The sequence below is a fragment of the Tyto alba genome, unplaced genomic scaffold (genome assembly GCF_018691265.1).
Source record: "Tyto alba isolate M040663 unplaced genomic scaffold, T.alba_DEE_v4.0 Super-Scaffold_33, whole genome shotgun sequence".
In the NCBI taxonomy this organism is placed as follows: domain Eukaryota; kingdom Metazoa; phylum Chordata; class Aves; order Strigiformes; family Tytonidae; genus Tyto; species Tyto alba.
The window spans coordinates 4291827-4436005 of NW_024881308.1; the positions used below are offsets into that span (position 1 = coordinate 4291827).

General features: G+C 44.0%; 2 long non-coding RNA genes across 2 annotated transcripts; both read right to left on the minus strand.

Moving 5' to 3' along the window:
• Positions 1-31185: 31185 nt before the first annotated feature.
• LOC116964307 lies at positions 31186-33687 on the minus strand. Its single transcript, XR_004408682.1, has 2 exons — positions 33332-33687; positions 31186-31340 (listed from the first exon to the last, which is right to left on the minus strand). It is a non-coding gene; the product is annotated as an uncharacterized LOC116964307 (long non-coding RNA).
• A 33219-nt stretch (positions 33688-66906) lies between these two features.
• Positions 66907-96816, minus strand: LOC116964306. Its single transcript, XR_004408681.2, has 3 exons — positions 96455-96816; positions 71833-71915; positions 66907-67645 (listed from the first exon to the last, which is right to left on the minus strand). It is a non-coding gene; the product is annotated as an uncharacterized LOC116964306 (long non-coding RNA).
• Between the last annotated feature and the right edge of the window lie 47363 nt (positions 96817-144179).

The window sequence follows — 144179 nt, forward strand, 5'->3', positions numbered from 1 at the left end:
AAAAAAAAAAATCAAACCACCCAAATTCCCAAGCCCCCCAGACCCCATCATCAGTACTTCATTCTCAGGACAAAGCTCTTACCACAGAGCTCCTTCCCCATCTGGAAAACAGACGTGGTTTTGCCTGTCATTTTGTTTTGTCTAGTGACAGTTTTATTACAGGAAGAAAAATTATTATTTATATTTTCAGCCCATGTCATTCCACTTCTGGGGTAGAGAAAAAGCATAAAAGTTACATCAGAACTGACTCAACTGTAGACTAAACCATTCTTTCCTCTCCTGCAGCCTCCCCTCTGCCCTTCTCACTCCTCCTGTAATTCATCCTCTTATTTATCTTATCTGTCAGTGTTTCACATTGTAAAGGTTATCTGGGCAGACCTTTAACCATCTTCAGCTGGGGTCCACTCTATAGGGCACTACCAAGAAAGTTCTCTTTAGGTCTGACTTCTAAAAGTGAGACAAAGTTTGTAGTACAGGATTTTGGGAACTATTCAATCTGTTTCTTCTAGAAATAGAGAGGAGAAATCCATATGCAAAGATTTATTAAGTAACAAATCACTTAGGAATCTGATGCCATATATATATATGACTTCAGGTAGCTGGAGGAAAGTAGACTATATTCTTCAAATAGATCCAAGAATAGCAAATACCCTGAACTTTACCAAGCTGAAGGAGTAAAATTTAAAAAAAAAAAAAAAAAAACAAAAAAAAAAAAAAAAAAAAAAAAAAACAAACCAAAAAAAAACCTCCAATCAAAGGTCTCTTCAAAGATGTAACAACACCTTCCCTTGATCATCTGAGTTGGCAGTTTGCACATCCAGGTGTAAACTCTACAGGAACATACTGAGCCCTGAGCAGCAGCACTGTATTTCATGCTGGATCTGAAAACATCTGTTGCAGAGGTGAGCTGAGCTCCTGTACTGCCATGGCACAGCTGTTTCCTGGCAGCAGGAGCAGACCCAGAGCTTCCCAATCACTTGTAAAGACAACGAATTCAGGCTTCAGGGCTTGAACTTGCTCAGAATGTTTTACAAGGACTAAAAGAAATCAGGTAACTTGGTTTTTATAAGTTACTCTTTACATTGCCAACATACCCTGAAACTCCCCTACAAAACACAGAGTAAGCAGTACCACCTTCAGTATAACTAAGCAGACACATGGGCAGAGATACTTCCCTTTCCTCCCTCCACAAATCTTTTAGCTCCTACTGAAGCTTATAGTGCCACAATAGCAATCAACCTGTGAGGGTGCTCAGTAATGGAGAAAACAAAGCTAAGCCTTAAAGAAGGGTTTCACATGACTAAAGAAATAACACCTCTTTTCTTGTTCTCAGTGCAAATAATGTTAGGTTCAGTGGGGACCCCTTGGGAGGGAAATCAATCCCACCCACAGTAAATAAACTGGTGCCATTTGTACACTAAAAAAAAAAGAGCATAGAAAGCCAGTTACAGTAATGACCCATAAAACCAAAATCACAGGACCAGGGCTTTACCGGCTCTGTCATTTATACCTCTCTATATTGGTAAATAATGGGGACTCTTGCTGTTTTTTCTTTCTTGTACAAGAGCTCCTATTATCTGAGCCAGAACTGAAAATGCAAAGTAAAACAGATGTTTGTCAGAACACTGGCACCATACTTCTTTACACCTTAAAGAAAAAGGTAACATTTTACATTAAAGAAGTTGTCTATGCAATGTGATTACTACTAAAAAGGGAACCTGCTAAGAGGTCACCAGCCTTCGCCAGTATCAAGACACAGCAGTGTCCCCCTGTGCTGAGTTCAGTGCCAGAAATGTGTTAAAAGCCTGGTCATATTTCAGCTGAAATGCCACTTTCTCAGCTGGAGCTTCGAGGACAGCTACAGCTCATCCCTGCTTTTCACTGTGGCTTTGTGGAGATACTCACATAGGGGGACCTCCACCCTCTGTATGGAAAAGGGACAGAGTCCCAGGGGTCAGGGTGTTTCCCTACCCGGCATCTGAACCTCCACAGGTCTGCATATCTGCTCCTGTAATGCCCCACACACTCTCTGTCCTGGAAAGCAGCGCTAAAGGGAATCACCACAGGAGATATCTGCTGGGTGCAGCAAGAGCAGGCTGCTCTGCAGAAGAGGCTGAGATGAAAGCATGGGGCTGCACGAGCAGGGAAGAGACAAGCAGGTCCATCAGACAGCGCAGGAGAGTCCACAGGAGGTGAGGAAGGATCAAGGCTGGTCTGCTCAGGGGAGGAGGTGGCTCAAAGGTCCGATCTTAAATGCAGCCCCTGGCCAAGAGCTGGAGGGCCAGATGGGGTTCATCAGGACAAGCAGAGCCTGTTAGTACATGCAGGACCCTAACGATAGCAACTCTAATTTATTTGCATTGCTCTAGTATCACTACCGAAGTGCTAGAGGAGTATGCATTTTGTTTCTATATCTTTCTGGAGGCTGAAAATTTTCCTCTGCACTATGTGAAGGAAAGTGTGGGCCCCTGAGACATAAATCTTTTCAATAGAATTTCTTCTGTGAACTGCCCATTTTAGATATAGGACCTATGCATGGACATGATAGCCCTGCTTTCGGCTCACCAGAGCCAGCCTGACCTCTTGGCTCAGAGCAACAAGGGATCCTGCTACAAGGCTGCTTGTTCCAAGAAAATTCACTCAGGGTTTATTCTTCGTGTCTTTGTTGAGCCCTGGGAGGATCTGAAATTCCCTCTTTCTATAGCCCAAAACTGAACCATGAGCTACAGGCTACAGGTCTGCACCAAACCCACCACTGTTTCCTTGAAGGACAGACCTTTCTGTGTATTGACCTCCATTTTTACCACGCTGTGCAGCACACAGCAGAGATAGCTGCAGAGAGATGATAGAGGCAAGATTAAAAAGCTGATCCAGAAGTGCCTCATCCCACTGGCAGAATGGGATATTTGTACCCTGTTCTCCAATTTATACCTAGTGTGAAAGTCCCTAACAGGGTCTTTGGAAACAGCTCTCCCTTCTCAAGCAGGCTTTTTGTGCCACCAGTGCTGATCAGGCACTCTAAAGTAGAAGGGGTTATCTTCAGTGTCATCTGTGATGTGTGGTGATGTTAAGGTATACATGTTTTTTTGACACCTATTGGTAATCAAAGTGAAACCACCAACTATTGTTGGAGGTCATATGATGCCAGGAAAGAATATCTTTAACTTCAGTTTTGGGGTGAATGAGCACCTGCTGCAGGCTTATTGACACTTGGGATTGGGGGTTGTTTCCAAAATGGTGTTACTTGACACACTGGGACTTGTTACGCTTCTGCCAATTGATCAAACTTAACCGAGTGACTAAAACGCACCCATGAAGTACAGAGTCCGATTCAGCAGGTGTAGCCCTTGTGGAGATAAAATAAACATCACAAAAGTGTTTCTTCTGAAGACTTTTTGTAAGTTACCAAAGAGCACATAAAATTTTAAAATTGAAACAACAAAAGGCCCAAGAGACATTTTCATGTTTACTTTGCGTGCATTAAAATATATAATAAGACTTTATGAAATAGGCTGTATTTTTCCTCCAGACATTCCTGATGTGTAATAAGACTCATTTGAATTGGAAAAAAGAAAAGTCTTGGAATCACTCTAGACATAATCTTGGAGATTTTCCAGTAAATTCAATTTATTTTGGACTTTGCATGTGGGCCTGACTGAGCTTTGGAAGGTTTGGGATAATTTTTTGGAACCTCTGTGTTAGATTTTTATCTCTGTTACACAAGTGGGAGCCTGAAACTGTTGCATTTACAGTATGAGATTCACTTCAGTGTTACATCTGGATGCATTAATCAAGATCATACTCTGGCTCTGTCCCTAAATGTTTTCCTTTTTTTTGAATGTAGATGAGAGGGAAAAACAGTATTATAGCTCTTCATATCAATTGTACCAAAATGATGTTTATGTTAAAAAAAAAAAAAAAAAGGAAAAATCAGCAAAATATTTTCTCCTCTTTTTTCTTAAGTTTCTCATTTAAGCCACTTAAGGTCTTGGATCACATGATGAAAGAAAGGAGACTGACTTCCAGTGCCCACAAAAACTTTGAATTGGAGACAGTTGCATTTTCCACTTAATTTCTACCAAAGCAGCATGTTTTCTCAGCTTTGTGGCAGTGCCATCTCTGTCATATGGCAGGGTTTTTTCTTTTATCTAGTTAAATATATAGAGATAGGCAAAACACGTGCATGACTCCTGCATTGCAGGAGCTCAGGGCCTGAGGGAGCCTCAGGAGAGCATCCAGTTTATTTTCTTGCCCCAGGGCAGGATCGGTCCTTCCTGCATCATCTCTGACAGATGTCAGCCACACACATCTTCAGTCAGGCCACGGGGAATGACACTGAAATTCAATGAAGCACATCAGGATCCAACAACAGCGACTATTTATTTGAAAATGTAAATATTGTTAGTTGGGATTGTTTCACTGGAGATGGTCTCTTTTAAAAGTGATGCTGGGGGCAGGAGACCAAAGTGTCAGTAGCTCAGCCCAAGTGAGAAGAAGTGGGGAAAGCTTGGGAGTGTTATTGCATTCTGGTTTGCACAGAAAAGAAACTGGACAGGAGAGGTAGTAAATGGCTACTTTTGGTTTTTGGTTTTGTTTTGTTTTTTTTACCTCTCAACTCAGATAAAAAGGTTCTTCCTCCTCTTTGGCTAGACAAGAAATTTCATCACTAGAGTTTGAGGTATCTCAACAAGCAGATTTATCACCACAAAGTGGAAGACAAGCAGATTAGCTTTCCTATTAGTGAATGAAAGTTAATTTTCCTTTGCTGGATGTAGTTTACAATTATTCTTGATCACTTGAGTTTTACTTTGACAACAAGTTTGGCTGGGATGCCCCCCTTGCAATGGTTAGACCCCAAAAAATCTCCGCTCCTTCTAGGGCGACAGGTACTTTTAAATCCTCCACTGATGCCTTTGCACAAATATAATTGCTTTTCCAGCAGGGAGGCTGCTAGAGAGCTGGGTCTGACTGTCAGGTGTCTGAAGATCTGAATTTATTGCCATGGTTAAGAACCAATGTGATTATGCAAAATTAAGCTCTGTGCATGTCTGGGAGTGCATGGGGGTGTGTAGATGAACTGAATGCAGTAGCTTTCCCTGAAACGTGACTGCTTTTTCTAAGGTAGTGAAAAATTTCTGCTGTCAAATAAATGCTCACGGAGTGCTAATGGAAAGTGGAATCTGAGCAGAAATTAAGGTTCAACCAGATTGCACAGGCTGGATCCTTAGTTGATATAAATCCATGTCTACAGTGGATCTGACTGCTAGTCTACTCTAGGCTAGTCTCATCTATCCTGCTCTTGTTCTTTCTACATGCCCACCAGCACGGAGGCTGGATGAATGTCTGCACAATCAGGATCCATCCCATTACTATGCTGCCTGCAGACATGGCTCCAAAAATAAAATACTTTGTATGTCTCAGATCAGCCTGATGTCAACGCAAGCAAAGACTCCTTCCCAGACCACACGCGTTTTCATGAACAAAGTGTAGTTGGGTGTGCTGGGCTTGTGTGGCGGGGTTTTGGTAGCCAGGGAGGGGGCTACAGCAGTGGCCCCTGTGAGAAGCTTCTTGAAGCTCCCCCGGCTCCAAGTCGGACCCACCTCTGCACCAAGGCCGAGCTAATTAGTGATGGTGGGTGTGCCTCTGAGGTTACGTATTTAAGAAGGGGAATTTGGGAGGGGGTTGGGACTTGTGAGGAGGAGTTACAAGAAGGATGAACATCAAGATCAGTGGGAGGAAGGAGGAGGAAGGGGGGGAGGTGCACCAGGGAGGAGACCCCCCTGTATCCCATGGAGAGATGGCAGGGCTGCCCCCCTGCCACCCACGGAGGTCACCGGTGGAGCAGAGACCGACCTGTGGCCTGTGGAGGAGCCCACACCGGGACAGGCAGCTGCACCTGAAGAAGGCTGGGACTCTGGGGGGAGAAGCAGCCCCCGCTGTTGTGGTTGAGCACTGGGAGGACTGGGACACGCGGCGGGGACCCACGCCAGAACAGCATGGGAATGGCTGCGGCCCGTGGGCAGGACTCAGGCTGGAGAAGGTTCACGGAGGCCTGTCTGCAGTGAGAATGGAACCACATGGAGCAGCGGAGGGATGTGCGGTGTTCCCCCCACCTCCTGAGAAGGAAGGAGCAGGATCTGGCTGTGACCCCCATCCCCTGCCCCTGCGCTGCTGGGGGAGGAGGGAGAGAGATGGGGAGCAGAGCTGAGCCGGGGAAGAAGTGAGGGGTGGGGGGAGGTGTTTTTGGATGCAGTGGCACTTCTCACTGTCCCACCTTGTCTGTTGTGGTTTTTTTGTTAGCGTTTGAATTAAAGTGATGTTCTTTTCTTTCTTTCCCTAGGGAGTCTGTCTTTTGCCCATGACCGTAATGGGTGAGCCACCCCTCCCTGTTCTTATCTCGATTCCTGAGCCTTTTACTTCATTTTCTCCTTCCCAGTGCTGGAGGGAAGAGGGGAGCGAACAACTGCGTTGTGCTCAGTTGCCCTCTGGGCTCAAACCACAACATTGGGGTAGGTCTTGAAGAGTAGATTTTGTCTCCTTCCCAGCTTTCTTTCCTCCAACTCTCCCCCTCTGGCCTTACAAATATGTCTTGGTGGGACTAAGACAACACTGACAGCTCAGAAAGTGTGTGGAGCTGAAAAGTCAATGCTACTTTAAGAAGAGACGGTGAGAGGCAGAGCAAGGTGTGAGGAAAAGGTAAGATCAAGGAGGCTACAGATAAAACAGACTCGTTTCAGCAGCAGTGCTTTGAAAAAAAGTGACTTTCCAAAATTTCCCCTTAGCTGAGACCCAAATATTTCATGCTGGTGGATATGACAGTCCATGAGAATGAGAGGGAAGGGGAACGCACCAGGATACAAGACACCAGGAGCAGCAGCAGCCTAACAAGTGTAAAATGAGTGAAAGACGCCAGCAGGAGGAGAGGAGATGGGCTGTGATGTGCCAGGATGCTTCGCTATTTCATGGAGCGCTTGCTCCGCCGTGCAACCACCCGCCGGCGGGCTGCGTGGGCACCCGCGGATCCCGGCAACTGCACACAGGTGGGTGGCAAAGCAGGAGGGGAACAGGGAAGCAGGAGGGAAGCGAGAGGAGAAGTGGGGCAGCTTTGGAGGTCTGTGTCAGCTCCACTTGCTCAGGCACACATGGGAGGACGTGGGCGTCATTGAACACCTGTGGAGAATGTTTCACTGCTTCAAGTGAGATGTTTTGAAGGAGCGGAGAAAGGGAGGAACAGCACATCAGGGATGTCTGGAGCTGTGGAAGCACCTATCTTGCCAGCAGCAAACAGTGAGAGGGAGCAGCAATTATATACAGCACCCTTCTGCATGGAGAAATGTTTGCCAGGAGACCTGACCTCTTCATGAAGAGAACTGGTGGCACACAAGCCCTCTTCAGAAAGCATGCCTGGTTGTCCATCTGTAGCAGCCAGTTCAGTGAAAGATATTATCTCTGGCACAGATCCATCAGCCATCATGGCCATAGCTGCCCCGTGTGTTTGAAGTAGGCAGCACCTCGTTCCAAGTGGAGAGGATGCTGTTAAAGGCACTTACTGAACCAGGAGTATATGAGACAAAACTAAAAGGGGACAGTGGTGGATTGCAGAGTTCTGCTCAGGGCTCCTACATTCACACCAGTGAGAGACTCTCCCTGGGACCATCCCATCGCACCCCAGTAACAGAGAAGGGGGACTGAATTATGGGGGCATAGCACCTTCCCTCAAGGATGCTGCTACCCAATGCCTCGTGCATCAACTCAGAAAATGCTAGAACAAACTCCGTCTCTTCTCCTCCAGATAGAAGTCAAAAGATAATTTTGACTACCTGTTGACTGATTCAGAAGCTTACCTTCTTTAGAAAGCTTTCCAGGGTCAATAAAAATGAGACATTCAGTGCAGGTATTGGGGGTGAAGTCCTGGCTCCTTGAGGGTTAATAGCATCTTTACACAGTGCTCAGGAGGGCCAAGATTTCATGCTGCATTTCCAGGGTGTGAAATACTATCTCATTATTTCTGTGATCCAAACACAACAGCATAAGACTAACAGCATCCAGAAAATGGATCTTAGTAGATACTGACCATAAACAAAAGTGAAATAAATACTTCTTTTCCTCTAGGCATGCAGACAATCCATAAGCATTCAGCCAGCTGCAACTCCACTCAACTCACAAATGTCAATGAACATACCATGCCCATTTGTTGCCCAGCTGCTTGCTCTTTGTTCTGAATTTCCTCTGCTCTCTAACTTGCCCTGGGACTTGCCAGTCGTGTTACACTTGCATGGTGCTCCAGGGCAGTCACCCTGAAAAGACTCTTGCTCCACTCCCCTAGGCTGGATGTGAATTAAATAAACTTTAAGTTTTCATCTGTTCAGGAGTTTCAACTGTTTTTTGTGTTGGCAGCTCTAGAAAGAAACCCTGAACTGCCCCAGACTCCTGCAGAAAGGGGTCAAACCTGAGAGAGGCAGGACTGCATCTCCATCGTGCAACAAAATTTTCTGCTCTAGTCTGGGATCCTTCTCTGAGTTATCCAAGCTTCCTTCCTAGCCAGTGTGTGCTCTACTGCCATCAGCCCCTTGTTGTTATTTAGAGCAATACTTTACTGTGCAAATGTATCCCAGATTTTAAAAGCATAAGTAAGCATCTGTAGACTGTTCTGTTCTCCCTTATGAATCCAGAATACCAAGGGTTATCATACAAGTCCATCCAGATTTAAATATTGTTTTCATACTATGCTTTCTCTGAAAGATCTCTAAGTAACGCTGTAAAAGTGTGAATCAGTGGAGTCTCACAGCATCATTTCAGGTAGGTATCATTAACTCACCCACTTCGCAGTGCTCCTTTAAGGCACTGGGTGATTACCTGACACACCCAAGAACAAGCTGGTATCTGAGACAAAACAGCACAGAAATCTCAGTGCCAGGCTCCAGAATATATTTGATGGTGTGTGCATTCATGCAAAATTAATGGATATCCATCACTGTACAGAGGGATTTACTAATGGTGCTATATAAACTAGTAAATAATACACAGCACTAAAATGTACATAATTTTGTTGGCCAAATTCTCCTCTAGTGACAATAGATTCTGCCAGTAGAGGACTTGGCTCTCTAATTCCAAATAAGCACAATTAAAGAAGATATATAAGAAACTAACAGTTCAGCTTCTGAGATTGGACTGTTCTCATTTAGACACAGGTCAAGACTCAGTAAATTTAGTCATTAGGAATTCCTTGTCCTGTGGTACTTTCAGGTTGAAAGGGAATGCAAAGGGAAGAAAATATGAAATAACAGAAAATATCAATGGTTAAAAGTAAAAATTAAGATCCTGGGGTTTTAATGTATGTTTTATTCTTCCTTGCCACCAAGCTCTAAACTCAGTCATATTCTCTGTAGTACATATCCCAACCCATTCTCACCATGCTCTTTCCACAGGTGTAGTCATTATCTCACCCAAAAGAGAAACTGATAACTTCTCATGTCACCCTGCCTGAGCATCAGCAAGGGGCCCTAAATGCTGGGGCCAGCCCCTTGCTCTATCCGTGCCTTTGGGTTCTGCAGGTTCACAGCACCTCGTGCTCCCTGGCCCTGCCATGAGCCTCCTTCTCCAACACGTGAGCACCTTCAGTGCAAAAGAAACAAGAACACAGCATTTCAGCAGCAAAGACCTTACAAATCTTAATTTTTCATACTCTGCATTTTTCCAAATATATAAAGGGACTGTCGTGGTTTGGGCCTGGTTGGCAGCCAACCACAATGCAGCACCTCTCTCTCCCTTCCCCTCCGGCAATAAGAAGGGACAGAGAGCCAGGCTTGGGGTCCAAGATAGGACTGGGATGGGGGAAAATCCCCCTTTTATGATCACGAGCAAAAGGCAGACTCGTTAGGGGAAGAAAAAAAGAACATACATTTATTACAGACACTAACAACACATAACAGAGTAGGACAGTGAGAAGCATTGCCACATCTTGAGAACACCTTCCCCCCACCCCTCCCTTCTTCCCGGGCTCAGCTCTGCTCCCGATATCTCTACCTCCTCCCCCAGGGGCGCAGGGGCAGGGAATGGGGGGTGCAGGCAGTGCTGCCACTTCCTTCATGTTCGGTGAGGGGAGTGTCCAATACTTGTTCCCCCCTGCTCCATCGTGGTCCCCCTCTCACAGCAGACAGTCCTCCACAAACTTTCTCCGACATGAGTTCCTCCCATGGGCCGCAGCGTTCCCCACACTGCTCCGTCATGGGTCACTAACTTCCTCCGACTGGATTCTCTCCCACGGCTGCAGCCCTTCCCGAGCTGCTCTGGCGTGGGACTCCCCCGCATGCTGCAATCCTCCCAGCACTGAATTACAGCAGCAGGGCTGCCTTTTCCCATGAGACCCCGGCCTTCTTCGGGCACAGAAGCTTGATCAGCTGAGCAGGAGCCACAGGCCATAAATCAAAGTCTGCTCCACCGTAGATCTTCACGGGTGGCGGGGGGGGGCCGCCCTGCCGTCTCACCACAGGATACAGGGGGGTGTCTGCTCCGGCACACCTCCCCCCTCCTTTCTTCCTCCGTTCCTCCACTGACCTTGGTGTTCACGCAGCTGCAGCAACTCCTCCTCACAAGTCCCACTGCCCGTCACCACGTCCCTTCTTAAATACGTTATCGCAGAGGCGCAGCTGATGGGCTCAATTTCCCAAACAGAAGTGGAGCTGACGTGGAGCTGGGGGAGCTTCGAGAAGCTTCTCACAGGGGGCCACCCCAATAGCCCCCTCCCCTGCCACCAAAAAACTCCACCACTCACTCAACCCAGGACAGGGACATATCTGGTATAGTTTCAAGACAGAGGAAAATCCTCAACAGAGGTTTCAAATCCTAGCTCTAAAGCAAGGAGTACCTTCTAAAAGGAGAGAATGATAGATTTTTTTTTTCTGTTAGGATGAGTAAAGGAACTTTCTATATTTTATTTATCCTCTTTCTTAGGAAACTAAAAAACCTTTTTGCCTGATTTCTTTCCTAACCAAGTCAGCTGGGGGCAGGCACCTGCTGCAGAAAATTTCAGCCCCAATACTTAAAAGTCTGGCAGAATCACAAGGAGTTAGTAGTGAGATATGTTAGGGGCTCTATGACAGGCAAAGCCCCTGCATGAAGAAGGGCTGGAGAGTGGAAGGAGATGGAAAAATAGAAGTAAAATTAAAGATTTATTTTATCAGTAATTTTAAGGAGTCAGAAAAGATTCACCTAAAAGGAAGGATGTGACTAAGGCCAGTATGCTAAATTAATTAATTCAATATCTAGATATTACATTTAAAAAAAAAAACAACAAACAAAACACAGATCAAGTGACCTTCACCTGAACCAGCTTCCTGGCTGTTTGTATTTGACTTGCCAATAAAACCGAAATCTGTCAGTAAAGCTTGTTCACACATTTCTACTTCAGGTACCGATTTTCAGCCCAAAGATCAACTCCTGACACTTAATTAGGTGAACTGAGGAAAGAGATGTTTCTTCTGATTGAAAAGTCTCAGGAAGGGAAAACTAATACCATTATTCTTCTATGTAGATGAAGAAGCCTTGTAAGACGTGTCAGGTCTGGGAAGCGGAAGGGAGTTACAGCATCCTTCAGCGCTCACTGCGCGGGAGTGCAGAGCTGGCAGCTGCTGCGAGCGTGGCAACACACCCAGCGCTGTAAGACTTCACCTGCTACAAAGGGAAAGATAAAGGTCAAAATATTTGTCAGCGAACAGCTGTGAATGTAAATGATAACATAATGATTCTTAAATTGGAAACATCAGCTCCTGAGGCCGGATCTGGCTCTCCTTTTTCATGGTGCAAGATGGTAAATACTCTGTGGGTAAAAGACATCCGCCAGCTTTTCCCTAACTGCTCTCCACTTAAGCACTGATGTACCAAATTTGGTAATTAGGGCTGCATCTGCAGATGTAGCTGCACAAATAGGCCCCGAGGGACAGATTTTCAGAGGCATTTAAAGCATTAGTTCCCTTTTAAATGAATAGGACTTGTGCACCAAAATATTTTGAAAGGTCTGAGCGTTGGCCTGTAGTATTTAACAAAATCAGAGCAAATCAAAGTAAGCCAAGCCAGCACTGGCAGAGGTCTGGGAAGATGGAGTAAGAATCACACTGTATTTATACTACTAGCAACTATTGGGTCCACATGGGTTTGGTGGGACCTGAAAACAAGCAGTTAAACAGATGCAGCCCAGGCGTTTTGTCACAAGCCTGCAGTCAGCTCACGTCCTTCCAGCCCAGCGAATGCTGGCAGCGATACAACAATTACTGCAATACTTACACATCCCTGCATACCACCTTGGGATCTAGAGGGAGAGATGGAGCTCTGTGCAAATGACAAAGTATCATTATCCCCAGGGTGTAGATGGAGAAACTAAAAGATTGTTAGGGTCCCAAGATCACATCGCAGCAAACAGAGGCAGCAGGAATAGAAACCAGTTTTGCTGATGCCCAGCACAGTGGCTGTTTGCACAAGCTCAGAAACCAAACACTGTTTCTGAATATACTGATGTTTGGGGATTTCATGCCAACCAGTGTCTATGAATATCTTTTTATTTCAGTGAATAAAGTCTCCTTTCTCGTTTTAGTGAAAAGTTCCAGCGGTGATTATCATGCATTTGTATTATTTATAGAAAACCAGTGAATATGGAGAAAACAGCAAGGTTACTGTATTCCAAATTCCAGCTTCCTACAAATATGGAAACTATAATTATCCTGTGTCTGATTCAGAATACATAAGGATGATGAGATCTCAGATAAAAATTTAAAAATTAACTTCTTTAGCTTGAGTCTACATCATTATACCCAGATTCATGTCTATATCTCTTTCCCTATGACTGATAACTCTGATCTTCCCCAAGAAGAAGGGTGGATTTACACAGTGCTTGGATAAGAGGAATCTTAGAAAAATTTCCTGGATCAGGAAGAAATATGTCTGTGACAGCAGATAGAACTTCTCTTTGCAATCAGGTAGAAACTTCCCTGAACTTTGGAAAATACAGGAATCACACCTTAACTCAAAGGAATTTTCCAAGGACTGTCAGTATTTAGCAGATTCCCTTCACAAACATAAAATACACAGTCTGGTTTGCTGACATTAACTTGTTCAGTGAATATTTTATATCCCAGCATTATTTGTACCACTCTAATGGAGCTGATGTTAGTAAATCATACTTTCTGTGTTTAAGCCTATGGTTTATCAATCATAAATGCAATCAAAGCCAAGCTACATCCCCGTACATGCAGTGGTTCAGTCTGCTGGCATGGTCATTTTAAAATGCAAATTAAGCTTGATAACGTACATAATTTTCATCTACAATCATAGAACTGTCTTGTGAAAAATCTGGCCTAACAATTCTGTCTGCAAAGTAGTTGATGGTGGTTAGATCTGTGGATAAAAGATAAAGATAAATGGTGGCTTGAAATCAGGGAAAAAAGGAACATAAAATGCTGCAGACAAGAGCGTCCACTGAAGTCCTAAGATCCAACTCTGCCTAGAAATGCTAAACTGACTTAAATTGGAGGATCACATCGTAATCCCATATAATTAATGTTTGTCATCTTGCTGTAAACGCCAGATTATCATTAGTTCATCTTTTGTATTTCCAGGAGAAACTCATTACTCAGTGAGTGAAACGTTAGGAAATTATTTACAATTATGCTGCCGAGAGCAGTAGGCTAATTCCATCTACTAATTAGCACCACTCACATAAGTATAGGTAGAGTGCTATAAATAATAGTGGTAATGTGTTCCATGCTGGCTCCAGCTCTCTGGGTCTTCTGTGCAGCAGTGGCAGCTACCCCCTCTGGTGGCCTTTTAATGGGATTTTACTCAAACTGCAAGAAAGGCTCTTAAAAATTATTCTTTGCCTAGGGTGGCAAGAGATGGAGTGACTTGCAAAGCAGGTATTCTAACCTCCTTTCTGCAGTGGGCACCTTTACTTAACCACCAGTCGGTGGTTCCCAGCCTGCTCTGACACTGCTGGGAGAAAACTACAGCTCTATGGGCCTTTAGGGGAAGCAGTGCTGATGGGGTGGGGTGGGGGGGGGAACCCTTTGCTTTAACCTGGAAGGTGTTGTGCAGGTTCCAGGCAGGAACCACTGAGATGATGAGATGTTTTGGAATTTGTGCCACTGGTGGTTCCAGTCTCCTTAGCTCAGCCGCTGAACCAGGAGGTTGCACACCCCCTTTGTACTGGACTGTTTGCAGTTCTCAGCAGCAGCAGCTGCATTTCAAGTTCAATAGAGATTAGGCTTTGGAAAAAGCAAAACAAAACAAGACAAAAACCAAAAAAAAAAAACCAAAAACAACAACAAAAAAAAAACCACACCAAAAAAAAAAAAAAACCCAAGAAAACTTATCTGCCTCCCTTCCAGCTGGATCAACTGATCAAAGCAGGGGAGATTTGTCTTGTTTGCACAGCGTATGAGTGTATGCAACCCGTGCCTGAATGACACCCATGCAAACTAATATCATTTGTACTATTTTTTTCAGTCTGACTTCCACAAACCTACAATGGTGCTATGCTACCTATTTGCTTTCATTCTTCTACTCCCTCCATGAATTTTTCTCTTTTCTATTTAGCAGGGATTCACCTTAATGCACACACCATTCCTTGGTGATTTGAGGATTGACTAAAGATGCGCATTTATGTGTGAATTAATAAAAGCCTGACTGGTGCTATTTTAAATAAGGAGGTACCTTCCCCAGGAAAGTGTTCCAGGCTGTGGACATTCCATGGAGAAAAACAGGTCTGAAATAGGCTCTCTCCGACCCCAGAGATCCAGTGAACCTTCCTTTGCTGCTATATAGAGCCAGTCACCTTCCCAGGATGATGGGTCCCTCTCAAAGGCCTCGATGCCTGGAAATGAAGAATGCAAAGTCCACATCCTTCCTTGGATCTAGGCTGACAGATCAGCACCTATTTGGGAAAAAGAAAAAAGAAAAAGGAAACAAGAAAAAAGAAAAAATAAAAGGAAAAAAAAGTAAAAAAGAAAAAATTAAAAAAAAAAAGAAAAAGAAAAAAGAAAAAAAAGTAAAAAAGAAAAAAATAAAAAGACCACACTTGAAATGTAATCTTTTAGTCTAAGCCAGCATTTATTTCATGTGTGGTTTCCTTTCTCAATGACTTTAGGGACATCTGGGATGTTAGAGAGGGAAGATGAATGGTGTTGTAAAGCCAAGGCATACGTTAAAAACAAGAAGTCTGGAGAACATATTTCCTTAAGGCATTGAAATATGCAGAAATGAACAGCTGCCATCCTAAACCATTTTAAATATTAGTGACATAATAAAACACTTATTTTCATTGTTTCATATGTTTTTCAGTTTGCACACTTAGCCACGGCCAGGATTTTCTAAGAGTGTGGAGTCGGCCAACAGATTCAGCCAAACAGTCTCAAATGTTAGAGTCCTTATTACAATGTTCCCAGCACCAACTGCCTGGAACCGTTTAATAAGATGGAATTGCAGTTTGAATGACAGATATAATCAAAATTTTCATTTGTTTTCAGAAAGAAAATCCATCTAATCTCCAGCAGAAGAGAATGGAAGTGGTTTTGAAGCAGGCGGTTCATGTTCCAGTATCAATTTAGATGCAATTTGAAATGTAGGATTTGCCTTAATGGATCATCAGGTCTTAATATAGAGAGAAAATGAAGGTATAAGAAGGGTTATTGAATGAGAAGGAAAGGCTATATTGAAAGACAACAAAAAATAAGAGATGGAAAATAAAAGATATATTTCTATGACTGTAACTAAAAACAATTACTATGTATGGCGGGATTTTTCAAAACCCTTTGGTCACTTGCTATATCCAGACCATTTTCCTCCTGTGGCAGGAATGTTCCAGATAGTCCATGATACAATTTGCCAGGCAGTTTTTCAATGACCCATGCAAGCCATCAAAATACTCCCTACATAGTTATTACATCACTCCAATATCCAAGATGAGATCATATAATTTTCATTACAGGGAAAAGCCTCCATCCAAAGTGGCTTTTTCGAAGAAGCAGCCAAAAGGAATAGTTTATTGCTTTTGCTGCTATTTTAACACATATAACATTGATTGTTTCCAACTCAGTACTTTCTCTTTTCCTCTTCAGTATCATTCTCCAAGGAAAGCTGGTTTCTTCTTCCAGTGTTCAAATCCCAGTGTTTGTTTCCTGTCTGCTCACTCTCTCATGTCATCTCAACTTTTAATCAAATATATTCTTTAGGAAAAACATACTAACAAAGTATATGCCTCTCCCTCCCTCGCTGCACATTTAACCTGTTAAACTGGTGGGTTGTCCATGACAAACATGGATTTTTCCCCCAAACATACTGAAGACATCAGCATGGCACTGCAAATCCCCCGGTTCCCCATGGCAAAGCCTCAAGGCTTGGTCCACCAGCCCTGATGACCCCACAGTTGATGCTGTGACACATTCGCCTCTCTGCTGGCACAGGGGCATGAGCTGAGCTCTGGGGGCAGCCAGCTTGCAGGCTCTGGGGCAGTTCATACCAGCTCTGTCTGCAAAGCAGCAGCAACGCTCCTGGGACAATCTCTCCCAAAAGCCATTCCTAAAGTCCTATGGCCCCTCAGCTCTTCCAGGTATGTAGAAATGCCTCATGGCACAAATTTTAGGATACAGTTTACAAGGCCACATGTCTGCTCTTGCACTCACTGCTGCCTCCCTTTCTTGTGCTGGCATCCAGCTCCTGGCCAGGTTCCCCTTTCCAGATGCTCTAATTGCAAAGGTGCCCAGAACCCCCAAATTCTTCCTGAGGATCTTCCTCCCTGTGGGGCATTTTCCTAATTTGGTACAGATTAATAAAACCATCCTTCCCGATAACTCACACTTTTTCTCTCATGCCCAGCCCTTATGTCCCACAGTCCATAAGCTTTCATAGCCATCAGGCCCTATTATGTCTGTTGTGGGAATCACATTGTTAGATGTGGCAACAACAGAGCAGAAGCTGCATCTGTATCCTGAAAACTTTGTGTGCACCACATGGGTCAGGACCAGACCCCACATCCTTCAGTCTCAGTCCCAGCACAGGGTGCTTGTCAACCCAGAATTTACCAACAGGGACAATAAAGTTTTTGCTGAGAACCTCCAGGAAAAGCATCTGGTCAGTGGGAAGTAGATCTGCATACAGTGAGTTATACAAGACAGAAATTACTCTGATTTAATCTTGCTCACAGCGTTCCGTCTGGGTCAACAGATATCAGGATTTGCTTTGTTGAGCATCAGGGAAGAAAGCCTGGACCTTGAAAGTTACCTTTATATAGATGTATAAAACCAGAAATACACAGATGTAGCCACATGAACATTCAGTTGTTTTCCTTGCAAACTTTAAAGACATCACAACACTTTTCATGTATCAAATTCGAAGGGCAAAAATTTGTTGTTGTTTTATTTTTATTCCCTCTTATTTGATTTTGTTTTTCTAGCACGTTACAAATCACAGGCTTACACCAGGATGTAAGCCATCAAAGCATTGCCTCATTACACACACAAATGTTTGGGATTAAAATTATAGGCTAGTGGCATATATAAGAGGCAGATTATAATTAGTATCTAGACTCTTGGGTGATGAATCACAGCAGAGTATTATATACCATCAGCCTTGCACTATGTTGCAGGTCAGAAGTTAATGATCCAAGCAATGCCATTCAGCACAAGTGCTGCAGGACCGGATGCCTGTGCTCATGTCCCAGAGCTAATGGGTGACATTGCTCCCTGTGCTGTCCCCAAACCTGAATGTAGGCCTTGTAATGGGTGCTAGACAGACCACCCCAGAGCATGGGGACTAAGAAGGTTTATCTCTGGCTGCTGCATGTCAGGAGGGGTGAAGTAGAGAGAAAGTCAGGTAGAAAGCTAGATAATATTAAGTGGATAGCTATTAGAGTTGGGAATTTTTCAGTTGAAGAGGTTTTTGCAGGAAAATACACATCTCTTGAAATTGAGAGTTTCTACCTAGAAATACAAGCCTTCAGAGAAGTTTTTTACTGGGATGGAAAGGCAAGAGAGGGGAGGGCAGGCAGGGAGACTACCCTGCCTCCCTGGAGCATCTACATGGGCTGGAATAGACCGTCCCATGGCTGAACATCTCCACAAAACTGAGCAAGTTCTCTGAGCCTCCAATCCATGCTGATTTAAAAAGACAAAAATGAGCAGCTTGCACAACTTGATGACAATGAGAAGATTTAGCAACAGGAAGACCTTCCAGTAGCACAGGGACTATCATGGACTCATCTCCACGTGGACCCTCTCCACTGAGTGCATTCAAACACTGACCAGTGTCACTGTAAACCTTGCAAAATTACTGTTGTTTATAAGCACATTTCTCAGATGACCAAACATTTAAGAAGCTGCAAATTCTGTTTAAATGCATAGTTCCCTGTTTACATGCAAGCTGCTCCCAACACTTAGTCTGCATTTAAAAGCATAGCATACATACTCATGTATATATATAGTCATATGTGTGCTGCACGAGACACACACGCATAGGAATGAATATTTCAATTGCAAAAACACCCTGCATCTAATCTGTCAGTAATTCTGCCCTCCAGGGAGACATATGTGCTGACAGTGAAACGATTATGAAGGTGATTGAGCTTTGAAATGTATTGTTGCTCTCTTCAATAGTGCTGATTGGCAGTGGTGATTAAATGACTCAAGCAAGGAGAAGTGGTATTCAGAGGCTGACCAGGCAGATCATGGTTGCAATCAGTTTAAGCATCTGAGACTACGTGCTGGTTTTCTTCTTGAACAGCTCTGTAATTCAGAAGGAGGATGGTTGGCAGTCACCCACTGCTACGGAGCCAGGCGAGGGTACACATCCTGTGTGGTTAAGATGGGAGCAGGAGTTCAGCTTTCTTCATCTTTTTTAATTTACCCCATCTGGTGGTTTCAGGGGAAAATCCAGGTGCTAAATCTACCTCTGAAACAAACTTTGGTGGTCCAGAGTCCAAAGAGCACTTCATGGTAATTTCCTCTCCAGAAGGAGCTGGGCCTCCGGGATCCTGTTTCTTTTTTTCACCTCAGACACTGATTCATCTTGGGTTTTCTTCCTAGTCACTCTCTGGTTATTAACAGTGATGGAAGTGTCCAATTGCTAGGGAGAAAAGAGAGGTATGGACAAAAAAATAAGATTCCCACCTAAACACTATACAATCCATGGGATCATACACTCATATTGCAAATACACTTAATTTAAAATGCTCTGCTGGGTTATACCTGATGACATCTGGACCTTCTCTACTGACCTGGAAAAAGTTCTGACCTGAAGAAACCACTTTTCTGATCCTGCATAGCAACTCCTATCTGCAGTGGCAAATGTTTACTGAGCTATAGAAAATATCAAATCTATAAGGGTGAAAACAGACAGGGTATTTATGCATATGGTACTCCAAGGAACAGACATCAAAATAGACTTCTAATTTAGAGCAGACTGTTAAATGCCCAGTAGGTTTACTGTATCGTGCATCCGATTTCCCTTTTGCAGGTTTTAATTCTTGACTTCTCTCGTAAGGCAGAAAACAGATGAATTATTTTAACAATTGCTGAATGTAATTATATCATCACAGCTTCAGCTCATGCCTCAGATATGACACAGCCACCAGAGCAAACTACCCAGTGCAAAGGTGACCCAGTCCTTGTCTCCAGAGGAGGGTGCTGCTTGCATGTCTTGTAGCACAGTTGTATATTAGCCCTTCTTTTTTCCCATTGTATCATCATGTACTGTCGTTTGGAGTGATGGGAGAGGAATATCTTCCTCTCATAAGTCATAGGTCCAGATTTCTTCTGTGGCAGAGGTTTTCCTCAGGAACCTGCAGTCTGAAACCCTGCTCCACATTTTTTTATCACTCTGAGGAAATTTCATTGCAACAGGGAAGGCAGGACAGCCGTCCTCAGTGAGGTTAAGGAAGGATTTGGAACTGTTGGCATGCAACTAGTACTGATTTAGGACAGAAAGTATGTCCTAGGCAGGGCAGCACAAGCAGGGTGCTGCTCACATGCCTGTGTCACTTGGCACCCTCTCCCTAGCTGCTTGCCAGCACAAATGCTGGGAGGAGACAGTGGAGAAACGACAGTCTGAGAACTGGGAGCGTCACAGAGGACTGCAACCTCTCTAGCTCCTGCTGCTCGCTCACACAACTCCCAGGACTTGTTACCAATGAGTTCCTCTTTATTTCTTTTCCTAATGTTCATTTCACAAATTGCAGAAGTAATGTCTTTCAGTATTAAAATGTAATTAATGATTTCACCATAATGAAATTAATAATTAACTAGAAAGACATTCGGACCCTTTGTTGAACAAAACTCGCTAATTTTATGATGCATTAGGACTGTCTGGGCTGATCTGTCTCTGAAGCAGCTATCCCACATCTGGCAGTGAGCCAGGGACTGCAGAAAACATGTATTTTTTTCCTGTCAGAGCATTTCTGGCAGGCCTCTACTGTGCAGTAACCGCTCTGCTCATAGGCACAATTAGCTCCTGGTTTCTAGATCCTATGAAAGACAGGAAAACAAAAGAAAAAGATAAACACATATGGGGGAGAGGTAATGGCCTCAACTGACCAGCTCCCCACCAACTATGTGCCATTTGTGAGATGCCCAGACAAAAGGGTTTCAAAAAGAATTTAGAGGGCACGAGTGGTTTGACATGTGCTTCAGAGGAGGATGTCTCCACAGCTGACCAGTGCAATGAAAGCCACCAGCTGCTTGACAGGAATGAGGTGTGTTATAGGTAGATTAAGGCAAATCACATCCAAATATGGATTAATGAATCTTTATTAAGGTAAGAGAGCAAATGCAGCGCTGGGGTGGCCGAGGAGTGGCAGCTCCGTCAAGGCTCACCAAATTGTTTAAGTTTGAAACCCCCTTTTATCTACCCAGCTGCCGGTTTCAACACCTTCAGCACACCTCCTGGCTTCTTCTACAATCTTATCTTCTTCTTTCTTCAGTCCTGTGGTCCCATACACCTTGTCCTTCAAGTCTGGGCCAATTTGCAGCTCCTTTGTCTTTTATGGCTCAGTGGTTTCAGTTCCTCTCTTATCTCAAGGACAAGGGATACCAGAGATGGCCCATTCTGTTCTTTCTCAATCCATTGCAAAGGAGTTACCACCCTTTGATATGGACCATTTGGTGAGCATCCCAAGGAGGGGGGGCTGTTGGGCTGGTGTTTCCTCAGATCAATTCCCCCCTTTTCTTTTCCCAGTAGTAAAGAATTTTACTTTTCTTAAAATTTGGATCATTGTACTAATAATAGCTTTAGCCTAAGAAGTAATTGTTTAATTGCTTTTAGCGAAAGCAAATTTCTTCTATTATTTATCACAAGGTGTAAGGGAATAAGCACCCCACACAGCATTGCCCTGTGCCCTCGACTTTGGTCCCCACCGCTCCAGACCAGTTCTCCTCCTCCTTTGCACCAAGCACATGTCATTGCCACGGGGACAGCAAATAAATACGGTACAATGGAGTCCTTGAACTGACCCACCCGCACCACACACAGGACTAGCAGATCCTTTTGGACTTGGATGTTTTGTGTGCTGAGAGCACACAAGATGCAGAGGCTAGAACTTGGAAACCTTGCATGGAAACGCTCTAAGTCTTTAAGACCTTAGACTCAAACCCGCTGATTAGTGGCATATTGTGGCAACCCCCCACCACAACTTGAGGCTCAGGTCCTCTGTCATACCACTGTAGTCAACCTGCACCTGAGCCAGCACTGTTCTTTGGTATTGAAGCATCTTAAACTAAGACTTTAACTTTCCATTGAAGCCAACTGAATTAATCAATTCCACCTTGGCATTGAAATAAAGCTCGCTTTCTGCTAGGTGGGTCAAAACCACACAATCTATTTAGGCTGTTCTGTTCCCATGAATTCTATTACAATATGTTGCAAAGGGGAAGATTACAGAGAAGGCAGAGCCAGTGGCATGCTTTGCTTTATGAGGGGGAAAAAAACACACACACAATTTATTTTTCATTGCTTTATGATGAATATGAATTCAATTACATGCAGAGGAGAACTGCAGTAGTCAGTCAGAATTATACTCAGCTAGTAGAGAATATAATGGCTTTTAACAAGGAGAGCTTATCATCAAGGTTCAGACAAGCTTCAGTCCGTGTTGCACCTGATGAACCTGCATAAGGAGACAATGACTATCACAGCTGAGAATTAATCTCTCATCTCCACAGCTGGAGGAGGGAGGGGGAGGCAGTGGAGCCCTCTGGTCATTGCCAGTCCTCCAACCACACGTGAGGACAGCAGCCATGGGCACCAGGGAGAAGAGGGACCATCCATCAAAACATGAGCACATGCAACAAAAGCAACACTGAAACGCGCTTGTCTCCCTTCTTGTTACTGTCATTTTCCCCACCAGACAAAATGCATCTCTCTTAACCCTGGGTAATGTTTCTAACAGCCTGGTTAAGCTTTGCCCACAAAGCTCACAAGCTTAGCAGCCATGTGTGCAGAAAACAGCTCACCTTCTGCCTTGATTCAGCCAGACATCTGGGAAGTGCCTGTACAAATGGCATCACAGCACCCAAGTACCCCAGTGCACAAGTGCATATATATGGAGATATATATATATATGTGTGCCTTTTTGCTTATAAAGCTCTAGTTACTCTAAAACAATGACCACCCATGCAGGAGCTATGAGAAGGCCTTTTAAGCCCCTTTTAGTCCTTCTAATTGAGCAGAAATCCACAATCATTAGCGCATCTGTGCTTGGCACAAAGTACCTCTTAGCACAGCTCCACTGGTGAAATGAGCAGCCTGCCTCGGGGAGGGCAGTGAGACTCCTGCACCCCTGGGAGTCCCCTCACCACCCCTGGTGCCCCCCAGGACAGCCCTGCAATGCTCTGCGGCCCCCAACCCGTGGCCTCTCTGTCCTGATCCCCAGATGCACCAGTGCTCTGCCAGCAACCGTGTTTCCCCAGCTGCTGCAGCAGCAGCAAGAGAAATCCTCAAGCAAAGGGGAGGAGGGGCAGACAATTGCCATATACTGTGCATTAATCTCATGCACAGTGCAACTCTCTGGGGGTGTCACTGATGTTTGTGCAACATCGATATGTCCAGGTTTTCCTTCTTCAAGGTAGCTCTCAAGTTGTTTCTTGGGGTACTTAGAAACTCAGAATCAGAAAAGTAATGTTAGTGCAACATGTCAAGCAACCACCTCCAGCTCTCCTCTGGGAACAGGCATGAAAAGATTATACATCTTTAGTTATCGCTTAATAAAACAGTCCTAAGCAACAAGTCCATCTAATTTGACATTGCTCGAAGCCCTGAAACCCCCAGCAGCGTGTGCAAGCACACACACAAGTGTGCTGTCACCTGTCAAAGCTGCCTTTGAGCCAGACACACCAGTCAGGCAAAGGGGAGAAGCTGGAGGGTAAACGGGAGGGCTCAGGCAGCAGTAAGCCAGGCGAGGCTGGAAGGGGATGTCATGTGTTTTGAGATGTTGAGATGCAGCTATTAAAGCCCAGTCCTGAAGCAGCAGACATGCCAGGCTGTGCTTCCCAGTGGAGGCTGGTGGAGACAAACTTTGCAGGAGAAGGGGGTCTGCCTTCCTCTTTGCACATTGTTTCAAAAGCAAAATGCTGTTTTGGAGCAGCTGACTGGCAATGGATGCTCAAATCTTGCCCAATTACAAACATTTCAAATTTCCTCACTATTTTTCATCAAAGAACTTCATGGCCATTTGTGGATTAAGCTTTGCATCTTTTTCAGCCGTGGTAGGTGAGTGTTGCTACTCTTTAGAGACAGGAGAAATAAGACATGGGGCATCACATTTCTTGGCCAAACTTATGAATCAAGACAGAGCAGAGCTCGTATAAACCCCTGACAAGTGTGTTCCTTCATCCCCATGCATTTGCTCCTTCTCATCAGCTGAGATGCTGGTGGCAGCATCGTGGCTCTGAAACACAGCGGCTGTTCTCTTACCCGCCACCTGGAACATATTTATTCAGTGCTGGAGGCACCATCAAGCTTTTGTCCACACTGCTGTCATTAACTGACTTCTGCTGGCAGGCAGAGAGGACCCGTGTTTAACGCCCTGCTCAAAGCACGGAGCTGCCCCTCTGCTCCGGCACGGGAAGGTGCAGTGGCAGCGCGGCACCGGCCGAGTCCCACCGCGCTGCCTCATCCCAGCGCGCCCATCACCTCCTCTCTGTGGTCATGCAGCAAGAGATGGTTCCAACCCTTTAACAGAAGAGAAGGTGTTTAACCTCGTTTCCACCCAGGTGAGGCTGCCTGGCTGAGGACCCCACCCCAGCCCTGAGCCTCCCCTTCCCTGAGCCCACACCGCAGCGGTGTAAGCGGAGCTGAGCTCTGCTGCGAACCCAGAGACGGCACCGGCAGCCGGCTTCAGGTCTGGAATCAGACTGCATCATTAGACAAAATCTACGGGCTTGAATTCTGCCATCTGCTCACCAGGCTTGATTGAAAGTGTAGGAATTACATTAAATTACCTGATTATGTGAAGGCTGACAAATGATAGTAGATATTACAGCCAAGGCTGAACAAGAGCTTGGCCATTTCTGTCTCTACTGAAGCAGTGGGAGTTTTGCCCTGATAATAACAAGCATTGCAAGTTTCTTCTCTTTAGAGCTTGCTTTTTTTTTTTTTTTTAATATCTGAGGATGGAGAAGAAAACATACAAATTGCACATAATAAGTAGAACACAGAGAAAAAGAGCCAGCTGTACTAACAGATGTTACAATACAACCAAAGGTGCTTCTCTATTTTCTCTCTTCCTAGAATAAGCCATATACATCTAATGAATAATGCAAGAGATTTCCTCTATAGAATTAATAGTACGCAGTCCTTCTTGACTTGCCTTTAATCACACTCAGCACCCAGTGGGCCTGGGAGGGAAAGTCCACATTACTCATTTACTCAGGTAAACTCAGGGCTGTCAGCCACCCCAATCCTTCACAGCCTTAACGCTGCAGTTTGGGGAATAAAATCAGAATCTGTGGGCAGCCCTATGAGCTTTGCTCCTCACCGGGGGCAAAGTTTGGATGAAGTCAATTGACATTTCACTTGAACACAACCAGGGTTTACAAATGATGTGTGTGGGAAAATCCTTTGCTTAATTAGATGGACTCATTGAACTTAATTCATGCACAGTGATGCTTCAGATTTATATTTGTGCAAATTCATGAAGATCCAGATGATTTTACTCCCTTAAAGAAGGTAGTTTAGAGGTAGATCTGTCTGTCAGTCTATAAAATGCACACAGACTATTTAATCTGAGTCTGTTAGACACCAATTATTAGTGGTGCAAATGGTGATTTCAAGTATCTGTGCAAGCCTACAGCTACTAAAGTATCTGTGAAGCTTTGAAAGTTAGGGGATGAAGAGAGAAAAGAAGTTCAGATTTGTCTGAACCTGAAAATTATTTAGGATTTGCAAAAAAGGGTTTGTAAGTGGTCTCTCCTGATCTAGCTAGGGCTGGTTCAGACCAGAAGACAGCAAGGTACAGCACAGTGGGAATTTGCCTAAAGAAAAAGTAAATCAAGTATGAGTCATAGGCAAGTGTTGTTAGAGAATATTGCAAACTGGAGTTCCCATCCATCAGAAAATCTGATTACCTTAATGTGTTTTGTTTAGAAACATTTCTACATACATAAATCAAAAAGTTTCGCTTTGCTTGTAGAACTGTTAGGGCAGCCAAGCAGCTTACTTCCACCACCTGGGCTTTCAACCCAGACACCATCTCCCAGCTCTCCTGCAGAGCAGAGCCCCGGGGGGATGGCTGGCTGTCCCTCTGTCCTGCCCGGGGAGGCAGAGCCACCCCCTCTCCAGGCAGCAGGGGATGGCACACAGCATCTGAACTACAGCTCCTGCAGAGCACTGAACCAGCTCTGGCAAACACAAAGCAATGTTGAATTAACTGAAAATGACATGTTTTCATTTGGTTTAATATGCCAAGATAGTTCGATCTGGATCCACTAGACTGGAATGATATGTTTCATTTAAATCTTCTTGACGAAAAAGAAAAGTCTATGCATTGATTTGATTTCAGATCAATTTTTTCCATGGTAAAATTGATCTTTTTACAGAAACTGCATTATCCATATACACAAACACTTAAGCACCTCTAATTACCACGTCGGTGAGTTTACTAACAGACTTCTTGTGATCTATAGGACCTGATTCTCAACTATGGCAAAGTCATTTTACATCCTCTTACTCCCTACTACCTAGAGCCATAAAATGGGTGTAAAAATAGTTACGGAGAAACAACAAGAGCCCCCAGCCAGAATACATTTCTGTCTGCAAACTGTGACAAGTAGACACAAGAACAGCTTTAGGCAAACATCCTGAACCCGGCCCCCCAAACCATGTTTGCATGAGGCTCTGCTGCTGGGTCTGATGGCACTGCAAGGTGCTGAGAGAGGCCAGGTTGCAGATGTGAGCAGGATTGGGCCCACAAGTGATAACATGAACTGACAATAAGCTACAGCTACATCTGATTATCCTTGCTTGAAGCTTGTGGATCCCTCCTTTTTTCTTATTTCCCTTCCAGGTGTCAACAAGAAGTTCATAAAAAAGTGCCAAAGTTGAAGAAAGGTGGAAAGAAGATCTTAAATATCTCTTGAAAAAATATAAATAAACTTTCCCACTCCCACGATGACTCGTATATTTGTCGACTGGCCTTTATGGGGAAGCAGTAAAGAAGATTTCCGATGCCTCATAGTGACATACATTCCCACCGAGGAACAAAGTTTGAATCAATTTCTGTATTTTAATATTATTGAGAGGACGGATTATCACAACCAAGAATAACTGTGTTTGAAAGGAAATTGATTTCTAGTCTGCTAATAACTTATTTTACATTCTTCATAAGCATATTCCAAAAAGTATATATTCTAGAGCGATAAATAGTTCCAAGGATTCTCCTTGTTTACTCTCTCCACAGCATTCTTTGGACTTGCTTAATTTCATAGCCCAAGGCTGCTCAGGGGTTTAGGTGAACTTTATATTGTGCCTGTTTAAGATGACAAGACATCAAAAAGCTGCTGTTGTCTTCCTGCCAGTGCGGGGTACCCTACCAGCAATGACTCCCAGTGCTCTCCCTGTTGAAAGCCCTCCCCTGCTTTTTAATAAGCATTTGAATTTGGTCTGCATCTGTAGTATTCAGCTGTTTCCATATCCAGCCTGTGTTTTCCTCCTGGGCAGGCTGTTGTTTTCTCTTCTGGCTTAGGAATGCTTCACAAAGTTTCCCTAGCACTCCTTGTTCTGAATTAGCTGGGAAAAAAATCTGAACTTTTGAAATAGGCAGGGGGAAAAATGATCAAATGAACAAAATGAGACAGAATGAGTGGATATTCACAGGATGTTGAAAGGTGGCAACGGTGACCATGAAATTAGTCAAAAATTGATCTGGTTAAAGTGTGTTGCCTCACCTGCCTCCCTTCCCGCAAGGTCCCGAGGTCCCCTGAGTGGGGCAGAGGGACTACACAGTTGGACTGCTCAAAGTTATCCACAACTGCAATTTCCCGGCACCACAGCAGGGCAAATAATAAAAAACACCCCAACAACAGGATAAGTCATCCTTAACATTGTTATTTTAGCTGGTGGCTTTCATCTATGTGGATCAGTGAATTATCCAAAGGTGTGCGGACATTTATCTCCTCCACTCAGAAGGGGAAACTGAGGCACAGAGTGATTAAATTACATGTTTGAAGCCACAGTGACAGCAAATAAGTTTCATGATCAAATACATGGGATAGGAGCTTCAGAGCTTAGCTGCTTCTGGAAGGAAAACTTTGTCTAAAGTCACTGGTTCATATTAAAACAATTTCTTGCTTATCAAACTTTCTTATCCTTAACACCCTGGGCAGAAAATCTCAGGACCAAAATTCCTGGTGAAAGTTGAGAACTGGAAATTCATGTTCAATTTATTGTTAAACAAATTCCAGATATGGAAAGTGGTGAACACTGGAAGACGATCTTTAATTCCTGGCTTTTAAAACAGCCTAGGGAAGTATTGTGGGATAAATATCCACCTACCAAGCCTCATATAGTCCACTGACTGTTTTCTGCTGCTGTTGTTTCACACGGAGACCAGTGATACATCCAGGAGTGGCCTGAGGTGTATCAAGAAGGATTGCAAAGCCCTGGGAGTGGCAGTGAGGGACTCTGGAACACAGGTAGTTTTTTCATCACTCCTCCTAGTCAAGGGGAAGGGGTTTGAAAGGGCCAGTTGAATCTGTCAAATCAACAATTGGTTACGGGACTGGTGCCACAGCCAGGAGTTCGGCTGCTTAGACCATGGGACTCACTCTGGGAAACCTGGGCTGCTGGGGGCTGCTAGGGTCCATCTGTCAGAGAAGGGGAAGAGCATCTTCGGCCATGGGCTTCCCACTCCTACCAGTTTGATGCCAGTGCCAGCGATAGATGCCCAGAGCCTGGAGAGGGGTCACAGGGCAGCAGGAAAGCACCTGAAGAGCAGCACAAAGGAATTCCAGGCACTCCAGCCAGTAAGTCACCTTCATCTGGGCCCAACTTAAATGCCTCTGTGCAAACTCACGTAGCAGGGGACTAAACACGAGGAGTTGGAGACGTGCACACGCCTGCAGGGCCACGACCTTATTGGCATCACGGAGTGGTGGGATGGATCCTGTGACTGGAGGGTTGGGATGGAAGGGTACAGGCTCTTTAGGAAGGACAGGCAGGGGAGACGAGGTGTGGGGGGGTCACCCTCTGTGTCAGTGACCAGCTGGAGTGCAGGGAGCTCTGCCTGGGGATGGGCGAGGAGCCGACCGAGAGCTCACGGGTCAGGATTAAAGGGAGGGCAGGGACTAGTGACATTATAGTGGGGGTCTGCTACAGCCCACCCCACCAGGAAGACTGAAGGGATGAAGCCCTCTGTAGGAGCAGCCTCACGTTCACAAGTCCTGGTGCTCACGGGGGACTTCAACCACCCTAATATCTGTTGGAGGGACAGAACAACAGGGCACAAGCAATCCAGGAGGTTCCGAGAATGCGCTGATGATAACTTCCTTCTCCCAGTGATAGAGAAGCCAGTGAGGAGAGGTGCTATGCTGGACCTTGTTCTCACCAAGGCTGGTGGGGAATGTGAAGCTCAAGGGCAGCCCTGGTTGCAGTGACCATGAGATGGGGGAGTTCAAGATTCCTAGGGCAGGGAGGAGAGTGCACAGCAAGCTCGCTACCCTGGACTTCAGGAGAGCAGAATTTGGCCTCTTCAGGGATCTGCTTGGCAGAGGACCATGGGATAAAGCCCTGGAGGGAAGAGGGACCCAAGAAAGCCTGTTAATATTTAAGGATCGCCTCCTCCAAGCTCAGGAGTGATGCATCCCAACAAAGAGGAAGTCAGGTAAGAATGCCAGGAGGCCTGCAGGGATGAACAAGGAGATTCTGGAGAAGCTCAAACACAAAAAAGAAGCCTAGAGAGAGTGGAAACAAAGGCGGGCTGCCTGCAAGGAATACAGAGAAATTGTCCGAGCAACCAGTGATTGTGTCAGAAAGGCCAAAGCCCTGCTAGAATTAAATCTGGCCAGGGATGTCAAAGACAATAAAAAAAGCTGCTATAGGTACATGAGTGATCAAAGGATGTCTAGGGAAAATGTGGGCCCTCTACAGAAGGAAACAGAAGACCTGGAGAGATGAGAAATCTGGAACATATTCTCCCCCTCTACTCCACTCTTGTGAGATCTCACCAGCTGTACTACATCCAGCTCTGGGGTCCCCACTGTAAGAAGGACATGGACCTATTGGAGGGCCACAAAGATGATCAGGGGACTGGAGAACTTCCCCTATGAGGCTAGGCTGAGATAGTTGAGGTTATTCAGCCTGGAGAAGAGAAGGATCTGGAGGGACCTTATAGTGGCCTTCCAGTACCTAAAAGGAGGAATACAGAAAGGCCAGAGAAGGACTTTTTACAGGGACACGTAGTGATAGGACAAGTGGTAGGGGCTTAAAATTGACAGAGGGTAAATTTGGATTAGATATAAGGAAGAAATTCTTTACTGTGAGAGTGGGGAGGCACTGGAATATGTTGTCCAAAGAAGTTGTAGCTGCCCCCTCCCTGGAAGGGTTCAAGGCCAGGTTGGACGGGGATTTGAGCAACCTGGGCTGGTGGAAGGTGTCCCTGCCCGTGGTGGGGGAGCTGGAACTAGATGATCTTTAAGGTCCCTTCCAACCCAAACCATTCTATGATTCTTGAAATGGGAAAATTCCTGACTTCCATGTGAATTCACCAACATTTAATGTGTGACTATTCTATCTTTGTCTTGTTGTTTTGGAACTTTCTTCAAAACCACCTAACATTTCATCTAGTAGAGATGAAAAAAAGTATTGCATCTAGATATCTTATTTACCAAGTACCTCTGAGCCACAACTTTGAAATAACTTTGTGTGTCATTACTCGGAAAGACAAAGCATGCAGCTAATTAGGACATCTTTTCCCTCCACGTTGATTCATCTGCAAAGTATTCAACCACCTGCATTGTTGGAAGCAAGAGGACATTCACAAACAGGATGAAACTCATCACCAATCTAAGATTTTTCTCAAAAGATGATAGATAGATATAGGAATTTAGGGTTGAAAAAGACCTTCCTGGGTCATTCTTACCAGAGCCTGTGATCAGAAGGACCACAGTGTGTCATCCTCCTCCTGAGGTTACCAAAGGCCACTTGAGCTCTGAGGTGAAGTTTCAACCTCACTTTGGGAAATCTGCTCCTTTTTCTATCAGGCTGTGCCTTGAATGTCACCTCTTTGAGCTGTGCTCCATCCACACCATGGTCCAAGACAGAGACTTTTGCAAGGTATCAGGAGCCATTCATTTGGCAGGATGACCCAAGGCCCTCAGCCATAGTCGCTTCCCCAGGCTTTCAAGGACTTGAAGCTGGATTTGCCCACAGACCTTCTGCCTAACCTTGAACAAGCTGCATCTGCTCTAAAGTGAGAGGTCACCCTTGAGGCTTGCCTAGAGGCCAAAGACACAGATGGCCTTGCTTTTCACTTGGTGAAGGATTTGGATGCTCACACTGGTGGCAGTTCAGCTCCAGTATCTGCCGGGCAGGCTGTGAGTACAAGGTAGATGGGCCACTGGGGCTGTTCCTGTCCCCCCACATACCTTCTTCGTAAGAGTCACCCGATGACTGACACTGGCGATGTAAAATGGCCCAAGTATCTTAAAAATATCTTGTTACCTTCCACAGCAGCAGATGAGATTTGCAGTGCAACCTGGTCATTAGGGCAACACAGATGCGCAGATGTCAGTTTTGGGATGCTGCAGTCTGCTGTTCCCAGGACAGCCGAGCCAAGGTAAGTGTTAACATAGCTCTTGTAGTTCAGTTTATGCCTGCAAAATGAATGCTGTTCTCATGGGCTGCAATAGGGTTGTAACATGCTTAAATACTTTATTAATGAGGGCTCTGTAAGTACCATAGAGACAAACAAAATTTTAGAGGGGTAGAAGCCTTTGTGCTTTCCCCTGCTCCACAGGGGAGAATTTCAACTCACTGTCCAATTTGCTATTGCTAACAGAAAATTTTGCACATGGAGATGGATTTTCTAGCACAGTTTTTGCCTCCATCTAATTGTTTTTAAACTTTGCATCTTGGGAAGAATTAGCAATCATGCTGTTCTTTCAGTCTTCAGATTTTTAAAAATTTTCTTTCCATAATATCCCATTTGTTTCTATTGCTTTCAGGGGAGCAGAGCCAAGTCATCCTCTGACTAAGATCTGTTAATTCACAGAGCACGTCAATCTACTGGACAACGCATTTACAGACTGTTGTAAAGGTTAAGACAAACTTCCCTAGTGGGGAAAATTATACCAGGAATAAATGTAAATCTTGTTAACATGATTATTTGTATTCTTTCTTTTTAACTATACATGCAAAGATAAATTAATTTTCTTAGAGCTTTTTTGAAGAGAGGAGGAATGAGGTGAGAATAGGAGGATGTCTGATTAAGACTAATGAGGCCAAATATTTGCATGGAGCCATTCCTTTGAGCCTTGCCAGCACTGGTTCAGGAACACCAGGGAAGTTGAGATGTAATAGTAGCTTTTACAACCCTTCCTGATTTGGCTTCTGCTATAACTTAAAAACATTTCAAGGCTTCTTTAACAAATAGCGATAGATAACTATTGCCAAAGGACACAACGTCAGCCAGGATATGCTCCCACCTCTCACTTTGACATGCACACTCCCTTGGCTTCTGCTTTAAAGTCCCCTGTGTGACCTTAAATGTGAGACAAAGGGGTTGACCTTACAAAGATCTGGTCTATGATGGTTGTAGAAAAATTCTGAGCTATTTGAATTATTTTTCTTAAAACTGACATTGGTTCTGTTTTTAAAGCATTCTTAAATCGTCCTACTCGGGAAAAGAGGATGAAAATATCCCACCGCACCTGCTTAACTTAGCCACTTGTAACATCCATTGTTTTTTGAGGATAAGTATTTCAAGGTGTTGTCCTCTAAACTGATTTTTCCAAGCATTTGACGGGTTAGTTATTTTAGAATTTAGGCAATGTACACCAAATTGGAGAAAAGGCCAAGAACTCGAAGCATCTATGCCCAGTAGAAGTGCAGCTTGTATCAAAGCCCCACTCACTGCAGCACTGTAACATCCATCCCTGTATTTTGGCTTCCACAAAAGCCTCTGAACTAATTTCCTTCAAGCAAGACTAGTTCCCTTTCCATTGCTCTATTGTAGGCTTGTAATCTCAAGCAGGCTCCTAAAAATAGAATCACTACCCTAACATCTGTGCCCTTCTAATGTCAGTAAAAGCGGGGCATGAAGTGCTTCAAAGCAAACTCTCGTTCCCTGGAATAAGGAGGATTGTCCCTCTCTGGTCAAAAGCCACAGGTCACAGATGTTCAGGTTTATCCCCTTTGGTCATAGGCAGTGGCAGATTCAGAGCTTCTACGAAGCACTAAGGGTCTGCAGCAGCTCTTAGCTCTGGGAAATCCTGGCTGTCTGTTCTCATGCATTCTCTTGAAGCAATCCTTAATCTTCCCAATGTTTCCTTCAGGCTCTCTGTTCCAAGGCCATATCTAGAAGAATGTCCTCACACGGCCTCAAATTCTAAAAGTGCAATGTGACCTCAAGGCATAGAGTGAAAAAGTGAATGTGAAAGTTTTGGGGTTTTTTTAAACCAAACCAAACCAAACCAAACCAAACCAAACCAAACCAAACCAAACCAAACCAAACCAAACCAAACCAAACCAAACCAAATCAAACCAAACCAAACCAAACCAAACCAAAACAAAACAAAACAAAACAAAAACCAACCAAACCTGAACACAAACACCCCTACCATTAAATTATTGTCAGCTTACTCACCCATGAAGAGGATCTGCTCATTCCTTTGAACATCAAAGCCAAGAAGTCCTGTGCTTCCTCCTCTCCTCATCTTCTTTTTCCCTCAACAAACTTCCTTATTTCAATGGAAACACCAACCATAGACCTGCTGAACCTCTGGGTTTGCAGTGGGTCATATGATCTGTATGGTAGCCAGCACTCCTCATCCACTTTGTCTGCCTTGAACCTGTAGATTGGTATGACTGACTCACATGGTGGCTTATCCATGATAGACATTATAACCACGATTTGTAAAGAGTCTCCAGGTGTCTTTGACTGTCTGAAGCTTGGATGGCCATGAGTAAAGGGCACCCAGAGTCCTGGCTGCTCCTGTAGTTCTCTGGACCTTAGGATCTCATCTGCAATGAAAAGGAAAGGGCCCGTGAGGTCCAAGAGCTTGAATACAAGAAAGAACTTAAGCACATCTTGCACAAACTTCCCTGAATAAGATCCTTTTCCTTTTCTGACACACCCAGCTTTAGCATACCCAAAGCAGACACGTGACACATAAAGACATATCTTATTTTTTAAGTTGAGGGAAAACGAAGGAAACATAGTTAAGAGCTAAGTCAAAGTAGAGGACAAAAGCATGGAAAAATTTTCAAGCTGGCTGATCTGCAGGTGAAGGACAAGTCTGAAACAGAACCAAAGCTGCTAACTAGGCCTTTGGAGTCATCTGAGGTGAGACAAAATCAGCAGAGATTTCATTACTCACAAATCCCTCCAGATGTCTTAAATAATTCATAGCAAACACCAGGACATAAAGACCAGGAGTCCCATTAGGAGGCACATGGAATTGTTTTTTTTCATGAGGGTGAGTCACACAAAACACATTATCACAGAAAGTGGGATGTCTCATTAATTACATTAGTCTGGGGGCTCTAATGTACCAGTGCCTGGAAGAGTTCTGGGAGATTCAGTCCTTGTCCTCGTTGTTCCAGAAAGTCTCACAGCATCTCTCTGCAGAGCATCACCCATCACTCCCACCCCAGCTGTCGCTCGGGGTCCAGCTCCCATCACCCTTGCTATGACTCTGCTTGTGGGTGCCAGCATGCATTTCTCCAGCAATGTCACCTCTCCTATGGACTTCCCCCTGAGGACACAAGTGTCCTTATGCTTGCCCCACGCAAACAGGGCACAGCTCCAACCAGGCACCCAGCTCTGACACCAGCAAGGGAAAACCCATCCGTGAGCTGAGCTCCTGCCACCACCATCAACTCTGGGAATATAATGGAGACTAGAGGAGCGTTTATCACTCTTATGTTTGGAATAACAAGGCAGCACTGCACCGTGGCTTCAGAGTTAGGGGAACTGAAGCATTTCAACAGCAGCTGCCAGTGTTTGCCCATACAGGCAGGTGGTAGCTGTGCTTGCCAGCTGGAGGGGAGACCCTGGGACCCTGCATTTCCACACTGTATGCCTGCAAACATTCACCACGGCCAGCCCTGCTTGCATGGACAATAGCAAAAAGGAGTGCCATCCACTTCAGTCCCACCACCTGCAGGTACCCAAATGAGGGGATCTTGAATTTCATGAAGAAAAATAGAGGGTTGGCTTTCCTTCACTACGCATATATTGAGAGCATGAGGAAAGTGCCCATGACCCTAGGGCTTGAGTCATTTCTGTCAAGACAGGAGAGAGACCCTCCCTGGGGATGTACCCGCAGTAGCTGAGGAGCTGTAGGCAGGCAACACCCCCCATTTGTGCAGCCTCTGTCTACTTTTGGAGCTTAGCAACGCAGCTCCCTCCTACCTCTTCAACAAAGAGAGTTGTTACTGGAGACATACACCACTTCTCCCCAAACTCAGTCTTCAAAAACCTACGTCGTCCTGTGGAAGCCTGCTGCAACCTCAGGGTTGTGGGGTGCACTCAGTGACCTCCCCAGGCCCCCTGCAGCCTCCTTTATACTGTCCTACAGCTTTCCAGGTAGGACTGTGTTCAGTGATGTATGCTTGCACCCTGCAGTGATGTGAGACAGAGATCAGAGACATGAATGGGAATTAGATTTCACTGTTTGGCACAGAAGAGGATCATATAAGTAAGTCAGGGGAACATCAAGATTTGTACTAACATAACCTTTCTAAATAGCATTCACCTCATGCTTGGTTCTATCAAGACTCCACACTACAGAAATTACCAAAATATTGCTGCCAGAATACAGTGTTGGTTGCCTCTACCGAACCTATAGAATTTACTGATGGGGACAAAGGAAAAGGTCAGGGAACATCCTCGCATATTTTGCTCTCTAACATCTAGTCCTTGTGACTGTATCAATATGCAGTAGCAATGACAGGGACAGATGATCTAGAACTCCCTGCATTATTAATATATGGTGAAAGATGAGACAGCTATTGTGAAAAGTATCTGTTTGCATGTTTAATATACAATGTTCTAACCTCAATGCACTGCTACTGATGATGCTGTATTAAAACACAGCTAACCTTTTAAGAAGTCCCACGCTGAACAGAACAGAAAATATTTGCTGAATTCAAACACTCCTAAATGTTCCAGGCCTGGAAATAGGACTGTTAAGATCAAGGGAACAAAACATATGAACAACAAAACAGGAAGGTGGGGAAAGAAAATGCGGTGACAAATGCCAATGGAAGTGAAGGAGAAACAAGGAGAGGGGAAGTGGAGGTGTGGAGGCAGAATTAAAGCTGTGCTCTGACTCCACCAACTCCCCTTCTGTCAACCAAGTTAGGACATTCACTCTCTCCATGGGACACCCAGACCATGATACAGAGCAATGCAGCACCACACCTCAAAACATGGGAAGGTGCTTTCTTACCCCGCTTTGAGCCTCCATCTCTGTAAGGCACCATCCACTCATGCATGCCTTGCCTAAGACAAGCAGTTCACCCCAGCACTTCAATTAGCAGATTCTTATCCTACCACTGCATGAAACAAACTCCATTCATAGTTCCGTTCTGGCTCCTGGAAGGGGCTTCACTCCCTCGGCTCGAGATCAGCCTCATGAGAAGTAGAAAACATAAGCGGTGGAATTCCCTTCTACAGCAGCAGGGGAACCAGAAGAAAGGGTAGGGTGGTGCAAGGACCGAGAGGGTTATTCTCCTCCATGAGCCCCTGAACGGTCACATTGTGCCTGATCATGATGTAGTCTACAGGAAGTGTGAACATGGCAGACCCAGGCCTCTAAACTATGTAGTAACCAAATTCTACTTTATCCGAAGCAATTTAACATGGAGAGACTGACGAAAAACATATAGAAACCAGCCTTAACACTTACAGACAGCAAGGAGTCCAGGAGACATGGGTTTCTTCCTGTTATGTTAAGCTTTAATAGATTTATATGGTCTTTAGTTTACCTTGCCATGCAGGCACATTAGGCATGGATTTCTCTAAAGCCAGAACATCACAAGCTACCCAAACAACCCTGTCATTGCAATTTCACAATTTCCCTCTTTTGTGCATCTCTGAGCTCTGACTGAAGTAAAATTTCATCTCCTCAGCCCACTGCCATCTGGAGCAAGGTTCAGACTCAGTTACAAGCATAATGGGAAAGGATATTTCTGGAGAATGGTGGGTAGGTTATTGATGAGCCTGCTTAGAGCTGGTGCTCTCTTTCTGTGTCTCACTGTGACACTCTGGTCTCCACCGTATGATCTGGAACCACTAAGTGGAAGTTATAGGGAAGATAACAAGACCTCTGACATCTGACTGGAATTGGGCACTGCAAAACCTCAGTCATCAATGCAGGGAGAGTCTCCCCAAAGGATTTTCAATCTGAAATTATTCCAATCCAACCTGGAGACTGGAGTGAGCCCTGGACCCTCTGCAGAGCATCAGAAAGAGATTCCTAGCAGCTGCAGGGACTTTGAAACTCCCAAGTCTGGGCCAGCTCAGCTCTCAAGGGGACAAAGACAGATGGTGTTCAAATGGGTTAATTCCAGGTTATGTTAAACTTCACAGGGAACATCAAAACCTTAATTATCAGGGTTAAAAATGGACATCAGAAGATGCCTCCTGCCATCAAGAAAACAGGTGGCACCCATTCCTTTGCACAGCTCAAGTAACACACTATCTTTCCAAACTGCCCTCCAGATATGGGTTGGATCTCTCTACAGGCTTCAAGCAATGCATGGCATCTCCTTGAACCATTTCAGCTCTGTGACAATCTTCTTGAGCCATTTCAGTGCACTCGCTCTCTCTGCCATGGCCTTACAAGGCTCCCACACTCCACAAAGCAGAGACCAGAAAGGAGAAAAAGAAGAAAGATGCTAATGTCTTCACTAGTAGGTGTTACAAGCCCACATCAGACAGGCTGTTTATTTCTTCTGGACTTAGCTGGAGGTGTTTGGATGCTTTTATATGACTTGACATCCACCCCTCAAATAATAGACCCTGCATCCCCAAAAAGGCCAGAGAGAGACATATTATTCTCTGATGCTATTTCTAGCATTGTCCAGCAGACACCACAGGGAAGAAGAACAGCTGCAGCTCGGGCAGTTTTACAAGCTGTTACTGGCCCGGCCATTCCAGGCAATGCCTGTCAGGTCTGACTGAGCTGGACTCTGGTAATCGGGCAAAGCTGTTGTTTGTTAGCCCCTCGCGGTCTCTTGACTTTTCATCTTGATTAAAGACTATGCTGAACGATAGAATTAGCAAGGCAGGAATCCTAATCCTTTCACCGCTCCTGAAATCCAGTCGCCTGCACACATGCTCATCCTCAGGGCTACCAATTAGTGGCACCAGCTGCTAGCCTGGATGCCAGGGCCAGGAGCTATTAGTGCACAGACCATTAGCTTTAAAAGGCATTTGGAACTTCTGAACATATTAGGGTTTGTGTGACTGACGTACGCTACAGCCATATGTGGCTTGCTGTCCTTTCTGTCAACCGTTTTTTCTCCAAAAATGTGTTGGTTCGTCAGAGACATCTAGGTGGAGAATCTCATGAAAGCATCTTGCCAAGAGGATTCAGTAACTGTATTCAGTTAAATAGTTGCTACCTGCTTTAACTAACTTTCTTGGCATCTTTCCTCTGAGTTAGGAATGGCAATGGGTTGTATGAAAGGTTGAATATCTGGACTCTATTTTTAGCGCTGTCATTTGCCCAGTTAATGGTTCCAGGGAAGTCATTTCATTTCTTTATGCTTCAGCGACCCCATCTGTAAGATGATAATGATGAGTCTGTACCATAGGGTTTTGAGATCTATGCTTGTAAAAAACACAATAAAACTTAGAATTACCATTACTATCTAAAGCAAGGGTGGAGAAGAAGCCCCATGGGCCTTTGCATACTTTGCAGCAGTACCTGCATGGATTTTTTCTGCAAATCCTGTCCTGCCATGGCATCAGACATGGATCCTCCCTGCTGACCTTGACAATCACTGTTCCATGCTTGGCATGGGTTAGGCTTGCTGGGGGCTGCTGTTGTTGCTGGGTCCCCATGAGTGGTGGTACCAGCAAGCTGCGCAGGTGATTTGCTGAGAAGATGACAGGAGATGATGACAAAGGGTGCTTTCATTATGCACTTTGTGGGCAATCAATCCATCAACACAGCAAGAGGGATCAAGCCATCAACTTCAAATTGTTTCCCTCACACTGTCTTCATTTTCTCAGTCACAATCACTGCTCAGTGCTGGGTAAATCATGAGCTACTCACCTCTCTTTCCATCATTACTTGGGTCAACCAGCACATCTTCACTCCCCCTCTAATTGTCCTGCTGCTCAGCCTTGTCTCTCAGCCAGCATCCAGGAGGGATTCTGCCATGCAAGACCTACTCTTTGTGAAAATTAATAGAGTTGGACTGAAGTTTACCTGAGCATACCGCTAGTGCACGGGTTACATGTTATCTGAAGCCAGTGCAAGTGCCAGGAGGGAGAACCAGAACACCAGGCTGTTCGCTATGTGTCTGGTGGCAGTGGGTCCTGGGCAAACACAGTCAGAGGACATCCATCAGGAGAGCACCTGGCTACCCAGCCATTAGCCCAGGCCTACAGGGATGAGCCAGGTGGCAAACCAGAGCCTTAATTCTCAAAACCAAGTTAAAAGCCAGGTTGTCTTACCAGCCTATGTGAACCCACTGCAATCTGGCAACAGTGAGATCCTTCCATTTTTTTCCCAGCTTTCTGTTTAAAGCAGAGCTGTCATGGAATTTGGAGTTCAAATACAAAATTTCTTTAAAATTCTCTAAAAAGGGACTTTATAATGTGAAGTTCTGATGAGATTTCCAGGCCTTTCTCCTTCATATAACTGGCAAATACCAGTAAAAGTCTTATATCACTTTAAAAAGTATTTTAACATTATGTCCCTTAGCTATATGCTTGACATGCAAGCATTAAATCAGTGACATTCTAAGCTGGTCTTTTTTTCTTGGGTCTGGAAGAATTTTCAGGCTCAGGACAGTTCTTTTGTCATTTGAAATGACTTTTCCTTCAGTAAGACACACATCCTTCTACTTACCCAGATGGTCTCCTCCTCCAAGTTAGAATAATGTATTTAAATTTAACCAATGATTTTCATGACTCAGATTTCCCATAACTGGATGGTTTCTAACCGTCCTCTGCTCCACCTGTTCAGACATTACAGCAACCCTCTCACTGGTTCACAACCTGCAATGCTGCAGTGGGGTTCGATTGGCTTTGGGTTGGGGAGAGGTTTTTAGCTCGTGTAGTCTATCATACAGCATTTCTTGAGCAGCTTCATGTTCACATAACCCATGGTTTACAGCTTGGTCCATGGCAGTCCTGGATAGAAACCATGGCTTTTAAAAATTCCTTCAAAGTTTTGTTTCTTCTGAGGAGAAAGGGTATGTCCTGAAAGCAGTCATTTCAGTCTCATGATCAGACAGATGGAAACCCACACTTTTACTCCACCTCAAATCCCTATCCCCTGAACATTTCTCATCAAACTACGTATCCGATCCAACAGAAAACTCATTCAGCAACCATGAGCACAGCAACGTCAATGTCTACATAAACAGATAACTTTCTGGTTTGGACTAAAGAAGAGAAATGCAAATCCTTGCATACTGATGTTTCATCATCTGCCTAGTCTTCTTCAAGACATCAGGCAGTGATTTTAAATAGCATATAAGTTATTAAGACACCCCTCATTACTGCTGTTCATTAAGATCCAAGCTCCTGCACTACATAGGTCCTTTTGAAAATGCCACTGGTGCCTTCCAACTCACAGGATTCCTTCTGGAGCAAAGGTATTTTTGGAGAAAAGCATCTTAAATGATATTGACATTCAAGAAATCCTTTGAAATTGTTGGCAAGCATGAGTGGTGGCTCATCATAGCCTGGAGCAGCTGAAAGCCAGATGCAGGAAAAGCAGGTGAGGGAGGATGAAGTGAGATGAACTGGCTCAGAGAGGAGAAGGGCTGGAAGGAACAGGCACAAGAGGCTGAATACTGGGGTTGGATAGGTTTCAAAACTGCTTGGTTAAGCTGTTCAATTGGCTTTAAAATGTGGGTTGGAGTATGAGAAGGCAGAAGTGAACTGAACTACAGAATGCTGTCCTGTCATCATCTTCCATAGGCTACTCCCAGATTCCATCGACATTACAGGGCATTTGAAACCCTGCCCCAGCCCAGACCCCACAAGGCACCAAACGCACAAAATTCAGGCAAGAACCTGTCTCCAGAGAAGAACAAACGACAAGCAACAAAATCTTGCTTCAGTAGCCCAGTAACACTGATGATGTGGCAAAGTTTACTGCAGCCAGAGTGGGTTGTATCAGTCACCTTCCTAAACATAGACAAGCCATAAAATGTCTAGAAACAGGAACCCAAATGAATGGGAGATGCTGCATGTTAGAAAACTAAGTCCCTTGCTATAAAAGACAAAACAGGAAGGGAAGATTAGCAAGGTCAAACAGACAAGCAATTAATTACAGAGTAAATTAACTCTCCAACCATGTACATAATCAGACAAGAAACATTATAAGCAAAAGCCAGCATCTTCAGCAGCAAAATTTTGACAAAATTTCCATATATCATCCCCTGGCTTCAGAAACAAAGTTCTGCTTGAATGTATCAAGTCACCAGGGAGCACCATTGTCACCAAAGCCCTTGCATCAGGACGCTGGTGGGATGATGACCCCTGTCCATAGGACCCTGGTGTAATTTGTCACCAAAGCCATGAGACAAATGAGGCAAAAAACTTCCCAGGGTTGAGCATTCCTCTGGTAAATTGTTCCTACTGTTAGAGACATACAGGGAGAGTTTTGTAGATTTGAATATTCAGAAAGCTGTGAAAATCCACTAGAAAAAAAAAAATAGTGCTGTAAATAAATAAATGATCAGCCCCAGAAACAGTGGACACTGTTCACAGCTCTTCTGTGCCTCAGTTTCTTAATTACAAAACAAGATACTGTACAACGTGTCTGGGATATCATTTAAAAAATGAATTAAAAATCCAATCATGACCAAGAAGCACAGGTACCACGGAGGATTATAGCTAGGAGGCAGTGAATCTGAATCCCACACAGGGTCTGTGACGAAGGACTTAAGAAGAATACAGAGAAACACTTCAGGGTTGCCCAAGCACTGAGCAAAGCAAAACTTCAGCAGAGAAATCTGTGTGTTGCCACATAAATGTGTAACTACATAAGCTAACTTACTTATGCACATATTAAGTGAGGCATTTCCAAATATCTAGAGACATCTTTGATTCCCAATATTATTTGTATAGTATTCCTTGACGTTACTTATATTTTATGCTGGGCTGTTACCACTTTGGATGAATAAAATGGGAAGACAAAGCCAATTCTTTCCCCTGAAATTCCATGCTGAGACTTTGCAGAGAGCTCTGGTGTCTGCCTTTTACAGCTGAGTAATGAAACCTGGCTGGTTCCTGTAGTGTCCTGCTGTGGTTCCATATAAACTGGCAGATAAACATGGAATTAAGCGGTGGAAGTGCAAGAAGCTGGTCAGGAGGTTGCCTGAGAGTGCCTGAGCCTTGATGGGTGCAAGGACCTTATGCTGACTTTGGGTCACCATCATTCCTTGCTGGGGCTGGAGATTCTGTCCTCACCTGAAGTAGGTTAGGTGCCAGGTGATGACAACCAACCTGATGGATAAAGGATAATAAGCACATGGCACCAGCATCAAAGCCATAGCAAGGGTGAAGTGAGGTAGGATGCATCCAGGAAAGCCCCCAAGGATATCATGAGATGATGGGAAACATACCTGCAGCCCACTGATACACTCCAGGAGGATGGGTTGTTTTTCCACAGCAGCAGCAGTGGTAAAAGAAAACAAAACAAAACCAACTAAAATCAGGTTTTATTAGCTGAAAGCAAATGTTCTCTTCCTTGTTGCTTCAGCAGCCTAAGGAGAAGCATGCAGTTTTTGTCAATATGCCCAAGGAACATTTAAGGCTTTCAACATCAATGTGTCATTTCCCATAACAGGCCATCACCAGGGCAAGTTCTACAAACAAGCCTTCATGGCCATAATAAATGTTTCAGTGCATTTTGCTGTCTCCGACACGGCTCCCCAGGCTGTTTGCTCAAGCTCCAGGCTGCTGTCTGGAGACTGTGAACGAGCAGTGACTGGGACCTTCTCAGCAATGGCAATCCCACGGCTGCTGCTAATAAGACAAGTCCATGCACATCACCGTCAGAGCTGCATTCCCCTCACCAGAGCCAGGCTGCCATGCTCACTTAAATCCTGCCTCCCTCCTACCAAAGGGCAGTGGGTCAGGGTGAGCCCACACCACTGGGACCTGGCCGGAGGGTGCTGCGAGCAGCTGGGGCTGCTGCAGGGACACCAGGGGACAAGGACCTGCATGCATGTGGGCAAGGAGTTAGTGGGTAAATGCCAGTAGACTGCACTCAGGGATAGGAAGAATATCAGGTCCCAGGTCTTGGAAACTTACTGTTTGGCACTACCAACAGTTCCTTCCTTTCAGCTCTTTATGTCAGATCTTATGAAGTTGGTTTTTTTTCTTAACCTGGATTCTGCCTTAAGCCACAGCCCAGCATCTCCCTGAGAAATTGTAACTGGCCTTTGACTAACATGCCAAGGCCAACATAGTATCTGCTATCTGAAATACAGGCATTTCCCCAAATAATCCAAATACTGCCGCATTTCTTTGTTGAGATGAAAGGGATTTTTTGTGCTATGGATTTTAGCTGGGTGTCAGCTAAAATTGTAAGATTAGATTTGACTCGGGCTCCCACACTTGTAATTTGTGCTGAGAATCAGCAAGGTTCAAACTACAAGTCTTACACACTGGGATGACGATGCCACTGTAGTGCATTGCTCTAAATTTTGGAGCAGCACAGCAAGGGTCAATGTGCTCTCTTGTAGCTCAGCAGTCCTGAGGCCACCCTGAGTGATCCTGGGGATGGAGCCACCACGTGAGAGACCAGACCCTGGTCTCAGCTGGGCCAAGCAAACCAGCTTCATCAAAACTACACCTGCTCCATCCCTATCTGAATTTGGCCCAGGACTATTCATAATCCAGCTGACAGCTTTGTCTCTGAGGCCAGGGGCAACATACTGGAAATATGTGACTTCTCTATAATGAGTTTGGCAAACGAAGTAATTGCATGCCAGTCCTGCAGGTTTCATTAGTCTGTCTCTGTCCACTGCAGGCTGAGCTGCCTCTGTCCTCTGAAGTGGCTACATGCCAGCATCATCCATCTCTCACTGTCCTCTTGGCTGCAGAGTCCAGTTTTTAATAGACATGGCCTGAACAGATTCAATAGATGCCTGGTGGAGGGAGTGAATCTGCATCTCTGAACATCCTGAAGGATGGCTGAGCATTATGCAGTCCCATAAATGAGTGTCTTTCTAAGGTCAGAGGATGGAGAGGCAAGATACCAACATGGCAGATTGAGAGAGAGAGAAAGAGAGAGAGATATCATTAATATGGTATGCATTTAATCCCCAAATACTCTTCACATCTTAAAATTGGATGCCTGGAAGGAAGTCCCTGCTGCCCTGAAAGCAGAGCTCAGCGGGGTTCAGGTTTGTGTGTCTTCAGGAAGACAGAGAGTTTGTTCAGACAGGAGTGGCAGAGTGATGGAGATGGCCAAAATGCAGAGTTCTTCATTAAATTGTGATGAGTTAATGAGTTACTGTGGCCTTTCCTGCCCATGAGCCTGGAAGTGCTATTTGGACAGTCAACGATATGCTTTCAGAGTTCTTGCATCTAAATTTCTTTTTTTTGTACCTGGGATTTGTGATGAGTTTTATTCTTATAAACAGTTTCTACAGCTTTAAAATGCTTTAATATCTATTCTCCCTAATTTCTACTCATACCACGAAGACTCAGCATATACATTAAGCAAAGCTTTGGTGAACATAAAGAATTCAAGAACTTCCTGGGGCAGAGGCCGGGAGGGGGGGGGAAGACAAGAAATCAATTTTAAAATAAAAACAAAAACAAAACCAGAAAATGAACCTAAAAAATCCAAGTGGTAGGGATTAATCTGATTTCATTTGAACTTTCCCCAAATTGAGAATATTCTTCAAAAGTCAAACACGGGCCCCTATTTTATGTTCTCTACAGTAACCTTTAGAGTCCAAAATGCTCATCTGTTCATCCTTCTACGTCCCCTCGCAGTGGCGTTTGCAAATGACACAAACATTTGACTATGATCTGTGCTCTCCCTAATGCAGCTGAGCCTGCGCACGCCTTGTAACAATTTTCTCTGGAGCAAGTTCAAGCACAATTTGCTCATGCTGGTATCTATCTGTCATCAGATGTGTCAGCCGAATCTCTCTCAGCTCGAGTGGGGAGGAAGGAGACAAAAGGTCACCTTCTACATACGGTATGTTCTCCAGGAGGCAGAAGAGAGGAGGAGGAAAACTTAAGTTTTCATCTACCTGACAGGAATCGAATGCCTTTTTTCTTTCCCTTCGCATTTCATTCCCCACGTTAGCAGCAGGGCTCAGTGCCTCTGGTAGCAGGTGGATGTGCTCAGAACGGATGAAAATGAACCAGATCCATCAGAAAGTCAGGAGAGATGGTGCCGCCGAACGGTAGCTCTGACGGTTGCGATGCCTTTCCTTAGAGGAAGGATCACTCACCAGCCTTCAAACTCCGACAGTGCCCTAACTCCCCAAGGCTGCGCTGTGCACTGAAGCCAGGCGGGGCTGATACAGCCAAGGTGCTTTCAGGAGCCAACGTGAGGCACTTGGGTTCGTGACAGTGTCCTGGCTGAAGTCACACCTCATTGCTTGGGAGCTCGTCCTCTCGTGGGGAATGCAAACAAGGAAGATTACTTCAAGTGCAGTTCTGCACTGGAAAGGAGTTAACGAAGAAACAACACCTTCCTACTCCTTGTGTGTACTCGTCACTGCATCTGATTACCAACCGTGTACAAGAACAGAGGCCACAATGACCCTGGCCTGCCCCAGCACCAGCTGGCATGGCTTCCACAGAGTGTGCCAGCAGGAGATGTGCTTGCTGGGAAGAGGAAGGACTTCACAGCCTAAGCTTTAACCTGCATCAGACACTTAGCTCAGGTACAGGCAGTTACCTTCAGCAACTCAACAATTAAGAATCTAAGCTCTCCAAAACGGCAATTCTGAGCATATCAGTCAGGCATCTAAAGCAGATGCTGCTGCTCCAATTAGGCAATGGGATGCTGATTGCTGGAGAGCACCAGCCCGACTCACAGGTCCCTGGCAGGCTGCCACAAAACAGGGCAGAAAACAGTGATTTGGAAACCAGTGCAAAAATCCAAACCCACCAAGGACGGGGCAAGGGCTTGCTATGCTCCAAGAAGCCACGGTCCAAGGCATGTCCTGAAGCATGAAACTTGGGGTACCCAGATCCACTTGATTAGGGAGAAGTTTAGACTGGAAAATGCAGCAGAGGGAAACACAGCGTGTGGTGTGTTGTGACCACTGCACACACAGGAGCCAACATCTGTCCCATCGTACACAGGGCCAGGCTGCTCTGGCTTGGGAGGGAGACTGAAAAGTGGCTGGAGGGGACAGAGAAGCCAGAGCATCCATCTCTGTTGATAAAAGGATCTTAGCTTTACTGCAGATAGAACAACAAGGATTTTTTTATCCTTGAGGTTTATTTTGTTTCTGTATCTGACACCAGTCAAAAGGGATTCTGGGAAAAAAAATATAAATGGTACTTTTAGTGTTTTATAAAAGGAGAAGTATGATCTCAGTCATTCGGTGAGAACAGAAGACTTACAGGATGGTAAGGAATGAAAAGAGCTTGGAGATTTTTTTCCCATTAGAGTGTGGCAGATGGGGAGGAAGGGGGCACACACAAAACCAAATGATTTGGTGTGGAACCAGAGCCAAAATGTAGAAAAGGCAAAAATCAAATTGAGACAGGCTGAAAGTTTTCAAGTTAAATTCTTCCCTCTCCCAAGAAAAGAGGTATTTTCTACAAAAGGACATGTTTAGGACCAGCACTCAGTTTTCATGAAATTGTTATTATTTTTCAGTTTGCATTGAGTAACCAACCCAAAAAGGATTAGCACCACCAGAAAAAGAAGTTAGATTGCAGCAGACTTACATTTCCATTGAAAATGTAGGTGAAAGCAAAGGCTTATGTGCAATTCTTCCATCAATAAAATCTAATTTTCCAACCATTTTTAAGGCTGAAGTGAAAAAAAAAAGGAGTTAAGGAATAACATTCTCAGGGAAAGCAAGCTAGATGGTATTGACTGTAAATCTACAGAAGCTTTTACCAATCTGGCTGCTGTTGTTACCTGTCAATCTTCCAGAGCAGCCATGTGAAGTATAACCATGTCCTGGAGGACAGCCTGCTGCTTACAACAAGGATAGGCTAATACACCCCCAAAAAATTTTTTTTGTTTTGTTTTTGTTTTTTGTTTTTTTTTTTGTTTTTTTGTTTTTTCCCTGGCCATATATTTTCATCTAATAACAGGTTTTATCTCTCCCTATTAACTTTTTCTTACTGGAACACTTAACCCTCACTAGCTACACACACCCAAAATAACCAAGCCTATTTCAGAGAATGGGAGAGGACAGCGACATATTGAGCCAGTGCAGTCAGACTTGCAGAGGAATGAATCTTAGATGGGTCAGAAAAGAAAGATTGCTGCCCTGCCTGCCAGCGGGGCAGGCCTGTAGGGACCCATTGCTCAGCCCCATTCCACTTCAAGGTTTATTTCTCTGTGCCTCTAACTGTGCCCCCCAAGCATCTCATCTCCTTATTGCATCCCTGATGCTTCCTGTTGCCCTGTTAGATGTTTTCAAAGTCACTAAAATAGGAAAATACAGACAAACACCCACACAATACAAATTTAGTAACGTGAATTGAAGAAGAGAGAATTTTTTTTTTTTTTTACATGCCGGCTGTTACCAGCACACAGCAACAATTGGTGCAAACTGTACATTTTGCAGTATGTGTCAATGTGTAGAGACCCAGGCACAGATTTTTAGCAGCAGCAGTAGCTGTGATGAAGTTGGTTTGTAACAACCAGTAAAGTAATGAAGCAATGAAAACACCAAACTATTTTACTGTGCAGCCAAATAAATGACTTTTGGTCCTTCATGCATGAGTTTTAGAAGTATAAACTTTTCGCACTAAAAGAAAGAAAATCATCCTTACATTTTAGCAAGAAGAATGATTCAGATAGCTCCAGGCAAGAAAGATCTGAGCCGATAAAGAACAACAGTGTTTGGCTGCCTTTGGAAAAGTATTTGCCGATTTTTTTTTTCATGTGCAACATTGCTTTAAGCTACAAAAGACACAGAGGTTAATGGCAGGTCACTAGGAAGATGTTATTGTGTTATTTCTTTCCAACATGCCTTCCTCCCCTTTCCCAGAGGTGTAGGGCCAAATGGGAGATGGACTGGCAGTGGAAGCTTCCTTCCCCACTCTCTAAGCAGAGATCAGCCCAGCCCTGGGTCTGAGCTTTGGGACTGGAACCTCCTGTATTACTCCAAGAATAAAACTCAGCACCGCTTTTGTAGAGACAGTTCCAATGCACTTTTCAAAAGCAGATGTCCATAGAAATAGAAGCCAAACATCTACCAGCTCCACGTGACTAACTCAGAAACCTAGCACATATATTGGAAATCTGGTAAAGAAAGGGCAGGGGAACAAATACCTTGAGATTTCCCATTATTTATGTATCTCAGCACTTCTCATCTTTGAAATAAACCTCTCTGATGGGCAGAGTACCATGGAGGAGTCCCTAGCTGCTCTGGACCTGATGGCAGCAACTATTTTCTATCCAAAGTGAAAATATTGCATGGAGAAAACAGTCAGTGAAAATAGGTGGAAAAGACAGCGAAAACCAAAAAAGTAACTGAAGAACCATAGGGTGAAATCCTGGCCTTTCTAAGTCAATGGTAAAAAACTCCCACTTGTTTCTATAGGTTCATGTAAGTTCTCCTTTCATTAGTAAAACATCCAGACAAGCCCAGAAAATTTTATCAGGGAGGATTACATTCACACTGTCCATCATTGCTTCTGCGGTTCCATCACCATGGTAAGGGATCAGGTAAGGTCCTCAATCCTTCCAATAGCACTGCTCTGATGTGGAGGAGGTTATGGCCTTTTGATTCTCTCTACTGGCTATAAGATAAGGTATAGGGCCTTTTCATCTCCTGCTTAAGCAGAATTTCTAGCATTTCTTCCAGAATGAGGAGCAGCATAAAAGAACTCTGTCTCACAGACATGATGTGTTTTAATGAATCCTTCCTAACAAACTGATGAAAAGAGATAATGATCTCTCTCTACCCTGCACACAAGAGCATGACTGTGCTCCAATCTGACCCAGCCTCCACAGGCTGCCGTAACGTCCAGGGAGCAAGTCTCATCCACAACCATCACCCAGCAGTCCCAGGGTGAAATGAGATAAACTGACCTCCTGCTTAACAATGGTGGATGGCTGCCCCACTGCTTCCTTCCAGCTCCGTAAATCAGTCATCCCAAGCAGAGTTTGGCCGGAGGGTGCCTCAACCCTTCCAAGATTCAGAGCCCTGCCCTCCTCTTCCAAAGCCATTTGTTTGGAAAGGGCATAGAGAGGTCCCAGCCAAACTATGACTAATGCCTAGCTAATTCCCAGAAGAGCAGGCAATCCAGCTCCCAAGGAAACAGTCTTATGCTTTCCTGACCCAGGCTGTGACAGTTTAAGAGACACCTTGCTCTTACCAGTAAAAATAAATGCTTTCCTCATCAGAGATTACAGAGGGCAGCTCTCCCGTCTGTGTTACATCTGCGGGGCCAGTGGTGCAAGGGCAGATGTCAAGACGTTGAGTACACCGAGGACCTGCAGCAGTGCAGTGCAGGGATTAACCCTGGTGCAGTCCAGAGGAAAAATTTAGTCCGACTCTTCTCCTAAAATTTTTAGGTGTTAAATGCTGAAGCCATTGGTTGGTTTTCATTGTCACAACCAGGCAGAATTTACCTTCGCTTGTCCTGAGTAGTTGTTTCCTACTTTGAGTTTGAACACCAGAACATGCATAGTCGTCACTGCAATGTTCATCGCATTCACAGGTGTGAAACAGCCCCCAACTTCTACACACACCTTCCGTGGGAGCTGCTCTTTACTTAAGCCTAGAAAGCAGGTCCTGAGAATAGCAAACAAGGAGCAAACACAGCATTGCTTAATAAATAGAAAATACTGAACTTATGAGCTATTTACAACACAAAGCCATAAGGCTCAGTGAAGTCGAGGAAATATCTATTAAAATGAAGAATACTTCAAATTACAAATTTTTTTCATCCTCACGTGTATGTTTTAATGAAGTATTTTTAGCGCTTTATGCTTGTTACATTACCAGCTAATTTGTAAATTCCAGTATCTTTGTATACTTTTTAAGCTACATTTGTTCTTCTACTGGCAATTAATACTTTATATTTTTTACATTCACCAGAGGTATAAAATCTTTTATCTTTGCAAAAAAAAAAAATTCTTTTAATGATCTCCAATGTTCTGCTGCAGGCAATATTTTGCAGGTGTGCATGGGAGTTGGGAAACAATTACACAGAGCTGGAACAGCCAGTGCTCTTTCTCTGTTTGGAGGAAAGGAGGACTCCAGCACTCAGTAACTTGTCTTTAGGAGGAAGGATGTGGCACTGCATTTAGTGCAGTCACTACTGTGCATTTTGCCCATATGACCTTAGATAAGTTGTTGCTTCCTAAAGAAATATAAAATCTCTTGTTCCAACAGTTCATTCTGGCCAGTGTGCAGGAACACTAAAGCCTCTAGCACCTAATCCTAGAGGGTATCTTCTCCCTTGGATTAGCTTCCTGTGACAGGCAGTACCCACTGAAGGGCCCCTGCAAAAAATAATATGGAAGCTGATGTGAACCTCACCCTTTCTATGCAGGTTTCACCCTTCTGCAAGGGTTGATTTCAAGGAGTCTTACACACTTGAGGGTGTGAGCAGAGTGTCTCTGTACCATAACTTCGTAAAGCAGAACTGCAAAAGCTTGCTAAGTCTGAACTGCAGAAGAAATTCAGGTTTGAGTATGTCAGCAAGAAACAAAAGTACCTGAGGGTGTGAACTACACAATAAATGACCCATGGTTTTCTGTACAAGAAGGGGAAGTCCATAGGGTGAAATATCACAAAGAAGAAAAGTATTTTAACCATATAAATGACAAACGTATTTTAAATAAAATAGTTTTTAGTTTAGCAGAAATAGTTTCTGACCTAGGAATACTTTGTTGGTACAGAGGGAACACAGTATACAACTCTGATTTCAAGATGCTGTGCCAACACAGTCCATTATGCAAGAAAGGACTTTCAAATTTTTCTTTAAGAAAAGAGGTCAGACTGAGCTTGAATACTTTCTTGTTGAAATACAGCTTAATGTGGATTTGACTAACTGTCATGGCTCAGTGCCAGTCAGCAAATTCATAGATGTTTCTGAGAAAGGTTCTTCAACCTTCCTTTGCTTCTTTCTTCCTTATTCAGGGAAGGAGGGTAAAGCAATGAGACTGAGGTCTTCATAAAGGAAAAAATTACAGGGGTTTTCCATGGAATAGCTATAACTAGCAAGTCAAGATATCCATGCCAGACAATCCGTCTGCTGGTTTTGCTGCTGAACTACATCTTACCTTCAGGGAAGCAAAGAGAGTTGTCATCTGTAGGTGAGATGAACCAAAAGACGAAGCCATGTGTGCTGCAGAGACGAATGTGTCACATCAGAAGTTCATTTCAAGCACAGGTTAGGACTGACTGGAGGGTGACAGAGAGGCAAAATCTTTTATTCATCCTAATTTCATGGCTAGATCTGTGTAAGAATGAGGACAACAATTTTGAAAAACATCACCACAAATGTGTGTGTTTATTTGCTTTCCTTTTTTCTTTAGGCTTAAAACTTGACATATTCATTCAATTTTACTGCTCCTGTTACATTATGGATTAGTTAATTGCAGAAGCAAAAAAGGGTTCCTGATTTATTATGTATAGAGTTTTGGAAAACTACAAAAAGCAGAAACCTAGACAAGTCATCCAACTCTTCACTAATGGCCTTTGGCAATGGGGACATGAGACTAACTGTAGTAAAAATGCAAATAAAAAGCAACATATGAATTCAGGCCTCTTTCTTCATTACCGAATCAATAAGAAATACATTAATTCAGGCAGCCAAAAGTTTAAAGCCAAAAAAAGGAGAACAAACACCAGTCTTCCACATCTGTAGCCCTGGCAGCAAGGAAATCTTGCCAAATTCCTAACCACTTACATGACAATTTATACTTCCCGTCACCCCTTTTGGGCTCTGGTAGTCTATATCAACAGTTCAGAGAACAAGTCTCTAGGAAAGAAAGGCCAGTCTTCCTCTGGGGACAGGAGAAGCCTCTCCTGAAGTCTCTTCTGTGATGAGAGTGTGAAATTGTCAGGACCCACTGAACTGAACTTGAACAAAATTTAAACTGGAATTTATATTCAGTCCAAAAATGCTCACCACTTCTTCCCAGATGTTTCTCTTGCAGGCACAATGCCTGTCCTGCTGCAAGAGCTCAAGCACAGTCACAACACATGCTCTAAAGGCTTTTCAGCCATGCTAATGAGCAAGACTGATCAGCAGCTGCATGAGAAATCCTCTTCAAGGGTAAGTTTCAGACACTCAGTCTATTCTGGATAGACTATAAGAACTTGAAAAATTCAACTGTGATACCAGCTGCTGTTGAGGAAGCCATTACACAGACATCAGCTCATGACAACTCTTGATTTTTAAAGACTGAACCAGTGACACGGAAGAGAGAGATCTACATGAAGCTACCTAACCTCCAATTCCCTTTGTGGTGAAGCATCTGATAGAGCAGTAAGCCTGTGAAAAATAAATTTAGTGCTGAAAAAATGGAGCTCAAGCATGTACAAAGCTTTCACTGGCTCTGTGTGCATGTGTATGTGTATGAATCAAATTTCTACGTTGCTCTTTGACAATTAATACCTCCAGATAAAACACACTAGGGAGTGACTTACAATTTCAAAGATTTTGTGTGCTCTCCTGCCCTGATAGACATCATAGCACTTTACTACTGTTTTACATGTCCAAATATTTGCCTGGATAAATAGATTTAGAATAGTTTGAAACAAGCTGTACTTTCTTTTCAGAAGCTGGATGAGTCACATTGGAAAAAAAAAAAAATTTCTGGAAAAGATCTACAGCACAACTACAGACAGGAAAGTGAAAGGAGAAGTTGGCACTAAACAATGTATCAAGGGTAGAAATGTCCAGACTACGTGGAACGTGAGTAGCCCATAGATTTAAAGAAAATTTGCTGAAGGAGGCATTTCCCCAAGGTCAATCTTTATGAAACTGTTTCATAAAACAATCAGTTGGATATATACCTTTTTCAAAACATAAAATACATAAGTTTTTCTTTTTTTTTAAACATGAAAGTCAGTTAAGCCCCCAAGGAGCAGATCTCCTCAAGGTGGTTATATACATAGCTGGATTAACTGCATTGTGTTAGAACTGGACATTGTCTTAACAGAACCTGTAAGCTCAAAAGGCACTAGCCATTGGGAAAGACTTGCCAAACCATAGTTAGAGCTAGACCTTTTCTTCCCAGCAAGAGTCTCACAAACCCCAAGCAGTCATTCTTTAAAACTGTCTGCTTGGCTGGACTGCCATGGTGCTACAGGTCCTGGGTCCTTGCTAAGAGTCCATGCAGCATGGTGGCCTTGGTCCTGGACCCAAAAATTACCATGCAAAGGAAAAAGACATTGGGAAGGGAAACCTGCCTGGCATGCTGGAAACACCCCTGGAAACATGACACAAATATCTGAAATGCAACAAAACCAATATATTTCACTCTTTCGTTACTCTGCTCATACCACAAGGAAGCAAAGGAACAAAATAACACATGCACCATAAGAGAAGGCTTGAGTTATAATTTTGTGTCTCACAGGACACAGCAAGAACCCTCACATGCTTCAGAAATCCGAGTGGAGATCTAGCAGGTTATGTAGATCAATTGCAGGCATACAATTAGGGAAGCAAAAAGTGATATTCCCACCATTAAATATAGGTTGGCGCCTTAATAAGGCACAAAGTGAGGGAAATTAGAAGCTTTTAAATTGAAGTTATTATGCGCTGCAACAACTGCCAGAAATTATATGCTAATGTCATTCTCTCACTTTTATTCCTCTCCAGTTCAGCAACAACCCACTCCCCTCAGACTCTTCCTGCATCTGCAACTGCTCCCATCTCACAGATTTGATATCACTCTCTTTTTAGGTAGGGGACCCTCCCCCATCAAAATGCAACATCTGCCCCCAAAATGCTCCAAACCCAACAACTTCACCATGGATCCAGAATGATCCTGAAATATCTCCCTGAAAATCCCCCCCAGGCATTAAGCCCCTCAGGAATTCTCCATGCCTGTGTCACAGACTGGACCATAATCTGAGATCCTACTCCTATAATTTCCTTCCTATCAACAGTAAACCTGCTGCTAGAATGATCCACTTAGGCATTCAAAATTTCTCATCCTTGTCTTCCACTTCTGTATACAGGAAATAGTAAAAAATCCATTAAGACTATTGCATATGCCTTCTTTCTTGATTTGCTTCATTTAAAAGTAGGAAATAGCCCAAGGTTGGCCAACTGGAAACATGCATCGTGGCAACTTCCATCGCTTGCCTGCCTCCAGAAACACAGAAGAATAAAGCCAAACCTTCCCTCCTCCTGATCTTCAGCTTCTGGCTCTGTATTGCATGCACATTGTGCAATCAACCTACTTTTGGTTACCTCCACTCATACCTCTAATTACACAGAAGATAATTCCAGCCTTTGGCTGGTTCCTTCTACTCCAAGCCTACATTATTGCTTCTGCCCCATCCGATCTGCAGTTTGACACACCACCAAGGGCAGGAGGACTGTGTGGGCAACACATGATCCTCCAGCAACTCTGGTTGTGTTTGGCAGCCCCCGTGTCATCCCCAGACAACTGAGTAGTGTCTCAGTGATGTTGCTTACTGTACAACAGAGGGTGTTCAGACATTACAGAATAAAAACTGGAACTGCAACCAAAGTGAAGGGTTGTCTGAGGAAAGGGAGTGGAAACCAATCCTGTGGGGCTGTTTGCACCTAGAAGCTATTTAGAACTAGAAATAATTACTATAAGGGTGTCCTGAAACCCACATACAGGTTCATTGTGCTCAGCTCAGCCACAGATAACAGTCATGAATCCCCTCTGCAACGATAGGTAATTTTGCTCTTCTTACCTACGTGAATGGCTGATGTTCTCCTGTCACCACGGGTACTGGCACCCAAAATCAGACTGTGGCAGAGGTTCGTTCATATCAGTATCAATAAGCACGAAAATGGTATTATACGAAGCAAAGAACCTATGGGAAAAAAAAAAAAATCCACTAAAAAAATTTACAGGGGAGCAAAAGACCAAGGTGAAAATCAGAAATCCACAAGATCACAGGCAATTAATTATAGGTGACTTTCTTGGCAATCACAACTTGCAAATCAAGTCCACCTCCTGCCCCAGTGGCTGATTGCCAGGAACAAGTTAATTAACCATCACTAACAAATGCACATCTAGTCTAGACTTTAACAACTCTACTAATGCTGGCCCCACCTCCTCTTGGCAGCTTCCCCCGACGGACCTCCTGTGATTGCCCATGGCCCAAATTCATCCTGGAGGAAGGTCTTTTTTTCTTTAGTCTGCACTAGGAATTAATTTAGCTCCAAAAGTATGCCCTGGTATTTTCCCCATAACCTAAAGGAAGTAATAACAACTTTCTTCTTGTTTGGTTGGGTTATTTTTAACCTCCCCTCAACTTCATTGATCTTTCCTGTCTTCCTCCAATAACCATCATATCAAAGGCTCACAGTCAGCTCCTTTTCTTTTTCAGCTGATATTTGCAAGCATTTATTTTATTTTACATGTTGCTCATTGAACTTTTTCCAGTTCATGTGTCTTATTTTAAAACTACTATTCACAAAATAGCCCAATTCTCCAAATGGTGCTGAACTGAGTGGAATAATTACTTTACTTGTTTTAGGCCTCTGTTGGAGTCCAGAATTATACACTTGGAAAACTATGATTGTTTTATCTTCTTCTTTTTATTAGTTTCACAAGATGTGTTAAAGACAGGTTTTTATAAAAGACATAAACCCAGACAAAACTATAATTACCACAGACAAAAGAATTCAGAGAAAAGATGATTTTATGATTAAAGCATTGGACTCGAAACTCAGAAATTTAGATTCTTTTTGTGGCTTTGCCAAAAACTCTCTCTATAACCTTTGCTGTCTGAGTTAATCCCTCTGTGCCTCAAATAAAATGCTCTGGCACTTCCCTGTTTTATGATAGCTGCTGCATAAACATATTCATTCACATTTGCGAGATCTTCAAATACACCAATAATCAGAGAACCACAACGACTGGGATGGTTACAATCATCTGGCTGTATTTAATCATCTCTTGTCACAAGCATATGCATCTTTAATCACAAACACATGTGATACAGTAGCATTGCTCTTGAGAAACAAGCGCCGTACCAAAAAAAAAAAAAAAAAAAAAAAAAGAGCAAAAATTCTATATTCTTAACAGAAAATATTTTGTAAAGCAGTGTGCAGCAAATGTCTAAATGTATATCTGAAGCTTAGCATCTCCCCACCCAATTGCCCCAAAACAGGGACAGGCTCAGGTCTCATACTAAAAAAAACTGACCAAAATGTCAATTCGTATTCCACTGGAGATGTGTGAAGTCAAGAGCAATTACAGCAACTCCCAGACTTCCATCTTGATACCAAGGAAAAGTACACAAAAGAAATGCTACTAAAGGTATACACATAGTTTTTAAAATAACCTTAGAAATAAGATGCCAGAGGAGTCAGGGGGATTAGTTGCATACGTTTCCAGGACATGATGAGGACACTGAACTTTCAGAGTGAATTCCATTTAAAAACCCTGAGACCGTGCACCAGCTGAAATGAGAAAGCAGGAGAGTCAAGGCTCTGCAAGCTAAAGCAACGCAGCGGGCGAGGGTCGCTGCCGGCACGTGTGAAGGCAGCTGCCTCCTCACCCAGCATTTCAGTGACTTGCTGGCAGCTTCGGGCACAAACTAAGGCAGATCCAGGAGGTCTTTTATCTGACACTGCCACCATGAACCGTGCTTGCACCATGCTCTGCCCGCCCTGGGCACCCTGCCTGCGGGAAGAGGCAAGCTCACGGGTGTCTCCCTTCGTCTTTCTTCCTCCCCCAGCACCAAAGCTGCTATGTCAACCGATCGCCCCCCTTCCTTTCTCATTGCTTTAATAAATTAAGCTGAACAACAATAGAGATGAGAGAAAGCAGGACAATGTGGTAAATGTAGCAGAAAGAAATTTGAATTGTAATGAGGAGAGCTAATCAGGAAAAGAATGGACTATAGAAAAAGCACTAATGAGTTTCTAAATAAATTCAAAAGGTTAATATTGTTCTATCTAACAAATACTAGAAGAATCCTAATGTGAAATTAAAGGCCTCACTCCACTGCCCTTGCGGCCATATGTTAAAGCCATACCACCCACCCACTCTATTTACCTGTCTGGCCTCCACAGCCTTCTGCTGACTCTTGGGGATGGCTACTGTAAATGGCATCTCTTCAGATCAGCTGTGTGTCTCAATCTCTTTTGCTTCTGTACGTCAAATGCTTGAGCCAAAGTCCAGTAAGTCAGTGGACAGACTCTCTGACTTACAGAGTTTGCATCAAGATTTTTGTGACTTCTTTATGTTATCATTAACCACTCAGTAATAAAAATGCAGTTTCCAAACCATGAGGGATATGTGTGTGAAGTGCCGTACGATGCGGTTTTCAAGCACACTTGTATTCACTTTTATTATCACGTGGATTGCCAGGGTGAGTACAAAGCCAGTGCAGGTTTACTGAGGAAAGGGCAAGTGAAAATAAAGTTTATAAAAATAAAAATCTGGAGCGATTTTTGTTTGTTTGTTTGTTTTAATTTATATGATGTCAGTAGTTCAAAATACAAAGCCAAGACTTTGTATATAAAATCAAAAAATGAAAATATTCAGTCCTTCATGCATTCTATTACAAAACATGGTAAAAACTGTATTCCAGACAAAATATGGTATTTTATTTAGGTGAGGAAAGCAGCCCCTTTCAAGAAAAAGAAATACCCAATTCCCAGCAAAGTAATAGACTCACAGGCTTTTCATAAGAATAGGAGATCTGTTCAACTATTTTCTTGCTTGAAGGAAGGAAATTATGCCATTATAATATTTTACCCTGAATATAAAAAAACTAGAATGACATCATCCTTTGGGGAGAAGTCTGAGTATATTTGTGTACATGGCTGTCCATCCGTCTTCTGAACTGCAAACAAAATCTAGAGGGAAGAGATGAGGGTAGCCGCACATTTATCTCCCGCCCTGCTCCCACGATGCCAGGAGATGAGTTAGGTGCAGCCCCAGAGCCGTGTAACCTCATTACAATCCAACTTCACCTACACTAATAAATCTACCTGCACACATCACCGCAGGCATAGTCGCAGGCCGCCGCGCCGGCACGGCCGGGGGATGCTCCGTGCCTCAGACCCCCGGCGCTGTGCGGGGCAGAGCTGAGCGTGCCTGTGCTGCTCTGCCCTGCCCAGGCAGCAGCCGCGCTCAGACCTGGAGCGTGGTCCCAACGGGCAGAGCTGCAACCATTCAGGCTTGACCATCATAGAATCCCTTCGCTCCTATCGCTTACAGAAAATGAACAAAATTAAGATATGCACCTTTTTTCTTTCAGGCATGTGAATTATTCCAAAGCTGGCGTAATACTCCCATACTAAGACTGACCATCCTATGTATTATTCACGGGAACTTTGCAAAATGCTGCTCAGCCACTCACCTGCCATGAATAATTTTGTTTGACAGGCAGGTTAAATACTTTAGCTTTCTAATCCTCCTCCTCCTCGCAGGGAAGGTGGCCATTCATGCACTGCACTGAGATGCAATGCAGCGAGAATGTTTAATAGAGGCTTCAGCAGAGTTCAACCCTGGGAGGCAAAGACTGAACGCAAAAAACCTTGGATCCAAGAGACAGGAGGAGTGGGAAATGCATGGAGATGGAGACTTGGCAGTCAAGACATGTAAACCCTTTACAAATAACCCTTTGAATATCAGTGGGAGGTACGCACTTACCCTCACGTCAATTATGGAGAGCTCACCAGAACTCCTCAGTGTTTCCAGATCAACCCATGAAGTAAATAAGATGGAAAGCAGTGGAGCACCTCGTGCTCCTGAGCCCAAGGTGGAAGTCCCACCAGCTGAACGGTTCTGGCACTACTCTGTAAAAGCTTAAATGCAAAAATCTTCCTGAGACAAAGGACACAGTGATGAAATTGTTAACTGTGAACAAACAAGACAGTCGCACAGCTCATCATAACCCTAATGATCCTCTCTAAATCATGCAGGCCCATCACCTAGATCTATTGGACACATTAGCAGACTGCTGAGTGGGGGAAATATGGAGAGGATCATTTTTAAAGGGTTTTGCATGCCATGCTTATTGGGAACCCTTTGAGATGGAATCTAAAGCAGATGGTGAAATGGAAAAATTATTCATGTTAATTCTTTAGCAGGCTAAAATAAATAAAGAAATTAATGAAGTAACGAAAGCCCCGTTCAGTCATGCTTTTGCTTTTGCAGCAGTCATAGAAGACCCAACAGAAAGAACCCAGTGCTGCTGCATTCTGCACCACTGGCTAACTGGTTCAAAGACACAAGAAGAGTAATATCCTGTAAAAATATATAAGGTCTTCCCCCCCCTTGTTAGCTATTGTTCAATGGCCTGATGAAAGAACAAACAAGCTGAAACAGCAAATAAACCTCACTGTACACAGTGATGAATGCTGAAACCCTTTCAATTTTCCTTCACCCACATTTTCTACAGAACACCTTTTGCTTTGAGCTTCTCATCCACTCTGCAAACACTTACAATGAGACATCATTACTAGTCCCTCATTTTACAGATAGGGAATCTGAGGCATTGATTTCATCTAGGGGAGGAACAGCAAAGTCAGGACTACACCCTACATCTAATCCAACCCCAAGACTCAGTTTTTCTGCCGATTTTGCAGGAGGATCAGGTCCTTGAGTGACCTGGTGTATCAAACCATCAAAGTCTCCTGAGCTTAAAAAGCTGTGGCCCCTGACACAGAAATGCCAAGACTTGTAGCATCTGAAGTTTTCCCTCACCCAGATGAGCCAGAGGACCTGAGGAATGTGCCACAGCAACGGGTTATATAAAATTTTGCTTACAGTCTTAAACACAAGAAGGAAATAAAGAACTTTGGAGAATTCATAAGATGTTTTGATGTGAGAGTAGTACAAAGCTCTGTGAAATTGCTGAAAGCAAATGAGGGAAAATGTAAGTTTCATACTAAAAATGCTAAAGTCCACTTTTAAAATCACTAACACCAAACTAATATAATATTAAGATATAATATTTGTTAAATGGAAATCTCTGACTCAGTTTTTATTCCTGACACTTCACAGCCCTGTTGCTTTCTTGCTATTTTATTTCCTATTAATTTTTGGCATGATGAGTAAAACCTACCAAGGCTTACAACTGCTTGTAGGTCTAATCTGCATCTCTCTAAGCTTCTGTCCGTGGTTTGATGCTATTTTAATTTTCATCCTGTTCTCTCCAATGCATTAAGGTGTGCAAAATGAGTTCAGCTCACACAGTGAGAGCTGCCATCAGCAGAGAGCTGTTTCATTAGTGTTTGTCCCATCAGGTTAGTGCTGGGATAAGCAGCCAGCTGTTTCAGTGAATAAACATATGTGGACCTACATCACCTGGACAGACTGCGCTGTCTCATTTCCCAGCGTCCAGCAACGATGAGAGAAAAGTTAACACAACTCCAGCACTGCTCACTGCCTGGATGGATTCCCCTCTGCAGTCCAGGCTTTGGGACAAGAGCCACCAGCAGTACCCTGAGCTGGGGCAGGCTCCAGGAGCAGCTCCCTCTCTTCTCACTTCTCCCGGAGCTCAGACATGGGAGTCAGTGACTGTGGCTTGAGAAGTTGCTACTCATCAGCTCAGCTCTGGAGACTGCACTTCTGCTCTTAGTCCATGGTTAGTGAGAGTGAGCGTGACTCAGGAGAGTCTGTGCTGACAAAGCTGAGGCTCGATACATGCACTTAACTGCTGGTCACAGACAGTTCTGGCAGCTCAGCTCACTATAGTGAGTCCACTGTGTTCCCAACCCCTTGTCAGTACTTAAAACACTGCTGCTTCCCCAGCTCCAGCAACACACTCAGAAAATCCTTCTTTCGAGTTTGAAACATTCCCTGGGTTGGGGCTTCCTGCCCTGCTCCAAAAATGAGGACCGCTACCGGAGCAGAGGAGATGGGAGAAAATCTTCTCTGTGCTCCTGTCTCTTTCCAGAATCAGCTGAAAGCTCTGAGTTCTGGAAAAAGCATGGATTGGTAAAGGTCATGATCTGAATGCAGATTATTCATGCACATGAATTTATCTGATGAATTATTCTAAACATATAACTCAGCTGGGTCTACTGAGCACGTATAGGATGAGCCTCTGCAGCTACTCTAAATACAAAGCAGGGCATTAAATAAGGACAGTCACTTGCTTGAAAGCATAATATTTTATTTGTCACAAATATGCTAATTCCTTAATTTTCACACTCTGTGCTAACTAGAAATACAACCTGAGCAAGATATGTTTTCTTGTATCTGATTACTAGGTAGCATATCAAAACTGATATCCTAGATTTTAGACCCTGATTCGGTGTTTCCTTAGATTTTTACCTAATTTTGACCACACTGTAATGGATTTTGAGTTGCTTGCCAACATGTAGGACTATCATCTGTCAGGCATGTCCACATGCTGCTCATTATTGGTGCCTACCAAGCAAATTTATTAGCAGGCTTGTCAGAAAAGACAGCATTTTTTCTAATGCTTTTAAAATAAATACTATAAGACAATGAAGAATCAGTAATTTCAGTATCTACCCTAACCTTCTGATGAACCTCCTGGTTTCTGGACTCCAGTTTACTGGATTCAGACAATAAAAGCAAAACCAGAAACCCTTATCATTTAACACATCCTCTTTTCTAAGCCTCTGTAGCCCTGCCGTTAATGCTATGTAACTCTTCATTTTAAAAAGGCTCTTTCCCGTCACTGTCATCTCTGCTGAGCACAAGCTCCCATGTGGAGGGACCACAGGCATAATTTTCAATAGGATCTGGGGAGGTTAGAAACATTTTATTCTGTCTGTTGTAGGTAGGTCTAGTTAGAGCTAATCTAATTACACAGGAATTATGGGAATGGTCTCCAAGGAGGAAGGCACTAGGCCTCAGTCCAAGAGGAATAAACTGCAATTCACCAAAGCAAGAAGGCTCAGAGATACCGACCTGGGACTGCAGCATGCAATTCCTGTTCAGGGGTGCGCTTGCACATGGTTAATTATACTGACTTTAAGTGCTTTGCTCAATTTGGTAATTGGAAGCATGTGCTTAAAGCCGAGCTTCAGTGCTTTTAGGAGCTGGGACAATATGAACATTTCATCTTGGGCCCATCTCTGAAATCAGCAGCTCTGTGGAGTCATCCCTTTCTTGGTAAATTATAAAAATATCTCCCGCAGCTTTCAGTTACATGTGATGTTTAAAATTCCTGTGGTATTTTGCCATGACAAAAGAAGGATGGGACCATTTGCCATTATCGAAATTTAAAGAGAAATTTACTGTCGCCCCACAGCATTTAGGACTATTAATTGGTTTAGTGCTTGAGTTCAACATCAGCACAGAGAATTTTAGTTGAAGAAAACAGAAGGACTATTTTAAAAACAAGCACAACTATTTGAATCTCCTGAATAGTTCAAGTGCATTGTTGGTTCAGGACAAATATTCAATTTAATTCTTATCAAAACTCCAGATCTCTTTTGTCATCAGTTATTTTCCAAGGTACTGAACAGGAGAGCTCTGAACTTACATTTAAAAGACACAGAAATAACACAGAGATCTCCCATTTCTCTCCCCAGAGATTAGCCCAGCCAGACTCCAGACAACCTCTAGACATCAGGGAAGTTCAAATCTAGAACAAGACAGAATGAAATCCCAAAACTATGGAATTAATAACAGTATCTAAACATTACAAGTAATTTTGCAAGGCATATCAGGGCAGATCAAAATCCAGGAAGGGTCACCCTAACGGGATGTAATTCTGTTGCACAAAACTGAGAGTTTTCTTTAGACCTCTGTCAAAAAAAATCAGGTATAAAAGACTTTTTTTCTGACATGTTCTCCTCACCATCTCATCCTGTCACCTATATTGCTTCTCTGCTTATTCCACAGATGGGAGAAACCAAAACAATCAGGACCTAAGCCAGGCACTTTTCTTGGCCATGTCCAAACCATGTTGCTCATTAGAAAAGTTTGACGTAATTGTCCCTTTGAAAAATACACATCTATTAAATGGAAGGTGATCAGAAGAAAAAGTCACTTTCATATGTTTTCTTGATTTTGAAAAAAAAGTTCAGAAAAATATTTTTCAAGTGCAAATAAAAAATGATCAAAGTTAGATGAACTATTTTTTTTTTTTTAAAATCGCAGGAAAACAATAATTCTGTTAAAGTAAACAAAATTAATTGACTGGTTAGCAAAAATATCCAGATTCTAGCTTTTCCATCTGATTTGTAATCTCGCACACTTTCCTGGGGAAAGAAAATAATTTCTCATGCTATGCCAACATAACACACATCGCTGTCATACTTCTGATTCTTCATAATCACTTGTTGAGAGCAATTTTCCCATTCTTAAGTAAATAATTTGGATTTTTTTCTTCCACACAAGTACCTGCCACAGACATAAGTCACTGTTGACTGAGTATCATTTCCACACCGGCACACAATGCATCCTGCAAGTGTTCACCTTCTCCTGAGCTGCACTGGTAAATCCTGCCCCAGCTGCCCTGCCCACAGGGACAGTACATGGGACGTGTTCCCCTTCCACTCACACTCAGGCAGTGACCACAGGTGTACTTTGGAATGACTGATAGGGCAGATCCTCAGGACATTCACCTCCTGATCTGTGTTTCCTGTAAGAAAGGATCCCCATGCTTGTCTCACCTGTGAGCAAGATGTACTTTTATACTGAGTAAAGTCCCCTGGACTGACTCAAGGTACCTACACAACATCAGAAATCACCTGGGCCTTGAGGACACAAGACAAGGTTTAGGCATGGAATCATCACATTTTAAAAACACCCTTCCCCTGCAGTCAAAGCACCACCAGCTGAAGCAGTAGTCTCGTGGCAAGGTGTGCAAAGCATCACCAAACCCCATCAGGATACTGTGGGAAGCTTCAGTACAATAAAGTTTCTTCCCCTGTTGGAAATATGAAAGCCTGGGATTTTCCATTTTCTATCTTAATTTTCCACTCATCTCCTCCATGGTCCAAAGATAAAATGGGCTCAGTGGACTTCAAGAAGGAAAACAAGAGAAAGAAAATCATAACCCCTTCCACCTTTATCGCCTCCAAACCTACCCAACCTAATCATCTCCACAGTGAGTCCTTCAAAATTCAGGAGGCATCGTGCCTTACACATGTCAAGAGCAAGTCAAGGCCCCTTTGACACTTCAGAGGACACATGGGTCTTTGTGGGCACAAATATACACCAGCTTTTCACGCAGACCTCAGAGGGGCTGTGTACAGGAAGGACAAGCGCAACAGAGTTTGGATGTTGTGGCACTTGGAACAAACATCAGCTACTGCAGTGGAGGTAAGTCCAAAAACACTGACAGGTTTAATTCTCATTGGGACCATTATGCTATGGACTATACATGTGGGAAATAGAACATAAACTGGAAAGAAGAAACAGCTTCAAATATCTTTATCCAACCAGCAAAAAATCGGCTGCTTCATTGACTAGTTTATTTGTGAGACCTGGGCAGCCAAACTGGGGGGATTCTACTAAAAATACTCTGAGCAGGGCGTAAGTACGGGTGCCTTCAGCATGAGCACTTCTGTCTTTGCTTTCATATATGGAAAGGGAAGGAGGAAGGAAATAAATGCAATAGGAAGGAGCAGAACAGCAGAACGAGACAGTGGCATGGGTGACAGGAAACAGTTCATAACTTACTTGAGAGCCTTTTCCAAATCATCTGTTCTGCAGCTCAAACAGCAGGGGAGGTTTGTTTGACTATTACACACAGACACATAAGCACACATACATTCAAAGAGTTGTTTGTAACCACCTCTTTCAGCCTGAGCTGTGGGATTGTTTCAGCAAGCCACATCTACACTGATTTGTTTTCATGCTTCGTGCTGAAGAGATAAGGTGGTGACAAAATTCATATTATGACCAGACAAAAGGGGAAGCTGCTCTAATTCCATGGAAACTTCTCTTACAATAAATAAATTAATATGAGCTGAGCTTCATGGCCTTTTGTACAATATGCTGAAGTCAGAAATAAAAATGCAAAAGCGTGTTCCTAAGATACATTTGCACCATTGCTCTGTGCTAACTAGAGAGCAAGAGACCAGTGATCCAGCTCAATAAGCTCTGGCTGCCAGAGCTCTTGAGAAGTGAAACCCAGTGCTGCCCTCCCTCAGGATCCTTGTATAAACCCCCCAGCACTCAAACACGGGATTTGTTAGCTTGAGCCTCCCCTTGGATCTCATTAACCGCCCTGCTTTGGGTGGGGACAAAAAGGCTCTACAGAAGCCTTGTGAGACCTACTGACTGCACTCTGAATCCCCCACCCTGTGTTTTGGGCTGGGTCACAGTCTGCAGCCGCAAAAACACTTGCTGCTTCTCCCCAGATTCTCCTTCAAATTAGGTTTGCCTCATGGCAGTGCCAGACCCTGATACAGATCAGTGTTCAGAGCTATTTCCCACTCAGGTGACTATTAACTAGCTATACTGAATCCATAGAGAACCTGAAAGCAGTGAGTTAAGGAGAAAAACTCAAAGGAAAAAGTCTTCCCTTGCAGTGTAGCTGCATGGGAACAACATGTTAAACTTACACCCACAAAACCACATAATAATTACCCAGGCCTTCTGTTTGCACAGTAATTACAATGAAACGGTTTAAGGAGGAGGAATAGAGTCTTGCATATTAGCAAGCCTGGTTTTCCAGTCACCTCCTCCATCTTAAATTCCTCCTTCCTCTGCAGCAGAGGAGACCCTCCGGCTTATGACTTTCCCGGTTGTGACCCTGGGGACCTGCTCCGGGCCTGTGGGCTGCCACTGCTCAGGATGGGCTGTGGGCAGCAACACGCCCCGTACCCCATCCCTGACACGGGGACCACATCCATGGGTGCCACCACGCAGGCAGCAAAGTCAGTTGTCCAAACAGCACTATGGGCAACGCTTCATGGTTGCCTCGAGAATATTGGATGTGCTCCTCAGATCCGCCAGAATAAACCCTCATTAGCTTTTCAGTCCCTCCCATCTGCACAAAAGAAAACTCATTGATTCCCTAAATCAGTGCACAACTGCTGCATAGGTTCAGCTGCAACTGAGCACAGTGGCTGCACCCACGGAGGTGGGACTGTCCCCCACCGTCCTCAGTGGCAGATGGGGAGCTTCAAAGCCTGCAGGTGACCACGCCAGGGCCGCTAACACGCTTCACTTCAAATGCCAATACAAACTCCCAGCTTGAGGCATTAAAATTTAATTACCAGGGACAGCTGGATCCAGGCAAGGGTCTGACTCTGAGGATCCAGAGAAAAAAACCACTCCATTCAGCAGCAAGCTGTCCAGCACCAAGGAAATGGTCTCAAGCCAAATATTATTTATATGTCTTGAGGTCTCACAGATTTCACTCTATCAGGCTTGGCCAGCCAAGCAACCCAACCCAGGCTTGCAGCCTGTGGTAACACATCCTTGGGGACAGCCCTGGGTCCTCAGTTTGGGGGACCTGCTTTGTCATCTCCATGCTTTTGGGGAGGGAGCTGAGTGCCGCCACATGGGTAACCCACATTTTAGGGGTCACACATGGCAGTGGGACAGGAGGACACAGGTACCTGTGCACACACCCTGACTCAGGGCTGGCTGCTACTGCCGGTACCCACCAGCATCGCTGCTGGGGCATCCTCCAGCCCATGACCACCTTACAGCAAGCGTACAGGTGACAGATTTCGTATTTTCTCTTGGAAATTAAATGCAGCTTCACAGAAATAATTGTGTTTGTTTTCACTATAGGTTCCAATCAGGCATAGGTAACTATTGAAAAAGCTACATCATACTCACCAAATTTGCTTCTCCTCTCATTTTCAGAGCCATAGGTTGCAAATTTTTCTCCTGGATGCGTGGTGCTAACTTAAAAACTTGAGCATCAGCTGTGTTCCATTTTTCAGTGCATCAGATCAAAACTGGGGGGAGCAGATATCTTTATACATATGAACAGTAATTTTTAAACAGCATTTTTGTTGCAATGAAATACAGGAAAAACCAAGCAGTTCTGAAACTGAGTTTGCAATATGAGTTCAACCTTCTAATTTACCCCCAGCAAACTTACAGTTGTTTTAAGGGCTGGTGCTGATTGTTGTTTGTTTGTTGTTTTTCTTTTTTCTTTTTTCTTTTTTTTTTTTTTTTTAAGCACGCACATCTTTTCCAGGCTGAAGGGACAGTGGTGCCATGCAATAGCAAGGAGGACCCGGCTGGTCCTTGCCACCTGCCACCCCCCTCGCCCCCAGCGCTGGGGCTTGGGGCACCCATGGGTGCAGTTGGGGACCCGCGACCCCAAAACGCATCTCCCCGCCTGGCACGCTCTTGGAAGGAGCTTTTCGGGGCGCGGGGGGGAGGAGTGCGAGTCCGCGGTTGCCGTGCGTGGGGCTTTGTCCCCCTCTGGTGACTGGCTCACGGAAGGACAGAGCTGAACAAGCCGCTCCAGCTCTGGGGCAAACTGGGCTTACCAAGCTGGGCTCAGCCTGCAAAAGCAAGACAGGTACAGAGACATGATCACAGCATGGCTAAAAAAAAAACAAAAAACAAAAAACAAAAAACAACAACAACAACAAAAAAAAGAAAAACCAACCAACCAAAAAAAAAAACAAAACAAACACAAACAAAAGAAAAAACCAAAAGCAAGCAAACAAACAAAAAAACAACTCCAAACCAACCAACCAACCAAAAAAAAAAAAAAAAAGCAAACCCACAAAAAAAAAACCAACAAAAAATACAAAAAATAAAAACAAAACAAAACAAAAACCACCAAACCATCAATTAAATAATGCTCATTTGAAAACCAAGCTCATTGTGGTGTAACCTCCATGGGGCAGGGACCGTCCTGAGCCTGGTTTTGCACCTTCCCCAGGGGAAGCATAAGCAGAGGTGCTGCTCCTGGGCTGAAAATACCCCCATAAGCAGGCAGTGCTCTGCTTCTCCAGGAAATAAATTGCACCTGTGAAGATTTTGTACCTGCAGAGCAAGAGGCCACTCACCAGCCTCGAAGGGAAGTTACTGCTGCTCCCCTGAAGGCCATGTTTGAACATTGTGCTTTACTCCTGATTTCAGCTGAAGAAAAGCAGGATAGTTCCTACTGAAAGCAAACACCATCCTCAGAGAATGGTAAACCCCTCAGTTTTCCATCAAAGAAAATTTGTATGAATCTGTTTTGGCCAGCCCAACTTTTAATTTACATAAAGAACACTGGAGAAGTAAGCATTAGTGGAGGAACTATTTACTGAGGATAATCCTCATCTATGAGGTAACCAGGAAAAAAATATCATTTTGCCTTCTACTGACAATAAGGAAAGAAATATATTTAGAAAAAAAAACAAAACACACTGTTCCAGCAGATTCATTAGGAATCCACCTAAATGTTCTCCAAACTCTTTTCATTCTAATAAGGAAAAGAAGAGGTTTCAAATTTTTGAAAGCATTAATTAAAAGTATTAATTAGAGAGTGGAAAAGTTCCACCTTGGAAATCTCTAGTATTATCATTTTTTAAATCCTCTGTTGTACATTTAACTTTAGGCCTGAAATATACTGGAAATTTAACAACAAAAAAATAACATTTTTGGTTATATTTTTTTAAAAAAAGATACAATCAATAACCATATCACATATTTGGTTTTTTTTTGCCATCTTAAGGGAAATGTTGAGAAAGAAAAATGGGTGGATTTGGTTAAAATTATTTGAAAAATGCCCTCAGGCTTGGCACAGCCCTGCCAACTCACAGACAAAGCTTCTCACAATAAGAACAGCATTCGTGGGCAGGTACATTTGTGTGTATGTGATTTTGTTTTTCAGAAGCAAACTCAAAGCCACTTAAAAATACATTTGAGATAAGTGGAGCATTTTCCTAGATGCCTTTCATTTCCCTGAAATCCCTGGCATTTGAGGGTTTAACTGTATCAATATAGAGACTAACGCAGGGAAGTCAAAAGCCAAACACAAAACCCTGTTACAACTGAAACAATAGACGGAGCCTTTGTCATCATCTTCAGTAGAATGGAGAGTTCACATGATTTACATAATTTTTGCGGGATTAAAAGATTTTTAAGAAAGTCTCAGTGCTCACTGCCTCTCTGACATCCACAGCACCACAGAGGTGAAAGCCACGTGGAAAAGAGGCAAATTTTTCAATTGGGTTTCATGGGGGTTTTGCATTTAGGATTGCAGAGCCTTGTGAAACGACAATGAACTCACTGCTCTGAAGACTTTTGATTTACAGCCCAAGAACAAGACTTCATGATCTGATTCTTCTGCAGATGCTTCCTTATGATCTAATACTGTCACAAACAATTTTCCTTGAATATTTAAAAAATGATTAAAATTGAGAGTTTGTTGGTTTGGTTTAGTTTGGTTTGGGTTTTTTTCCACAAGTGGAAGAAACCCTTGAACCTGGCTTGGGTACCAGTTTTGTACAAAGGAAATGTTTACATTTGCGTCACCTCCCAGCCCTAATTGCTTTGTTGACATCATTATCTTGTCTTTAAATCTGTCATTTGAAAGTTTTCTGAGCCTTTCCTTGCTCCCGAAACCACTTCTTTTAAGGGGAACCTGCAAGGGAGAGGCCTGCTTCACATTTCCATCATCTTTCCCGTTAGTTTCAGAAGATCAGGAGGTTTTCCCTCTATCCTGCCCTGGTAAGCTTTCTGTGCAACATATCCCTGCTCTTGTACAAGTCTACACTGGCCGTGCTAGAAAGGCTGTCCTGCAGAAGTCACTGGGGTACTGCAGGGGTGGCAAGAGCTCACATGGTGAGAGAAGTCACCTCACCCACAGACCTACCCTGCAGTGGGGTCCCAGAGCTTCTCCAGGCCAGTGACAGCAGCTCTGCAGAGCTTCTAGGAGAAGCTCCTCTATGCAGATCTGGTCTAGCATCATGAGAAAGAGGGATGAAGAGGCATTTCAGGGATCTGTACATTCCCAGACCATGTCTGCTGACTGGTAATAAGGAGGTGCCAGATTAGCTCCATCCATCCCCAGGGAATTAGGGAACAGCATTTCCCCATCCCTACTCTTTTTTCCCCCGTTTCTCTGTTTATGGCTGTGCCTGTTTGCTTCATGAGTCGTCTGGTGGTGTCCTCTAGTGGTTCCTTCCCGCACAAGAAAACACCAGCTTCCCTGGCTAATTTATGTCAGCTGCATTGTAAAAGCATTTGGGGGAAGGAAAACCACAAACTGTTGACAGAACTCAAAGGAACAGAAAAATAAAGGCATTTTTCACCTTCATTTATGTACTTAAAGGTTATAGCAAAATTCAGTTCATCCTAATATTAAGGAAATTTTATAAAAGGTAAGAAACAGCAGCATGATTCAGTATTTTTGAAGTTATGGCTTTCTATAAATATAAAAAAAATCAGAAATGACCAGTAGAACTATTAATTAAAATCTGAAAGCAGATAAATAATGAATAGCAGTGTCATGTATTCATTAAGATTCTACAAATGAAAAATATCTCTCCCGGTTATTCCTTTGATGAATCTAGCCCAAATATACTTGAACTGCAACATAAAAAATTCAGGATGCTCGTATTTCATTCTGTATCAGCCATTCTGATCCTCAAATCCCAAGGCCAAGTACTGCAAATGTCTCATCACAGCACTGATACTGACCTTTTTCTCTAGCCTTGGACAAGTCATTTAACCTGCCATAGTCTTTAGATGAGGATGTCTCTTATAAACCCTTATCAAACTGTGTATAATTTTGTGAAGTCGAGAGACCCTTGCAAGAAGAGCAATTAGCTTGTGTGGAGTCCAGGGCTGAGGATATAAATGTCAGGGTTTGGTCCAAGGACTCCCAAGATCTGAGGCTACGTTGTGTTTTTTCAGTGGATCATCTTAGAAAGACAAGAAGGTCCCTTCTTGCTCTGGCTGTTTGCTTTCTGGAGATCCCATGGACTTGTAACTGAAAACCAGCAGGTAGAAATCTATACTGTTCACCCTGTCCTGGCTCTCAGCAAAACACATTTGTTCCTTATGCTGTTTTCATTTTAGATACAGAGATATCAGCTGGAGCCAAATGAGCTACACTGCTGGCCTCTGCCTCACCAGCATGATCAACCACACTACTGTGGTCCACCACTGGTGGGGCTCCCGTTCCTCCTTATCACCACAGCTGCAGGCTGGCAGGGAACACTTCCAATTTACAGGGAAATTCCTCACGTTTTAGAAGTTCACTGGTAGCCAAGCATTACAGCAAATTATTCAAGTTTCAGAAAGAGTGGACAGATCCCACTACAGCAGTAGAGGGGCTGAGCCATGCAGCAAGGAATGGAGCTATGAGGAAGGGGTGACTTGGACAGACATGGAGAAGTCTGCATTTATTCTACGTTGCTCACAGAGGTACAGCTTCCCGAGAGCCATCATGACAGCATGCTTGCTTTCTTTCTTATGGAAACCAGATTGCCATTGCTTATTCAATCAATGGCTTTTCTGTTGCAATTACTGTCAAAATTTCAAGCCCACACCATCACTGGGAAGACTGTTATGATACCAACATCTACAAGATCTTTTGGAGACTAGCCCACAGCTTCATAGTGAGAACGGTCATGACATGTACTCCTTGTCATATCACTGTCACCCTCAGCAGGATTTGATTTGAAGACCCAAAACATCAAGGTCTGTGACCCTCTTCTAGCAGTCTACAACTTCTAGCTCTACTTACAGGAATAACCATCTGCAGGAGATTGGGGCTTTCCTTTATCTGCTTGTGCTCATCACCGTACCATCTGGATGTATTCTGGGGACCTGTCAAGCAAAGAAAGCAAGTGGAAGCAAGGATGCATAGCACTGCTAGAGGGAGAAGAGAGCTTGCAGATAAATCTCTATTTGTGCAAGGCAGATTAAAGACAGGAAAGAATGGATCCACTTGCTGCATTAAATAAATATATCTAAAACAGATCTACAGAAATATAGGTATATAACACACTAATGTTGCTTCTTTGTTAAAATGTTTTCCAAAAGCACCTAAACCCGTTTTGAAGAACCAGAACCCAGCATGTTACTTAAATCCAAAAGCAGCCTTGGGCTCTAAGTCACCTCAACACAAAAAACAAACAAACGAAAAAAACCCCTACACAACCAAAACAACCAACCAAAAAAAAAAAAAAATTAAGAAAGAAAGCAAAACAACTGCCATGTCACAACTCTACAACACAAGTAGCTACAACACACTGTGACTTATTCACAGAGCCTTGGCAGTGACTGTCACCACAGGCTGCTCCTCCCACCCCACCTGAGGGTTCAAGGCACTGTGAAGAAGGGGAGCAGGAGGGTAAATGGGCACTGAAGCCTCCTGCCACGGCCAGTGGATGTTTCAGCCCAGCAATTCTTTCTGCTCACACAGAAAACGTTTTCACTAAACATTAAAATAAGGTTCCTGAAGTGTACCAGCAGTTGTTAATAAAAGACATGCTTTCCCCTGGGGTTTGTCAGCTCTGCACTTCAAAGCTCATTTTACACGCAGGCCGATGCTGTATTTTAAAAAGTGAATGTTAACATGAGCTCTTTAGTCAGATGAATAAAAGTATCAGGAATGCCCTCTCCTACCCCCTCCCATCAGATTAAAAAAAAAAAAAAAAGAAAACAAAAACGCCAACAATTCAGCAGTCTGATGGATTTAACATTACGATTGTTCTTCTGATACATATTCACTGCCCTGATTTGCTCCCTGGAGACTTGTGCTGCCCCACCAACATCACCTCTATACTTTCCCATCCACTAATTGCCCACCAGCCCTCAGCCCCCACCTCGGTTTGTGTTTGAGGTCTCCCAGGCAGGACCCAGCCTGCAGCTTCTCAGACAGCCCAGAGCCCTTTAGCATGGCCATCACAGCCAGGCATGCACCGTACACTTTGGGTTGAGCCATCCCAAACACACCAGAAAGCTCCCAGGATGCGTTTCATTCAAGCAGAGGACAGCTGATACTTGCTGGCAGCGAAACTGAGGAAATACTCTCCAGGAACAGAGAGGCTGGTTGGGTGGTCTTATCACCATCCAAATACTCTTCCTTCCAATTAAAAGGGAAGTTTAAAGGCTAAGCAAAGAGTGTACTAACATCCTGGTTCCTAAAGAGAGACACGGGAAGATTCTGGAAAGGATAGACAGGAATATACCCATTGCAGAATAGATAAAAATCCCAAGTTCTATGAATATGATTTTGTTCTGTAATTGCAAAATAGAAAACAAGGCCAGGTGACACAGCCTGAGGAATGAGACTTAATAACCAACGAACCCAAAGGGTATTTGACTACCTCACTTTCTTTCTATTAAACAAAGGCTGATACTAACACAGATGATCTCAGACAGACATGCTGGAGCTGAAGACTGCAGCCCAGAGAGGTGAAGGGCTGGAGATGCCCGTTTATTTCCTGGTGTGCATTTATCTCATATCTCTTCTTCAGGTTGCTCTGCAGAGACCATCATCTCATGCTCTTCTTCACCACCAAGTTCTCCAACTGCTCCTGTTCATAGTGGGTACAAAAGGCAACATGGACTCACCTTCCCAGCATGGGTATGGTGGTCCAGAACCATCTCAAACCCTTTGCTGTGGGGTTTCATGCCTATGAGAGCTCCAGGTCAACCTACATCCAGCAACAGCCCCAGCCCCGGCCAGAAGGGAACTGCTTTCTCCTCTCACAGGAGATGAATACCTTCACCCTCTCTTTTTAACAGTGCATGTCTTTGGACAAAGCCCAGGTGCCCACAAACATAGACTTTCAGCTGAAGCACTGCATTAGCACTATGTTGTGCTATCCAGCACAGATAACTCTGCCTTCAGGTTTCCTTGCCTGGACTTTTTGGAGGTTGTTGCCCACTCACACTACAACCGAAATCAATGCCATCTCTGTGGAGGCTGTGTCCTACAAGAAGATGCTGGCCCCACCAAGCTGACTCAAGAGGACCTGGCACTCAGTTTCCATGTCACCAGCAGTGGAGAGGTGCTTCAGGCTCTGTGAGCCATAGCTGGGGTGAAGACACCTGATTTAAGGGCCACAGTCCTGCAGGCAGCAGAACAGTTGAAGCAAAACTGTCTTACTATGCACATGAAGAGCCAGGCTCCTTTTATGACCAGAGGAGAAACCCCTCCCGACGTCAATTCAGAGCATATGAATAAGGTGCTCTCTACTGGTAGGGATAAACTGTGAGGGAGATGTAGGGTCTCAAGCAAAGAACAATTTTTGAAGCTGTGAAATCAAAAGAGAATTAAAAGAAAATATATTACTTCTACTTATTTGGACAGTTAATTGCAATGATATATATGTATATTAAGCTTATATTTATTGTAATTACTGAATAATTTATATCACCATGCAGTTGACAGAAATTGTATAAAGAAATGAGAATGATTTTAAATTATTTGAAGTGCTTTGAAAGTGAGAAATATTTTTTAAGATATATTGAAAGATTCTAAATCTAATTATAACACTAAGTTATGGAAAGCTTTGTTTGGGCTAATGTTTTTTTCTAGCAATTAGAAAGTGGTTGATGATGCAATTACACACTTATATATAATGTTTTTGCAACCAAGATAATTTCTTATTGAAAAATAATCAGAAAATATAATATGTAAGAAGTAGTTGTATTCAGTTTTTTCTATCATTTTCTCCAGACACATTTTGTAGCTCCAATGCAGGTCTAAACAACAAAAAAGGTAGGATGAAGTGGGAAAAAAGAGAAGGAAAAGAGTCAAGACAAGCGATTAATGCATGGTAACTCCCCTCAGAAAGGATTACCCCAGTCTCCATCAGAGGAGCATCTTTCAAATGGAAGAATAATCTCACACATGAGAGTAAGAAGATTAAAAGTCAAAAGACAGAATAAAAATTCTTAATGACATTTTGCTTTTTTTTCCAAATCTCATGATTTAAAGATTATGATTCAGTGGATTGTGGGGGTTTTTTTCCTTTCTTTTTTTTTTTTTTTTTCCCTCTTCATTTCCTGACCTGACTGCATTGTAGCTTTGGAGCAGCAACCAAAACCTCTTTGGAAAAGATAGTCTCTAGACAAAGACCAGGGCCAAGTTCCCTCACTCAAACATCCAAGAACCTGCCCTGGTTCAACCTTGCGTTGTGTGGGAATCAAGCTGATCTCAGCCAAGCCAGTGAGCCCCAGGAACCTGGAACAAGAAAGGCAAAGGAGGCATTTTTGTCCAGGCCCAAAGGAAGCAACTCTGCAAGCCACCTTGAAGCCAGTATATTCCTTCCAAGAGCTGGCAGGTTGTACCAGTTCTGACTTCCTCTCTTTTTTTACTTTTGCTTTTCTGCTTGGACCAAACTTCCAGCAGACCTGGTGGGCCAGGCTGCTCATTCTGTCCAAATGCCAGTCATCTTTGAAAAGGATCATTTAGATAATTAAGGACAGCTAGAATTTAAATAGTCAAGATTTATCAGTGGATTAGGAAATAGATGAAAAATCAAACACCATACTACCACTCACCAATAATAAATGTTTCTCTCTAGAAAATGAAAATCTTATGCAAAGAAACATTCATTATCATCCATCATGGATACTTCTGCAGAGTCAGTCTTTACTGTACTCTGGGATGGCACAGTTGCAGAGATGCAGCAGTCTATCACTTGTTTTGAAATGAGCAAATTCTCCTTAAATCTTTATTCCATGCTGACTCCCCTTGCTCATTTACAGCAACTGCATCTCCACTGAATTACTGTAACATAATTGCTGCTGACTTCCATCAACAGGAGAGAGCTTCAGGACCGCATAGCCAAAGGCTGGGATCTTCCAGGGAGTCTGAGCCTGGGGTCTATTTTACTGAAAGATGCAGAGAAATATAATAAAATACTTAAGCAGCTATTGAAACACTGAAGCTTAGGGGATGCCATCAGCATCCCCTTCAGTGGTGAAGACTGGAAACCAGCTGCCTCTAGGCTTGCAACCACAGGGATCTCTTAGGCATCCCCACACTGCAGGTGTAGGCAGCACTTCCTTAAGCAACCACCAGCTGAGGGCTGCTGATCCTCTAAGGCAGGTTTGGTTACGCAGAGGCCACACGATGCCTGCACACTCCATCAGAGCATCCCCTGGCAGTTCCAGATTGCTAAGAGCATTGCTCATCCAGTGATCTGGCAGATGTGGTGCTGGGCACCTCTTGCATCTGCTGCTACAAGCACCCCTGCCCAGCAATTCATGTGGAGGCAGTAGCAGTGGCTACCAATGCTGGTCACTTTTGTTTACTGTAATTTACAAGTTTAAATATTTATTTTATTGATGGATTATTGTGGTTCTAGAATGGTAGTGCTCAAGGATAAAATATATTGATTCACCAGAATAAAAACCCTAGCATTTAAAAATCTAGTATTAAACAGTATATCCAGATTTCCATGTCTTCCCATGATATACTCAGCTTTAGAAATAGGCAGACATTGCTACCATCAACAATGGCCAATACTGAGGTTGTTAAAACTGAGTGGAGAAGGACCAGCTAAACACACCGACCCCTGTTCCTTGCAGCTAATTTCTTTTCATGCTGTGAGACGTGGCCAGCTAAGAAAAGACACAGGAAATTCACGTAGTGAGCAGATCAGCTGGGTAACTAGATGGAAGCATCGACAAAATTTTCAAAAATTATGCTGGCAGAAGTGCCTGGAGACACAAGGCAGGTGCTGACCGTCTGATGCAGATTTACAAGGAAACATTGAACCGTGAGGAAAATAAGGCAGAGGATAGCTAGCATGATCGTGAGGCCAAGTGGGAGGGTAATTCAGGGCTTCAGGGGACAGCCTGGAAGCAAAGTGAGAAAGAAAAGTGGAGAATCAAACGAAAGTGAAATATGCAAAGCAAAATGTTCGGTGCAATAAAATGAAATGGCCCAGCTGTGTTTTCCACTGGTACCGGGGTACACTGAAAGCAGCCGTACTGACACCATGTCAGTTCAAAAGCATGAAACTGCCGTAAGTGGGGTCAAACTCAGGATTTGTTTTAACGTAGCGCCAGCACCCTTGGATATATGCCTTCTATGTCAGTGCAATTTAAGTAAAACCACCAATCAATTAAATCCTAACAATTTCATTTACTGATGCCAGGGACAGCTGCAGGGCAAAGAGCCACCGCAGACACTGGGAAAGCAGGCTGGGCTGGGCCTCCGCACCGCAGCTTCCCCCGTGGGGACAGACTCCCGAGTCTGCTCTGTACGGGTGGAAGTTTATGATTCTGGGATTAAATCACGTGTGGCCTCCAAAAGTTACTGTGTCATTTACAGATGGAAAATCAAAATCACAAGCAACATTTCTGCTATTCATCTGCACAGTGGTATTTAAGGTTAGCTGGCATCTTTCTACCTTCAGACAGTTGCTGAGATGTCCTGTTTTCTTGTGTGATGTTTTCTTATGCATGTTTTGTTAGGAAATCCAATCAAATACTTTTTCATTTTTCAAATACAATAAAATCCCAGAGGCTGTATAGAGAATGAGATATTCCAATGAACTCTTGAAATTAAGTATGAGAGTGACCTGAACAGCAGCTGGAAGCGCTGGCAACCAGAAAACATTTGTAGGCAAAGGAGTGATGAGTCAGGCAGTTTAAATGACTCCAACCTTATCTGAATGAAGGTCTGAAGAAGAGTTAGGAGAACTTATTTTAACAAATTGGAACAGATTGCCAAGGGATGCAGTAGCTTTTCCATCACTTCATATCTTTCAAAGAAGATTGAATTTTATATACACATACACACATTTTCATTCCAGGTCGACCAGAAGTTATTGGGATGGATACATCACTGAGTGAAATCCTATGACTTGTGTTATACAAGAATCTAGCCTGGGTTATAACATTAATCTCTCTGCCTCTCCTAAAAACCCATGGCTGAACTAATAACTTAATTTGGAACAGAGGAAAAAAAAGCCTTCATTTTAATTATAACAGCAATTTAACCTATGAACCTACTGAAATCCAAGACAAATGCAATAGACTTTATATACACTAAATAAAAATTTACAGCCATATAAGTTTAAATGGTAGTTGACTGTAAATAAATTATGATATGCTATACCACCATTTAAAAAATCCACACTTACTATCTGATAAATACAAGCCAAAAAAAAAAAAAATCTCCCAGAGATTTCTGGGAGAAATCTCCCAGATTCCTGAGACAATGCATAGACTTTTACAAGTTCCTGTGAAAAAATAATGCCTGTTTTAAGTAGAGAAAAAAACTAAAGACTTTTCTGTAATGCTTGGGAGCATTTTCCTAATACAAAACTAGACATCAGTTCTAGAGACTGGAGAATTTCCAAACCACTTCTCATATTTGCCCATTTTGACTTTTTTTACACCAGGATTTTTAAGTTCCACAATCTTTTTTCTGTATGCATCCAGCAACCTTGGATGGCTCTGGTTTTGGTACTCAGCTCCACAGTTGTGCACAGCAGCTAGAGTAGCACAAGGGTCACCATGAATCATAAACAGTTTTACAGAGCATAAAATTTAACAGACCCAAGGAATATGACAGCAGGGACCATAAATACAAAAACTAACTATGGGAGCACTCCATCATTAAACCAGGATGGAGGAACAAGATAAAAAGCTGGCATTGGATCGGGAATCTGTCACAATAATTGGGGTAATTAGTGAACTGTGGTGTTGACCAGTTTGATGGCTTACATGAACACCCTATGCATGAGTTCGTGTGCCATGTTGGCTTTGGGTTGCACAGCTGTTCTCTGCCTTGGGACAACACTTGTGTTTCTGCGAGTGCACGGCACTCAGTAGCTGCAATTTATGTTTTCAGAAAAGCTCAGGCTGCCATAAAGATATTAGAGCATATAATCACATTTTATTAAAAGAATATATACATGTAAGCTTCCCCTGTGCTCCTCATGTTTGAAAACCTGGCTATAGAAGTCTGTCATTGGGGAGTTAATAGCAGAAACTGGATTTCTTTTGCTGCCTGACCAGTTAAAAATCCAAATTATTTGGAAAAATCTAGCCCCATATTTAGATAACAAACACATAGCTCTCCAGAATGAGCACTCACTCCACAACATCGAGTGGATTCAAAAAGACAAAATCTCTGTTGTCTGCAGTGCTTGAAATGGCATATTTTGACCCAACGAGAAGCGGCACAAAGCAACAGGATTGAGAATGAAAACATTAGGCTGGGAGACAAAGGTCACATAGTGGCTGATATGATACAAAAAAAACGTGATTTGCCTGAAAACAGAGGTAGACCAAGGCTGGGACTCACAAGGCAGGAAACAATAGGAAAAAATGAGTCAATAATATGAGAGGCAGTGGTAAGGAGGAGGATTTTAGCCTCTGTCTTGGGTACATGAAGGATGTTTAGATGAGAACTCAGTGCTCAGATCATTCAGTGAAGGGAAAAGTTAAGTATATTACCCAGGAAAGCACAGGGGTTGTTTCCTGTGTCTCCAGCCAAGTTGTGCAGCAGCCATGAGGAGCATTTCTGCTGTGTCCTGCACCCTATTGAATTTCATTTCTGCAGCCAACCTAATGAAAGAACTCTCTTCCATAGTGAAGGAAAAAAAAAAAAATTTTTTTTCAAAATTATGAATCAGGATATTTAGTCAAAATATTAAGTTTGGGAGTCTAAATATTAAAGCTATCAGGATCTTTTCATAGGAAATTAGGAGATCTCAGAAAGCCACGGCTGACCCAGGAGACTCCTATATCAAGAGCCACTTTCCCAGGCTCCTGGCAAGGAGAAATCGATAAGACTTCTTAACTCCCAGACCATGTAAGAGCCTACAACACCTCACCTTTTACTGTGCTAAAAATTGGCCTCTGAAGAAGACAGCATGCTCTCTCGATGCATTAGCTTCCATTCCTGATACAACAATTTCTAGTGCCATGTTTTCCATATGACTTCATTTGTGGGCCATATCTTTAAGATATGCTAGTGGAAATTGGAAGTCATCCCACGAACAGCAAAATTATATCAGTGGAAGGCAGGCGCAAACAAAAACAGAGGAGAAATGCTCACACTGCTGTCATCTTCTGAAGCCAAATAAAGCGGTTTATCAGGATGAAGAAAAGCAGTAGCAGCCCTAATAGTTTAAGGCACCTCTAACTCATTCACAGGAATACCTGACCACTTCACAGCACTAAGATGAACAGTGTTGTTACCGCACTCAGTTTTACAGGGGCTGAAAGGACTTGACAAGGCTCACCCAGAAATCCCAAGGGAGGAACGGCAGAATCAGCCCTGGCTCTTCCTATGGGGAATGGCCCTCCCTTTCTCCTTGGTACTACATGCTACTCTCCCACACTGTAAAAATATTCTCTCTGCCTCATGCTGCTTTCCCAATTTTACATGTACAAAACATTGCACGTGCAAGTTACCTTTGAAATTAATATATTCACTTTTTATACACTGGATATGTGTATACATATATAATCATGTTTCTCTGAAATTATGAAAATTCTGTCTTGCCACAGTCAAAAAGCCAATGAAACATTTCTACCCAGGAAGACCAGGGTGATGTGCTCCTTAGCTAAGCCCATGGAGCACTCCCATGTGTATCTGTGGGCAGAGCCCAAGCAGCAGTGGGTCCCCTTCACTTTTGTGGGATGCCATTAGTGAAGCTCTTCTCTCTCCAGAGAATGCAACATGACATTAGGAAACCAGTAAAAGCCGGTGACAGAGATTGAGGAACAGCTGCTCTGGTCCCACCAGCCAGGAAGGCTCCTTTCAGCCTTGAGAGAAGGCTGCTGAAAATGGCTCCCACGCTTGTAACTGATATAAACTGTTTCTACCCCTGACAAGTGGCAGGAGGTGTTCCCCAGCCAGCCAGGAAGCTGGTCAAGATCATCTGGAAAGAGCCTCAGCCCTTTAGGAGGGAAACCAAGATGCGCATCAGGCCTAGCAGAGACAGACTTAACCCCAGGCAGGAGAACCAGCCCTTTCCTCAATGCCCGTCCGTCCCTGGCAGCCTCGGTGCTGGGAGGGGGCCCGAGGCAGTGCGAGGGGCAAACAGAATGGCACTGGGCTGTGAGAAGTCCTCTCCAGTCCGAGTCCCACCCTGCAGCAGGCAGTGACAAACACCACTGATGAAGGCTCACAAGAGGGTCCTTGTTACTTTTTTATTGCTCGTGCACACACACACAAGTGTACGTGAGCAAAGGCTCCCGACAGCAAGGGTACGTGAGAGAAACACTCACAGGGCACTGTCACGCAGAGCCTGGTCCTGGGAATGAGGAAGAGCTGCCAGCGCTTTTCTCCCTGGGGATGAAGGGAGGTGGGTCTCCCCACCCACCTCAGCACAGGGTCAGGTTTCCCGCACAGCCCTGGGGGCAGAACAAAACATTCCTGCCTCTGCACCGAGGCTAACAGAACAAGCACCAATGATCAGACAAGGATCAAAGTCCTATTACATTTCCCATGATCACCTCTGCAGCCCAATATGTGATGGCACATGGGTCCAGGGGATTTTCTAGCACAGTAAATACATTCCCAGTTATCCTTGCTGAACCATCAGTCCAATGTACCAGGTGCTTTCTCCATTTTCTCCCTAGACACAGCTTCACTGCATGTCAGCACTGAGCTGGCTGTGCTCTACCTCGGCCAATGCCCAGGACGAGGCACTGCAGGACATATGCACGCCTCCAAACTGGCAACAGATGCCAGCTGACACCAGGCACTGAGCAATTATAGTGCCAGGCCACAGTGATCCTGCACTCACCAGTGCTATAAACCTGTGGATAGAATTAATTCTAAAATAAACAAAAAAACAACCACAAAACAAAAAGCGAGCTGAATCTGTGGTGTATTTTACAACACTCAGGGAGAAAGAGGAGAGATAATAAATCTGGGAGCTAGTAGCCACAGCAACAAATTGCATTTCTCCTCTGGATGGCTTTTCCCCCCCAATCAACAGCAATTACCAGGCACCTTAGGGTAATAAAGCAAAGTTTATGTTGTTTCTATGGAGAAGTTCTTTTCACAAGACTAATTTATTCCACATCTGCAAGGTGCTGATTCATTACAGAACATTACTGGGGGTCTGATCAAGACACCCAGTGAAAACACAGAGGAAACCCTGGACAGAGCTCGTCCTGCTCTTTTGGGGTTATTTTTTGATACAAATTAAGAGCCCAGCACACTGAGCTTGGAAGAGAGATGCCTTCCCCAACTCTTAGGAACAGGGGAAAAAAAGCAAAGATAAAAGTGTTTGGGGGAAGCAATTGGGGGTGAAAGGAAACGTAGGCTCGTACCTGACAACATCAGTCTTAATAAAGGCTGTGGCTGAGAAATCATGTGTGTGCTGCTTGAAAAAATAATAATGAAGGAATAGCTGTGTTTCCTTCAGCTCTTCAAGGTTGGCTCCAAACCACTTCCAATTCTCTCTGTATCTCTGCAGTGCCATGAGGTCTAGCAAGAGGCTAGGAATCTGATTTCTTCAGATTTTATCCAAAGGAACTTTGTGAACAGCCAAACTTGATTTGCTTTCAAAACATCTGCACGAATACATCACAAATCACCTACTTCCACACATTAAAAGACTAGTTCAGCAGTGGACAAGTGTAACACGTATTGGTCTGTCCTAGGGCATGGTACAACCACTGAAGCATATTGTCACGCATTTTGCAGAGGGCTCTAAAGCAGAAGCTAATGTAGAAGGACAGAGTGAGGACTAAACCGCGCATGGCAGGGCAGACCCTCGCATCTCCATTGTGACCCAGCAGCTGTCACTGTTGGATTTTAACCACATTGGCTTTTGCTACCTTGTAGGCCCTCAATGTTTTCTGTTTCCAAGGGAATGACCTTCAGGTGCCAAGCTTCCAGATAGAATCGACAGTGTGACAGCATGCTGCATGCAGGTGTATTCATTTAGCCAGTGGGAAAAGCAGTGTGAAATCCTGCTGCCCAAAAAGGAGATATATTGCCCCTGAAACAAAGTCCCTCCAAGACAGCACAGCTTCCAGCATGCTCTCAGCAGGCAGGGTCAGCTCTGCAGGCTGCAAGAAAGGTACTGCCTGTCCTTATGAGAAGACAGAGGTGGTGGAAAGAACCATCTCCACACCACATTTAATTACTAAAGTTGACAGAAAGGATTTGTCTAGTTTCTAAATATTTTGCAGGGAAGCAGAGAGTTCATCTCTGTGTGAACCAGGAGACGATTTCCATGCAGGATGAAGAGGCTTGTGCTCACATTCAGCAGCAATCATGTCCTGTCTGGAATTACAGAGAGCACGAGACATGTAGTGACTGGGTGATACATCAGAGGGATATCTAGCATCATCAGTATCAGCTTGATGTGCTACTTTACTTTCCTTAAACGCACTCTTATGACTGCCTATGAATCCTACACAGCAGCTATCTCATCCTTCCACAACCTCAAAACATGTGAGTGTAACAGGACACACCATTTGTCCCTGTCCAGATATGCCACTTGCTCCTCTCACCATGTAAGACCATGTAGGACAGACCACCTGGAGGTACCTTGTCTCTTTATTGGCAGTGCACACACTGGATTAATCAAACACAGGTTTCACCTGGTTTTCAAAAACCTCATTCTTTAGCCAGGAAAACCAGAATGGACCTCTTATTTCTGCTGCCTTTTATTATAATGGCTTGTTTTCATGCTATATTTGTCAAATATTGTGATGTCTTCAGAAAAAAAATTAACACTAGCCTAGATCAGGGTCCTGGAAACACTCTCAATTTGCTAATACAAAGCATAAGGGCAAAACAGAAGCCTCTTCCCTGTTTGAACAGCCTCTTTAAACTACATGCACTCAAGCAATATTTTTCTGCCAAAGTAGTTCATTACCTCTCTCTCCAAAATTTTTTAGACTGCTTTAATCTAGAGCCAAAGCACCCTGCCCTGCTGCCACTGCAATTAATAGATGTTTTGCCATTACATTCAGTGGGATGAAAATTAAGCCTGAAGAAAGCCAAACAACCACACTGCAGTCCATATTCATGTAGGGAATACTGCAAGCAGGATTTAAAAGGACCTTACATTTATCTTTGTACTGCCCGTGCTCCATCTGCATATAATTGCTTATGTCTACAGATGCTGCAATGCTCATCAAAGATTATATTCTTACCCACACTAGGTCTCTCTTTCAACTGGCAGGACATTCTCATTGCTTTACAAGCTATACACAGCCATTTAGCATTTAATAATTCAAATTGTAACACAATATTTGATGGAAAACAGTCATTATGGATTTATAACACAATGCGGGTAGCTGAAGTACACAAATTTCAGCATTTCAGGAAATGGGTACTATATTCAAACAGATCTAATCCTATAACAAAAAAAAAAAAATCCATAATATTATCCATAATCTTTTCTTGCTACATGCATCTATGGGTTTTGGTTTATTTCCTCCCCCCTCTTTTTAATGCTCAAACAACTGAGTTATAGCAGAACATTTTTCTACACTATGAAGCTTATTTACATACTGTAAATAACTGTGAATGTAATAAAATTGTGGTACAAATAACATGAAATAATGCCTCAATTTGCAGTTGTTTTACATCAGCATAGTTTATAGCAGTGTTTACTGTAGACTTAGAAATAAATAAATAAATAAAAAGACAAAGACAAAAACTTCTCTATTCCCCACACATCACAATGTGACTTCTAACCCACTAACCAACACTGATGTTACTCACCCCTTAAATAACATTAAAAATCAGAGACTGCAAATGATACCAGAACTCAACCCAGATATCACTGTACAGGGAGAAGACAGAGACTGGGTTTCTATCCCATATCATGTACTACCTAATGTCCCAAGAGCTACACACTGCAGTAAATTTGCTGAGAGTGGGGCACTGGTTGGACCTGGATAGCTAATGGATCCTTCCCCACATCCCAGATTCCATATGTGTTTTGGGACCAGTTCCTGCCTCTCTGTGCACCCAGGTTACCCAGCCATGCTGATATTTTCACTTCTAACTTGTCCATTTATATGGTCCCATTGGTGTGACAACATCAGAGCAAAGGGTGCTTCAGACCCTAGGTCTGGTTTCTCTCAGCTTTTATAGCACACTCCAGGAAAACAATCCTTGTGACTAATTCTTACACTCCACTTCCTTAAGTTGTGATATCCTGGTGGTAGCTGTCCAAACTATCCTATTTTTCACATGTAGCCACCAGAATCCTCCTGGGAGTAGGGATGTCTTATAAGTCAGGCCAACACATGATCTACGTGTACACAAACAGGATCTAATTTTCACCTCCAACAACCCACTGAAAATTTGAGCAGCTGATGACATGAAGAAAACCATCACCTTTCTATCTGGAAGCTTAATATTGGTTCCTAATTTAGATTTCTCTGCCTGTTTTGGGTTTTTGATGAGATAAGTTTCCACAGTACCTACATGATGGTTTGATCTGCCTTCTATTAAGAAAAACAAACCAAAACAAAACAAAAACCCTTTTAACACATTAGAATGGCTCATAGGGATCATTCTGGGCTGTCAGCAGGCCTTAGACAAGATAGGCCATGTATGCTAGCTACCAACCCCAGCAGTCAAACAAATGTGTTGAACTCAGGTACTCCTTGGAACAAACAGACCAGGAGAAAGATTTCTCTAAATTCTTTTTTCCTCCTGGTATATCAGAGCCAGAATAGAGCCTTGAAACGATGGAGTACAATTTTCTCCTTCTTTTAAGCACGCACTGAGATGTAAATAGTCATTTCCAAGAGCTTAAAACCCCAGGGAAGCAGATAATAAGCAATTACTCTAACCAGATAGCACTGATGTCTAAAAATTAATTTCTGTGCTAACATCCCACCCCTAAAGTTTTAAATTTCAAAGCAGAGCATCTTCTGAAAAAGATACACAGGTGTACAATTATGTTTCTTATACATCTGTCTCCATCTACTCTGGTGGCACATTTAACCCTGCCCACTCAGAGCACAGGCAGCCCACAATAGCCTTTTCTCCACATTCGCCTGGCACATGTGCCTTCAGACAAGGGCTGCTGCTGAAATATAAGGCACTATGCTGATCGAAACCAATTGATCTTGTCACTGCAGCATTCCTGACATGCTTATCCCACTATAGATTTCCTTTTTTATCTCTGCCAGTATTTACAAATTGATTTTTTTCGGAGAAGGTTGCTGTTTTCCTCAAGATCTGCTCAAGCACTGAGCTGTGTAGCATCTTCAGAAATCATTGAAATGGGACAATAAAGCCATCAAAGGTCAGAAGAGTCAGTAACACAACCACAGGAACCTGGTTCCTCCAAGTAGCTCTTCTGTTCACAACATTTAGCTCAAAGGCAGCAGTGTTAAAGCTTACATGGATGCTCTAGGGCTGCTAGCCAATGGGGAGATGTTTCACCTTTATGGCTTTACACCACCAGAATATTCCTCCCCCTTCCTCTGAATTCAGAGCTGTCATCCATAAGAATGACATCAAGCCTTAATAGTAAATGCTATCTTCTTCCACTAATATTTGTCAGAAAAACAAGAGCAGTTATAGGGTTTCATATACTATGAAATCACAGCACTCTTCTTATTTCATCCTATATGACCATTAAGAATAACTAAAAGAATAGAAGCGTAGACAAAGAACCCATCTTTAACAACTGCACTTTGGGTTTACAGTACTATTAGTGGGATGTTATTTATAATAAATGAGCCCATCATGGCCAGACTTTCTTGCATCTAGGGTCCTCTGAGACATCCACAAATGCACATCCAGGCACCCAGAGACACCTTTTATCATTTATTTGCTGTCATTCTTTGAAGGTAAAATACCGAAAACAAATATTGGGTATCTACATATGGATTTAGTGCCTACCTTAATAAGTGCTTACATTTGGAAACTCGTTCCACAGCTACTGTGTAATCCCTAAAACAGAGAAAGGGAAAGCTAGTTAATTTGTAGGAATTCAGTAAATATTCATTGACAAATATCTATTAATTTGTGATATTCTTGAAAAAAACAACTCAAAACCAGATCCTCTACCAAAGCCAACCCTGTTGTTCTGCTCCCTGCTCTTTAACATTTGCCACTTAATGGTATCTGGAAACTGTATTAGTAGTAAGTTTCAACCCGGAGATCTCATTTTTTTATTTTATGTCATTTGCCAAACATTCCCTTATATTTTTTTCCTGAAGCTCTGAATGTTCTCTGCCCTTCATTTCAATTAATGATGTCATAGATCAGTATATTCTCCCAACAAACTATTAAATTAACTGCCATGTTCTTCCTTCATTTTTTATTCACAGAAAGGAAGAAAAAATAACCACAGCAAACTGATGCACTTAACTCTTTATGACTTCAAATAAAAGCCAGAAAAATTATGGTAATGTTTTGCCAGTCCCACAGTTTAGCCAAAAAGCACACTGTACATCTTAGTTATGTCATGTTATATTCCTCAGCCTATGAAGATGCTGGAGAGTGATGCATGTAGGGTCAAAAAAACAAAACGAGAAGAAACTAGCAGCAACTTGAAGTCAGAGATTTTTCTGTTGCTTAACTTAACGCCTCCACAAATAACCTTGTTCTTCTCTCTCCTTTTAAAAACAAAGACGCAACACAAGGAAATAAAAAATGCCATATGAAGCTTTTATTTCCAAGTCTGTGGAAGTAGTAGTTTTTCATCTTTAGCTTTCACAGTTATAATCCCTGTCACGTCCTTTCCCTGCTGGCTGTGGGTAGCTGATTGACAAGGTGCTGTCTGCATTCGTGCCATATTGGAAAGCAGGTCAAATACTGCCCCAGACAAACAGGCTGGAGGAAAATTCCCCTCAAGACCCTCCATATTAAATATTTACAGACAACTTTTTTCATTATTAGACCACCAAGGACAAAAAAGTCTCCACCTGGTAATTCAAACTTTCCACCCCTGCTTTTCTAGATACTTTCTCCCTCTTCTGAGCAAGTCCTTGACTCTCCCCTTCTGCATCCTTTCCTTGTTCTCACTTTCATTAGGCTCCCTACAGTCTTCTCCCCAGAATCTCTTCCATCAAATCTTCCATTCAACATCAGCCTTTTCACCTCCCATTCTACCAACTTTTGTTTGTTTGTTTTGAGGGAAATGTTGGGCTTAATTAAATTTAAAAAAAGAAAACACTAACAAAATATATGCCAACAGCTAAACACACTCCTTGGAAGAAGCAATGGTAAGGGATTTGCTGCCTCGAACAAACTCATGACAGACCTAGTGCAAATTTGCCCCAGCACTTCCTAGAGCATTACTTGTTGATGGGGAGCTGCGTCCATTTGCCCCACAGCTGAGCTCAGCCTAAGGGACATCTCTGCTACTCACGATGACAAACACAAAAACCTGCTAGGCTCTTCTCCAAAGTCATCAATCTCTACATTCTCCCATGCATTTAATCACCTTGCTTTGCGTTTGAGCACTGCCTGGCAGAGTGGGACCTTGAGCCAGAAGTAAGGCTTCCCAGGGCCATCACAACACACACGCCAAGCTACTGCACTGGAAATTATCTCCTCGACAGCACTGAGGTCAGGCAGTCACACAACCAGTCCCACACAGAACTGTACACACACCTCTCTCATCTAGACATGTGATTTGTTTCCAAGCCAAACATTTTATTCAGTTCTGTCAAGAAAGGATTTCAAGACTGCTAAGGAAACCTTTGACTTGCCTCATGTCACTGCTCTAACTAGCAACACACTAGGAGACCTTAGGTATTTAGGGTTTGGAGCAATCCTTGTACATTTACTGCTGATGAAATTCAGAGACACTCCTTTGAGCTCTGCAAACAGACCTTTAATAAGAAAGTCTATAACCAGGACAATGGTGAGGATGTGGGAGAGAAAAAATAAGATAGATTGGGAGTGAAGAGAGAGAAAATTAAGCAAATTATACAAACTGCTAAACGATGCAGACTAACGCTGATTCTAGGTGTCTTTCATTAACCAAAGACAGGGAAGAGGGTCCTTTTCCTCTCCCATGTACCTTCCCAGGCATTGCAGCAGCCAGGGCAGAGACTCTCCTCTGCTTTCAAGAGGGGATGCTTCCACACTCAGGCTTTCCTATGAAACGCATTTCTTTCCTCACTCTGTAGTGTCCAGGAGCTGTGACACAATTTGGAAGAGGGGAGGACAAACATGGTGAAGGGTTTCTCACCATGATCTGCCCTCAGCTGAGTCCACAAACAACAAAAGTAGGTACAAGGACCTGTTTCTTCCTCATTACACAAAGGGGAAGAGTTGCAGCCATAAGTCAAAGCCCATTAAGATGCACTCCAAAAATGAGATTAGTTCCCCAAGGGCTCCTCAAAAACCCACCAGAGGAAAATGCAAGATGCAAATCACAAGTTCTCAGTAGCTGTGCAGACCTTCACAACTAAGACTGTAGCACGAATTACAAAGCAAAGGCAAGATTTGGCCATTTTTCCAGTGCTTGGGCTAAGGTAACAGGATGCACAGGATTAACTCCCATAAGAACCTCCACCAGCTCCAGGTAACAAACTTGGCAACTGCATGCTAGATGGGGAATAAGACCAACCACAACATCACAGCAAACCCACAGATTTCTGGCATAAGTGGGACTGAATTCCTGAAATCAAACACCTAGGGTCGTGTGGGGGTTTGCTTCTCTTCAGGGCCCCCAGATCCAGGGGAGAAAACCCAGAAGTTACATGGAGGTGTCCTGGTTTCAGCTAGGATAGAGCTAATTTTTTTTCTTTTCTTCTTAATAGCTAGAATAGTGCTGTGTTTTAGATTTGGTATGGAATTTGGTATGAGAAGAATGTTGATAATGCACTGATATTTTTAGTTGTTGCTAAGAAATCAAGAATTTTTCAACTTCCCATGTCCTGCCAGTATGCAGGTACACAAGAAGCTGGGGGGAGCACAGCCAGAGCAACGGACCCAAACTGGCCAATGGAATATTCCATGCCATATAATGTCATGTTCAGTATGTAGATGAGGATTGATCAGGAAGCTGCTCTTTTTCTTCTGTGATTGTGGTTTCAGGATTCTCTCTTCTCTGGGATCACTAGCCAGGAACAGGCTGGGGTCAGCTGTTGGTGAACAATCTTATAATGCATTATTAATTTGTATTTTCTATTATTATTATTAATTATTAATTATTATTATTATTCAATTTTATTTACATTATTAAATTGTTTTTATTTCAATCTGAGACTCCTTACCTCTACCCCTCCAATTCTCCCCCCATCTCCCAGGGTGGAGGAGAGTGAGTGAGCAGCTGAGCGGTGTTTGCCAGCTGGGTTTAAACCACGACAGGAGGTTAACCTGAAGAGCTGAATCCAGGCATTAAAGAAACCCTAGTTTCTAGTACCAGGGGTTGCAGAGGATAGTTTTAACTATTGTCCCTGAGGACCCAAACAGAAATGCAAAAATATGAATGCATATGTTTAGGAGAACCTTGCTTGACTTCCATAAACTTGTGGGCAGGAAATACTACAGGGTCTGTCTACAACCACACTGCACACTCTCAGCACCGACCTGTGCTCCGCTTTGTCCAGGGAAACTGCCCACTCTCATCAGGCTCATTTCAATTACAATTGCCTTTTGACTTTTTTTTCTTTAAGGAAAAGCAGGTCTGAAATCTATCACAGATGCTTCATGGCTATACACTCATTATTAGTTCTCCTGCTTTTTAAGGGCCATGACTCATAAGCTGGGTTGTCCTCTGCACATTGAGAAATGGTCAGGAAGGGCCATGAATCACTCCAGGCACCATTACCTCTCACAGTAATTGAGTAATGGCACAGAAGCACAGAGTCAACCTTTTCCACAGACCACGCAGAGGAATTTGTTGCTGCTTGGGAGCTGCCACCGCTTGAGTCATCCACAGAGAAGGGACGGACACAGCAGCAGGGAGCACATTCCTCCAAAGGTCCCGGCAGCAACTACTGCAATGCAGAAGACAATTCTGATGCCCCATTCCTTCATTCCAGATGGCATCCAGCCATGTTCTCCATAAGCACCACCTCCCTGAAGTGGTACTGCTAAAGGAGGCTGTCACACCAGCTTCCAGTGAACAGTGGCAAATATTTTTCCCAGAGCTGATAGATTCATTATGTGTTAAAAGATCTTTTAATTATACCCCTTTCACAGCCCCACATGGGCACATGAGCCTCTGTTATCCTCTCGTGACTTGTTTGCCTGTAACAGAAGCACTGGGATCAGAAAGACCTCTCAGGTCATTGAGTCCTATCATCTTTTACTGCAGACAAACACATTATACAAGCCCTTTAATAAATGTTATCAATCACGTCTGTAAAAACTCGTTAGGTTAATGTGGTGCTATTTTTATTAAAGCTCAGAGAACTTGCATTTAACAGCAATTACACTGTTTAAACATGAAACAACTCTAAAATCATAAAAGCCAGAGCTTGGTGTCAACTGAAATTCACAACCCCAAACCTCATCTCTCAGAGTCAGGCTGGCTTTTTAGTTCTGCAGTTACACCCCCCAACTTTTCTCAACAGTGACCATGATTCCACAATCTTAGAGGATTCAGATCTGCTCCTGAGTGAAGGATTTGATTTCCAGCTCTCAGCTGTTCTGCACAGACTCCCCTGAAGCCCTACAAAATTCAGATGGGAGGCATTCCCACCTCATCCCCACTCCAGCACTCAAAATGGAACAACATTGTCCTTACCAGGGTCAAGTACTGAGATATTTGACTCTGTGTAGCATGTTACTCACCAGCTAACAGCATGAGAAAAATAGTGGTTCTACAGCTAAAAGCTGCCTCTTCAATAAGACTTATGGATAAGCTGCAACTAAGCTAATTTCAAACAATGAAGCACCTTTTGTGATAAGGTGTCTTTAGGGGCTGGTTAAGTTCTTGCATGCACTGTGGGAATTTCACCTCTGTTTAAACACGATGAAAAGAGTCATTCAGGTGAGAGGAAATGGGAGCTTCAATCAAGAACTCTGAATGAAGCAAATGGAGATTTTTTTTTCCTTCCTGGAAGCACTTCATTTCATAAACTGATATATATGATAGGTCAAACTAAAACAAGCAAATATCATATAATTATAGAATAGTTTGGCTTGGAAGAGACATTTAAAGATCATCTAGTCCAACTGTTTGTAATGAGCAGGGACATCTTCGAGTAGATCAGGTTGCTCAGAGCCCTGGGCAACCTGTTCCACTGTTTCACCACCCTTATTTCTTCATTATATCTAGTCTAAATCTACCCTCTTAGTTTAAAACCATCACCCCTTGTCCTGTCACAACAGGTCCTACTAAAAAGTCTGTCCCCATCTTTCTTATAAGCCCCCTTTAACTATTGAAGGGCCGCAATAAGGTCTCCCTGGACCCTTCTCTTCTTTGTCTGAACAACCCCAACTCTCTCAGCCTTTCCTCAGAGGATAAGTGTTCAATCCTTCTGATCATTTTTGTGGCCTCCTCTGGACCCACTCAAGCAGGTCCATGCCCTTCTGATGTTGGGGGTCCAGAGCTGGACACAGCACTTGCAGGGGTGGTTTCAAGAGAGTGGAGTAGAGAGGGAGAATCCCCTCCCTTGACCTGCTGGCCACACTTCTCTCGGTGCAGCCCAGGGTATGATTGGCCTTCTGGGCTGCTAACGTGCATTGTCAGCTCATGTCCAGCTTTTCATCCACCAGCACCCCCAAGTCCTTCTCCACAAGGCAGCTCTCAATCCACTCATTGCCCAGACTGTATTGAAAACAGTGGTTGCCCCAACCCATGTGCAGAACCTTGCACTTGATCTTGTTGAACTTCATGAGGTTCACATGGGACCACTTCTTGAGTTTGTCCAGGTCCCTCTGGATGGCATCCCATTCCTCAGGTGTGTCAACTGCACCACTCAGCTTGTTGTCGTCTACAAACTTGCTGAGGGCACACTTGATCCCACTGTCTACATCCTTGACAAAGATATTAAATAGTACTGGTACCATTAAAGCCCCAAGGGACACTACTTGTCACTGACCTCCATCTGAACATTGAGCCATTGACCACTACCCTCTGGATGTGACCATCCAACCAATTCCTCATCCATCGAACAGTCCATCCATCAAATCCACACCTCTCCCATTTAGAGTGAGGGATGTTGCAGGGGACCATGTCAGAGGCCTTACAGAAGTCTAGATAGGCAATATCCATAGTTCTTCCCTTGTCCACTGATGTAGTCACTCCATCAGAAAAGGCCAATAGGTTGGTCAGGCAGGACTTGCCCTTGGTGAAGCCATGCTGTCTGTCTTGAATCACTTTCCCGCTCTTCACGTCCTTACCATATCTTCTAGAAGGATCTGCTCCATGATCTTCCCAGGCACAGAGGTGACACTGACAGGTCAGTAGTCCCCAGGGTCCTCTTTAAAAATGGGTGCAATGTTTCCCTTTTTCCAGTCACCAGGGACTTCACCTGACTGCCATGACTTTTCAAATACCATGGAGAGTGGCTTGGCAATTACATCAGCCAATTCCCTCAGGACTCCAGGATTCATCTCCTCAGGTCCTATAGATTTAGGTACGTTCAGGTTCCTCAGGTGGTCACAAACAAGATCTTCTGTTACAGTGGGAGAGACTTTGCTCCCCCAGTCCCTATCTTGTGGTTCACCCACTCAAAACGTGTGGGAAAAGCAGTTGCCAGTGAACACTGAGGGAAAATAATTGTTAATTGCCTCAGCCTTCTCCTCATCTGTTGTTATCAGTTTGCCAGACTTGCTCATCAGGGGGGTATGCTTTCTTTGACCTTCCTTTTCTGGCTAACATACCCACTGAAGCCCTTATTATTCTAAGCATCCCTTGCCAAGTTCAGGTCCTACCGCATCTTGGCCTTCCTGACCCCAGCCCTACACAGCTGAGCAGTGTCCCTATACTCTTCCCAGGATACCTGTCCCACTTCCACTGCCTGTGCATTTCCTTCTTGCCCTTTAGCTCAACCAGAAGGTCCTGATTCAGCCATGTCGGTCTCTTGCCTTCCTTTCCTGATTTCTTACTCCTGGGTATCAAGAGCTTTTAGTGTCCTTAAAGTGCCCTTAAAGATGTGCCAGCACTGTTGTTCTTCCTTGTCCCTGAGGGCAGTATCCTAGGAGGTCCTGTTGAATAACTCCTTAAAGAGCTGGAAGGCTTTCCTAAAATTCAGGGCCCTGAATTTACTCTTCTCCTGACCCATACGCCTCAGGACTGTGAACTCTACCAGTGCATGACCACTGCATCCCAGGCTGCCCCAATTCTTGACGTCACTGATTACTTCATTTGCATTGGTGATCAAAAGGTCCAGTTTTGCATCCCCTCTGGTAGGACTGTTGGTTACCTGGCTTAAGAAGCTCTCCTCAATGCATCCCAGGAGTCTCCTGAATTGCCTAGATCTCACTGTGCTACTTTTTGTTGTGGTTTAAACCCAGCCAGCATCCAAACACCACTCAACCACTCACTCACCCTCCCCCACCCCAGGGGATGGGGGAGAGAATTGGAGGGGTAGAGGTATGGAGACTCATAGGTTAAGATAAAAAACATTTAATAATTGAAATAAAATAAAATTAAAACAATTCTAATAATGATAGTAATAATAGAATATACAAACAAGTAATGTACAACATGATTGCTCACCAACCACTGACTGATGCCCAGCCTGTTCCAGGACAGTGATCCCAAAGGAGAGAAAATCCCAAAACCACAATCCCAGAAGAGAGAGAGTAGCTTCTCAGCCAACCCTCATCTATATACTGAGCATGACATGATATGATATGGAATATTTCATTGGCCAATTTGGGTCCGTTGTTCTAGCCGTGCTCCCTCCCAGCTTCTTGTGAACCTGTGCATTAGCAGGACATGGGAAGTTGAAAAGTCCTTAATTTCTTAGCAACAACTGAAAACATCAGTGCATTATCAACATTCTTCTCATACAAAATCCCACAATGAATCCAAAACACAGCACTATTCTAGCTACTAAGGAGAAGAAAAAATTAGCTCTATGCCAGCCAAAACCAGGACACTTTTCCAGCAGATGTCAGTGTGGTTGAAGTCCCCCAGCAGGACAAGAGCCTGCGAGCATGATGTCTCCGGTAGCTGGAGTCAGAAACCTTCATCAATAGGCTCCGCTTGATCAGGCGGTCTGTAGTAGACACCAACCACAGGGTTCCCTTTGTTGTCTCCTTCTCTAATTCTTAGCCATAATCTTTCAACCTGCTCGTAGCTATTCTTCAGACAGCTCTTCACACTCTGTCCATTTCTTGATGTAGAGGGCAACACCGCCTCTGCCCCTCCTTCCTCGTCTGTCCTTTCTGAACAACCTGTAGCCATCAATAGCCACACTCCAGTCATGGGATTCATTCCACCATGTTTCAGTAATGGCAACTAGGTTGTAGCTTTCTAGCATCATGGTGGCTTCCAATTCCTCCTGTCTGTTGCCTATGCTGCATATGTTGGTGTGGAAGCACTTCAGTTGGGCTGCCAGCCTTCTCACCCTCTTAGAGGAACAACCCCTAGTTCCTTTGAGGTATTTTACTGGTTTTCCCTGCTGGTTCCTATTACCTCAGGAGCCCCTGGCTCATCTTCATAAGACTTTCAGTGTGTTGCCGTGCACCCAGCATGTCTCAGAGCAACAGGCTGAGGGCCCTCACTAGCACCACATCCCTCTAATGTTGGCATGTCATCCCACAGCTTGTCATGGGCAAGCCTGATATTATCCCACTCCCCCTTCAAGTCTAGTTTAAAGCTCTGCCAATGAGCCCTTTGTGAGTAAAGACCCTCTTCCCCCTTTGAGAAAGGTGAATCCCATCTGATGCCAGTGAGCCTGGTGCTGTGTAGGCCATCCTGTTATCAAAAAGCCCAAAACTGGGCAGTGACACCAGCCACAGAGCCATGTATTAATACACTGAGCCTGCCTGTTTCTTCCAACGTCACTGCCCACAACTAGAAGGAGAGAGGAAAAAATAACCCGTGTTCCAGATTCCTTACCAACCATTCCAAGGCCCTGAAGTCTCTTTACATTGCTCTTGGACTATGCATTCAGCTTCATCACTACCCACATGGAACAGCAATAATGGGTAATAGTCCAAGGGCCGTACCAGGCTAGGAAGTTGCCTAGTGATGTCCTTAACCCAGGCCCCAGGGAGGCAGTAGACTTCCCTAAGAAGAGGGTTTGTCCAATATATTGGACCCTCTGTTCCCCTCAGAAGGGAGTCACCTCCAACTATAATGCATCTTTTCTTCCTCATGGAGGTGGTTGTGATACCGGGGGTGGGGGGTGGGGGGGCCTTTCTGACCTTGGCAACACCTCTGGTGTAGACAGACCATCATCCACATCATCTATTGACTGGCCTTCCACATCCAGAGCCTCACGCCTGTTGTACAGAGGCACCTGAGAAGGCAAGGTAGACAAAGAGGGGGGTTCCACTTCCACCCTGAGCATGGTCTTACCTCCATTCACTCCTTTCCTTTAAGCTACTGTCTTCAGCGTGGTGGAAGGAGGATACAGAGTTTCTGGCTCCTAGCAGGTCTCTCCACTGCCCTGGCATTTCCCTGCCTCAGAAAAGGTGTGCCAAGATCTGCTGCTCCATTGTGGATCAGGCCAGCTCCAGAACAGCTCCCCTCAGTGACAAAGCTCCAGTTCTTTACCATTTCCTATTATTATATGACAGAGAGCCACCAACACTGTAGGCATAATGAATCAAGTGTTCTCACTTCTTTCTCCCTGGAGCAGATATTCCTGTTCCTGCAGAGGACAGGACTTCTGAGCAAATTCAGACAGCTCTTCCACACTCTTCTTTCAAATGTCAAGAGTCATCCTAGAAAGCAGAAGACACCACCAGTCATCTCTCTGAACATCTCATAGGAAACAAGCAGAACTAGAATTTATCTGAGGTCCAAAAGGCATGCTTTTCAATAATATTTTCTATTTTCATCAGCATGGAATTCTTGTAAGGCTGTTTCCATATTCTATTTATCTCTCTAAAACCTTCATGCTCAGCAACCTGGCAATTGTCACACACATTGCACAACCAAGAAAACAAAAGGCCATAGTTTAAGCAAAGTTGGTGCTGAGTCCTCATTAGTCAGGAGTTGGCAGGACTTTATTAATGGCAGTAATTAGTAGAAAAAAAGTTCAGTGGTGGCAGTGGAAAATTCCACCACTTAAATATTCATTATTATCGACTCCTCCAGCTTCACAGGGCAAGCTATCTTATTAGCTTCCTTTGGGCCAGCCTCTCAGGTCAGCTCTGCTGGTATCATTGAAGGTGAAAGGCTGGAAATGTTAAACTTCTTTCAGAAGTCAGCAGAATTATATGCTAAGACAAATGACCACCCCTCAATTCCCTGAGCATCCCTTTCGGTTCTCCAGGGCATCAAGGCAATCTGAGCATGGCTAACAAGTACTGCTCTTCACTTTGGCCTTTGAATTCACAAACAACAGTAAAGTAGTAAGGAAGACCAAGACAAAAATAAAGCACTGATTATAGCAACAATGCACTAAATACAGAAGGATTGTAGATCCATAAAGTTCTCTGCAACTGTCTAATAGGAGCAATTAATTAAGATCAGCAGAGAAATCTTTAAAGGTTTGTAGCAAAGGCCCTTTAAACACAAAGTGGGAAAATTAACAAAAATCTAGGACAAAATTCCCAGGAAGTTCTGTCTCCCTTTGTGGATGTTCAACTTTGAGACAGTTAGGTCTAGATTATCAGAGCAATCTGAATGACTAAACATGTTGAAGTCCATGGGAAGTATAGGCACAAGCCCTGGTGAATCAAGAACCTGAGGTTTGTTTTTTAAAGCTATGCTCCCATAGAACTTACTTTTTCTTTGACCCAGTTGTAGGAGATGAAGGCAGCTCAGAGGCACCATGGCTTGGTGAAATCCTTTGGTTTTCAGTTGTCCAATATTCAAATGTTCTGCAACAGAAGCAATTCTACCTGAAAACCTTTGCAGTCAGTATCTCAGTTGGCCCATAGTCCAATAGATGTCATGCACATGACATCCACAAGCTCCAACATATTAAATATAAAGGCTTTCCAGATACATGCATTGAAATTGAAGTACTTGCTCTTACTCCACACACCCTGGGACTTCTGGCCCTGTGCAGCTTCCCCTTTGCAGCACACTTCCATCGAGCAGCACACAACCTACAGAAGTAAGGCCAAGGACAAAGCCTACCAACTACAACATGATGGTATTTATTTTCTCTGGGTTTTTATTAAAAAAAACAACCAACCAAACAAACAACAAAAAAACCACCACAACAAAACCCCATCCCCAAATGTCTCAGCTGACAGGAATTATTCTATCAGCAGGAAATCAGAAGGATCTATGCCAAATTCTGTCAGCTGGAGGGCCTTGGATTTAAATTCTACTGGCCCAAAGCATTTTTGAGAGGAGAACTGTGAATCTCAAAAGTTAGTCAGGTCCTCTGTGGCTTTTTTTCTCTTACCTATGAACCTGGGATAGTGCTTTGCTGTGTCCTAGTGGCGCTGTATATCATAACACAATAGCTGTTAAGTGCTAGAAGAACTTCAGGCCGGAGGGGGAAAGCATAAACCTACAGAGAGTTTTATTGCTTAAAGTAAATGGTAGTCTTAGTGCGGCACTTGTAAAAAGAGGCTGAACAGATCTGACCTGTCTACAGTCCTGTAATTTTACTAAGAACACTATCCCAAACCCAGCTACCAGTGAAGTAAAGCAAGCTCACAGCACACTGCTACAGCAACAAGTGGTCAGCTCAAGAAAGATGGTGCTTATTAGAAAAGGCCAGTCTAGGGCTATTTATAAATAGCTGCAGAAATGCAGATCTTACAGAAGGTGTTGTTGCTTTAAGAAGCCTTTATAAAAAAAAAAAATGCATTTGGTGAGATCATTCCATTCCTGGAGTTGAAAAATTTCCACAAATCTAGCTGATTCCACATTTTACCCTTAAAAGTCTCCGTATGTGTGGAAGCATTTAAGACAAAGCAACTCCATTTCCCACTGTATTAGATGTCCTGAAACACCTTTCTATTTGTTGCTCTGTTTGCAATAGCTTTTCACCTCCATGATGCATAATCTGTTATCATTTGTATCTCTGCCTTCATCTCTGCTAAGTGTGGTCTGCAGTAATATTTTGACTTTTTGCTGGGAGGTTGGTTTAAACAAAATGTTAAAATGGGAGAGCTTGGAAATCCACATGGTTCCAGCAAATGAAAAAAGAGCTTTCCCACTGTCACCTGGGCTGGAAAAGCAATGCTCCCTGCCTGGCATTAGGCATGCAGAGCACTGGCAGCAAAGCTCCCGAGACACCATCTGTGCACATAATAAAGAGCAGTGAGATTTTTGTAACGTAAATGATTGAATTTGCTTTCTGCTTTCCTTGCAGTGGGAGTATGCCAGCTATTAAGTGCCATAAGAACTTGCCAGACTACCTTTGAATATAAAATTTATCTTCTCTGATTCATGCCCTCTCCCTCCTCTGCAAATAAAGCTGGTGCTGCTATAGGAAATAATGTAGTCACTTTGCTTAGGCAAAAGTAAGTCTACCTACCTGTCACATACACTTAAATTAGGAGTGTACTTGTGAACAACAGAATTCCTGAACTGCTTCAGGACTTTCCTCATTCTTCATTGACAGTGGGACAAACCTAGAGTCACCACTGTGTCTGAACACCTCTCGCAAACCTTTTAAGTTTTAGTGCCAATCTGAGCCCAGCAGGAAGGCTGATACGCAGTACCATCCATCTTTGTCACGTTATGAGCTTCTGGCTCTTGGTTTACTCCAGAACTTGTCTATCACTTCTCAAGAATGAGGGGAACTCTGAATCTCCAACACCAGCCTGTATTTTTCTCCTGTAAGTAAATAAATCGTATTTGTCAGTCACATGCTTCACCATCAGGACCAGAAGCGCTCCCCGGTAAAATGCCTCTTGTTAGACCTGTTTTCATTGGATTATATTGCCAAATTTTCTACAAGGTTAGACATTTTGTATCTTGAGTGCCTACATCAGTCTAAAGAGGTTTGAAATAGCTCAACCAAAATAAATCAGGTATTTCAGAAAACAAGAGAAAACAAACAGACTAAATCATTCCTATGTTAAAAGGATAACCAAACCAGCTAGTAGTGCTTTTAGTGGAAGCATTAGAGCACCTCATCTTCCTGGCAAGGACGTGAAGTGCTAGCAGGGAGCTTTTAAACATGACCATGGAATTAAAGATGGTCATAATGTGTATGTGCACAAGGCAACTGTACAAACCAGCTTAATTCTGGCCTCTTCCTAATCCTGTTATGCTTGACTTTTTGCTCTCCTAGTATCTTGAATGAGTTGTTTGTGTGGTTATATAAACAAAACACAATCAAATTATGCCCAGGCAAGTCTTTTAAATTTTATGGGACTGTAGGATGTATGTGATGGGAAAACTTAGCCTGTACAAATTGAACAACAAGTAGAGGCAGCGGGAGGAATGGCAGCGCTGCAGAATAGAGGCAGCCTCACCAGTGCCATGTGTGGGAATGCTGTCCCACCGAGCCTCAGGCTGCACCCTCAATGGATGCAGGGTTTAAGAAGGAAATAATATGCTGAGTACACAAGATACCATGTTGAATATAAAGAACAGCAACAGGTCCCACGGACTCTGAGTGGAAAAGCTGTTTGAGTCGTGCTTAAGCAGGGCTGCCAACTGGACTGGCCATGGGGAGGGGCATGGAGGTTTTCATTAAGACACATCACCTTTATGGCAGCAACACATGTGATATCCACACTCTTCCACCTCCAGTCCAGAATTAGCTCTCAAGCTAAAGATTAGCTGACAATAATGTGTCAGCAGAGGCAATAACCACAGGGATAAGTACAAGCACGCCGTTGAAGGAGCTTTGGGCGAACAACCTGCTTTTCCAGAAAGAACTTGAAATCCAATATGTTAATAACCAACAAGCAACCTTGGTATGAATAAGCAAGCCCAGCACTAACAGATCTTCCTCCCATCCTGCAGTCCCCGAGGCTGGAGCAGGAGATGTGAAGACGTGCTGCCAGCTGGGAGCTCCCGCCAGCTCCCTGCGCATGGCCCGGCCCCGGCAGTGCGGCGCAGATGTGCCACGGCTACCCCAGCTTCAGGCTGTGGCACGAGACCTGAAAGAGCAGCACTGACGTGGCCAGGGGTTGTACAGCAACAGCCAGTTGTGCAGATGATGCTGCCGTCTGTGATTTGTGATAAACCAGATGTATTGTGAGCTCCATTCTGGTTTTGGGAGAGGAAGGCAAGAGGAAGCAAAGACATAGAAGAGAAGGAAAATCAACCCAAATTAGTGGTGGCCCACGAACCTGTTTGCCCTAAGGACACCTGTGGGGCACTTCAGGCAGACACTACCATGAGGAACAGGACAACTGACCTGTCCCAAGGTCTAATGTTCTTCTTCACCAAAAATCTGGACAGCCAGAATTGTCCAGCCTGATCACTGAGCTGGAGATCATCCTCGAGGACTACTGGTCACAAGGAGAGCACAGCCAAGTTGCCTGCAGCTACATGAAAAAATTAGGGATAGAAAAACTGTAGGGTCTACCTGATCTGAACTGCTGACAAGATCTCTGACCCACAGGACAAGTGAAATCTTGAGGGGGGGCAGAGAGGACAAGGTGCACTTGAAACCTGTCCAGTTCTGTATGACCTGCATACTGATGAGTGAGAAAATGTTCACTTAGAGAACATAATAAGGAACACAGAAGATCAAATCTTCATCTGGGATTCAGAGGCAGTGGGACTCAACAAGCCCTGCCCAACTAAACACTGCTCTTGTTTCAAAGCTCATCTCTGCAGTCAAGAGCCAAGAAATATCTTTTTTCTGTGTTTGTCCCAAAAACTGCTGCACCATGGTCATAACTAATATGCACACACCAACCAGTCTCCTTGCAGGGCCTTGGGAAAAGACCCGCTTTTCTGTTCTGCCAAAACCAGCAGATCACCAGCTCTCCCCTCCCCTTGCCCACAGCAGTGCCCATGCTTGGTAAATCCAACTCTGCACAGGACACAGTAGGCAGGCCTGAGCATGCTGTAAATAAAGATTTATCTACACAGTAGAAGATTTCTAAAGTGCAAACAAAAAAGGCTACTTAGCTCCTGTTAAGCTTCTGTCCCTGTTAAGCTTCAATGAAGAGCATCAGCACTCCTACACACACTGGCAAATACATTTTTGCCTTGCAGTGTCTCTGCTTGTCTCCCTTTCTATACCCTTCTCCTGCCCATTGCCAGCCCTGACTGACATTTTCTGCACTTACTTCAATACTGCATCTCCAGAGAGTTAGGGAGGGGTGAGAGGAAAGGAAGAATGAGAAAAGGGAAAAATAATTACAACGGGATTTCATCGACAAGCAGAAAAAAAAGGAAGTGTCCCTCAGGGTTTAATCAATAATGCAGCACTTGTTATCTTGATCTTCTTAATAAACCACAAGCAACCCAGATATATTTCTATCTGTGAATCAATTATTTGTAATGTTTCTATCACAATACAGCCACTACATGCAACCACACAAAAATAAAATGAAATGGGCTGGTTTATTGATTGTCTAAACAAGAAACCTTGTCGTTTGCATAGATTATCAGCAGAGAAGTGCTGCCTGCTTTGCTTCTGTTTAATTACTTTTGCTTTGTTTCAGACTTTCTCTCTCCCCCCGCTGGGGCCATATGCATTACTAGGCAACCCCCTATGTGATATTAGTGGCTAAATCCTTCCAGTTTAACCCCAAAGACATTTGCTAAACTGGTAACAGCAGCTGCTTCTGTACCTGTGTCCCCAGTCAGAGAAACACTCCAAGGCACTGCTTTTATTTCTCTTCAGTCAGAGGTGTTAGAGGTGTCACCACACTTCACAGGAGACAGAACTAGCCCAGAGTTCCTCGCCCCTGAGAAAGTTTAATTACACAGCTAATTATGTGGCTGGGTTCACCTCCTTTCACCTCATTTTTGTTCCCGTCTTGGAGCCTGCCCTCAGAGTTCATCCTGCCTGACCTGTCGCTGCGCAGCTACGACCACCCACCCAAACCCGTGCCAAGCAGCAGTAATTACTGGGCTGGGGTCAGACTGCAGAGTCCTCTCAGGCTGACCTAGAAAGCAGCTTCATGAACTTGTGCTGACTCTCACAACAGCTACCCCATGAATAAAATGCTCAAAGGCATTTTGTACTTGGGTATTTTCAGCCCCCCGATGTACCCTTTGGACATGGCGCACCGGGACCGGGCACAACGGCATGGATGTGGGAAGCAGCCTTTGGTGGATCTGGCCTTGGAGAAGGGCTCCCCACACCTAACTGCCAGGTGACCTGCAGCAATGCACCTGGCGTTAACCACACAACAGAGATAAAGACACCCACCTCACACACACAGCATGTCCTGTGCCCAGTTATACTCAGGAGTCTTCTATGGGTAACCAAAGCATGCTTTTATCACCCTAGATCGAACCCCGATGTCTTTTTTTTTTTTTTCTCTTTCAATTTTTGGTAATGCCTTGAACCTTCTGTAAAGGAAAATTTCCTTCTGCAAAGGAAATTTAAGAATAAACCAAGTAAAGCCTTCAAGATTTGACCAATGAAGAAATTACAAATTTTCAGATTCTGTGACCATCTGATGAAAGCAACAAGCACAGAAGGAGCAAGGTAACATCTCATTGTCTATCAGTTCAGATACTGGGCATGATTATGTTTCCCCTGAGTCTGGTGAACCCAAGGTGCAGCTTTTATTGATCAAAAGAAGGTTCTAAGGTAATTAATTCCCCACCTTTCTTAGGCTTTTACCGTAGATATTACTAAGCTTTGAGAAGACAGCCCCTGAATATATGTAGATGAGCCCCCTTCCCGCTGAGCCAGCATAAAATCCTTCACGAAAAAATGTAATTAAGTTAGACTTGTGAACGATAATGAGTTCCTATTACACCCTGCTGAGAGTAGCAGCAACATCTGAAAATTATTTTTTGCTGTCTACAACCAAGCAATAGCTCCATTATTAGAAACAGGGATGGAGCTGATAGCTTGAACTGTTGCGGTTCTAAACTTACTTTAAGACCAAACAATTGTGAAAGATGATGCTGTAGACTAAAGCTCTGTAATAATATACATGGATAACAGAACTTCACTCTAGCAGGACAGTGCTGGCAGTCTCAGAGAACGACATATACAAACCCTTTCCCTTCCAGCGTGGCATGGCTTCACTGTACCCATGCCCACGCCACGCGATGGCCTTGCTCTGGCTGTTCCTTCTCCTGGAGCCACCACTGACCGGTGCCGTGGGGATGTGTGGAAGAAGGGGAGAAGCACCCAGACGTCCCTGGGACTGGTGCTACTCTTGCTGCAGCCTCTGGCTCAAGGGCTTGCTGAGCCAGGGGTTGTGTCTCTCTAGAACAGGAAGCCCTCTGTGATTTTTCCTCCACAGTTTTGGTAAGTCACCTTCTGAAATTTAATGCCAGGTTTTTGTTTTACAATGTCCTGTTCCATGGAGCTTCACACCTCAGCAATCCACTGCCTGAAGCAAACCCTTCTTCAGGGTTTCCTGAACCTGTTGTTTTAGACTGAGTCTGCATGGATTTAAAAGAAGCATTGAACCTTTCTTCCCCATTCAAGCCACTCCTGATTTTCTTGACCTCTGTCATAATCTCCCCTTCACCTTTTCTTTTCCAGGTTGGACTCCTTGGCCCCTTTGTCCTTGGAGGAGAAGCTGCTCTATGCCCTTGCCCAGCATTGCTGGCATCCTGCAGCAGGGAGCCACACCTCAATGCTGGGCTCAGAGGGAGGTCAACACTGGTTTGCGTGGTGTTGTAACAAGATATGGTTTTCTCTCTACTTATTCCTTGATAATTTCTCCCACTGGATTCACCTATTTGCTCTTGAGCACCAAGCTTATCCTTTCCTAGGTATTCTCTGTTATAAGTCCAACATCTCATTCTTCAGGGCACTAGTCAGGTCAAAGGACAATCAGAGTATTTATAGATGTATATATGTAAGTGTATATATACAGTTAACACTGGGGGTTTTTCCCCATGTGCATACTTTATATTCAACTACGTTGAATGCCATCAGATACTATATTATCACTCAGTGTTATGAGATCTTTACACTCAGCCCTTGTTCACTTTGTTTGTTTCTTTTTTTTTAAAAAAAAAAAAAAAAAATGAAATGGAAAAAATCCAAACAATTTGTTGGTCCTTGCAATGCAGTAGAGGGGATTTTTTTTTCCTACATAGTAGTAATAGTTTATCTAGGACCCAAACAGACCAGGATGAAAACCTCTCGTGGACTTTATCCAAGAGAGTTCATTGCTTTAATCCTGGATAATCCATATCTAATCCTTTTTATAATCTTACTCATCTACTTGCCTGAATAGTTTTCCACAGCAGGGAGTTTACGTTTCATAAAAGGAATATTTTCATCTTCCTTTTTTGAAATGAGTTTCGCTATCAGAGAGGTTTCTCTTCTGCAAGTGTTCTTCATCCAAACTGAAAATAACCTCTTTTTGATGCCATGCCTTGTAAAGGACTAGAGTTGTTTTGTTTCCCAACCAAGCTTGTAAAACAGGTGGCTGATGGCTGCTACCAGATATACTTTGGGTCCAGGAATAGTCACAAACCCCTGAAGCCCACGAGTATCAAACACATACTGAATAGAGTAGATATATATTCAATATTGAACAGAATATAATTTATCAGAAGAAAAGCAATCCACAGTATCTTATAATGGTGTTAAAACAGTATATTTCAAGGGCTGGCTGTGAAGGGGAGAGACAAGAAATCCTGTCTTCTAGATGGTGTCATATGAGACAGTGACATCTTCCAGCTGCCTTTTCCAAAATCTGGTACAAAACAAGCATCCTGAAGATTTTCTCCAAGATGCTGAGACTCAGACAGTCTCTGCCAAGCAATCTGGACCACCTGGCCAGCCTGCCAGGGAGTCCTTCTGCCAGTCAGGACCCTTCATCAGTGAGGATGCCTGCGGTCTGGGAGACCACAGGAGGTGCAGCTGGGAGGCGGGCAAGGGCAGAGAGCTGCCCTTCTGCTCACATGCTCCGTGGTCCAGAGGCAGAAAGCCAAGAGAAGTCACAAATGTGGGACTTGAGAGATTTATTTCTCCGGTCATATCACTCGCTGGTGTGGCAGACATGTTGATTTCTGGCTTAAGAATCTGCTTGAATTATCTCTATTGTGCTTAAGGAAACAAGACGGATGTGCATTTTCCTTTTTGTGTGTGTGTGAAGGATTAAAAAAAAGGCTGCACAGAAAATGTAGCTGCTACATATCACTGCTTTCTCATCCCGACAGAAACAAATCAGCCAGCCTTCAAACTTTTGTTAACCACTCAGGTTGAAGGGGATGTAGCATCTCCTCTGAAGTAAATAATGTGAATCTGACAAATATTCAAGGCAGGTATAATACACACAACACAAAACACAGTATTAAACTGAATAATCTATTAGCAATCAAAGATCTGGAACCAAACGCATGCACTACAAATAACATGCCAAAAATGAACTACAAACTGTATACCAAGATGGATAATAACTAAGAGAAATAGGCAAATTTGTCACCAGGATGCAGGTGGTGCAGCTGTATTTTTTGCTCAGGGAACCCACAAATTGTGACCCTTAATAATCACCTAAGAAGTCTTACTTTTCATTAAGTGAAGCATTCACACTTGAAATTCAAATCTCTGCGCTCAACAACCCAATCCCTCATTCTAGTATGAATTTCAAAAAGAGTTCCTTTGCCCCTAAACCCTGCATGCAGATTCTAAACCACAGGCCAATTACATGCAGCTAACAAACACGGTTGGCGTCACACTGCACCGTGATGCTGGCTTGTGCTAATGAAGAATCTGGTCCTGCCAGTGGGTACTGAGGAGCAAACCGGTGAGTCCTCCCCATCTCACCCAAAATATATAGTATGTCTCCAAAAATCCCTGAAGCTTTTTCAAGTTGCTGCTAATAAAAGCAGTTTCCTAGCTGTGCTAGATCCTAAATACAAGCAGATCACTTCCAGCTGCTCCTTATCCAATTTGCATTGTCATCTGACACTGTTCATTTACAGTATATCAATCTAGCTTGGGAATGTTTGAAATATTAATTATGCAATGGCCTCAGCTCATTACCACAGATGCATTTAGCAGGATGCGTGCCTGTTTACAGGTAGCCAAACTGCTGTGCAAAACAAATAATCAGTGCTTTCCCCCTTAGGGTATGTCTGTGCAGAGCTACTCAAACCAGCTTTAATTGAGCCAGCTTGGGTGCTGTACAGGTTCTGGGCTTCAACCACGATAATGAGCTTTGGGGAGATGCAAGATATATTAAGGATCCACTGAGGATCCTGTACAGCCCCACTTAGTGGTGTGCAGGCACAGCCAGGCCACGCCACACCGTGGTTTCTCTGTCCAGTTTTATCCATGTCTGTTCGGATCTTCTGATGCTCAGTGCCCACATGGGCAAGCACAAGATGCTGTTAGTAACCCCTCTACCCTGCTATGAGGCAGAGGAGAACCTCCTGTCCCTCCCAACCCGTCCACTGGTGGGGATGCAGGAGGGTGCTGCTGGCACCAGTGCCAGGGCAGGGTGGGCTGCCTGCTCTGTAGCTGTGTGGATTTCCAGCAGGTTTTAGAGCAGTGCTGAGCACCGTGCTGCTGCTGTGATTAGTGGCACAGCTCCATCCCTTTCACCCACCCTGCTCTCTCTTTTGTCTCGCTCCTTTATGGCGAGGCTGGAGTATGTAAAACATAAGAGAAGAAAAGCACAGAGGGCTGTTCTCCACCTAAAAGAGACGGGGCAGCAAGTACTGGCCCTTCCTGGAGGCACCACCAACAAAACACCTAGAGCACTTTGCCCTCATGCCACTTCTTGCTGAGGCCTGTGGCTATTATCACATAAATGAGAAAATGGGGCTTTGCCCAAACCAAGACCCACAGCACAGCTCATGTGGCAGTGCACGAAGCTGCTTCTCTCTCATGCATCTCTTGACTGCCTCTAGCCATGCCTCTGCAGGCCTTTCCTTGGTTTTGCCTTTTGGGAAGGGGTGTCAAGTTCCAGGGGGAGAAGAAGAACCAGAGACGAGTCCCACTCTGCTGTACCAACAACACTGCTGCTCTGCCCAAAAGCACCGTGAAATACCAGCATGGCGAGACACAGGATTCAGCCCCTCCTGCACCCACAACTTTCCCTGATGAGCAGAATTGAGGAACCAGTCAATGAATACACGCGAAGATGAACACACATGCACTAAAAGCTGTCATTTAAATGCCTGGAAAATAGCCTAATTTCTGCATATTCTGGCTGCCTATTGCTGAGACGCTGGAGGAAGATGGGCCAGTGATTGACAAAGTGAGACATTAACTCCATCAAGCAGATGGAGAATGGCATAATTACGAAAATAATAACAGTGATTGGCCGAGATACGACAAAAAAACCCTGTAGGAATTATTTACATTTAGGGTTGTTGGGGCCTAATTTATTCTAGTGTTTGAACAGCAAGAGAAAACACAGAAATCACAGCTCCTGAAACACTCTTTGTCAATGCTCATAATAGGTAGTATAGCCCAGAACAACGGCTACCAGCTAAAGTGGTTTAATCGCATCTCCTGATGAATGAAATTAACCTTTATTTGGGGCTGATGTGCGCATGTCATCCAACAGCATTTCCCGAAAGGCTCATGCTTGCTTCCGTCTCAGTTAATGGCTTAAATGAGTTCGCTGTGGTCTGGAGCGAGCTGAGCTCGGGATGCACCGGGATGCCAGATAAGAGGAATTAAGCTGTACCCAGAGGACCAGCCCTGGAGCAATTAAAGTCCCTCATCAACAAACAATTTGCAGGGAGATGGGGGAAGACTTATAAAGGAGTTGGTTTTGATTAAAATGAAAACACATGCTGCAATTCTGTTTATGCCTCAATGTTTCAAGGGGGGCAAATCTGCCCACATATGCATGGTGGCTGGCCAGGAAACCAGTGACCTTCCTAAGTAAAACACTCATCTAGGAATTGAAATATGACTGTGAAGATTGTTGTGCTGCCAGGAACACTTACATTTTTCATACTTAACCCTAAATCTTTTCACCTCCCTGAAGTTTTTCATCAATTTCCCTGCCACATTTGCTATTTGTCAAACCCAGTTGGCCCCATCTCACCCTGCTTTCGCACACCGGGGTGGGTGGGATCAGCTCTGTACCTGCAGACCTGCCCTCTCCCCTCCTCCTGCTCCCTCCTCACTAATTGCTGGCCCACCCTCCCAGCCCCCTCACCTGCATGAAGAATATTTCAGGATTTAATCACACTTTTTTATCCACAGGACCCCTGGCTTCATCTGCAGCACAGGACAGACACTGCTCACAGGAGAGTTATTCAGTGCTTAAATTCATTCTCATTCAATGGGGAACCTCTGCCTTATTTACTGCACCCCTCCAGCCCCTGTGCTTGATTATTCCTGGTCTTTCCAGAGATGTTCATCATTCTGCCTCACAAATGCTAATCAGCCACTCTCTGCCTCTTCCCTGGAGAAAGCAGAAAACTGCTCTTGTTGCAAGTGGGGAAGCCAAAGCGTAGGAACACCCACCATGCCTGGAGGAAACCAGCTGCAGAGCTAGAAATCAAGCCTGCAAGGATGCTCCCCACCTCCCTGGCTGTGCCCTATCAGTGGCAGCCTCGTTCCCTGGGGGGGTACCAGATACCCCCTCAGCATGAGGGAGGGGCACACAGCTTCACCAGCGATGGGCCCACCATCACCTGTCCTGTTTTTCTACGCTCTGCCTCCCTTTCAATACAAATTACTTGTAAAGCAATTCCTTTGCTGTTCAGTCTCAATTCCCTCCCATGGCACCATTGCTCTTACTCTGAGCAGGGTCACGGGAAGGAGCAGAACAGAGTTGGTGTCTACAGGATGAAATGGATAAGCTAAAATGGAGCATTTCCGGATTTCCAGTGTTCGCCTCTTCGCAACCTCAGCTGCCGCCACTCCTCAGCCAAGACAGGCTTCATTTCCACCTGTGGCTAAGAACCAAAGTCCCATACTCAAAAGGAACATCAAACTTGAGAAATGGAGTCATTCACATACTCTCCAGCAAGCCTGCACCTTTCTGCTCAGAGCAGCTCTCAGGTGAGTGCCTGTAGCCCCAGCCCGCACCCCGAGCAGTGAGCCCTGCCCATGTGCTGCCTCCAACCCCGACCTCTCCCGGGTGTGGGAGAGAAGGGCTGTCCTCCTCCAGGGCTGGCTGAAAGCAGATACCAGAGGAGCTCTTAAATTCAATGTTTCAGGCCTTTCTGATGCAACAGCCTCAAGTTCATCTGTGGTGGCAAAACTTTCTGAAGCCAAGTGGGTCTGGCTGCCGGGGCCTGGGTGGCAGCATCCCTGCCCGGCAGTGCACAGCTCACACAGCTGCACTGTGGGGAAGGGGGAGAAGGACAGCAGATGTTGTGCTGGGTGTCTGTGTGTTGGGGGGGTTGTATCTGGGGAGGGGGCTACAGCAGTGGCCCCTGTGAGAAGCTTCTCGAAGCTCCCCCGGCTCCAAGTTGGACCCACCTCTGGCCAGGGCCGAGCCCATCAGCGATGGTGGCTGCACCTCTGTGATAACGTATTTAAGAAGGGGAACCTGGGAGGGGGTTGGGACTTGTGAGGAGGAGTTACGAGCAGGACGAACACGGAGGTCAGTGGAGGGAAGGATGAGGAAGAGGTGGAGGTGCACCGGAGCAGAGACCCCTGTATCCTGTGGTGAGAGGGCAGGGCCACCCCCTGCCACCCACGGAGGTCACCGGTGGAGCAGAGGCCGACCTGCAGCCTGTGGAGGAGCCCACACCGGGACAGGCGTCTGCACTTAAAGGAGGCCGGGACTCTGGGGGGAGAAGCAGCCCCCGCTGCTGTGGTTCAGCTCTGGTGGGACTGCAACACGCGGCGGGGACCCACGGCGGAGCAGAACAGGAGTGGCTGCGGCCCGTGGGAGGGACTCACGCCAGAGAAGGTTCGTGGAGGCCTGTCTGCAGTGAGAGGGGAGCCCCGTGGAGCAGCGGAGGGATGTGCGGTGTTCCCCCCACTTCCTGAGAAGGAAGGAGCAGGAGCTGGCTGTGACCCCCATCCCCTGCCCCTGCGCTGCTGGGGGAGGAGGGAGAGAGATGGGGAGCAGAGCTGAGCCGGGGAAGAAGTGAGGGGTGGGGGGAGGTGTTTTTGGATATGGTGGCACTTCTCACTGTCCCACCTTGTCTGTTAAGTGTTGTCTTTGTTAATGTTCGAATTAAAATGATGTTTTTTTCCTTCCCCTAATGAGTCTGTCTTTTGCCTGTGACCATAATGGGTGAGCCACCCCTCCCTCTCGTACCTGGATTCCTGATGCATTTTGCTTCATTTTCTCCTTCGCATTCCTGAGAAGGGAAGGGGTCAGTGAATGGCTGCATGGTGTTTAGTTGCCCTCTGGGCTCAAACCATGACAGAAGTTAAAAGAAAAAGTAAAGAATGTTATAAATTGGTCTTTTATAAGCCCCCTTCATGCACAGACACAAGCCTTGATAAACTCACTGGACTCTTGCTGTAGAAGAAACCTTCAGCAACCTAACATGGAACCTTGGTGTAGGCTGTTGGTTCCTGAACAGAAATGGGCAGTGACCACGGTATTTATACACTAGTTTAAATAATACACGATCACTTAATGCAGCAGCAGCCAGGGCTTTGTCGAATTCCAGATTTTGCCACCCAAATGGTTTTGAGCCAGTTCCAACAGAGGTGGAAAAACCCCAGCAAAGTTATCACTTAGAGACACATCACAGTGCCTGCAAAAAATATAGTGCCTTTACTAGCCCTGTACCTGTGCCATGAATGAGGAGAGAGCTGCAGCCATCCATGGCTGTCAGTCGCCTGCCCTTCAGGAGCATGGAATTCACTCGATAGACGGTTAAAGGAGAAATGTTCATTTTTGTCTGGATTTTTCCCCAGTTAGGCTGTTGTGTATTGCTCCATTTTATTTAAGGCAGGGGGAAAAAAAAAAAAAAAAAAGTATTAATTACATGCTGCCAAGATCTTTGGAGAAAAATTCAATATTATCTTTTACTGTGAAGAAGAAATGAATCAAGGCTCCATTCCAAATCCAGCAGCAGTCCTGACTTTGACGTGCCAAGGAAAATAATAACTTTCAGCACATACTAATTGTCTTGTTAACATGGATTATGCAGCCAGCCAAATAAATGTCATTCACACTTTTATGAGGAAGAGCATAAATCTGAAAATCGGAAATGCATAATATTTTTTAATCTTTTCTTTTCTCCCCATTCTGCATTCATAGCCTAAATATATTTACATTTTTAATCCATGCAAACAAATCAAGACTCTGCTGGAGACTTTTGAAACCTCCCAGGGGTCCCAAACTCAAGGTGATCAGATTTTTAAAATAACAAGCTTGGTTCCCATGTAGCCTTAAAACCAGTTATACTTTCTTGGCACTGCAAAGTGGCTTTGAAATAAGGATAATTTACACTCAATTTAATTTACACTAAGTCCCCTTCACACTGCTGGTGCAGTACAAACAAGCACTGGGGCTAGCCTGCATAGGGAAGTGAGGGTGCTGAATGCTCATTTCTTTCCTCTGCAGGGGAGGGATGGGTGGAGGAGCAAAGTCGAGCCCCCGGGGCGGTTGCCCAGCTGGGATCACTGCCTGACCCCACCAGCCTGGTACCTCCCTTGGATTAAACCATCTCCCTCCCAGCAACATAATAGCTACTGCCACTTATATGCTCAATGGTGAATTTTCTCTCTCAAAGTGCTCGTCATACCATTGCCTTCACTTCATGCCAGGAAAAGGGGAGACCCAGAGGTGATGTGACTTGCAAAGCCACCCAGCAGTGCGGGGTCTGGCTAGCAATACAGCCCAGGGCTCCTGGGTCCTGCCCAGCTCACCAGCAGCCAGACCCTCCTAAAAGGTAAAAAGACAGTTTAACTGAAGGAAGGAATGACCAAACAAGAAGATTTTGACTAGCCAGGACACTAATAAACTTCACTCATTAACACTGCCTCTGTAGTTATTAAAATTCAGCATTTATCTCTCCTCTGTAGATCAGGTCCTGGAAAAGTAGTGCCCACCCAAGGGGACCTGACGCACGGACCGGTTTCTGACCTCCCCAGCACAAAGTGAATTTCTCAGCAGGAACTGCTCATTGAGCTTTCTTTCATTTTACAGCAGCCTGGCAAACAGCACAGCTCTGGCACAACCCTGACCTAAAGCCGGTGGCGATGAGCCCTGGCTCCCTCTTGCCAGCTCGTTCCCATGCAGGATCATCCCTGCCCCAGCCCCAGCATTGCCGCAGCCACCCCAGTGCTCGCTGCACGCTAATCTGGCTTCTGACTTGGGTATCTCTTCTAACACCTCTTGTTATCACCCCGGTCTGCTGGGATCACTTTAATCACTAGTACCCCATTTTTCCTGACCTCTTCTGCTCTGGCTGGCCTGTGTCAGCAGCGACAGCACTCCCAGCAGTTAGTGGGACAGACCGTACTGAAGCTGTCCACCGCACAACTACTCTTCTCCATCTCGGCAGTTGTCCCGCTCTGTACACACACCATTGCCACTAACCAAGTCCAAACCTGCCACACCAGATCCTCTGTGCCTGACCCCCCAAACCAGCTCTGAGATTCTGTATCTCCGCGCTGCAGCATTCAGAGTTGCTGCCTCTGCACTCAGAAGATGAATGGCTTCAGCAAGGTCCTGAGTCCGGATTATCGATCACCAAAACCGGTGCCAAGGTGCTGTTCTCCTTCAGGGCAACAAGCAAGCTGGCTCGGAGAGAACATGTAACGTTCTGCAGGCTGGAGACAAAGCCCCAGACGGTAAGCACCCGACGTGGAAAGTATGAAGACAGCCCTGTCTCTCTGCAGGAAAGAGGCTGAGGGATTGATTTTTGTGTAGCTCTGAAGTCCTGCCGTACTTCACAAAAGTAAATCCAAATCTGTTATAAAAAAACACTGATACTGTAGCATCATCTAGCTCAGGAGCAGAGCTAGCAGAGTGGGGAAGCAACCTCGACAGAGCAATTCGAGCTAAAGCTTGTGGACAGACACAATTAAAATAAGCACTATAGTTTCAATTAACTGTTCTCCCCAGCAGCACAGGCTTGGAAAGGACTCTTAATAGATCTCTTCCACTGCAGTGCACAAACTCTATTGCCATTGCTTCACCGATTATTGAAAGTTAGCAGAGTGAGGCAGTTCTCTCACAACACCTTCAATAGTGATTTGAGGATCTGTCTGTTATTAGCTGGCCATTTCGTGTATGGAGAGGCTAAGTAGGGTATAGAGTGTAACAATTTTTCAGATAGTTTATCTACTCAGGCCCCTGTTTGCTGCCTTCGGGGGATGCGCTTGCCCTGCTGCCTCTGCGGTACCCACGGGAAGCAGCATCCCAGCCTCCGAGGAACGGCTGGACCACGCTGCGTCTGTCTTGATTAAATCACAGGAGCATACAATTCTCCCATCGACTCGGGTTGATTGGGAACAAGGCTCAGAATAATCTCTGATAGATTTTCTTTCTCAGACAGAGAGACATCCTGACAGTTTTAAGCTTTCTTTTTTAGCTTGCAAAATACTCCCCCAGGAGGGCAGGCTCCTGCCAGCCCCGCCACGGGGCTTTCACATGTGATCTCCTAATAGGGCAGAGAGTGCAAAGCAGATTTATTTAGCCAGGTGTGAAGGTCAGCCACCTGCATGTCTGGACATTTGGGAGTAATATTAAATTTAGCATCCACACTGTCAGTATGCAGAGGCTCTGGAAGAAATTCTGGCTTTAGCAACCAGCAAAGCAGAGAGCATCAAAGAAAGCAGAGCTGTGCCTTCATTCCCTATTTCAAAACACTGTAAGAAGGAAAGGGTTGTTTTTAACAGGAATTATTAACCTTTGGAACAACTGACCTAGAGATGTCAGAGATTCTCTAATTCTACAGTTTTTAAATCAATCCTGGCAGACTTTCTAAAAAACCTATTATAAAAATAGACAGTACCACTCAAGTTTTTCATGAGAAATGACAGCTACCAATAGCTTCTTTATTTCTTTTTCTTCTGGCTTCTCCTTGACTACAAGAAAATTAAGTGTCCTGTGACTGAGGCTCAGAGACGAGAACCAGGAGGGTCAGAGACCATGTCTTGTCCTGGCAGAGACTTTCCATGCCCTTGTTTCTCCACTTGTGTACTTGTAAAAAAGTGATGGAGATACCCACCAACTTTCTACAAAGGTACCACAGCATCCTTGAATGGAAAGTATTATAGAACTGCAAGTTATTAATTTTCCCCTAGAATTAGCGACTCCTCTTATTTCCTTCAAGTCCCACTGAACATGATCTTGTCCCTTCTTGATTCTTCTTCCTATCAATGTCCACTTTAATTTAGGTTAATTCCAATGGTCCCCAAGGTCCCAAAGCATGGGATGCCATGAACATCCAACCCCCAGCTCCCCGCCTTTCTTTTAGCTGAAAAACACAGGCCCCTGTACTTTAAGTTCCTGTGTAGCCAGAAGAATTACCAAGTCCTACTTTCTTCTGGAAAGCACCCAAGCAGATTTTTTTACACACCCCAAGATGTGAGTTAATGCTGCAGGTTTTCTCTCAGCTGAGCCCATGGAAGAGCCTCTTCTTCATCTGTCCAGCTATTTTTACAGAGCTTTTCAGAAATCTATTACCTTTCAAAGCTCTTGTCTGTCAAATTGCATTGAAATTGGCCAATTCTTCAAAAGTTAACAAGAATAGTCTGACAGGTGGACTCACATGCATTAGGTATTTCCACAGCTTCTGTTCTCTCCAGTAAAGCAGCATAAAAACCCAGCAAACATACCTCCCTCCTCCCAGCCAGACTGTTGCGGCAGGTGCCTCTGGGATTAACAACCCCCACGCCAGCACGGGCTGCCCTGCACCACAGGGAAAGGTCCAGGTAGAGGCTGAGATCTGAAATCACCCCTCATGGGGATGTACCCCAAATCAGAGGGCAGCACAGGAAGCAGACAGGGCTTTGAGATGTCAGCAGTGCTAAACCAGAGAAGAAAACTTTTCCAGTTTGGATCCCGATCTGAATCTAAAGTGGGTCTTGCACCCTCTGGATCCAATGCCAATATGCTGGCTCCATCTGCCTGCTCCGATAGGGACATCATGCCAGTACAGTATACACCACAGGGGAGCTGGACATCACTGTCAACTTCTGAGCAAATTTGCACACTTTGGTGCATGCCTCAACTACAAGCTATGTTGACATTATTTTCAGATAGTCTGTGTCCTGCTGTTACCCCTGTTGTGGAGAAGGACTCCAAGATTTAAAGGGCTTTGACAGCAACCTGGACACACGGGACAGCTGCAGCTTTGGTCTGTATATAGCAAAGGGCAGCAGACACTGAGCATCGTACTGTTTTGGGGCAGCTACCCTGAAAGCAGAGCCCAGGGGACGAACAGATTTCTGAGCATTAGGTAACCATGGCTGGATACCTCCTACAAACACCTCGCATTTCTTCCAGGTACCCAGAGGTGGGAAAGAGCAAGAGGAAGTAAGCATGAGTGTGTAGGAAGAGAGGAAAGTTTCTCTTTGGATGAAGGAAGGTGACATTAAGGGCAATCAAATGTAATCAAATCACACCTCCCCTCTCCTACAAATATCTCAATATAGATTGACAAAATTGCTGAGACATTGTTGATGAAACTTTGGTTTATTTCCTCTGAAATACCCACCAGTGGCCAGGGGAAATTCCTACACAAATCCCACTTTGAACTGTGTAATTCAAGGTTTCCTGGTATAAGCCCTTTCCAAATAGGGTCAGCATCCTTCCAGGATGCCTGCACCTCTCTGTTTCCCAACAACATCCTGCTCCTCTTGCTTCTCTCTTATATTAAATATCAAACTTGTTAATGGGTGTTCTCCCCATCTTGGTTTGGATCTATACATCATTTTTCTCCAAGGGTTTTGAAATATTGGACAACACAAGATAAAAATCTTGTCATCTTTTTTTCTAGCTTGAAAGAAATAATTCCACCTAGATGGCTGCAGTGAACATGCTGCAATAACAAGAAGCTTTTCTAGAAGGGTAAATTACTTAGTGGTGGTACCATCTAGGAACGATGCTGGTTTATAACATCAGATGTGATCTTTCAGCAACAGGAGGGGAAAATGCTTTCAGAAAAAATGCTTTTTGTCATTGACCACTATGGTGGTGCATCCAATTACACTGCTTTCATTTCAGATCCAAGGGACACAGTTCAGAGGAGAAATCAACAGCCACGATAAATGTGTGTGGCAGGAACCCAGACAGCAGGAATAGGAGCTCATGTGTGCCCTGCTCCATGAGAGAGGGCACAAAGTCTGTCCTATTTTTCCTCAGCTCCTTTTGGGCTCCTTGGAGATATCTCAAAGCTTTTGATAGCCCAAGAAGATGCACACAAAGCAGGCAGTTTAACGGGAGGGACAAGCATCATGTCCTTCATTTGGAAAACACCATATCAGATCCTGTCAGCACATCAAATCCTGTCTGGAGCCAATGGAAATCTGACCTAAAGTCTCTAAGTCTCTTCCGAATCTTACTGGTACGCTGGCCTTTGATATCTTTTTCTTGGAAATCTTAAATTCAACAGAGGGTCCCTCTGGAAAGGAGCTGGTGCAGCACACAGGGGCTGGGCATGCCCTGGACATCCTCCTGAGACCTGGCATCTCCATTATGAACTACTCCATCGATTATTCCTCCTCTTCCTACTCCATTGCTCTCCCATTTGCCAATATTATCTATTATTTTTTCTAACTGTCACTCTCATTGATTTTTCCAGACTTCTTCCCCTGCTCCAGACTTGCTGCCAGCATGGAGGAATTGGGTTTGTCAGGTGAAAATTTCCCTTATATGTCCACGGAGCCGCTGCCGTTGCTCACAGCCAGTGCCTATCCCCGGGGCATACGACACACTGTGCATACAAGGTGACATCACCCTGGCGATATCATCTGCGGTAGTTTTATATCAGCTGGCAAATGCAGACTCTGATACCTGTACTAGGAGATATAACTCTCTCTTGGAAAGCAGCATCCTATCTGCTGCAGCAGAGAGACATTCCAGCTCACGCCATATCGCTTGGTCTCTGACTTGTGCAAACCAGATCTGAAACAGTCCTGTGCAGTCCCACGACCCAGAAAGAGGTGTGTGCTCTTGGGGGAGACACATTCACTTACAGGTAACAGACGGAGCTATGGGAGCCTTCTCCAGCCTGCCTGCCCCATCAGCACACCTCCGTGCCTTGCAGAGCTCCTGAGGAGCCTGAGATGAAGATTTTGTTTTTGAATCTGCTCCTGATTTAGAAAGCTCTTGCTTCTGTAGGTACGTAATGGAGAAGTTTGTGGGGGAAATGGTTGCATAATATTAATTTCTTTCTTTTCTGCCAATTATTATGATACATTTGCAAAAACATTTTTCCAATATTCAGCCAGCTTAACAGGTGACTGAATAATATACACCAAGTACGTCATTTGCAATATTTTCCTGTCAGTCATCAACTAATATATTCAGAGATGAATTCCCTTTCTCCTAGGCCAGCTTTAAGTCAAATTTAGTGACTGAAAATAACATTAGCCTTATTGACTCTTTTATCAGAATCCCATTTGTTGGTGGGGAGACACATCCCAGATTTTCATGAATAATAAGACTAATCATACTTTAAAATCACAAGAATCAAGGTGAGAGCAGGACAGGGGCAAAAGCAGCAATTTCCAAGGCCAGATTGGGCAGCGGTAAGGTCCGAGCCCTTTCCCCCTGCAACTGCATTTCGGTCTGGGTCTGAATTTTGCTACTAATAGACGGAAGTTGGGCTCTGATAACAACTCTCATTATCTCCCACCATGGCTCCAACTACCCGGTTGTGCCTTCAGACCACAAAGCAAATCCCCATTAAAATCCTTTTCTTAGCTGTTGTACGCCAATTTCCCAATTCTGCATTTGCAGGACTTTCCCTGCATTTAAAGTCATAACAATACCTAAATAAGTACCTACAAAACCCCAGCAGTTTTCCGCTCCCAGACTGTCACCTGCACTGGTGCGTGACCGGCCCCTTCCCCGCTGCCCCTGGCACTGCCGCGGAGCGCAGGCGCTCGGCAAACACATGCAGGGGCAAGAGGAGAACTCAGGTCTCCTCATTCACAACTACCAGCCCTACCCACCAGCCCATGCACCATCCTGTTTTCTCTTTGATAAGCAAGAGTATCTGGCTCTGCTCTCTGAAGAATAATACCTGCCTGCCCAGTAGTCAAAGCTGAGTTCCTGCTCGATAAGTCATAGCCACGGCACATTTATCTGCCTTCAGCACCTGCAAACTCCTGTTTCCCGTGTACTGCGCCCTTCCTTGGTAATGCAGATGCAAATCAACATAGACACAGCTCTGAAGAACAGAAACAAATCATTTACGTTTGGTTCCTAACCAATAGCATTTTCATTTAATTTCCTAGTGTCTTATTGTAATCGCCCTCTACACAACTTCAATCAAATCACATCCATCAATCCGCCTAGCCCAAAGCTTAACAACTCTAACACTCTCATGTGTGTTCCCAAATGCAGTATGTAATTGCATATTGCAGCAAGCATCAGTTATCTGACCCATGCTCGCTCTTCATTGATAACCTTCTGATCCAGAGATGACTTGCTGTATGAATTTATCTCTGGCAGAAGCTCTCTGGTGTAGGTAAAGTTGTCACATAAAGTCTCATATAAAGGTAAACTGTAAAAGGAGAGAATTCTCCACTTTTAAATACGGGGAGCTGGCAAGAGGAGGAGTCATATCTCCAACTGCATCTCTGTTTCCCCTTGTACACCTGGCTTGGCACTACCTCTTCACTCCAGAACCACAGTAATTTTACATTTTCATAGACAACTTGGTAGATCCACATCCCTGTGGAGGCCAAAGCAGGACACCTTACCCCAGCATTCTCCACGTAGTTCCAGATACCAGCTGGGGTAAGGACAACCTCTGCTTTTTTTTCCTCCAGGCTCCCACAGTGCCTCAGCTATCTCAGGTCTCCTTTGATCTAAACACAACATTTGTGAAGCAGACACACAGCCTGTGCTAGCGGGTCTCTGAGTTCTCCAAGGAGGTACTTTGTGCTCTCAAATGTGTTTGTTCAACTTTCAAGACAGTGAAGAAAACCTCTATCAGCATCGTTTAGATGACTCAGACCAGAAGAATTCTCGTCTGGGATCTAGGAGAAACAGGGGATCCACAGGGTCTGATTCATACCTCAGTCTCAGCTAGCTGAACATCTTTGTGGAAACCACCTTCACCCAGCACCTGCCTGAGGAGACATGTGCCCACCACGGCCAAAGATGCATCTGCCCCCTAGTAGGAACAGAGACTAAGCTGCACTTGGAGCTGCTCCAATACATTTTTCCACCTAGTTATGCCCAGCTAGAAGTGCTGGAGAAAGGAACAGAACAAATAAGAGTCCCACATCAGATGTACACACAGTTGCCCTCTATACCATGACAATCACATCCACCCTGGGCTCCCTTTGGCATGGGGCTGAACCTCCTGCCTTGGCTTTGCATCATCACCATGGCTTGTCAGTGCAGGAAAGCTGGCCACCGCTCTGCTGAAAACAGCACTTCTCAAAATCAACTCACCTTAAGGAGAGAAATCAACTCACTTAACAATTTGAACAGCTTCAGGTCTTGACTGTGCTTGGACCCAGCACAGTCCATCCTCCCACCACCAGCACATTTGACACCAACATGGAGCAGATCTGGCTCTGCAGTAGCACAGCAACCTGCTGTTAGCAATGAGGCGCTATGCTGCATACAAGTAATGAGAAAACTGGGAATAGTGTGGAAGAGAAGAGATTATTAGATAATAAATTATCAATGCACCAAAAACTGCTCTGTACATATTTTCCCCCCCTTACAGCTTCCCTAATGTCCTGGGTATGTGACAATTACACAATTTAAGGAGGTTAAGTTTATTAAAATCCTTTTTTATTACTTTTCTTTTAATATATAGTCGAGATAATGCATCTGATTAGAGGAAGGTCACAAAATAAAATATTTAATACTCATGGAAAGAGAAATTCATCCTCCCCTCTGCATGCAGCAGAAGCAGAGAGGCAGGGGGTCCCGGTGACAGCTTGCTGCAGAGGCTGCTCCATGGAGACTGTGAGCAAGTAAGAAAGTGCTGCCAGCAGCCAGGCTCTGCTCTTCCATGTTGGCTTTGCCAGATTATTGCAGCCCTTAGAAATGGTAAAATGGGCCATGTGTGCACTGAAAGAGACAGGCCACCCCTAAAGAGGGTTACATGGGGCTTACTAACAGCTCCATGACCTCCATATCACTTAAAAAGAAAACAAAAATTACATTCAACAGCCTGGAGGCATGGTCCTCACTCCAGCTCCACACAGATGGACACAGCACCCAGTGTAAGACCAAGTGTTTAAAACTTCTGTTCCCCACAGTGCCCCGGCCCCGCAGGTTCTCACCCCCTGGTGAGACACCTCACTTCACTGTACCTAAACTGCACATTATGTGCTTTCTCTTGCCACAGGATTACAGTCTATGCCAAAGCCTTTGGGAACTATTTGCACAGCGACGTTCATTTATTTTTCTCCATTTCAAGCATTTAGGGCACTGCAGGTCGTTACTCGATAACGTATAACCCTATCATAGGAGCTCCTGAGAAACAGGGAAAAGTTTAGCTTGTAAATCCCATCAGGAGCAGATCATACCACGCCATGGGGCCAGGGAACTCTCGCCTTTCTTTTCCATTGGGAAACAAACAAAATCACTCATATTTCGTAGACAGTCCTTGTGTGCAGAACCCAGGAATGGATCTGATTTCCTAAAGGAGAAAGGGCCCGCTTGCCCACCCAGCACCCTCCTTTCCTTGGGGCAGCCCCATCACCCCTCTCTGCCAGCACCCACCCCCTCCATCGCCTGCTCCCTCTGTCCTCTCTCCTCTCACTCAGCACAAATCGTTACTCCAAATTAAATGCTCATGACATGCAGCCTGTCCAAATGGAGAAGACAACTGCTGTTTATATAGAGCATAAAACACTGAAAGACATTACCTCTGGTTTAGATAGGGATCTAGTTAGGGATGAAGTACCACAGTGAACACGATGTGACAGGAAAGAACAACAAAGTTCCTGTCAGAAACAGCTGAGCCTCTAATTAGTTTTCTGCAAAACGTCAATAAAATAATGACTAAAGGGAAGCCAAAGTAAAGCATTTGGCCTTTTAAAAAACCTTTGTCAAAGTCTTCACAAGAAAATATTAAGGGGAATAAGTGAATATGAGGTGAGAGGCACAACCCTGACACAGATTAGGGTGGGACAAGATGTGGGTAGGACCAGCAGTGGTGGCCATGGCACGGGAGTGACAGCACGCTGCTCCACCAGCAAAGTGTCTCCCAGAGTATAACACCAGGGAGGTCAAATCCACAGGTGACACAGAATTGCTGAGAGAAAATACCAAAGAATTCCAAGCTAAAGTGGGCACGTGGGATGGTAAAACTCATTCTTGCCAATATGAAATAATGCATACAGAGGGGTGCATTTTCAAGTGATTATACTCACTTCTGGGCTCTGATTTAAATATTACGGATTGGAAAACATCCATCTGTTCATCCTCTTCTGTATCCTCTGCTGCTAGGGTGATACACAGTCTGTGTACAACTCCAGCCACAAGCACCAGCCAAATTCTTCAGGGACCATCATGGCAGCAAAACTGAAAAAGCCCCTTAGCCTTTGTAGCAATCTGCAGCCCCCAGTAGATGCCTGCTGCATATTTAAATCCCTATCTGAAGTCTGTTTTTCCATGAATAAGCTATTCTAAGCTTTGTTCATTGCTCACCTCTTCTAACCAATGATGGCAAGTGAGCAACAGATGAGCTGTATTTAGCTGTCAGACACTGCACGCAGCCGGTGCTTGGGACAGGGCCCTGGAAGTCTCTGCCTTGCGGGCACATATGTTTGAGCTTTGCTAAAAATTCCACGGTGGAACTGATTCTCCACATGTCTTGGCACTTACTGGCTCCCTTGGCTCTTGGAAGCTGGGCTTTACTTGGACAGTGCAAAACCCAAGAGCTTTGCAGTGAAGATGGGTGGGAAGTACTGTGTACTTTTATGAGACTGGGTGTTCTTGCTTGTCCAGGGGTAAGAGGCCAGTGCCCTACACAATGGCATTGTCAAGCCACTGGATTAATATAACAATAATAATTTCCAAATTCTCCTGTGTGGCAGATAGCAACTCCTTTCTATATACTACTCACAGCATGCTTTGAAGCAAAGAAAAAAAGTATATGGATTGTTAACTACACCGCAGGTGAGAAATAACAGCCCCAAGCTCTCAAAGACATGTACAAACATTGTCTGATTACTCCTTATTAACAGTCCTGTGAGCCAGGTACATATTTAAAAGTCAGTACCCTAGGGGTCATTAGCAGTTAGGTCAAGACTCTTAGCCTAAAATCCAGGCAGGCACTTACCTGTGTCATGTGCAGCATCAAGCCCCTTCGAGCACAGAGGATGCCCGCATGGCCCGAAGCACGGCCAGCATTCCCCAGCTGGGTGAGTGATGCGTGGAGAGATGGAGTGGCTTTCACTCCCCATTTCCAAACCAGGAGCTCTTCCCTGGCACTACTGGTCCCTGTGCCCAGGGAAAGGGCTGTGGCTGCTCCTGCACTGCTGGGAGCACTGGGTGAGCAACCAGCTGGATACAAAAGCTATGCTTATTAAGACTGCAAATGGGGGAGATGAAATAAAGTTCCATTATTAGCGATGGATCCTGCATGGCTCAGCTTGATAAAATTAGCAGACTGGAGATAGATGATGTTGCGAATCACTTCTGAGTTACAGACGTAACACAACGACAGAAATTAATAGAGTCCTTGTACTTGAAACACCAGGGCCTGCGTTTTAATTTAGAAGGGCTGAAAGTAAAAAATCATCTCACTGTCACATTTCCAGGTCAGCATTTGACTTATTAACTTCTGCTTTGGGCACAAGCAAATGAACCAAGTCATACTCCATGCAGCCAACAGCCAACAAACTTACATAGGGGGTAATTTTTTTTTTTTTTTTTAACAGGGTCATTAAGAATTGCTTGTATGTCTGGAAGGGGCATCTAAAAAAGTATTTTCACTTAATAATCAGACTTAATCTCTTTAAGTTTTGTTGAAGTCACTTTCCCAGGGCCTTAGGCAAAAATCAATCTTAAAAACATTGCGAAGCTGTACTGTGGTAGTCAGATAATTTATTATTCCATAACCATGGGTCTTAATCTAATTAGAGATTGTATTGAGGAATCTTTTAAATATCTATTTATTCTTCTATTTTTACTTTCAAACATTCACAAAGATATGACATTGTAAGTGACAGGAGGTATGCTGTGTTCTTCCTGCTGCACTCCACATTTAGTTACCAGAGAACAAGAAACAATAGAAACAAGATCAAGACTAAGGGTCATTTGCAGAACTTCAGAAACTGTAGCAAAAACTTCCCACATGTGACCTAGAGGGAGAAACTAAAGAAAATGTGTCCAAACTCAAATTTGTCCTTCCCAGATGAATCCACCATCCCAACCTTCCCTTTGCCCATCTGTGTGGTTTGCATTACCATCAGGTAAATGCATCGAGTTTGACAGGTCATTTGCCCTGGCCTGCAGCACGGGGATGGTGCTCTCCACGAGGACTGCAGAGATCAATCACCGGACTGCCACACTCCACCTGGAGTCTTGCACCGCCTGAAAATAGTACCTTGCTTGCTCCAGACCCTGGAGGGGATCCTGCAGACAAGACATGATTTATTTGTTTAAAATAACTAGAGGTATATCTCAGACACTGACAGAAGTCTGAAATAAATACCTGAGATTCAATAAAGTGCAAATGGAAAGAAAATTTTAAAAGCAATCTCATGGCATATATTAACTAAAAATCATTGGGGCAGCATGGAAATAAACTAAGCCCCTTACTTTCCTCCATATTGAGCCCACAAACATTTATTTTCTTCTTCTGCAAGCAGAAATAATGGCTTGTTTTGGAAAGATTTTGCACAAATCTCTGGAACATCTGTCTTTTCTACAAAAAAGTCTAAGAGATTGAGTTGACAGTTTTGAAAAATAATAATTCAAGTTTCTTTTGGCCCATGTTTTCCAAAAGAAAAGATGCTACGTACTGCAAAAAATACTCAACAGCTGCCCTTGTACTTGGAGACTGGGGCAACAAATGAAAAAAAAAACAGTCACAGACATTCAACATCAGCACATACTTCATCTAAAGTTAGTAAGACTCCTTTTGTGGACACGCAGTATTGAAAGCCTTTCTGTTCAAGGTATCAACAGATTTTTTTAAAAATAGACACTTATGGAAGAACAGCTACTGATCACTAGAAGATCACCCAGTATCTTCATGCATTTCTCTCCCCCTCTTGCATGGTTAATAAGACTCCTACATGTTTCTCCTGTAGCTCTTAGAAGGAGCTTTTAGGGTCCTTGGGAGAGGGAGAATCTAAACCTTTGTCTCCAGTCCACCTTCCTCGCCTCTACCTGTGTTGTCAGGAAGCTCATTCAGGGCTCTGCAAACCTTCTGGCTTTAACAGCTTTTGCAATTTTAGAATAGGAACATGCTAATTCTGCAGCATGTTCCTCATGGGCCCTTGGAAGTGTGATGTAGTTAGACCTACATCCCTGGGTGTCCTGGGTTGAGTGAGTGGTGGAGTTTTTTGGTGGCAGGGGAGGGGGCTGTCGGGGCGGCCCCCTGTGAGAAGCTTCTCGAAGCTCCCCCAGCTCCACGTCAGCTCCACTTCTGTTTGGGAAATTGAGCCAATTGGCTGCGCCTCTGCGATAACATATTTAAGAAGGGACGTGGTGACGGGCAGTGGGACTTGTGAGGAGGAGTTGCTGCAGCTGCATGAACACCAAGGTCAGTGGAGGAACGGAGGAAGAAGGGAGGGGGGAGGTGTGCCGGAGCAGAGATCCCCCTGTATCCTGTGGGGAGACGGCAGGGCGGCCCCCCCTGCCACCCATGAAGATCTACGGTGGAGCAGACATTGATTTACAGCCTGTTGTTCCTGCTCGGCTGATCAAGGTTCTGTGCCCGAAGAAGGCCGGGGTCTCATGGGAAAAGGCAGCCCCGCTGCTGTAATTCAGCGCTGGGAGGATTGCAGCATGCGGGGGAGTCCCACGCCGGAGCAGCTCGGGAAGGGCTGCAGCCATGGGAGGGAATCCAGTCGGAAGTTAGTGACCCATGACGGAGCAGTGTGGGGAACGCTGCGGCCCGTGGGAGGAATTCATGTCGGAGAAAGTTTGTGGAGGACTGTCTGCTGTGAGAGGGGGACCACGATGGAGCAGGGGGTAACAAGTTTTGGACACTCCCCTCACCGAAGATAAGGGAAGTGGCAGTGCTGACTGCACCCCCCATTCCCTGCCCCTGCGCCACTGGGGGAGGAGGTAGAGATATCGGGAGCAGAGCTGAGCCCGGGAAGAAGGGAGGGGTGGGGGGAAGGTGTTCTCAAGATGTGGCAATGCTTCTCACTGTCCTACTCTGTTATGTGTTGTTAGTGTCTGTAATAAATGTATGTTCTTTTTTTCCTCCCCCTAACGAGTCTGCCTTTTGCTCGTGATCATAAAAGGGGGATTTTTCCCCATCCCAGTCCTATCTCGAACCCCAAGCCTGGCTCTCTGTCCCTTCTCATTGCTGGAGGGGAAGGGAGAGAGAGCTGCTGCATTGTGGTTGGCTGCCAACCAGGCCCAAACCGCAACACTGCGTTTCCTCTCACATAGCACCCTGAGCAAGGAGAAGAAATCAGCGCACAGCAATAAGAAGGTCTGATGCTTTCCCACGTTTACTAGTCTCTTCATCAACTCATCCTTCCTCATTCCCTTGCTCAATCTCCATAGAGGAAGACACATCCCATTTTCTATATTAACTGTCAATGTTGTGCTGTCTACCTGAGTAATCATGAAAAATGAAGCAGCAACTCATCTGCTTGCGTGTAAAACCCTTTGGCCTTCTTTGCTCTCACTGCTGAATTTAAATCTGCTGGGATGCAGGGCCCACAGTGGCATCGGGGAAATTAATTGCACTGCTAATGGAGTGCTCCACTCTCCATCTTTTAAGAGCCCAGGAGCAATGGGTTGCAATAGCTTGTGATCCTCCTGGCTTGCGAGAGGATACCAAAACTGTACCCAAACTAACACTGTTCACAAACTGGAATAAATTTCAGTCAAATTAGAAACTGAAAGCAAAAATCTTTAAGAAAGGTTTCTAGGTCTGTTTTTCAATCGTCTTTGACCACATGCCCTATTTATCACTACATGGGCACTGCTATAAAGGCATTCATAGCATCTTACACAATTTTTGTTAAAGAAACAGCTAAATCTACACATTCACGTCTCAAAAAGTGTCCTTCTTCACAAATGCATTTAAGCATCTATTCATAACTATTGATACCTAACTGTGCACTTTAAATTCCCCATATGCTTAACTACTTTTCCCACTGCAGACCTTGGAGAACAATCAAATTAATAACATTGAGACACAAGTAAAGGACGCTGGCCCAAATCCCCTAAAAGTCAGGGAAGCTCGCTCTTTCTTTTAAGTATGAAAAATGAAGCTATTTTTTGAACACATAGGAAGGCATGAGATTTCTGAAGCTGTTCTCCAGTAAATCAGAAATAAAAGCTTTAACTTTCATGTTGCAGTCCCTATGATGCCAGTCTTAACAGTTCACAGATGCCAGGAGGGACTTGCATCTCTGCTCTGCCCCATCCTCCATCTCAGGGTGCCCTTGGAGCCCTCAATCCTTTACCAGCCAATTCAGCTCACCTACCCTGCCAAAAAAAAAAACATTTATTTTCTCGCTGCTTTAATGAGCTGAACTGGCTCCTGGAGGCATTCAATGAGTCCCAGAGCTAGTGTAAGGTGTGTTGTGGGAAGAGGTGGCAGGGAGCAAAGAACATGCTCTCCTCTTTCATCAGTAACAAGGTTATCTCTGACCTGTCCCCCAGAAACACCACCAGACATAACTCCAGCAATATGGGATCCTGCTGTCCTGCCAGAGGTTAACACTCTCATAACACACAGCAAAAGGTTCAGGTGCCTCCACTTCTGCAGCTCCCAGATCTGCTCATTAGCTAATGCCCACCTGCCCCTAAGAAAAAAAAAAATCAGCAAAAATCACTAACTGCCCTTCAAAACTTTGCAACCAGATCTCTTCAGCAAAGATTATCCCTTTAGATAGGATGAACCTATGCAAGAGTAACTTGGCTTAAGGGGAAAAAAAAAAAAAAAAAAAGTTGTGCAGACTGGAACAACTAGAAGTTGTCCGAAAATCTGCTGTCAGAGTTCAGCTGACTTATGACTAATCACTGCATTTCATTTTGCCATGGGGAGTTGTGTTAATTATCACAAAATCAGAAAGGGCTTCATCCAGCTCTCCTGAGCCACTAAGAAAAAAAAATTAAACTTATTAGCTTCTGTTTTATTCCCTGGCTCTCTTCAAAATCTCATAACAACCAGAAATCCAGATCAAAAAATATGACACATTCCAATTTCTCTTGATTAAATTTCCTCAAGCTTACTAATTTAATTGCAAGATTTGCCTGGTACCTTGAGTTCTGCTTTCTTTTTCTCTTCCCATTGCTGAAACCTGCTCCCCAGTCCTGCTCCCTAAGCTTAAATCTGCACAGATGTTTCCAAATTTGTATTTGTTAGAGACTAATTACCCTCATTCCCCAATGGATCATTCTGCAGGGATCAGATATTCTGTTTGCGATCAAAGATGTAACATACACACACATCATGCGGTTATATGAAAGAGGCTGGGTAATTAGGTATCTCAAAAAGGATAAATTGTTTAAAGTGAGAGAGATTAAAAATGAAATCTGGATGATTTTTTTTTTTTTAATCTGCCATGTGATATGAGCCTAAAAGGTATAGCTGGCTAGCAAAGCTACTGGAACAAAATTAGAATTCAGCTTAGCCACCAAGAACTCAAACAACATCAAGGTGAGGTGATATTTTAAAAGTCCACAGAAGAAAAAGCTTTTCATGGATTTCAGACTTTATCTTTCCCCTTTGTTATACTTTTGAGTTTGGAAATAACAATAATTAAAAAAAAAAAAAAAAAAAAAAAAAAGTAAAATAGTGGCAGCAGTGAAACTGTAACTCAAAATTAGGTCAAAATAGAGAAGAGATATTTTATTCTTTGCACCTACTGTCTCTCCCACCACCGTAAGACCATTGAGTTCCTTTCACCATGCCAAAGGCACTGGGGTGGGAATCTGTCCTGGGAATCGCAGCTGCGCATCCCCCGTGCCCTGCTGCAGCAGCCCTCTGCCCGTGCACCCCTCGAGCTTGCCTGCAGTTCCCCACAGCAGCAACCCGAGCAAAGCCTTCCCCTTCCCTGCGTTTTATTTCTCAATGCCCCAAATTTGTTGGGGACAAATGTTGCAAATGTGAGTAATGCTCCTGAGGCAGAGGCGAGTCCTCCCTGTGTGCAAAGCTCTTTACATGTATATGTATTTCCTAATTCGTGGCTTAAGCAGTAGACTTTCAAAGGTAAGAATGAGGGATCTTAAATACATTTGGAGGTTTACAGAAAACAAGATCATTTTGAGACAGGGTACTCCTGACAACTAGCAATCACCAGAGGTTTTGCATCATTTTTCTCAAGACCAAAAGAACATACTTCATCACACACCGGCATGGCAGTAGGGAAGGGTATAAAGCGCAAGTCTGCCTCCCGGCATTTCAGTGTCCCTGTTACACATCCAATGTGCCCAAGCACCGTTTGTTCAGCAAATTGTAGTTCTGCCCCGCAGTCTCAGCTGCAGGCCCTGTCTTGATGTGCCCTGACCTCCTGCTGCTGCTGCAGGGTGTTCAGGGCTTCTCATCTCCCCTGTCAGGAGGCGACACTTTTCTTGCCATGTAAGAAAGAGCACGCAGCTGTAAATCCTAATGGATGTTGCCACACAGGATCCAGATGAGCCCCTGTCTTCTCTGTTCCCAGGAACTGTCCTGGATTTGCCCCTAGATGTGGGCCGTTGCCACCCCTTTATTGCCAGTGCCCCCAGCTCCATTTCAAAGCAGCAGCACACCTGGGGATTTAGCATTTTCTTGCAGGCAAATTTCAGATAGAGCCTGGGCTGAGGAAGCACATTATCATGAAATCCATCTCTTAATTGAGGGTGGCATCTCTCCATTGTGTCCTATCTGCCGAGACAGGAGAGGTGCTGCCATTTGCTCCCTTGTGACCTCTTCAGCACAAAGCAGCCCCACTTGAAGGAAGCCTTGTGGCACCAAGAACATCAGTATTAGTAGAAGTGATCTATCCATCCAAGGTGAGAGCAAAGAGGAGAGGAACTGTTTTAAGACACTGACTGGAATATGAATGTAAAACTCTGTGCTATTTGCCCAATCCTGAACAAGACATCATTGTACCAAGGAAATTAGGATTCCTTAGTTACTCAGTTTGGTTTCTGACTATGAACAAGCTGGAAATTACTCATAATTATATGCATTATTATTATTTTTGTTTACAGAGCCAGCTAACCTACAAGTTTAGACTGGGCCCTATGGAGACCTACCTGCAGTAGTGCTTAGACCCAAACGTTTCAATTCCTGCATAACTTAAACACGGCACATGTCTAGCAGCTTGATGCTGGCTTTAGCAGTTACTCATGAGACGAACACTCATGCACACACTCATTACTGTATCTCCAGTCCCATGCAAACCCCAGAATGCCTCACTACGTGTCAAGCCTTAAAAGCTGAAGACTTTTACACCGGTTGTAGTCCTACCGGCAGCACAACAGCAGGCTGTCAGACTGCAGACCGAAGGTGGTTGTTTGAGACCTCAATAACAGTCACCAGGTCACTGCAGCTCTGCCTCTATCTTGATGACTTTTCAAAATAAACATGCTCTGTGATTGAATTCAGGCTGGATGAAAAGTGAAGGGAAGGAAGGATTCACAATGCACAAATAACCCTTTTCTTCAGAACTGCAGCTCTCTCACTCTTGGTAAACACTCTGCATAGGACTGTCCACAGAGGCACTCAGGCTTTTTTTTGTCCTGAGTGGAAATGCAAAATCTTTTCATTTTTTTTTCCTTTGTTAAATTATGAAATATCTTTCCAAAGGGAAGAAAAAGAATCTTATCAACTGATATGTTTTTCTTCAGCTTTGACTCTTGATTTCTCCACCCTCTCCCTTTTCTGTATTTTGAAATAAAAGGTTATTTCAAACTAAAAATATCAAAACCTGTAATTTGAATCCAGTCAATTTCCAAAATACTACCTTTTTTCCCTGCGACGTTAACCTGTCAAATCAATACAATTTTTGTGTGCTGCACATGCAGAAACATAAGATTTCATCAAACCACCATCTTCCAACACAAATCTTTTGCAAAGAAACATTCAGATGAGATCCAAACCTGTTATTTGGCACAAGCAACCAGGCTAGGGTATGAATCCAGTGGATCTCTGCAAAGCATAAGATCTGCAAAAAGTAGAGGTAAAGAATCAGTCTGTAGTAATCCTCTTTTCGGTCAGTCTTGTAGGAATGTGCTAGTACAGTGCTAATTAGTTACAGGATCATCATCTTTTATAGAACATCAGAGGCGGGTGTTTTTTACCATGGCATAAAACTAGAGTATGGAGCAGTTTTCCTTTATTTTGGGGTGTTACGTTCATCCAGTTTCCTTCCCAGGTCTACCTCCTTGGGCAAATGAGACCATCACCAATTATGGTGCAGTCAGGAGGGACCTATTTTAGCCCATTGGCAACACACACCAACCTGGTCACCTCTCTCTGCTGCTCTTTCCTGCAGTCCTGGTGCCACCAAATCTTAGATGAGCAGAGAGACCAAGCCCTCAGCTTACTCCCTTCTACCTCAAACCTTCCCCCCAGGAAGAAAAAAACATGGAGAGGTCCAGGAGTCAACAACTGACAGCATTTCAGAGGCTGAGACTCCCCACAGAGAGGAGACTGCAGTCAATATTTATGCTTATGCAAAAGAAATGGGCCTACCTTGCCAGCCATAGAGGTAGAAATGACACTGTCTTCACATGCAGGACAGCAAGGCAAAGCGTTCCTATGTGTGAGGAGCTTCCTGGCTCTTCCAGGGTCTTAGGTTCACCAGCAAGGCTCCTACATAGAGGAAAGGTTTTTTCCTGCAAGCAGATAAAGCAGAAAACTGAAGTCTTCTTCAGTCACACGAGTCACAGGAAGAGGCATCTTCCAACACAATCCAATATTTAGCACCTATATAACCTCCCAAGGGTCACACTTGTCCATCTCACAGTGGAGGCAAGAACCTTTTGTTTTCTTGGTTGGTTTTGTTTTTCATCCAAATGTCTTTTTAAAAAAGATTCAGTTTTATTGAAGCTGAAGTTATTTGTCAGTCACCATTAAGAATTTATGAAATGACATGACATCATCTTGTCTCAAATTTTCCATTAAGAATTTAATTTCATACTAGTAAAATTCTAGTTGTGATTGTGTTGTACTGCTTTGGTGTTTTTTTTTCTTTTTATGACAAGTCCACTATAACTTAGAATACATGTAACTATGACTGACAAGTTCTACCATGACAGAATGTATGACACACTAAACTTCTTATTTATTTTTGAAATATCAGGGACAGCAGATACCGAAAACTTCTTCTCTAGAACAAAACATCTCCTGTTTGTGCCAATGAAGTGAGTTGAAGCAAGTTGACACATAGATCAAAGTGTTGCCTACTTTAAACCTGTCAAACCATTTCATTGCAAACTAGATGGGAAGCACTTTGAAACACAGGAAAAATCTGATGTTTCATTCAGCAAGCCAAATGCCAGCCATCCTTAATGCAAGTACGAAAAACATCAGTGTGATTTGCTTAACAGGTTGTCATAGTATACCATTATCAGAGAAATCTGTTCTTCACTATTAACGTGGTGTCACAAAATAATGGTAAAACAAGACAAAGATTAAAATAAATGTAAAGTGTCAGTGTTCCAAAGTGAAAATTCTTCTGGTCTATTTTAAAGACACGTTTTCACCTGGAAAGTTAAGATATCTGAGAACAACAGCACATTTGCTGCCCAGGCCCTGTCCATGAGGCATTGTGGCTGGTGGGGTAACACAGGGTGCCCACCTCAGCCATGGGCTGCTGGAGCCTGCCAGGGCACAGCAGAGACATTGTGGCACATTAGGGAATTTCTACCTTCTCCAACATAAAATCTTCTCACCCTCTGACCTACCTGCCTTTGAATCTTAACAAAACAATACACCAAATAAAATCTGGAAAAGCATCTGGTGAGGACCACATCCTGCATCACAGACAGGAACAGAAGAATATAGGTTGTAGAAACTGAATGAAATGGCTAAGGACTGTGTAAAAGAGTAGGACATGCACTTAGGAATTAAAATTAAAAAATAGGTCAAGTTATATATTGCTGTAGATCTTGTAAGGAACCTAATTAAAAAGAAAAAAAAAAAAAAAAAAGTTAAATTAGTAATAAGTCAATGACCAGGAGAAGAGTTTCTCCATCATTCAGCAGAGCTGTTACCAACCATCGTTACAGAGGGTAATGTTTCACTCTTAAAAATGATGGATTCATTTGTATAGATATTTCAATTGTTACTTGTGACAAAAAGGTATGAATTCAGACTACAGGGGGGAAGCAATAGTCCAGAAGATATTTATATAAATTACATGTTTTCAAATCAGCTGTGTCTGCTGGGATTCACTGCTAGGTACTTAAAAGTGGTAGAGGCAATTTGAGGGCTGTTAGCGCTTATCTTTGAAAACTCAGGGACTGTGGCAAGTCCCAGAAGAGCAAAGAATGGCAAACATAGCAGGGAATTACAGGCCAGCCAGCTTAACTTCAATCCCCAGAAAAAATATTGCAACAATTCATCAAACACACACTTTCTAAGAGCCTAACCAGGCAGTGAGGAACAGCCAACACATTTGTCAAGAACAAACCATGTCAAGTCAATCTCATATTTTTCTGTGACAGAGTGGCAGGACTCACAAAGAGGGAACATGGTCACTGTTATATACAATGACCTTAGCAAGGCTTTTGACACCATCTTACATGACATTGTCTTAAGCAAGACACAGAAGCAAGATTAGTTGAGATTGTTATAATGGTTATGCATGAGGTGGAAAACATAATCCAAAAGCAGTTATCAGTGGCTTTGTCAAACTGGAGGAACATACCAGTATTCATTAGGTGAGGATTTGTCCTGGGCCACTATTTTCACTGTCTGATCAGAGTGAGACCATGAGTTTGCAGACAACATCAGCTGGGGTAGTGCTGCAAACAAATGGGAGATGATGGGCACTTGGACCAGTTTTGACAAATGAGAGAAATACTCTGCAGCAAAAGCAGGCTGTGGTTCAATGAAGACCTGCACAGGTAGGAAAGACCCAGCACATGATCATCAGCCGAGGACCATCTGGAGCCAAACCAGGGCCAACAGTGAGAAAAGCAGGGTAGGGCGAGCCATGGGGCAGCGGTGAGGCTTTCAGGCACCTACAGCCTGCCCACCGGGGCACTGCCATCCAGGAGGGATGGGGATAGGTTGGGAAACCAAGAAGGGACAACTCTGAGGAAAGATGAAAGAGCTGGGATTCAGTTTAAAGAAGAGAAATTGTAGAGGGAAATTAGGGAAAACCCTCATGTTAGAGCAGTGCAGCCTCTGAGAGGGAGACAGACAGATCAACCTCTGTATCTGCTAGGGATAAAGTGAGAATGAACCCATTTGAATTGTAGCAATGCACATTCAGGGTCAGTGTCAAAAGAAACTCTTGAATTTGAGGGCTAGCAAAGCACCAGAACTGACTGTCCAGAAAGCATAAAAAAAAAATCCATCACTGAAGTTTTGAGGAAAGGTCAGGCAAACAAACGTGGAGGAAGATAGCAGTTAAAATGCCCCAGTCAGAGGATGAGTGGGCAGGTGGAGCATGTCAGGATGATGCTCTTTGACTTTTTCTTTTTTTTTTTTTTCTTCAGTTTTCTTTTTCAGCTTTTATTTTTCTTCAAGGAAAAAAAAAATCTTGTAAGGAAGCACTACACTCATCACTATTAGTGACTCATGAAAATACTACCTCTGTGAACAGGACTATTAATTCTCCGTGATGTGTTCTGCCGTATGGAGAGATTCATTCTAGTGTCTAATGAAGATGGTAGTAAATGGAAAATAAAATACGCTTCCGTAACAGCCATGACAATCTGAGTCCATTTTAAAAGAAAAATAGAACATTGACATTTTCCACCACCATCTCCACCCCACACACACACCGACCCCCCAAAAAAATAGCTTTGGGCCAGTAATGAGGCAGTTGTCATTTTCATGCAGAGCCAAAGCTGCCAATTTTCTCTTTACATTGATTTCTCTAAAATATCACCTACAGATTATGCCCTCAGAAGAATAAAAAGGATGTTGATACAACAGAGGAGCCAGGAGCACTTACACAGCTGGATTAGCCAAGGGGAAAGTGCATGAATCACCCCTCACTGGAAAATTAAAAGGAATAGAGAAAGAGGAGGGGAGAAAATAGGGAACCTCCTTCTCCTCCTAACAACAGCAGGATCCAGCCAGCCCTGAACAAACACAGATGCGCAGTTTCCCTAATGGCACAGCGTTGTAAATCCTCAGGATCAAAGGCATAAACCAATCACCCACGTGTGTCAGGCCAGGAATAAATTCCCCCCATGAGAAAATATTAATCAGCTGGCCAGGTACACTAAGCATTGCACTCAGACACCGCCTCTGAAAACAGCACCACCAGCAACAGCATGGAAAACTAAATTGAATTAATACTCCTTGTTCTTGACCTCCCAGTCTGTAGGCTCTTACAAACAAAGTGTAATTCCCACGATGGAGCATTTTGCCTGTATTCTGGGACTTCACGATGCATCTCCTTCTCACCCCAGACTCCACACCAACTCTATTTCCTTAAACTAAGATTTTCCCTAAGCCAGGACTCCCAGAGAAATGTTGGTAAAACAGATGATGCCCTCCTGTGCCTGTAGGCAATCCTTAAATAAAAACCCTATGAAATTTTAACCACCTATTCATTTCATCTCTTCTGTCCCAAAACAAAGACAGAGCCGCAGCAGTAAGGCAAAACCTGGAGCAGGATCGATTTATTTTGGCCCTGTGCATGAGTGTGAAAAATATTGGGACTTTTTCAACCCTTTGCCTTCTGCTGATACTCCCCAGGGGGCTGCCTGTCCTGGGAAACATGGGCTGTATCTTCATATTGCATTGCCCAAGGTGCCCAGTGTTCTTACCTGCATCACTTGGGACAAGTATAGCTCTGAAAACAAGACTTTAGCTGAGTAACCATTAATACAGAGCAAGTACTTGGGGTTTCTCTAGATTTCCACCATCAGTGTGCTGCATCTGACCCAAAGTCCAACAGTACATATATGATTTTAGCCCAAATATCTACTTTCTATTTCATTTATATGTCACTTCTATTACTTTTACATCCTAGCAGGGTCAGAGCAACTCCCCACTTTGCATTGTGAGTCACTAATTCCAGGCACGTGCGGCTGGTTTTCTCTTCTCATGCTAAAAACACTCCTGTTTCTGCTCTCAGCCAACCTGTCACCAATCTCAGACAACTGACCTGACTTCCCTGCTGTAATGCCCAGGCTACAACAGCAGAGATAAGGCTGCAATCTGGCTCTGCAGATGCAAACCCAATACAAAATGCAACCTCAAGGGCAAGGCAGTGAAGAATTCAGATTGGCAGCTTTTTATCCCCACTTAGCACAGGTGTAAACGGCTCCATATGGAGCAAGGCAGAGGAGTCTCACACCCAGAGAAGGAGATTACTCAGCAGCTGAGGTTTATCTCTATTTCCCCATAGTTTACCAAGCTCCTCTTATAATGATCGCCTAGAGCTTGTGCTGGGTAGAATTTAAACTCCTGTTGGATGCATTGCATATTAATAATTTAAATATATGGAATAATATATCAGATATACTTAAAATAGTATAATCTTGCCATACTCTTTATAGTATTTTAAAATTGATGGCCCCTGGTTTAAATACAAAAAAAAATCTGAAATAGAGTTTACACCTACCATACTTTGCCATTACATCCATTTTTAATTATCAAGAATACTGGGCCAGGTTTGCAATATTTTTAAGAGTTTTACGAGTTGTCACAAGTACCTAAATTATTGATGTGCAACACATTTTATTAAGCATAGCATTTCATGAGAACCATGTTTTGGTGATATAATTTTACTGGAATTAAGATGCTAAGGCAGAAAAAGGAGCCTCCAGAAACAATTCCTGAAAAGGGGGGGAGGTGGGTGAGAGCAAGATTGATTTTACACTTTTCTTGGTGATTTGGAGAGTGAGGACCAAAAGAGCACAGCTCCTTTTCTGTGGGAAGAAGAGATGGGAGGGCAGACATCATCTTGGTTTGTTTCCTTGATGCTGAAGAGAGATCTCCAAAAGGGCTGTAAGTGCTTCCTCTGATAAAGAAAGGAACCGAGGAAGGGATTTTCCTCCTTTAAGAGCAATCATTCTCTGTAGCTATACCTGAAGTAAATAAAGCTCTACATCTGTGAAGTATTAAAAAACCTAACACATCCCCTCTCACCCTAAGCACCTTTGGTCTCTCAGCCCTCCAGCAAAAGTGATGAGGGCTATACCAAATTTAGGCATGGGAAGCTGAGGCACATGGACACCAGCTGAGAAGCCTCAGGTGATGCAGGGAGCCAGAAGCAGAATCAACGAGGGCATCCCTAAACCGCTCAGACATAAGAACCACACGAAAAATACTACACCAGATCCTGGCTCCTTCCCTCCTTCCAGTTACATACCTCCATGCAAACTTCTGGCCAGGCATAACCTGAAGATCACAACAGACAGAAGGAGCAAGACTGAAGCCAGATAGAGTAGCTGAGGTTCAAAGCCAGCTGGACAGTCCCATCTTAGTGACTCGGGGTCACTTCAGCACAATATCCTTGACAAAAGCCACAAGAGGCACCAATGCCTCTCTTCCACACTGGCTTTTCCCTGTTGGTATTTTTTTTTGTATTACTGAATGGACTGGCTCTGCTGGGCACAGTTATTTTTTCTCCACAACTGAAGTTTGAACAAACCGCCCTGGGGAGTAATTTTGGAAGCAGCTGCAATGTTTATTATCAGTCTGGGCAGGTTTTTATTCCTTTAACAGCAATCTATCATGCCCCATTTGATTAGTTGTTATTTCTCGCTGTTTGTCCTTTCAGAAGGGCTGGAAAGCTTTCCTTTTGTCCTGGAACTGGAGAAAACACGGCAACTTCAGCTCTTGATTCCAGGGACCACAGTAGCCCCCCCGAGGTCCATCCCCTGCCAACCCACCGAGAGGAACCCCGACTGTCTGGAGCTGTTGTTTGCACTGATAATGGAGAGGGGGGGTTATTCCCTCCCTAGCAGGGATGGGTTGATTTACATAAAAGTGTTTCAAATCAACAGTCATCACTGGTCTCAATCCTATTTCTGTTTGTACTTTTGAATGACTCTTGAGCAGAAAGGTTCATTCTCATTGGTGGGAAATCATTAAAACATGAACTGCTATTAAATTTAACCTTTACATTCAATTCACTGCTTCATCTGTATGCATTTAAGCAAATACAGATACCTGCATTAATTCAGAGTCTGAATTTTTCCAATTTTTTGCCATGTTAGACAATGTTAAGTCATACCTTTACTATATACTAAATGATAGTTTATTTTTCACTTGTGACAAACTGTATTTGGACAACACCTGGAACTGAATGAAAATGCACAAATCAGCATTTCAAATAGCTTTCTACCAATTATAAGTTCCTCATGTGTGCTAGGTAATAAAAATATTTTTATTAAAACACGCTTTGCATTTAAATCTGATTTACTACACAAAAGAAGAATTATATGCAGTCAATAAAATTGAACTGATTGTTTCCAATAACTGGGCCCAAAACCTTTGCGATGTTAAAGCTAATAGATACTATCTTTTTGCACCTGATTTTTATTTAGAGATTGCAGAAGGAAAGCTGTTTTCCTGGGCTGTTTTTTGGGTTTGTTTTTACTAAATTTGAATTAATTAATTTTTGAGATTTACTACTGGATAAAACTTCTATAAAAAAAATTATTCTTTCTGTAACTCCTAAAAACACCTACTTTTAAAGTTGAGGCAGCCCTTCAGAAAGTCTCACTGCAGGTGTCTGGCCAGGTTACATTTCTCCTTGCAGTGGTTTGACGCATCAGAAAAATTTGGCAATAAATATGTTGCTGTAGAATTTTCATTTAATATAAGTTAAACATATTAAACTGAGATCTTAATATAGATGGTCAGAATTCTGCACTTTATTTTCTAGTTCAAAAAATCTGATTACGTTAAAGTCATTTATTTTTATCTACCACATCTCCTATGAAGATTTCTTTGCAGACAGAACATAAATCAGGTCTCCCAGGAAAAGAAAATTAACACCCACAGCTGGACATAGTGAGTGTTGATCCACCACATCAGCCAGGGCAGTCACACCTAGGCCAGGAGAGAGCACATAAGTGCAAAATCTCCCGAAACATTAATATGTGAAAATTAAAGATACAGTTCCTCACCCTGCAGAGTACAGCAGTGCCTTGGTCTCTGCACACCTTGTTTCTCCTGTATCCCACGGGGTGAGAAGATGAGGGCAGGTGGATGCTGAGCACCGGGCAGTCCCTTGCCCCCAGCCAGCAGCAAGCTTGGATAGTAATCCAGATTTTTGTACTTCAGGGGTGACAAAAAGCCTTATATCTTTCCACATTGTGGGTGGAGGTTGAAGAGTCTTAATTTTCATTGCATCAGGACCACCCTGTGCTTGCCCGCTGCTGGGTCCCTGTTTCTGGAGCACGTAGCCCAGAAGCCACAAGCAGGGGAAGACGAGATGCGCCTGTACAGCTACAAAGGATCCCAGGGTCATGATCCTGTGCTTCAAAAGCTAGACAAAATAAGTCATAGAACCTCTTGGGCACAACAAGGAGCAAGACCTTTGCTTCCTCCAAAAAAAAACAACACTCGTTGGTGCATTATTTCAGCTTTGGACCAAGAAAAATTACAAATCACTAATGCTTTCTGCAAAATCCCAGTTTTTTCTCCAGAGATCTCCAGGCAGCTGAACCACACATTAGAATCCAATTTTCCAGAGCAGTGGAAACCAACAGACAGCCCATTCAGACAGCAAGCCCTGTTCTGCACCCTGCTTTTGTTATTACACCAGTCTGTTGCTACCTTTAAGCAACAGTGTTAAATCCTGATTGCCTTTTTGCCAGATCATTGAGATCTATCAGAAAAATAATTTGCACTCACATCAAGGTATTTCAACTGCTACAAAAAAAAATAGCAAACAAGTTTCATTGAAGGAAGAAGTCTTCCTTCAGACCTTGTTCCAAAAGTCACTGAAGGTGTATGCCTGTGCACAGTACCAATGATGTGAAGGGTGACCTCAGGAATTAATGCTGATATTGTCTCCAAAGATAAAATGAAGCAGACAGGACAGCAAATTGATTTGGACATGAGCAATTACTTAACTTATTAGTGTCCTTGTCTAACATCAAGTGAAGCAGAGATGGCAGGGAGCTCAGGAGGAGCCTACAAGCAGGACAGCCACAATGTGTGCATCCTGGGTCCTGAGCAGCCTGGGACCACTTGAACCCCCCAAAAGGCCATTCTAACTTAAATTTCTTGGTGATCCTGCCTGTGCACGTCCCTCCTTGCAACTTCAATCCAGTACCTGAGATGTGTAGAGTGGCAATTTCTTCCACGGGACAAAACAGGTTATTCTGGGAAAAGCATGAAAAATGTGAGATGCATAAGGGAGCGGATGGAATTTGAGATTCACAGTATGAGCAGGTAGATACAGGCAGATGTAAAATACATGGGTATGGAGGAGTAGTCTCTCAGTCAGGGCTCTTTCTTTTTCATGGGATTATATTTATAGAAAGTCCATGTATCTGCACATAGAGAAACACACCGTTCAGCAGTTTTGGCAGCTCCCTACGGTGATGCATCACTGTTAATGTCACAAGTTCTGGGGACCAGTTTTATCTAGAGATAAAAGTTAATTTATGATTAGTTTAGTGTCCCCTCTCCTACAGCTTATTCAGCCCTTCTGCTCACTCCAGCAAGAGGAACCCTTTGGGCTTTGTGCCCGGACAGTCAAAAAGCTCCGGTGCCACCAACACAGCTTGCACATCATGCTCTTCTCACCAGAGCTCAGTAGTGCTGAACTCCCTTGTGAAAAGCATGAAGCATGTTCCACTGAAGGTTTCAGGACACTGGGGCTCTGCATCCCAATGGCCACACTTCAGACACATCACCTCACTGGTGGCACAAAGACAGCGCATCCACCCCCAGCACCACCTCAAAGGGATGACACATGGTGCAGGGAGAATGAGAGATCACCCAAATCAATTCACACAGGTAGAAAAGAAACAACAGAAAACCAACTCAAAACACAGGATACATCTTCAAAGCATTGGCCAGGAGGCATAGAGTCATTTGGTGGGAAATATAGGCCAGCCCCCACGAGACATACATTTTTCATGACCTTCCCAGTCCTTGATATTGCCAAACTTCAAACATATATAAAGAGGTGTTTCCCCTCCTCTTCTCCCACAAGCTGCAGTTTGGCCCTGATGTGCACAGGAGCAGCTCAGGGTGGGTAAAGGTGGAGAGGAGTCACTGAGTCATCCCTTGTTCCATTAGAGACCAAGCTTGACCCTAGAAAAAAAGCATGAAGAATCTGAGTCCTCTTTGAGATGGAAATACCAGAAATAATACACCCCATGAGGCGACCAAGTGCTGTTTGGAAATAACAAGAGAGCAACAAGAGGAGGAATTTATCTTAAAAGATCCTCTCTCCTTTTAATCCATCAAATGGGGAACTCGTCTTCTGCCCCCAGCCTCAGAGACCACCTGTCTTCGGCAGACAATGCAGAAAACGTCAATAAGTGGGTGTTCCCAATCAGTTGTTTTTTCATCTCAAGTACTTACCACCCACTTCTGTGTAGATGAGAATTGAGAAGTAGGAAGCCTCAGGATAAAGAAATGAAAACAAGGAAAACCCCACTCCTGTTGGAAGAGCAGTGGAGTTCATTTTTTTCATGAGAATTACACCAAAGGAAGCAACAAACTAACAATGTTTATACCAGCCTGTTAGGGTAAGAGTTTCACTTAATAGGTGCTATTATCTCTGCTCAGTCGAGGTTTCACAGCTGCCAACACCTTGTGTACCCTAGCCGTGCAGTTTAACACTCACACTGCTTGCTCAATTTTAGAGAGCATCAGCTGCAGATGCCACCCTCCCTTTACGCAGCCAGAAGCAAGGAGCCAGCACTGGGGCTGCCTGTGGCAGCCCAGCACAGAGCAGAGCTCCGGGTCTCCATCTGCCTCCCCAGAATGAGATGGGTGTCAGGGCTGGATGAGGAAGGTGTGCTCTCTGCTGGGTTTTCACAAGGGAGTTTTCTCAGGTTACCATCTCCAGAGCAGAATAGTAGCCGCCAGAGGAAAGCACATAAGTATATATGGGGGTTTTTCCTCCCCTCCGAAGACTAAATAGTGGATTGTGGAGCACTTTCTACCTTCTGAAGTTGCCCACATCCACTGCTTTCGGAGCAAGGACAGCATCCACAACTATCCCACATCCACAGCAAGGCCATAGATGAACAAGTTCTGGCCCTTCAGTAGAGGATGAGCTACACCTGAGGTCCGGCCTGGCTCTGTACCATAGTGATCTCACCATCTCACAGCACCAGTCCCATCTATGACAAGTCTCACCTGGATATCGAGTCAGTCTCCTACAAGCCCTACCAAACTATGATTTATGAGCTCTTCCAGACTGTGAAGGATTCATCCTAGGGATATACAGTTAAGAGTCCCCTTGCAATGGAGGGCAATTTTTAAAGAAAACATTAATTAAAGGAAGCATTAATGTTTCTGAATTTTGCAGGATAATTTGTCCCCATTTCTGAGCAGGATAGTGAGACCTCCCTTGTTTATAAGTGTCAAAGAAAGGCTTTGATTGATGCTCCCTAAAAGGACACCTCCCATTAACCAATATGTGAACTGCTGCTACATTTTGATAATACCAGTACAGCAGCCCCCATACAACTAAGCACAAGGTTTCTACATGCAGAGTCATTTCAGCAATCCTAGACCTATTTCCTCACTCCTCCACATACACATGATGATGTGCGTAAGCAGTATTAACTCCTTTGGTGGAAACAGATATGTTCCATATGGAACACGTGCAAATAACATACACACATGCCCAAGACACACAGCAACATTTTGGTCTCTGCTCCTGACCCCATTCATGCAGCAATGGGAAGGACAGTGTAAGGCAGCTCTCCTGTAGCATGGGGTAAGGAACAGACTTGGAACCTCTGCAATACATAAAGGAAGACATTTAAATCACTTCAGCTTAAAATTAAAAGCCAAAGGATAATATTTCCATGCCTTGCTGCCAGCTGAGGGCTAAAGCCCCAACTTTGATGCTGAAGCTCCCTCTGCATGAGGGTCCTGGGCTAAAACTGAGCTCTGACTTCATAACGCTCCATTTTTTGGGGTCAACCCAGGCGCAACTCATCCCCACACCCTCCTGCTTCCCAGGCAGGCCACGGTTCACCCCTCCATCAGGGCTGGACACCAGCAAAATATGGGATTCTTGTTGTTTTGTGGGTGGGGTTTTTTAAACTACAAAAACCAAGGGAGTGGCAGGGAGTAGGTGATGCAGAAAAGTTTAAATCAGTAATGCCAACAAATACTTCATATCAGCCAATATGCTGAGTGACAACAGCCCTTTCACAGATCCTGATGTCTTAATTGCCTGCTGCTCTGCACCAGCAGCATTCAGACTTTTCTCAGCATGCCCAGGAGCTGGTATTTAGGCACCAAAGGAAATTTGCTGTGAGAAATCTGCAAGAAACCCAGGACTTGAAACCACGCCAGGGTCACGACAGACACAGAAATAACATCCGTAGAAGATACAGAGCTAGAACACCAAGTCCCTAAGCACCCCGCTCAATGAAGCTTTCACCAGGCTACAGGGCATTATACAAGAAAAATATTACTCTTATTTGGTGTATAAACAGATTGCAGTTGTGTTCATTACACAGACTTGCATCTCCATTCAGCCGTAGCACATTAAATGGAAATAAAAGAGGAATAAGTTAAGTTGCAGTTAGCCGCACAG